The 144,179-nt window shown below is 37.2% G+C and overlaps 1 protein-coding gene and 3 long non-coding RNA genes across 5 annotated transcripts; 3 read left to right on the plus strand and 1 right to left on the minus strand.

The window, feature by feature from the left end:
- Positions 1-9,580: 9,580 nt before the first annotated feature.
- LOC147556884 (uncharacterized) lies at positions 9,581-11,928 on the plus strand. Its single transcript, XR_015233639.1, has 4 exons — positions 9,581-9,696; positions 9,806-9,863; positions 10,565-10,636; positions 11,695-11,928. It is a non-coding gene; the product is annotated as an uncharacterized LOC147556884 (long non-coding RNA).
- Positions 11,929-21,801: 9,873 nt separating this feature from the next.
- Positions 21,802-23,653, plus strand: LOC147556885 (uncharacterized). Its single transcript, XR_015235184.1, has 3 exons — positions 21,802-22,726; positions 23,030-23,087; positions 23,246-23,653. It is a non-coding gene; the product is annotated as an uncharacterized LOC147556885 (long non-coding RNA).
- Positions 23,654-53,316: 29,663 nt separating this feature from the next.
- Positions 53,317-110,207, plus strand: LOC147556886 (uncharacterized). 2 transcript variants are annotated; one of them, XM_086657861.1, is made up of 45 exons: positions 53,317-53,669; positions 53,745-53,861; positions 53,996-54,165; positions 54,311-55,000; positions 55,114-55,381; positions 55,516-55,622; positions 55,734-56,350; positions 56,545-56,639; positions 56,771-56,867; positions 56,950-57,027; positions 57,903-57,983; positions 58,122-58,200; positions 58,467-58,546; positions 58,643-58,680; positions 59,481-59,559; positions 71,517-71,698; positions 71,804-72,092; positions 72,168-72,940; positions 73,036-73,665; positions 75,768-75,846; positions 76,116-76,163; positions 76,283-76,320; positions 77,464-77,544; positions 84,235-84,284; positions 84,379-84,508; positions 84,603-85,266; positions 85,347-85,864; positions 89,726-89,808; positions 90,950-91,034; positions 91,167-92,851; positions 93,008-93,530; positions 95,500-95,581; positions 95,664-95,727; positions 96,073-96,179; positions 96,608-96,756; positions 96,867-97,057; positions 97,165-97,330; positions 97,441-97,482; positions 97,740-97,783; positions 98,213-98,335; positions 98,914-103,454; positions 103,543-104,363; positions 107,263-107,837; positions 108,939-109,178; positions 109,912-110,207. In XM_086657861.1, the coding sequence occupies exons 19-25, from the start codon at positions 73,609-73,611 to the stop codon at positions 84,389-84,391; spliced, it is 366 nt and encodes a 121-aa protein (XP_086513987.1). In that variant the 5' UTR covers positions 53,317-53,669; positions 53,745-53,861; positions 53,996-54,165; positions 54,311-55,000; positions 55,114-55,381; positions 55,516-55,622; positions 55,734-56,350; positions 56,545-56,639; positions 56,771-56,867; positions 56,950-57,027; positions 57,903-57,983; positions 58,122-58,200; positions 58,467-58,546; positions 58,643-58,680; positions 59,481-59,559; positions 71,517-71,698; positions 71,804-72,092; positions 72,168-72,940; positions 73,036-73,608; the 3' UTR covers positions 84,392-84,508; positions 84,603-85,266; positions 85,347-85,864; positions 89,726-89,808; positions 90,950-91,034; positions 91,167-92,851; positions 93,008-93,530; positions 95,500-95,581; positions 95,664-95,727; positions 96,073-96,179; positions 96,608-96,756; positions 96,867-97,057; positions 97,165-97,330; positions 97,441-97,482; positions 97,740-97,783; positions 98,213-98,335; positions 98,914-103,454; positions 103,543-104,363; positions 107,263-107,837; positions 108,939-109,178; positions 109,912-110,207. The 2 variants fall into 2 exon arrangements, 1 of the variants encoding a protein (XP_086513987.1); XR_015233640.1 differs by lacking the exons at positions 53,745-53,861; positions 71,517-71,698; positions 71,804-72,092; ... (26 more) ...; positions 108,939-109,178; positions 109,912-110,207 and adding exons at positions 59,911-59,990; positions 60,076-60,361 and having other exon boundaries at positions 53,332-53,669; positions 53,996-54,044; positions 54,724-55,000; ... (3 more) ...; positions 56,277-56,350; positions 59,481-59,575.
- Positions 110,208-112,479: 2,272 nt separating this feature from the next.
- On the minus strand, positions 112,480-119,818 carry LOC147556887 (uncharacterized). Its single transcript, XR_015235058.1, has 3 exons — positions 119,764-119,818; positions 112,709-112,778; positions 112,480-112,610 (listed from the first exon to the last, which is right to left on the minus strand). It is a non-coding gene; the product is annotated as an uncharacterized LOC147556887 (long non-coding RNA).
- Between the last annotated feature and the right edge of the window lie 24,361 nt (positions 119,819-144,179).

Below are 144,179 nucleotides of genomic sequence, written 5' to 3' on the forward strand. Positions count from 1 at the left end.
ATTTTCATGCCCTTGAAATAACAAGTGTCTCACTTCTTCAGGACTCAACACATCTGCAGCATTTCCATTCAACTCATGTTCCTCATCAATGACTGGTGCTTTTACTACAAAAGTATGTATATTATATTAAAGTCATGGACAAAGAATGATAACCAGAAAAAGATTTAAAAATAATAAATATTCCTGCACAATATTAAAGTTGAGTCTTCATAAAAAAAAAGGACACCGATTAGACAAGAAAACATGAAAATAGGTATTCATGCACTTCTTCACGTTAAATTAGCCTAAGTAGAAATAATATTTGATTGAAAAAAAAATTTAAAAAGACGTGTCGCATAACACTCTAAATAGTAAAAACATCTTGTCTTTCGGAAACTGATTGGTAATAATTAAAATAGAAGAGTACAAATGAAGAAAGGAATAAGAAAGGGTTAACAATAGGAAGTGAAAATGATCTATTTTCTTGAGACAATTTAGGGGATAAAGTGACAACAAACTTTGTTCAAACGTACCCTTATCTTTAAAGATATTAGATGTTTATTTGTCATGGATGAAAAGTCTAAAATTTAGTCAAAATGACCGAAATTTTTCAGTTTTTCAAAATAAGTATACTAAAACACATTTAAAGATATTTAGTATTAGATTTCCAGCGAAATCTATCGAAATTTCGTTTTTAATTTTGCAGTATCGAAATACACTTATCAAACTCCATCTAATTGGAAAAATGAACATCCATCATCATTACTTCTTCTTGTTTTGGTTGGTTTCTTCAATTTTTTTTCCTGATTTTTCTTCTATTTGATTATTTATCATCTTCACAATTAAAACATTCAGAAATTTTCATCCAACTTGAGATGATTTGAGATTGTAGGAAGAACCATAGAGAGAGAAACTAGAGGGTGTTTGATTTCTTCACTTATTAAGTGATTTCACTTATTAAGTGCGGGCCAGTAATTTTAGGTTGTTTGTTTTATCACGTAATAAGTGAAAATCACTTCTAAATAGTGGTAAAGTAAGTGCAAAAAAGTAATCTCCAACTTGGAGCTTATTTTTTCGCACTTACTTTATAAGTGTTAAAAAAGACATTTTTATCCTTCTCCTAATATGATAATTACCAATATATTTATGACTAAAATGAAAATCCTAATAAGTACAAAATCTTTTTATGACTTTACAATAACTCTTCTTCATCTTCACTAATCCTTCACCTAAACTTTTCTCCTAAATTTTTTTCACATCTCTTTCTTCATTGATCACGGAACCCTCAAACTTCATGATGCAACGTAAGCTCTTTCTCTTTCATAATTGTTAATTATTTAGGGTTAATATTTTCGACACGAAGTATTCATAAACCGTAATTCTCTTGTATCCAATTTCGAGAGCTTGATGAATTAGTATGAAATGCTAATATGTAAATACTTTAAGGTCAAAATAGACAATTTCTTATTTTCATAACATTTAGAATTAATATAAAAACAAAAATCAAGCACTTAGAAGTGATGGAAAACAAACGTCATAATACTTACACTTTATATCACTTACTAAGTGATTATCACTTAGTAAGTGGTATAACACTTACAATTTATATCCCTTACTAAGTGATTATCACATAGTATACTGGTAGCACTTATACGTGTTAAAAAATCAAACACCCTCAGCGTAGGAACAAGAGGAAGAAGATTAATTTTTGTTCATTGAAAGAAACCTAATCTATTTAGGGTCATGCAATACGAGGCGCCTATAGAGCTTTCGTTGGTTGCGAAGTTCTAAAGACGCCCCAAGTTATTGTTGTAGACACCCCATAACGCATGTATCCCTCTAAACTTTTGCATCTAGGAGGCCGCCTATAGTAGCAATGTGAGGCACTTATAGAGCTTTGTTGGGTTTTACTTTTTAGTATACATAATATTTCAGTTTAGTAATTTACCTCTTGCTGTAACAATTAAAGTTGATTTTACTTAATTTACCCCTAACTTAACTATGTGATTGTAGGTACCTCCAAAACTAGAAGATTATGCTATAAATCATTTAATTTCTTTTTCATGTTTGTTCTTTATATCAACTACTATTTATAACTATTAATAGTAAAAATGTTATATCTTGGGTGTTATTGTCAATAAAATATTCAATCTACCCCCTAACCTAGCTGTGTGATTTTAGTAACATCTTTTTTTTCTTAATAATGGTTAAAAGATCTTGTTATACATCACTGCATCATATTTCTAATATTTCTGTAGACTTGTAAAATATTTAGACCGACCGAAATGTTTCCACTTTTAGATAGAAAGTCAAGATCTTTGTCGAAATTAAATTTCACTCCTTGTTCCACGTAAACAAAATCAGATTTTCCAAATTATTCTTTCTTCAACTTTCTCTCTAGAATATCAAGATCTTGCTAAGTTTGAACAATGACTCACAAGATCGATGAAGTGACATTTACAGAACCGTTTTTTGTGTTATATGAATTTATATTGAGATGCATGTTGGTCACTATAACAATTAGGATTTTTGGATCAATATTTTTATTTGAAATTGATCTTAATTTGGGTATAGATTCAACATTGAGATGTTTTTTTGTTGAGAAAGCATTGAGATGTTGAGTGTGATATTCTCAAGTAATGCATAATATGTAATCCAAATTGAAGAAAAAAGTTAATATTATCGTTTTCTTTTTTGAAATTGTCAGCGCGTCTCGAACCCCTAACCTCTAGGGTGGAAGACTAAACCTCTTAACACTCCAACCAAGAGTTGTTGAATAAACCTGTGCATGATATGAATCCACAATATAAAAAAAAATTAGGGTATGTATAGTACATTCATGAATGTCTTATACATTTTCATGAATGTCCTATTCATGTGATGAATCCCTTATGCAAAGTACGTTCGTAAATGTCTTATACATTTTTATGAATGTCATGTGCATGTCATGAAGGAACAATATAAAAAACATACTAAAGAAAAGAAGGTATACACAGTTGATTGTAAATGTCCTGTACGCTTTCATGAGTCTTGTACATTCGAAGGAGATAAAAGTATTTAGAGAGGAAAAGGATTGGGAAACATAGAAAAATGTCGAGTAGTCGACGTTGGAGAGATAAAATAGAATTTGAGAGCAAGTAGATATAATAACGTGATTCTACATAGAGAAAGACGTGATTTTAGGAAGAGATAATGTGCATTTCTGTTCGGAGAAAGGCAAAAGAACGAAAAAATGCCTCATTTTTTCTTGGAAGTGGAACCATTCTTATTTGACAATTAGATTTTGGTCTTTTTGGTCAATGCCCCCTATGCAAGTGCGTATTTAAAGTTTGCGGTCTTGTTTGCTTTCAAAAGATTCTAAAATTACTAAAACTAAACATAAGATTACTAAAACTGTCTAAAAAACTAAGATTTTATTGTGTAAGTGTTCGATTTCTTTGAAACAATAACTTTATATGTATGCTTCAAAAAAAATAACTTTATATGTAGAGAATACCTTTGTCATTTCCAGTACTTCCCTCGACCAATGTCGAATTATTTTTGTCCTGCTGCACCGAGTATGAAAAGTCAACTCCCAAGGAAAGATCGAGATTGATAGTTTCAACGTCAATTGGGTTCTCCTTGTTGACTCCTGAACCAGTAACAGGACCATGAGACAGAACTTCAGTCGTAGGGCTACTCTGTGGAGTTGAATTCACTTTTGGTTGCTTCAAAGAATTTGTGTTTGTCCCCGTTTGTTCTTTTTTGTTCTGATCCATTGATTCTTAAGTGAAAAACCAAAATCTAAGTAGATGGAAACACAAGAAGTTAGTTAGATGAAGTGAAAATGTACTTACTGCATGATAGATTCATGACAAATTAGAGAAATAAAGGGAAACTTATAAAATCAAAATTTCACATGATTCGATTGGAAGATAGCGACTTATAGTGACTAAAAGTACTAGTCCCTCCATCAAAATATAACAATTGGGCACTCAAAGAAGTTAACGTGATCATTTTCACTTTCATCTGAGTCCCAAATTTTGGGTCAAAATGGTCATAAAAAATCTGCGTGCCCTACGACCACTGACTATACCATCCGTACAACAAACTCATATTTATAGAAATGTTTGATATTCCGTACTATATTAGAGACAACTGAACCCTATATGGCTCTGTTGTGGTGATTCGGATTTTCTAAGATTCTTTTTCATCAAATATCTTTGTGCAAAGATTTTTTACTACAAGGAGATTTAATTGCTAAAGATAAAACTCAAGATCAACCATTGATTATCAAGACCACAAGAAAAATAGTCCTTTCTATCTTCTAGGTTACGAATTCGAGACACATATACAATATTACCTTTCTAAAAAAACATATTAAACCGTTCCTCTAGGATTCCCTAAACAGCTGACACCCCTTTCTCCCACTCCCTCTCCCTCTCCCTCACTTCTTGTTTCCTTATTATACACAACTTGTACTCTATAAATACCCATGCATGATCCCAATTACAATCACTAATTGGTGAAATGGATTTTAGTTATCAATCAAAATGATTGAATTCTTTTATCGATTGTCAATCTACATGGTATATGGAGGTATTTTAATTGAAGAATTCTCCAAATAACCCATCCACTTCATCTTCATACAACTCCAGATTATTGAGCTAGGAGACGAAGAACTTGGTTTTCTGAATCGTCTAACAATGATTCTTAAAATCTTGCTTTCGATTTAAACTAAATTGATTTCATAATCATTTCCATTTTTGTTCTTGATTTTCCACAAACCGGGAGATACATAAACCTTGAATAGCTTAGTTTCTGTTCCACAACAAAACTAAACCATCTCTAACAGAGAAACAATTATTGGTTCCAACCGTTCTTAATCAATCCGAGCTGCCATCAGAGATCGTGAGACATCTTAATGTATCAAATTGTACGATCATGGAGGTATTCCCTCTCTCAATTTTTCAAACAGGAAATTAGGCCAAAGTCCAATTTTAAATTTCGTTTAAGTTAAAAAAAACAAGTTATATTTTGTTTGGTTAAAAACCTCCAAGTACTTGTATTTTGTTTGGTTAAAAAACTTAACATTTTCTCGAATCTTTTTTCAAACAATTGCAACCTCTTGCAACCAATTACGAAGTGCGAAAATACTTAAGGAGTTGAAGACTAGAAAAAATTGAGTTGTCATTTTTTACCGAATAAAAAAAAAAAATTCAAAAACAGATTTGATCAATTTTCCATTTTTCAAATCTTTCTTTCACCAAATTAAAAAATAAAATAAAATATTCAAGCTAGTTTTGTTTCTTCGTATGTCAGCATAAAATTACTCAAAAATTTTCCTTTGCATTAAAAATACTACTTTTATAATATGAAATAAAATACTCAGTATATGTGGTAGCTTCTATAGCAAAAAAGAAGTTACTTAACATTTTACATCAATAAATCAAAATATAACAATCAGAGAATTCATTTACTAGGATAGGACGAAATATAGAACTAAAAAAGCATATGAAAATTGAGGTTAAATAGATTATTTAAAATTTTATAAAAGGTTTCAATACAAAGGAAGTAATACAAGTGCACGGGTGTTTTTTATTTTTCATATTTGAAGTCTGCGGAATTCAAAAAATACGTATCAATCAGCTTCTTATCATCAAGTTTCACAAGAGAAATGGATTTTCATGTGAAAAAAAAAATTGATGAGGTTTGTTGTTTATGTCTAATTTTTGAAGATTAGAAATTTATTTTGAGATCTAAAAATCATTTTTCAAAGCAATGAATTTTTGAAGATTACAATGTTTTCAAAGCAATTTTCCGAGAATTAATCAAACCCTCTAGATCCATGTCAAAAGAATACAGATAAGGAAAATGACATTATAGCCGACCCGTCTCCCGACTAGATCCCGATTGAGTGACGTGACCGGTCAAGATCTAGAGAAAGAAAGTTTTCACTAGATCTTGTTCTCACACGTCACCTTACCGAGATTCAGCCGAGAGACGTGTTGGACATAACATCACATCTGTATAGATAATCATGGCTAATTAACGCATTGTGTAGATCATCTTCGTAAACGTTAGTTATCTTCGTAAATGTTAGTTCTTTTTAGTAAAGGAAGAACATCAAAAGATTCACAAGAACATCCCTAGACCCTAGTAGAAGAACATTAACTTTCACTCAATTAATGAATAGGCAACCTCGAATGTCAAAATTAACTCTTAATTTATATCGCGACAATTAATCAATCGAAAGAATGTCAAAAATCACGACCATTAATCAATTGAAAGAATGTTAAAAATCGCGACCATTAATAAGTGGAAAGAATGCCAAAAATTGTTGTGGAACTCCCTCTCTAAATAAATCGAATGAATGCCAAAATTGTTATGGATCTCCCTCTTTAACATTCTCTACTAACCATAGAGATCTTTTTTTGTATAGATATAAAATAAACAATCTTTTGGACATATTTTAGCTTTAGGATCAAACAGTTGTTTATCATTTAAAAAACAACTGCCTAAATATGGGTACTAAAATATATGAGATAGCAACAAAACAAAGAAGCAACCATACACAATTAACTATCAAATAGGTAGGCAAAGTTTCAACAAAAAAAAAATAGGTAGGCAAAGAGAATGTAGAGAGAAGAAGGCAATACCTCAGAAACAAGTGTGAAAAAAATTGAAGCAAGAGGAGGAAAGGTAAGCCGCTCAAGTTACCTCCCTTTTATCTAGTATTAAAACAAGAGCTCAAGTGAAAGGAGGGTTTTCATCAAAAAAAAAAAAAAGTGAAAGGAGGGTCACAATCATTGGATGACGTAAGCTGAACTTTTGGAAACCAAATCCCTTTTTGGTATTTTTTTGGCAAGTTGAAATCACTATGATATCAATGTTTAATTTTTTAACATATGAGCAGGTTAAGAAATCACTATGATAAGATTGAAATTCTCTCTCCTATCATATTTTTTAGACTGTAGGTATCTTGTTTATGTCTCTCTATCCGGCTCACTTTCTTTGTTAAATTGTATGTTAACCTTGTGTAAACGTTTATATCTATCATTAACTATGTATATATGTCGGTCCGTATAGTTTCTAATGATTTCGTATAATTTTCTTTGTTAAATGTCGCGTTAATGATGTATATGGTATGTGGTATTCGTACTTTTCAATCATACGTTAGTGCCTGTATGAGGAAACAAAAGGCGAGGATGAAATAGAGTTCTCCAAATGTAGGTAAAAACTATTTTAAGAAAATGTACAAATTTGGAATATTTATGATTTTTTCCTTTACAATATCATTACTTAGATTCCCTTAATACACTTGTAAATGTGCAAACAAATATCGAAACCCATAATTTCACGATAAGCAAGAGTTATAAGGAAGTAAAGGGGTTATATTTGGGATGGACCGTTCTGTACTAAATCTAGCCCAATTATTAAATAGACAGAAGTGATCTGTCCTTATTGTTAATTTGAACGAATTTTAGGATTACCTCAATCATTAACATATTTTTTAAATCCAAAACAATGAAAATTTTAATTATGTACTTATTTAAACATGTGATTTATGTAATTTAATATTTTATCTAATCAATTATCTAAATAAAAATTTCGTCTCGGTTATTTAATCATTAAATGTTTATAATTACCTATAACAAATAGAAATACATTTTTAAACAAAAAGTTACTGACAATGTTGACTAGCTCTCATCATACTTTTAAATAAAAAAATTTGGTTGTTGAAAATGGTATTTTTGACTTTTGATCTTATTTTGTCTCAAAAGATTGAGAAAATGTTTATTTGGTAGATTAAAACTACAGATCTTCAACAAAAAAAAGATTGAAACTACAGAGATGTTATTTTATTTCCTTTTTTTTTGTCTCATTACATATATATTGTTATTCTACATCACAGGGAATATCTGATTTCGAATGTACAATTAATTTTGAATTGATAAAAAAAAGTTATTTTTGTAAAAGAGTTTTGAAAATTATTTACTTTTTTGAATTTGTGGAGAGAATAAAGAGATTTTTTAAAAAATATTAGTTAAATAAGCCAGCATTTACTCCACAATCTTTTATAAATTTTGATGTGGAGCCTCCATGTTTAAGGCGTTTAAATTTGTGAACCATGTTGTATAATATCTAGGTCTTTTATAGGAGACACCAGGATAATAGAAAAGAGAAATGATATAGTGACTTAGAAATTGGTACTTAGAGGGTGACATATTTCCTCATTTAGAAATAAAAACGGTCCCCACCATAGTCAAACTTTGAAAAAACCTTGTCTTTTTGTGATTCCACATCAGCTGGGCATTAAAATGCCCAAAAAATTGAGCACTCTAGCATCTCCCAATAGAAAAAGAAAAACAAGTTCAAATGAACCATGCGGTATTACATCATGAAGATGTAAAAAGCGCGATAACTGTCTAATTTAAACTAAGGATGAAAAAGGCCTAAAGTCCAGCAACAAAGAGGCCTAAAGTCCGACAAATTATTACATTATTTATAACCTAAATTACATGGGATAAATTTTGATGGCAAACTGCTTCCACCGAAACTCGATCTCACGACTTCATGGGCTTAAGAGGAGTGCCCAACCACTGCACGAAAGACCGGTAGACTGTGTATCTTTCTTATGAAGGATGTAATCAAATACTTGGAGTCTGAAAATTTAATTTACACCGACACTACTCCCAACGAAATACCTGTGTCTCACATGACACAATCACGTCAAATTGAGTATTTTAACATTTGTAGTTTTAGAAGTTGAATAGATTTTTTCCAATACTGAATAAAAAGAACTCGCTCTTTTTTATGTAGTAGGGTATATCCCGTGTCCTAGGGCACGAACAATTGTATCAGTTAAATTTGACGAAATTTTAACACAGTGCTTCTATAGGCCCCCCATACTTAGGCGTTATCCCAAACATGCCACCCGACTTTCCACATTTATTATTAGTATATTTTGGATACCCTACTTTTTGGTATTCTACTTATTGACTATATTCTTTTGTTTCCTTTCCTTTTAAATTAGTTATTCTATGAGAGAGAGTGATTTCAATTTCTTTTTTTAACCCTTGTAATTTATTTTGTTTCCTTTTCTCTTCATGTAGTTATTTTATTTCTTAGAAGGATATGGTTTTATTGAGAGATAGAGATTTCAATTTCCCTTTTTTAATCCTTGTAATTTCTTTTATTTTTTTTCCTAAATTAGTTATTTTATTTGTAAGAAGGTCACATTTTTTTTCTATTTTAAATATGTTATTTTATTTTTAACAAGGACTATATTTTAAATTTTGGGAAGGGCTTCTAAACAATATCCTTTATTAAAAAGGCCAGCGCTTTGGGGAAAGCAATAGTTTCCGGGGTGTGAAGACTTGGTCAAAAATTGGTCAATTTTGTTTGACAATTTTATTTAGAGGGAAAGCAAAATAGCTTCTCCACCTCAGCTCTGTAACATCCCGTGTTTTAATAGGTTAGTTGAGGGACTATTTAACATTTGGGTCAAGTCGAAAGAGGGGCCAAATCAGCAAAGAGGACAATTTAGGGGGTATTTTGCGAACAGGCCAAAACCAGGGACCAAACTGTAAATTCGTCAGATTTAATAGAAGAAACCAAAATTCAGATTTCTTCCTTATCTTCTCAGCTAGACTGAACCTAGGGTTTCATTTTTGGGAAATTGGATTGAAGAGAATTTTGGTGGTTTTTGAGGGGGAAATTCGATTGTCTTTGGAGGTAAGTGATCATAATGGTTTATTCATAAGAACTTTCATTTATCTCTCTCTAAAGTATTATAGTTTTATGAGTTTGGGTTTAATGGAGTAATTGGTTTTGAATTTCATAGAAATTGGAAAGAGATTCAACAAATGAAAGTCTTTCTTATGATATCTATCTAAATCAAGGTAAGAATTCAACAACTTTGATGATTTAATTAACCAATTAGATGATTTCATGTCAAAACTCTTAATTCTAGGGTTTAAAGTTTATGGAATTTGAGGATTTTGATGATTAATGTTGTTTTAGGGTTTATCTAGTTGAGAATTATACAATTTTGATATAAAAGAAACTTTACAGAGATTATGTGATATAGGTTATCGATCGAACGACAACTCGAGGGACTGAATTAAACCTACTGTCCGAGCCAATCTGGGATTGATATGTTGCTCGTACGTACTTTCATAAAACACGAAAGTCGTAGCTTAGGTTGTTAGTTTTCCGAAAAGGTATGGTACAAGTCATTTCGATATCGGACGAAAGAATTATGACTGTTTTACCGAACAGTGCGCAGTTAGGAAAAATTTTGCTTTGTTGTTCGTATTTTTGCAAACTTCAAAGGCGATTCACTTGGATTTTGGGGAATACATCTAATGACTAAATGTTAAGGTTATAAGTCAGTTCAAATAGTGATTGATCGACCCCAATTGGGCATGGTTATGAAGTTAGAAGATTGATCGGAATTCGGTTAACTCGAAGTCTTCCAAAATTTACGAGTTTCTTTTAGTTCGTATAGTTTCATTGTTTTCTTTTATTTACTCTTTATGGTATACCACGATTCTTATCAAAGAACCTAACGTATATTTCTTTTGTCTATGATTTGGTAAAGGGGGAGCCGGAGCATTTCGTGGACGATTTGGCTACGGTTGCAGCGGAGGACGACTAGTTCCTGTACTGCTTGGTAGGGGTTCTGAATCCATTTCTCAACATGGTTTTATAGATAATGAAATGTGCTAAGTCGTATAGTTATATATGCGCCATTATAACTAGAGTTTAGGTAGCATGAAACTCAATTTTAGTTATGAACTGAAATATGCTGGAATGGTTTTGTTGTGATACGAGAAACGCTTTCGAACTGTTTTTACGATGATTGCGAACTACGATTTTCTTGTATGTACCCGACTGCGGATTATGTCAACCTACGGGCACGTAGCCATTGAGGATAGGATGACATGTGGACACGGTTGTGACCCGTGTGAGACCTGTGAGGTGGGCGACACTAGTCATGAGACCTGTGGGAGTAGAGTGCTTCACTTGCTGGCCATTGGTGCTCGTGCCTCTAGCTCGAGGCTCAGGGCCGTACACCCTGACCGCTCGTTAGGGAGGCGACATTGATTGGGATCCCTCTGCTTTGTGTGTGATGTGGCTATTGGTTGTCACATTTCCGTGTTTGATAAGATGAATCGAATATAATATGGTTTTGATATACGAAAGTAAATGGATTTTGAAAGATTGCATTAGATGCATGACAGGGTACCGAAGAGAGTAAGGTTCAGGTCCTACCATGGGTATTGGGGGACGGCTCTATTACTCGAACTCGGTGATCTAAAACGTATTTAGATACTTAAGGTATATATGTATCATGAGGTAAACTCTTCAATGATTGCGGAGTCCCTTAGTGGGAGAGGGGCTTACCGGCTAGGGGTAAGTCTCTTTCTCGAGGAGATGTAGTGCATTAGCTAGTGCCTAAATGGGTTGGTACTATCTAACGCACTCTAGGTTCTCCTGAGGTACTCTCCTTTTATTGGGAGCGCACCATGGGTGGGCAGCTAATCACTGCTGTTGATTGCTAGATTAAGGAAAATAGTTTTGTATATAGTATATACAGTAACTTGTTTGATAACTCGTTTTGTCACGATGTTTGGAACTTACTAAATGAACTTTTGAAAACGTGATGGGTTTTGGATTGGTCGTCTACCAGATTAACTCGTGTCGGTGAGTTATCTGACCCCCTACCAGTTGTTAGTGTGCAGGTGTTATCTTTTTGTTCGACGTGGCGAGTTTTGGTTCGTAGAAGACTCTTTTACGTTGAAGTCTTCGGGAATATGTCGCGTTGGTTGTTGACGCTGCTTTTTGTTCTTTTCCACTAGTTTGTATATATTTTTACTCACGGACAAACATATATGTAAATATTTAACACTCAGAGTTGTATATAGTGCGTATAAAGGTTTATGAGGCTTTGATAGTTTTATAGTTCTTTTTGTGGTTTGGGTTTCAACCCGAAGATATGTGAGTTTGTTAGCTTCCGCTTTATAGTTTATTTTTGTATATGCGAATGTATGGTTTGCATGAAAGGTTTTACAGGTGCGACCGGTTAGATTTACAGAGGAGACTCTGCCGGATTTTCGTCTCGTCTGTGAGTTGCCGGGGCGTGGTCGTGTCTATTTTGGGACACGGGGCGTCACAAGCTCTCTCTCTCTCTCCACCTCACTTCTCTCTCTCTGTCACCTCATGTATTCGCCACCTCATCGTCTTCACCGGTGAAGGTCGCCGGCTGGCCAATTTCCGGCCGGCGACCTTCAACCATAAAAAAAAAAAAAAATTCTTTCTCCTCTCTCTCTAGATCTGATCTAGAGAGAGGGAGGAGACCTCCATTAAAGGTCCGAGCAGACCTCCATTAAAGGTCCGAGCAGACCTCCATTAGAGGTCCGAACAGACCCATTGAAGGTCTGCTCGGACCTTTAATGGAGGAAGAAACTACTACTGGTGTTGAGTAAATTGAAGTCAACGGAGATATACAATGAATAAGTGTTTCCACACTCTCTTTGTCCGGATTGGGGGTAATCGGCCCAAGCGGAACTTTCCCCTCAGCTACTTCTGGTAGCACAATTTCTGCAATTTCTACTACTTTAATCTTGTCATTGAATGAAGTTTCCTGGGTTGTATCTAAATCGTGTTTGGATTCTTCTATGTAAGTCTCTGTCTCCATAACTAAAAGGAAGTAAAAGAAATAAGTCACAAGTCATTCCAAACTATAACAAAAATTCTTTAATTTACAAAACCCTAAAAAATCAAACAACACTAAACCCTAAAACAGTAAAAGAACCCTAATTTAAATCATCTTCAACAAAAATAAGTGAACAGCCTAAATAAACATCAATTGGCTATCCGTTACGGCAACACCCCAATCAAGCTTCTTTAACATTTACAAAACCCTCGTACAGTGAGTTGATTCATAAATTTCATATTAAATTAAAGAAAGATCTAAACTTGAAATAATGAAACCACATTCTCTGCTCGGACCTTTAATGGAGGTCTCCTCTCTCTCTCTTTCTCTAGATCAGATCTAGAGAGAGAGAGGAGAAGGAAAAAAAAAATTATGGTTGAAGGTCGCCGGCAAGAAATTGGCCGGCCGGCGACCTTCACCAGTGAAGAGGATGAGGTGGCGAATACATGAGGTGTTAGAAAATATTCCCCATAAAATATGTTTTCCCCGGAAAATTTTCAAAATTCTACATATTCCCTTTAAAATTTCACACCCCGGAAACTATTTAGCTTTCCCCAAAGCGCTGGCCATTAAAAAATGATGTTTGTCCCAATCATCGTTTTTCCCTTCTATTTTATTTTGTAGATGATGAAATTGTTTGACCTTCATGTATTTGTTGTACGATGGTCTATTGATGATCGATGTTCTAGACTAAAATAAAGGTAGGGAAGCCGAGCAATTTTGTCATCAATCGTGAAGGGTTTTAGAGCAATTTTAATTACCAGAAGTAATTACAATGATATATTGCCAAAATTATATTTAACTTGCAGAAAACTCACCCGAATGTTGTTCATGATCTAACTAAACCACCTCAACCTAAGAATGATGTTGGGTAAATATCATCTAAGAGGATGGTCTTTTTTTTAGAAACAATGAGAGATCGATCAATGAAAAATTGAGAGAGAAACAATGAGAGATCGAGAGACATAGATAGGGAGAGCAATAAAGATAGATAACGAGAGAGAGGGAAAGACCAAGAGAGAGGGTAAAAGTAAGTGAGATATGAAAAGAAAGGAGAAAGAAGAGGAGGCAATGGTAGTCAAAATGGTGATAGTGGGAAGTTGTGGTGTTGATGAAGAAGATGAAGATTAGGAGGAAATGTTTGATCAAGTTAATTTTTGGGTCAAAAAATAATATTCTCCCGAGAATGGACAGAAAAACATGGATTCCCTAGAGAATTTATTCCGCGGAGATTATTTTTTATGCCCCAAAGCCGCGGCCATACAAAAAAGGAAAAGGGAAAAATTCAGAGAAGGAGCTTAGGCGAAGGGGAGGTGACGGGTTTATCAAGTATCTGGCGGTAAATATTTTAATAGCAAGTCAGTTAGTGAATTCGTCGTTATATATTTTTTTTAAGTATTCTTTGTTAATAAAGGTGGATTCTTCGAGGCATAAAGAAAAATCTCTCTGACATAGAGATTTGGTCAATCAATATCGACTTTGGGGCATACTTTTATTTTAGCCCGAAAACTCACATTATTGTTTTAGCACATACTCTTCGTGCCAGTCTCTCTTCTTCTTCTTCTTCTTCTGCTTCTTCTTCTTCTTCTTCTTCTTCTTCTTCTTCTTCTTCTTCTTCTTCTTCTTCTCTCTCTCTCTCTCTCTCTCTCTCCCTGCTGCTCTCTCTCACTGTGTCTCACTTTGGTGTATGAGATTTAGTGAACTAATGCCAAATATGGAAAAGAAACAACAACTTCTGGACTGTGAGATAACTCATTGGGACAATCATCGAAGGTAGAAGTATATTTTAATTAAACTTGGTTCATCATTACTGAACGAGTGATTATCCATACGAAGTCTTAAGGTATGACTAGAAAATAAAGATAAAGCAAAATAACAAGAAGTAATTAATTATAGATTTACTCGAACAGAAACTTCCCATAATTAATGACATGACTCTTCAAAGTATGGACGGTTCCATCTATAATAACAACATTTGTGGCATCTTTGTCTACTGCTTCTTCAAAATCATGTGAATTTTGTGTGTGTGTGTGTGTGTGTGTGAGGGATAAATAGTGAGAGGGAGAGCGGAAGAGAAAAGGAGAGAGAAAACATGAGGATATGAAGGTTATGGAGCTAAAACCAATCATGTAAATTTTTGGGCTAAAAAACTACCCTAAGTCAATCACGATTGACAAAGTTTATAGAGTTATTTCCTATTTGGCCCCCTACTTTGTGACCATCTTCCTTTTTGGCCCCCTACTTTTCATAAATTCAAATTTGGCCCCCTATTTTCATGTAAATGACGTAACTACCTTTCCTAATTTCAAAATAAAATATTAAAAAAAAAAAAATTTATTTCCACCTCACCTCTCTCTCTTTCCACCTCACCTCTCTCTCTCCACCTAATCTCTCTATGTCTTCTCTGACCGAGGTCGCCGACCGGAAAACTTGGCCGGCGACCTTAAAAAAAAAAAGAACTCCTTCACCGGAATATTTAGAGAGATAGAGAGATGAGATTTTTTTATTTTGTAAAGGTCACCGGCCGAAATTTTCCGGCCGGCGACCTTGATCGGAGAAGACAGAGAGAGGTTAGGTGGAGAGAGAGAGGTTAGGTGGAGAGAGAGAGGTGAGGTGGAGAGAGATAGATAGGTGACGTGGAAATAAATTTTTTTAAATATTTTATTTTGAAATTAGGAAGGGTAGTTACGCCATTTATATGAAAATAGGGGGTCAAATTTGAATTTATAAAAAGTAGGGGGCCAAAAAGGAAGCTGGTCACAAAGTAGGGGGTCAAAAGGAAATAACTCAAGTTTTTATTCCCCGAAGGAGAGAGAAGAGACGAGGAGATGAAGATTAGGGTGCTAAAAACAATCATGTGAATTTTTTGATTAAAAAAATATGTCTCCTAAATCAATCATGATTGACTAAGTCTTTATGTCCCGAAGACTTTTCTTTATACTCCAAAGTCGCGACATTAACAAAACTAAACCGTTACGCAATTAGTTAGTAGGGGGGATGAGCGAGCTTTAAATCCATCCGTTATCCTTAGGGTCATTAGGTCAATGGATTCACAGAAAATCTCAGATAAAGGACGGTGCTCACAGGTCTATCTGGTATTTGGTGGGTACAAATATTTTCAATATTTTGATAGTAGATTAGTCCATGGCCACTTAGTGTAGTGGTTGTATGATGGTCTATTGATGATCGATGTTCTAGACTAAAATAAAGTTAGGGGAAGCAAAGCAATTTCGTCATCAATCATGAGAGGTTTTAGAACCGTTTTAGTTACCATAAGTAACTACAATGATATATTGCCAAAATTATACTCAACATCTAGATACCCACCTCAACGTTGTTCGATCATCTGTGATCTGACTTCACCACCACGCCCTATGAGTTTTGTAGGATGGTCTTTATTTTAGAATATAATCTCAACTTCAATCACTAAGATTACACCTTCCAAACTTATCTCCAAAGATTGAGATTATATCGCTCAAACTTATCTTCAAACGCTCATCAATGGCTAACATTACTCCTCTAAAACTTGTCTTTAATGAGTTACAGTTTCCAAAATTATCTCTAAAATTTGAGATCACGCATTTGATAAAATTGTCTATGCCCGACTAGCAATAATTATACCCTCGCCCTCGTAAAACTACAAGGAAAGAAACACAAATTACAAAATTTTGCTGACAAATTTATATATCATTGTTCCATTAACCGTGATAAACAGTGTAGGTCAACAAAAAAAAGGTCTTCAACAAAAAAAAACAAAAAAAAAGGGGCATACGCCACCTCTGACCTACATACCTCTCTCCACAATTATATTGGTTGTTAGCTTGATTTCAACCACTAGTTAGCAAACAAATAAAAATAATTCTATAAATAATTATATATACATACAACTTTACCATTCCAATGATTTTGAAACATTACTCGTATAACTTTTCTCTTAAAATTTTAAAATCTAACTTATTTTTAGAGTTATTTTGCTTAAGGGGCAAACATAAATACCGAGTGATGAGTTTGGGACACAAAGATGTTCTTTTTTAAGTTTGGGACATGAACTAACTTTACCATAAAAAAATAATGAAGACTAACAAAGCTTTACGTTAGTTAACTCTACTAAAAAAGTAAGACGCCCCAAACACTAATTTATTTGAATTTTTATGCCTCAAATACTAATTTCTTAAATTTAGATCCCCTCTAGTTTTACAATTCTTTTCATAAATATTTTTCAAAATAAAAATGAAAGTTTTATTTACATCGATAAAATAGACTTATATAAACCGGCAAATGAAAGCATCTTTGTATCAAACGAGAGCAAAACGTTTTAAGTGAAAATCTCATATATGGTTTTGCTTGAAGCTTTAAATCCCTCGAGGGTTCTAAAAAATTACCTCCAAAATAGTCGTTTTCTAAATATGGAAAACTATTGTGTAGGATGAATTGTTTTTGAGTCGGTTCAAAAGGCATTCGATGAGAAAATAGAACATAATGAGTAATAGATATAGTTTAATTTATTTATTTTATGTGGTCTTTTCTTTTAAAAGTGCCCCCAAAAAGAAAATTTCTAACAGTTTATGAATTTTTTCAGATGGATTATTTTTAAATTATTTTCAAAAATAAGTCAGAACTTATAATACAAGATAATTTATAAGTTATAACATTTTCAAAAAAAAAATTTAACTTAAAAGCTAAAATTATCCTTCAATATAGAACAAGAACGCTATCCAAATATTCAACACTTCTTTCATCAAAAAATAAAATAATCAACACTTCTTGCAACAAAAATAAAATAAAATCAGCCCTTTATAAACTGTTTGAAGGTATTGAAGGAGATGCCCTTCGACAAAGATTGCAATGCCAGCAATTTGTCGGCTAGGACAATTGATGAAGAAGATCATCAAGTCCGATTGATTTAGGGGTCGTAGAGTTTATGTTAGAAACCAACTACGATCGTCGAATTACGAAGTAATTCCGGTTAACTTCGATCGGATCATACATCGGGTTACACATAAGAATGGGTAATTAATCGGATGATATGACTAGTGGGAGTGTGATATAACCATGGGAGTGTCCCATAAACATATCCCACAGGCCTAAAGAGAAATTAGGCAAAAGATAGCAAAAAGGCCCAAAAACAGGGTTTTTGGGCTAAACCGATTCAGACACTTCTAGGGCTCGGATTGGGCTGATTTTCGGAGGGTCGGTTCCTTATGTTAGAACATTAAATCTGCCAATTTTGACTGGGTTTGGACGTCACCTCCTCAAGGAATTGAGAAAATATCAACTAGTTGCTATTTTCGGCAATTTCATTAAATCTTATTCTAAAGGGTCTTTTAGGAAACCTAATTGGAGGTGGATTCTTATTAGGGTTCTATATAAAGACTCTTAGGGCAGAGAATAAGGTGTGGAATTTCTTCTAAGCTTTCTTACTCTACCACATCAAGTAGAGAGGAGAAAGTGAGCTAATTCCCAAGCTATCAACTACTCAAGCAAGAAGAAGGTCTTCTTATTATCAAACCACCATTGGAGCTCTAGCAAGCTTTCAAGGAGGGAGATTAAATACACCATTCGGTGTCCCAAGTAGAGGAGCGACGATTGGAGCTCTTGGTCTTCTTTAATCTATTGGAATAGTTCGAGGGAAATAACGATTAAGGTAATCTTCTATCTCCTATTAGTTTAATTGCTAGTTTATGTATGACGATTTTGGGATGTATTAATGTCAAGACATTAGATGTCTGAGATTCCGCTTATACGACATTAGTAGACACCACCATAACCCGACACTATTCTCATGTGCTTTGTAAATGGGTAAGGGGGATTTTATAGGCAATACCCAAACATGTTAGGCAATTTGTTTTTTCACTCAAAACTTGGTCAGAACAAGTTGACCCAGTATTGTTAGAGGCAGTGCCAAATTTGTAGGTGTTTATCACCCACCTTTTCATTTATCTTCTTCCGACAAAAAATCCACGGCCGGAGTTTGCTGGGCAACTCCGACCGACGACCTTAATATTCTTCTTCTTCCTTTTTCTTTCTTCTCCTATTCTTCTTCTTCCTTCGTTCTTACCCTAAATGAGCTCAAATGTTCTTTCTTTCTTTCTTACCCTAACAGAATTCAAATCTAAAGAAGCAATAGAGAAGAAGAAACTTACCCTTTGGAAACCAAGTTCCATTCTTTCAGAAAGAACAACAACAACGGGATTCACTCGCAGTAAACACAAAGTCATCATTTCCATATTATCAAAGTTGTTGAAACAATTATACCTAATACCTAATAACATAAAACATCAAACCGATTGATCAAATTGTTAAAGGAAAATTATAATAATAAGAATCAACCCATTTCAGATTAATGTTTTATCTAATCAAAACCCAAAAGAACATAGATGAAGAAGAAGAAAAAAGAAGAATCGGAAATGTTTTAATTGTTTAAGAGATAGAAAGTAAGAACCAAGGTAAGGCTGTCAATAGATATCTGAATATTCGACATCCAATCCGCATCCGTATTCAAATTTTACAAAAATATGCGAAATTTCAGATATCGGATACAGATACGGATTTGGATATTCCTTATCGGATATCTGCTTATCGGATATCAGATACGGATACACTAATATTCGATACGATAAATATCCGTATCCGATAAGTAATATAAAAAAATAATAAAAATTTAAGTTTATTCATAATAATATATAAAATGCATGGTTGAGATTTATTATTTAAATCTAATGGTTAAAAATTTAAAGGAAAAATTTGAAATTTTGTTAAAGTTTCGGATATCGGAAATTATACGATATCCGTTAATTTTATCGGATTCGGATTCAGGTATTGATTTATAATATCTGTCGGATAATTATCGGATACGGTTATTCGGATAGCTTATCGGATACGAATATGCCTATGTCCGTCCGGTGAGCTACCACTTGCATGTAGGGTTTTGTACGTATCTAATACACACTAATCATCTAACTAGTGTTGTAAGCGGAATCTCAAACATCATATATTTAACAGTAATTAACCAGGATCATATGCATGAACTAATAATGAACTAGAAACTAAAAGAAAACCTGGATTCGCTTTCCCACGAACTAGATTCTATTAACTTTATCCCGAAGAAGATGAGAGCTCCAATTGTTGCTCCTCTACTTGAGACATCCGAGTAAATAACTTGATCTCCCTTCTTTGTTGTCCGCTAGAATTCCACTGAAAGTTGAGAAGAATAACTATTCTTCTTTTGAGTCCATAGATAGATTGGGAGTTTTTTCTCTAAAACCCTCTCTCTCCATTAGCTGTATATTGGGAGAGAGATGAAATTTTTCTCTTGAGAAAAATCCACACCTTTTCTGAACTTAGAACTGGTCCTTATATAGGCCTTACCTTAGTGGAGTCCTACTCAAATAAGGAATCCTAAAAAGTCCCTTAGAAAAGATAAGCACAAAAGGAGTTTAATATAACTGAAACTCCTAATTAGGGATAAAACCCTAACTAGGGTTTCATCATGCTATGGCCGGCCAGACTAGCCCTTAATAGGCTTAGTCTGTCCGGCCCATACCCCTTAAGTGGCCGGCCAGGGATCTCCCTCTAAAAGAATCCCTTGGTTGCCCTTAAAAGTGGGTTTTGCCCTTTTCGGGCATCCCTTTCGAGCCTTTGAGCACTATCGGACTGGATCATATCCATCTATAGGCAAGCTCCCACGAGTCAACTCTCTCAAGCTACCACTCTTTGGTGTTACCCGTTGTAGGATCCGGTCTATGTTAGCCGTGGATTACCAAAGTGATCCAATGATCGTAAGCGGCTTCTAGCTAAGCATTACGATCCCTAATTGGACCGGACTAGATGATCTTCCGGATAAAGTTATCGTCATCCTAACTGACAAATTCTAAGCATTGCCACCTTGGTCGAAGGACACTCCTTCAGAAGGACATCTCCTTCAAACTGAACTCCCACTTGTACTTAGAACAAGTGCCACTACAAAAAAAAGGCCTAATAGGGACACGCATTTATATGTCTATCCCTAATACATTTATAATTGGGACAGTTTTATAACATTTGTCCCTAATAAAATTACAATAGGGACAAATAAATGCATTTTAGGGTCTGTGGTGGGATAAAAAAAAGGCGCTCAATTTAAGTGTAAATGCTTCCCGCAATTTTGTTTAAAATTTGGGCGAAATTTATCGCTCGTATAATCAGATTTGTAAAACCTTTTTTCCTTTTCTTTTTCTCTCTCCACGTTTTCCCTCTCCTCATCGTTTCCCCTCTTTCAGCCGAGTTCTTCTTCACAAAGGTGTTGATCTCCTAATCTTCATCCAGGTTAGTTTTTTGTTTTTTTTCTTCTTATACAAACTATTTTTCTGATTATTAATTGAATGATCGTGTTCTTCTGTTCCAAGTTGCTGGTTCTGCTAACCTTCATCCAACATGTTAGTTTCTTAATTTTTCTTCTTCTTCTTCTATTACTACTAACTATTTTGACATTATTGATTGAATGATTCCGGTGAAGTCAATAGAAAAACTCGGCTATGGCAAATCAGTTTGAACAAATCAGAAAAATCGTCTACTTCTATAAGTATCACAATGATTAAGTTCTTTTTTCCATCTTCTTTTTTAGTTACTAACCATAGTTATCATGCGTAACAGTCTATTAGAATTATTTAGGGTTTTCAAACCATAAACTTTTTACTTTGGGTTTCCCTAGGTTATTAAAGAAAATCAAAGTGTGTTTTATTATTATATTTTCTTGACCCCAAATTTATATTGCTAGTAAATCACAATGTGATGATGAAGGGTCATCAGAAGCACTGAAGCCATGGTTGGATTTAATCCCATTCAGAATTTCGATTTTGAGATATCATCTTCATATATGCAGTATGTCGTTGAGGCCCAGTTTGTTCCTAGTGCCCAATGAAGTTGGTTTATCTTAATTTGTTGAGTCTTTTCTTGCCAAAGGTTATAGTGATTGTCACTGGACTCCTGCTCCAACTTCGGAAAACCACATAAACAACTTTCTTTATGTATTGCAACTACTTTCTGGTTGTAGTTTCATTCGCACATGCTTTATCCTTTAAACGTTTCCATTAGAGAGCAAAACAGTCCTCAAGGACGGAATGGTTCTAGGTCCCCCGAGTCTTTGTGTATCATATATTTTTCATACTTTCAGTTTGACTAAAGTTATTCATCAAAATTGCTGCCCATTTATGCTAATTTAATATATGTTACTATCCGAACTACTTGTATGAAATCAGGAGAGAAGATGGAAGAATGGTTTTTGAAGTTGATAAAAAAACTCATTTGCTTGCAGGAGAGGATGCAAGATCAGATCGATTATCTTCTCCTGTGTCAGCAAGATCAGTTTAGACTTCCATACCATCTCATTTCAGGGCCACGAGTTACCCATCTTTATTCATCTCAAAGCCATCAGGCTTTACAATCCTCGGTGTAGACCTTCTTGGTTATGTTTGCTTTGTTTTAACTTTTTCGAATATCTATGTACAACAAATTTAGTTTGTATTCACAGCTTTTCAAAATATTTTATGCATCCGTAAATCTGCTAAATTTCAACTTATACATGAAAAGAGCACGATAATCAAGATGTTTTATGAATGAACCGACTTCGGCTACTTTTATCATAGCCTCACGGGTGATATTTTCTATGAAATTCTTAATTGTTTAATGTGATTCTCTTTTCCTTGTGCACTTGTGTAGTCCCACCATGGCTATAGATATTTGTTAATACAAATATGCAGCGATTATCAATTTGTCATTTAAGTAGCTGCTTCTCGGTTTCATTAACTCTTATAGTTTGATCACACTGGATTTGAGATATCTCCTTCTATTATATATAGTGGCTTTTTGGACACTTGATTTCTGCAACCAAGGGCACACATCAGTTGTGTACAATGTATGAACAGTGGAACGACACTGAAACTTAGAATTCTTTGTTGCTTTGCCTCATTATAATGTATTAATGAGAAGGGGCAATATGTAATGGAACTTGGATTTTGTCAATGCAGGTATGTGTGATATATCTACATCACGAAAGTTGCCCGCCAAGTTGGTTTTCTAACTTTCGTATTATTCTCTCGTTTTATGCCTATTATATAATAATTGATGTGGCATGCATTGCTCTGATTTGTTAAAAAATACATGTATTTCTAGTTTCAAGTCTTTTCATTCTTCGTAATAAGGCTCTGCTTGGTATCTGGGTAGTGTTAGAAGTTTCAAATTTGGAAGAATGTTATAGGGGATTGGGGCTATTGGAATTGTGCATATGAAAACCGAAGCTTCTATATCTTTTATGATTTGTGCCTTCATCTTATGCTAGTTTTAACTTTTGTTGTTTAATTGATGTTATAGGGATCAGACTATTGCTGAAATTCAGTCCGCAGGTTATATATTTCTTGCTTTCGATCAGGTTTGTATTCCTTTTATAGGTATCACTCTCATGGCTACACAACTTTTTTTATTGACAAAATTGTTATCCTGTGGATTGTGAATGAAGCTGCCAAATTCAGATACGGGTGAGGGGTTTAATATTTATTCTTAAATGTATAATTATGTTCTTGGCTGCAGAACATCCACCTTGCCAGGTCTATTTAATTTTGGAAAAGCTCCTATTAGTGTATTGTTGACTGCGTCAAGGTTTCATCGAATTACTTGTTGACAAGCAACAAGCCTGTCTTGGTACGTACCAATACTTCAGCTCCTTTACTTTTTCATTCTTCACTATTTAGATGTCCAATGATAGTTGCTGCGTCGCAGCTGCCCTTGGGCTGCAGCTGTTGCTGTGTCGCAGAGTTGTTAGCCTCTCTCCGTGCATCTTTCCGTCTTTGCTTACACGATGAGGGACTGAAACCTCTAAGACGTTATCATGCCGCTTAGTTTTTTATTTTACAAAAAGATTATACTAACTTGCTGTTATGATACATTTAAGATTCCATTAGAACAAATGAAAAAAAGATGATTTTGTTCCTATGAAGATGTAGTAGTATTTGAAATTATGTTCTATTTTTTTTGTTGAAAGAAATTATGTTCTATTGTAGTGGACTACTTAGAACTCAAGGTTACTTCTTTTGCTATACATGTATAAAAAAATCCGTGAATTTAAGTTCAGGTTTAAATTTTATATGCTTTGTACTTACATTATATATTTTTTTCGATTTTTTTTTATTATCACACACATACTGATATTTGAGATTTTACAGATCGTTTACGATGTTACTGCGGTGAAAAATTTCAACCATGTCAAGCAGTAATTCAATGTGATCGATAAAGTTGCAAATGATAGTGTGTGCAAGCTTCTTTTTGGTAACAAATGTGATTTGTTATGTCTGACTGGTTTTGTAACATATCGCTTGTTTTTTTATTGAATTTGTTAAATACTCTAGTTGGTAAAGGTTTTGACTGACAATAGCTACGAAATAAATATATTATCGTTTTGTATGAATAAGATATGTTGATTATGATTGTTTTAATTCATTTTAAGTAGAAGCGCACAAATAATTTCTATTTAAAAATCCAAAAGAAATTCTTGCTATACTTTCAAGTACCGTTGTTAGGTTTTTCAAACGCAAGCTACAAAAAAATTTCGGCAAATCCGTTGAGACGGCGATTAATTGTCCCAATTCAAGACAAAAAATTTCAGACAAAACTTTAGGGACAGATATCATTGTCCCGAACGTAAACAGGAACAAAATTTAAACTGAACTGTTAGGGACAATTAATCACCGTCCCTAATATTCGTTGCTGTAGGGACAGTTAAAGATCGTCCCGAGTAAAGTATTGGGGACAGACGCTATCTGTCGCTGTAACTGTCCCAAATACCTTTTGGGACGCCACTTTCTGGGACAGACAATATTCGTCCCCAATACTTTATTAGGGACGGTTTTTCGTTTTCTGGGACGGTTTTTTACTGTCCCTACTGGCCCTATTTTTTTTAGTGTGCAATGCTCGATTCCCATGTCACTTCGCATCTCATCTGATACGTCATGTCTATTCAGACTTTCTTTATCTAGAGAACAAATGCAAAGCTAATGATTAACTATTAATCCATTAGAGTACGGTCGTACATTTTCAGTTGCTTTTCCTCAAGTGGCCCGGAGATACTAATCCTAACCTTGTTAGGAGGACATAATTCAGTCTTGTACTCCCACTTAACTTCGTGTCTATCATGTCATTCCCGGTAATCCGCTTTTATAATCTCCTTTAACGGCGCGACGTTTGGCGGTACCAAAGTTTGACATTCCTTACATAAGATGAGTGGAGCACTCATGTTTAAGGAATCTATCCAATCTTACCTATGAGAGTTTATGACGTATTTCATTACTCTTGAAGAACTCTCATGTTAGGTGATCCAGTGTATATTCCCAATCATACACCCAGGTAATTTACTCGAATTCCCAATTCGCATAGCCCATGAAACTGCGCTATCAGTCAATCTCCCATGCTAGTCTTCTTAAGTCATTGTTGTCCAATGACCTGGACTAGGAAATTAATAATGAATCTATTCCAAACTCATCACTTAGTAGGGTTTCATTTACCAGATCACGTATCTAATAATCCTACATGGAATGCTTCACTATTTTTGGACTGTCGGTTAAATACTAAACCACGATTTAACAACGAAATAATTAATTTATTTCTAATAATAAGAGTTTGTAAATCTTGAGCCTTCCTGTGTAACTCCTTATACCCTCAAGTTTACCAGTCTAAGCTTTTCAGAAAAGCTTAATGTCTATGACCCTGAAATCACTTTCATATTTAGTCTTAGGTGACAGTCTAGTTAGTAGATCTAATCTATGTGGATTTTGCTGGTTATCATCCCGATGACAATATTTTGTATTTTAATACTAAATTAAAGCTCCTCAAGCGTTGACTATTTTCTTTTATTAGTAAAGTTTGCAACAGTCTTTGCTTGGAACCCTTCTAGCTTATTGTTCTTCCAAGTCAAGATTGTCATCTTATTCTAGAGGTTTGCAACATATGACTTTTCAACCGTTTTTAATTTCCTACCGAGCAAAATTCTTCTCAAGAACTTAATGCGATCCAGATCATCTTATCTGAATTTGATTGGTGACAACCATGGATACTCCAAGTATTATGAGACGTTAGGGTGAACGCTAATCATGTCTAACATGACTGATCTTATGCTTTCAGCATAACAATCTTTTCTCCTGCATGTTTGCTCATCAGAATATCTTGAATTCTGAATCTTGCGAAGCTATGTTCCCTGAGACTTGGGTAGAATTACTCTTCTTGGGTCTTTCTCGTTAGACTATTCAAAACTTTTCTTGAATAACTCTTATCATCTTCTCGATCTATTCTTATAGATCTTTGATGCCCAAAAGCCTTTCACTTTTGTGTGTGGTCCTTTTTACTGAGCCAGTTCTAAACAACTTTCAACATCAGAATGTTGTTCTCAATCTCTAGTATGTTGTCAACATACCGGACCAAAGAAAACTGGGTCACTCCCACTAACCCTCTTGAACTTCCTGAATTCAAGATTTCTCTTCATTCTCAAAGAAATCAACTGTTGATTACTTTGCAGAAATTTACAGACGGATTTCTGAAGCTTGCAATTTTCACTAACTTTTAGAATTGTTAACTTCCTCCAGGATGTGTTACGTACATATTCTATTTGCCAGTGTTTGATCCTTATGGCCTTTAGGCATTGTGTCTTGAGAGATGGTCTTTTCATGGTCTAAACCAAGAACTCTTTGACCTTCTTTTATAGTCTAGCTGTGGGAAACACTAATGTTCTATCCCTGTCCGTTTTTCAAACTCTATGAAAAACCTACTTGTACTTAACATGAACTATTCCTTTAAAAAAAAGATCAAGTTCCAAACTTGATTCCGAACATGGATTCCATTTGATCTTATGACTCCAAGCCATATTTCAGAGTGATTCCGTCATAGCTTTCGTAGGTAGCTCATATTCTTCTTCAGCAGGTTTCCGATCCCCTGAGACAAATCTATGAGCCTAGGCCTTCAAGGCCTATTAGGGGTTTGAACAACTTTGAGATGCTCTTGACTTCTTGAGGCCTCTCCTGCGAATCTAATTCGACTTATGTGGAAGGATCTCCTAGATCTACTATCTCTACCTCTATGTCCATATCTATCGGTTAGAATAGATAGGAACCGCAATTTATGACATCCGTATACCACCGTTGGTTTGTAATACCATTGTCAGTTTGTTACTCTTATCGAATTTCTCCTGCGAATCTAATTCGACTTATGTGGAAGGATCTCCTAGATCTACTATCTCTACCTCTATGTCCATATCTATCGGTTAGAATTGATAGGAACCGCAATTTATGACATCCGTATACCACCGTTGGTTTGTAATACCATTGTCAGTTTGTTACTCTTATCGAATTTCTTTGAAATCTTAAATTCGACTTATGTGGAAGGATCTCCTAGATCTACTATCTCTACCTTTATGTCCATATCTATCGGTTAGAATAGATAGGAACCGCAATTTATGACATCCGTATACCACCGTTGGTTTGTAATACCATTGTAAGTTTGTTACTCTTATCGAATTTCTTTGATATCTTAAATTTCTCCCACTTGTCTGATTGGAATAACTCTTATTTCAAACGAGACACATCACCAGCAACAAAATTTTGTTCTTTGATAGATTGTAGAAGAATCCCCTACGTTTCTTTCAGCTTTAGACGGAATGTGATTAGGTAGGATAAATGACCGTGTTTGAGAATATATCCCATAAAGTGTTCGGAAGATTGACCTATTCCCATCATTGACCAACTCATGTCTAACATGTTCGACCACTCCCACTAGATGTTAGGTTTAGGATGTATCTAATACAACTAATTAACTAGTGTTCTAAGTGGAATCTCAAACATCTATATGTTTAACACTAGATTAACAGGATCTATATATGAACATATCAATGAACTAGAATAGAAAGATGATTACCTTTAATCGCTTTCTCGCGAACTAAATCCCGACCAGTATTCGGAAGATAGAGCTCCAATTGTAGCTCTTCTATTTGAGACACCGAGTGTATGAATTGAACTCTCTCCTTCGAGTCAGCTAGGACCATCTTGAAGGTTGAGATGAAGAACTCCTTCTTCTTGACTAGATAATTGAGAGAAACTCTTTTTTTCTCTCTCAGACAGCTCTCTCTCTCTCTCTCTGAGAAAAACTTACTTGTTGGTCTTTTTTTTCCTCTTCCCTTTAGGTTGTCTAATTAGGTCCTTATATAGAAATCTCTAGAATGGGTGTTTGACCCAAACTAGGATTCCTAAAACCTAATTATAAGGTATTTTCCCAAAACACCCTTTTAGAGTCCCTTTAGTGTGGCCGGCCAACATAGCCCTTTATGGGCTTCCTTGGCCGCCCACCTAAAGCCTTCCCAGGTCTTCCTTTAAGGTTCGGATGTGTTTATCTCTATTTGGACTCCACCGAACTAATTGGGCTTACTAATAATGGATCCAATCCACTTATTTGCCATTCTATTTCTAGTCATTTTCTCTCCGTTCAAACCATTACTCTTATGTCTAACCCTTGTAGGATCCGGTCTATGTTAGCTGCAGATTACCAAAGATACCCGACGATCGTAAGCGGCTTCTAGCTAAGCATTACTGAAGGGGATTATACTAGGGTATCTCATACACCTAATCGTCTAGTGTTGGTAGCGGAATCTCAAACATCTCTATGTTTAACACTAGTTTGCAGGATCTATACCTGAACATACCAATGAACTAGATTGGAAAGAAGATTACCTCTTAATCGCTTTCCCACGAACTAAATCCCGATCAGTATTCGGAAGATAAGAGCTCCAACTAGGATTCCATAAACCTAATTATAAGGCAACACCCAAAATACCCTCCTTTGGGTCACTTAAAGTGGCCGGCCAACATAGCCCACTTAGGGCCTAGCCGGCCATCACATGGCCGGCCTACGTAAAGCCTATCCGGGCCTCCCTTTTGGGCCCGGACATGTTTGTCTCTTCGGACTTCTCCTAATCTTCCAGGACTTACCAATAATGGATCCAATCCACTTATTTGCCATTATCCATCTAGTCAATTCTCTCCGTTCAAATCATTACTCTGATGTGTAACCCTTGTAGGATCCGGTCTATGTTAGCCGCGAATCAACTCTTGATTCGACGATCAAAGTTGGCTTCTAGCTAAGCATTACGACCCCTAATTGGACCGGACTAATGATCTTCTGAGTAAGGTCATTAAGATCCTATTCGCCAAATTGTACGCATTGCAACCTTGGTCGAAGGACACTCCTTCAGAAGGATACCATTCCTTCAGACTTAGGCATTATATCCTTCAGTCTCCCACTTGTACTTAGAACAAGTGCAATGCTCGATTCTCATGTTTTTTTCGTATCTCATCTGATATGTCATATTCATCAGACTCTCTTGATCCCGAGAACAACTTCCAATCCAAACGATTAACTCTTAATCCGTTTGAGCACGACCATGCATTTTTCAGTTGTTTCTCATCAAGTGGCCCGGAGATACTTTATCCTCATTTTACTCAGGAAAACATAATCCATTCTTTTACTCCCACTCAATTTCATGTCTATCCTGTCTCCCCCAGTATCCCGCTTTTATAACCACTTTTTACGGATGGCGTTTGACGGTACCAAAGTTCGACATTCCTTCCATAAACTGAGTGAGTACTCATGTTTTGAGGAATCTCTCCAATTTGCTTAAATGAGAGTTATGACATCTTATAACTTCAACTCTTGAAGTACTCTCATTTGGCGGGTTTCCAGTGTATCAACTATACACCCATGAAGTTGACCTTTGAATACTCCTATTCCCATAGCCCAAGAAACAGCGCTATCTTGTCAATCACTCATGCTAGTCTTCTTAAGTCATTATTGTCCAATTAATGACCTGGACTAGGGATAATAAGATGGTGTGCTTCCATGTTCACTTAGTAGGGTTTCTTTTATTAGATCACGTATCTAATAAACCTACCTGGAACACTCCATCCTTTTGGACTGTCGTCTAAATTCTAAACCACAATTTAGATGACGAAATAAACCCAGTTTATTTCGGATAACAAGAGTCTGTAAAATTTGAGCACCCGCGTGAACTCCTTCGCGTTCTCAATTTTACAAGTCATCTTAGGATTCTCCAACCTTGATCCTAATTCCTTAGATTCGAGCATCTCATGATCGTTCTAAGGTGACAGTTTAGTTTCCTTTTCACTTCGCTTTGTTATTATCTTGCTTTCGAACTCTTCGTAAGCTATTACGATAATATCAGTTTCTCCCACTGAAATTAGTACTTCCCAAGTTCTAATTTTACTTTCTTATCTAGTAGAGTTAGTAACGACTCCCAGCATGAAAAACTCTTTTTCACCTGTTAGCCCTTCCTAAAAGATTCCTATCTTTATTTTCGGAAGATTACTTTTATGACTTTCTTCAATCTTCTGACTTGTATGGGTGACGACATCTTTTCGTACTCCAAGTACTTCTCAGATGTTCGGGTAAACAACAATCATCTCATGATCGTTCTTATGTTTTTCAAACATAAGTGTCTCTCCCATGTTTATCACGGGAGCTGGGTAGAATTTCTCTCCAAGAGATCTTCTTATTCAGACCTCTTCAAAACTCCTTTTGAACGAGTCTTTATCATCCTTTGGTCTATCTCCATAGACTTTGATGCCCAATGGTTAATTTACCCTCGTCTTCTGTCCTCTCGTGTATGTCTCCTACATACAGGACATGAAACTCGCTTGTTTCACTCCCACTTACCTTCTTGTCGCACAAGATTTAACCATTCTTACTCTTATCTCTTTGGATTTCCGGTCCAATTTCAGAGTGGTTTCTGCTATAGTTCTAATGAATCTTCTCAAGACTCATTGGGGTTTTTGAGCAACCTTCTTAACTCCTTAAGAAGTTTCTAGGCAATTGTCCCTTGAACCATTCAAGGCGACATCACTCGTCACGTAAGCCGAGTAACTCTTACTCCCTTTCGTTTTAAGGCAAGTAACTCCTTACTTCCTTTTGTTGCTCTTTATCGAATCCTATTCGATTTTTCCTCCCACTTGTCTTCTTTGAAGGACCCTCCTTCTAATGAAGACACCATCGAGAGCAACAATCTCATTGTGTTTCGATGATTTGTGAGAAAACCCTGTTCTTCTTTTCGAAGAACTTATGTCTAACACGCTTTAGACATTAGAATAATTGACAAGTTTTAAAACTCCTTCTAAAAGAATATCCATATTCATATGGACTCAATTATTCACTATAGCTTTTCTAGGTTTTTAGTGGGTTGGCAGATACGTATTAGACTTTTGTGTTTTCGGAAGATCGATGACTATTGAACTTATGATCTCATCATATTCTTTAGTCACCCAGATCCACTTCCCGATTTAGGATTTGTTTCCAAAACTTTTCCAAAATCAAGTCTTACGTCCATTCTAATCACATTAATCGTAGACTTTTATGTCTAACATTATTTTCTACGATTAACTAGACTCTTGTACTCTTACAAGATTAGAATGACTAAGTCGGATTATTCGGTAAAATTACTTAAAAGTTAAATAGGCTCTTTTAAGAACATCATAAAATATCTCATATTTTATTCACTCCCATAATCTCATTACAGAGTCAATGTTCTGAAAAGAAAAAGAAATACTAAAACTGCTTTAAAGTATTGTCTATCGAGTCTATGATCGTTCTTGAGCTTTTCCAGCAACTCTTGCCTTCTTAGCTTTTGACAGGTTCATCTCTTCTTCAATAAATACTCAGCTCCCCCTTGCTCCTGTCATTCATAATGATAAGAGTCTTTTAGGTATCATATACCTTGAGGAATTTGTATTTAATTGAATAACTTTTAATAACTTTTACCTTGACCGGAACTCCCAGTTCCGTTCTTTCTGTCTTCCAGGAATTTTGGACAGTTTCTTTTCCAATGGCCCGTGCCATCGCAATAGAAACACTTGGAATCAGAATGGGTACCTTTATTCATGGCAACTTCTTTGCCTTTCCCTTTACCCGTTTTCTTCGTTTTGAATTTCTGCTTCCCGTCCTTCTTAAATCCCTTTTCTTTATGAACCATTAGAACTTCTTTCTTGGGTTCAACTATTGCAATGTTCTCTTCGGTTGTTTGGAGCATAGCGTGTAGTTCTTCCAGAGATTTGTCCCAGCCATTCATATTATAGTGCATTCTAAATTGGTTAAATCCATTATGAAGTGAAAGCAAAATAATATCAGTGGCAAAATCTCGGCCATTATCGACTCCCAGTCGATTCAGTTTTTCAAAAAGACTAATCATTTTGAAAACATGTGGCCCTACAGGCTTTCCCTTTCCAAGACGCATATCCAATATGGTCCTTGAAGTCTCATACCTCTCCATTCTTGACTTCTTTTGGAACAAATTCCTAAGTTGTCGAATCATGGTGTAGCCATCCATTTCTATGAACTTATCCTGAAGATTAGGTTCCATGGTTGCCAACATGAGGCATGTTATGGGCTCGGACCTCTTCCGAATATTCATTTCTTGCTCCCTCTCTTGTTCAGTCGAATCTTCATTGAGAACAGGAATAGGTGTGTCTAACACGTTTGCCTTATGTTCGGATCTTAGGACAAGTCCTAGATTCCTTTCCCATACCATAAAGTTGTCACCATTCAACTTTTCTTTTTCCAGAAGCCAGCGTATGCTGCTTGAGTCTTTTGTTGTCATAATTAAACTACATGTAAGAAATGCGAAAGTGATTAAACTTGTTATCCTGGCAATTTTTCACAATTTGCCTATATTATTCTACTTTTGTCGTCCCCTTAGAATAATATAATTCCAAGATCCCATTCCTTCGAAATTAAGCGTACTTTGGCACTGCCTTAATTCGTCGTCCTGGGTAAGTAACTCCTTACTGATCATACTCTTATGACTCTTGGTTAACGATTTAAACATTAAATCGTCCTTTAGCCTCGAAGTCCAAAACCCTTTTGCTGACTCATTGAGAATAACCATTTAGACATGTAGACCTCTTCATAGATCTACCCGTATTGTCCCGAGGTAAAAGATGGCACCCTGCTTTGGCATGACCCACCATCGCTTAGAACAAGAAACGATAATCTTATCTAAAGGTATACTATTCTACGCAATCACATACATCCATACATACAATAATATGACAATCATAATAAACAAAGTATGTTTCCTAGATCCGATTCTAGGTTTTGCTATGTCTCGTATAGCTATTTGTGGGAATATGTGACATCTCTATGTCTAATGGGCTCTAAAATTTCGTATTCACAATACTTAAACTAGAAGCACATTATGTTTCTTCCTTAATTGTTTCCTAAATCAATATAAGGAAAAACTCCGTTCGGGCTCTTCTCTAACCCGGGTCTATGTCGGAAAAAATATGCTCGGAACCGAGATAAAAAGTCTGAAAAACTCCCTTTCAGGTCGAGGCCTAAAAGCCCTTGAGTCTCACTCAAAAAGACCTAAGTCAATCCTGGTCAAAGTCCCTTGACTAGCCTCTGGTCAACCCTTGACTTAACCTGGTCAAGGCCGGACCATGAGACAGCACCTTCCTGTCGTGCTCAGTCTCTCGGGCAGATGCGTCCTAGCCCAGCTAGACGCTTCTGTCCTGGGACAGACCTTAGACATCTCGGGTGAGATATATAGGATGCGTCCTGGTCGCGTCCCAGACGCGTCCAGACCATCGGGTCACCTTTCATCCCTCTCGGGTACTCAATCTGTGAGGTGTTGGAACTTCCAGACGCGTCCCGTACGTGTCTTGGCCTGGGACAGCACATGTGCCATCTCGGATGTTCGGTCCGAGATGCACTCGTGCTTCATAGTCGCGTCCCAGACGCTTCTGTGCACAGACGGCAAGGCCATCCTACCTGGGATGCCTTCTGGACGTGTCCAGACGCGTCATAGACGCTTCTGGATGCTCCGGTCGCATCCCAGTCGCGTCTGGAAGCTTCCAGTCGCATCTAAGATGCTTCTGGTCGCTTCAGACGCATTCTGAATGCGTCCGGACACCCGTCCAGTGTCTCGGTCCTAGACCGAGACTTTAATAGGTTCCCTCGAGCGCGTCCAAGCCGCGTCAGGGATGTCCGAGACGCTCCTGTCTTGGAATCCTATTCCGTCTCGGACTGGGATATCCCTGACGCGGCTTCCACGCGCTGGGACGTCCGAGACCCGAGAGTCTCGGACTCCTAGTCCGTGTTGGACTGGGATATCCCAGACGCGTCCAAGACGCTCTGGGACGTCCGAGACCCGAGAGTCTCGAACTCCTAGTCCAGCTCGGACTAGGATTCCCGGTCCTTCACGGACTGGGATTTTCAGTCCGTGTCCCTGTCTGTCTCAGACTGTCTGTCCGAGACGTGCTGGTCCGGCCCGGACTCGTCCTGGACGCGTCCTGTCCGGTCCGGCCAGCTAGGTTTCCAAACTCTTTGGAAATCCAACCGTTCCAACTGATTTTCTTTTTGTTTTTCTTTGTTCCAGCTGCTGTTAGGTACTGTTTTTGACAAATTCATCAACCAATCTTCATGGTTTTGATGATTTTTATCAAAATTCTTATACCCTAAAGCTTGTTTATGAAAACTTTTTTCATAAAACTATGTTTTTAGTGTTTCTAGGTCAAGAATCTCATTCAAAACCCTAATATGATCTCATCAAACTATGCTTGAATCTCTATTCAAACATCATAAACACTAGTATCTAGTTGTTCAAGGATGAATCTAATTCGTCTAGTCAAAGATAGTTCATGCAAACGGCTCGTGATGCCACTGAAGGGGATTATACTAGTGTATCTCGTACACCTAATCGTCTAGTGTTGGTAGCGGAATCTCAAACATCCCTATTGCCTAGGTCAGCCATCACATGGCCGGCCTACCTAAAGCCTTTCCGGGCCTCCCTTTTGGGCCCGGACATGTTTGTCTCTTCGGACTTCTCCGAATCTTCCAGGACTTACCAATAATGGATCCAATCCACTTATTTGCCATTATCCATCTAGTCAATTCTCTCCGTTCAAATCATTACTCTGATGTGTAACCCTTGTAGGATCCGGTCTATGTTAGCCGCGAATCAACTCTTGATTCGACGATCGTAGTTGGCTTCTAGCTAAGCATTACGACCCCTAATTGGACCGGACTAATGATCTTCCGAGTAAGGTCATTAAGATCCTATTCGCCAAATTGTACGCATTGCAACCTTGGTCGAAGGACACTCCTTCGGAAGGATACCTGTAATAGTCCCACATTGCTCACAAGAGTGTCCAGAGACTGGGCTATATGTGTAAGCTCAAGCTTAGTAAGTACCGAGACCTCCACTGTGTGGAACAAAACCTCATACCACCTGTGCGTGGTGGACGCTAAAGTGAGGACAAAATCGTGTATTTGGGGGTCCACGGTGTCGCTGCGTATTCTGATAGGTAGGGCGAATCGTGTGTCGTCGCCAATACCGAGGCCTTTTGGGTAGGCTTGTGGTGCCTTCGCCAAGGAGAAAACCCCGTACCTGTGTGAGGTGGTTAAAGCGGGGACAATATTGGTAACTACTAAGGCTTGGGGCATTACAAAGTGGTATCAGAGCTGAGGACGGCTCTTCGCTGAGAGTGGGGGATTGTAATAGTCCCACATTCCTCACAAGAGTGTCCAGAGACTGGGCTATATGTGTAAGCTCAAGCTTAGTAAGTACCGAGGCCTTTTGGGTAGGCTTGTGGTGCCTTCGCCAAGGACAAAACCCCGTACCTGTGTGAGGTGGTTAAAGCGGGGACAATATCGGCAACTGCTAAGGCTTGGGGCGTTACAAAGTGGTATCAAAGCCGAGGACGGCTCTTCACTGAGGGTGGGGGATTGTAATAGTCCCACATTGCTCACAAGAGTGTCCAGAGACTGGGCTATATGTGTAAGCTCAAGCTTAGTAAGTACCGAGGCCTTTTGGGTAGGCTTGTGGTGCCTTCGCCAAGGACAAAACCCCGTACCTGTGTGAGGTGGTTAAAGCGGGGACAATATCGGCAACTGCTAAGGCTTGGGGCGTTACAATACCATTCCTTCAGACTTAGGCATTATATCCTTCAATTACGACCCCTAATTGGACCGGACTAATGATCTTCTGGGTAAGGTCATCATGATCATATTCGCCAAATCGTACGCATTGACACCTTGGTCGAAGGACATTCCTTTGGAAGGATACCATTCCTTCTGACCGAGGGAATATATCCTTCAGCCTCCCACTTGTACTTAGAACAAGTGCAATGCTCGATTCCCATGTCTTTTCGTACCTCATATGACATGTCATATTCATCAAACTCTCTTGATCCCGAGAACAAACTTTTAATTCAAAGGATTAACTTTTAATCCATTTGAGCATGGCCATGCATTTTCAGTTGTTTCTCATCAAGTGGCCCTGAGATACCTTATCTTGATTTTACTCAGGAAGACATATTCCATTCTTGTACTCCAACTCAATTTCATGTCTATCCTGTCTCCCCCAGTAATCCGCCTTTATAACCTCTTTTTATGGTTGGCGTTTAACGGTACCAAAGTTCAACATTCCTTACCAAAACTGAGTGGGTACTCATGTTTTGTGAAATTTCTCCGATTTGCTTAAATGAGAGTTATGACAATTCATAACTTCAACCTTTTGAAGTACTCTCATTTTGGCGGGTTTCCAGTGTATCATCTATACACCATGAAGTTGACTTTGAATACTCCTATTCCCATAGCCCAAGAAACAGCGTTATCTTGTCAATCACTCATGCTAGTCTTCTTAAGTCATTGTTGTCCAATCAATGACCTAGACTAGGGATAGTATAATGGCATCGGATCCCTAGCTGCCGGTGAAGCGGAACCTTCCTCTCCTGCATCTATCTCTCCTGTGCCTTCAGCCAATGGTTCTCCTGGCAATCCATCAAATGGAGTCTTCCCTCCTAGCCTATGAGGTAGGAACTCTTCTTGCTACTACTAAAGAAATCTCGTATACGTATCTCAGAGCTCGTGTACTTTTTCATTAATAAGGGGCAGCTCATGAATCTGTCAATTAAGTTGCTTTTGCCGGTCAATCTGTATCCCATTCTTCTGGTATAGTTTTGTTTGATCAAAGATCGGCAGGTGATCCGTCCTTTCTCCCCCTTTCGTCATAAGGCGTGGTCTGACTCTGACTTCCATGTTCACTTAGAAGGGTTTCTTTCATTAGATCACGTATCTAATAAACCTACCTGGAAAACTCCATTATTTTGGACTGCTGTCTAAATTCTAAACCACAATTTAGATGACGAAATAAACTGAGTTTATGTCGGATAACAAGAGTTTGTAAAATTTGAGCACCCGCATAAACTCCTTTACGTTCTCAATTTTACAAGTCTCTTAAGATTCTATACCTTGATCCTAATTCCTTAGATCCGTACATCCTCCATGTTCGTTCTAAGGTGACAGTTTAGTTACGTTTTCACTTTGCTTATTATTATCTTGCTTTAGAACTCCTTCGTAAGCCTTTATGACAATATCAATTTCTTAAACTGAAATTAGTACTTCTTAAGTTCTAAATTTTACTTTCTTATCTAGTAGAGTTAGCAACGACTCCCAGCATGAATACTCCTTTTCATTTGTTTGTCCTCCCTAAAAGATTCATATCTTTATTTTCGGAAGATTGCTTTTATGACTTTCTTCAATCCTTGATTTCAGATACTTAATCCTGGATGCTCCAAGCATTTCTAGGCTGTTCTCTGACATGTATGCGTGATGACATCTTTTATACTCCAAGTAATTCTCAGATGTGCGGGTAAACATCAATCATCTTAATGATCGTTTTTATGTTTTTAGACATAAGTGTTTCTCTCATGTTTGCTTTCGCTCATCAAAATTTCCAAATTCCAAATTTTGCTTGGCAGTTTATCATGCGAGATGGGTAGAATCTCTCGTTAAGAGTTTTTCTATTCAGATCTCTTCAAAGCTCCTTTCGAACGAGTCTTATCATCTCTTTGATCTATCGTTACAGATTTTGATGCCCAAATTAATTTACCCTCGTCTATTGTCCTATTGAGTCAATTCTCTAATTGTTTTGACATTTCTAATTGTCTTCTCAACTGATGGGCCTAGAAAGTTTCCTAAATAGGTCTACACCCGCAAGTGCACGGATGTCAAGTTGTAATAAATTCCGTTAAGACCGGTTCGTTCCTCAGAGACTAGTTAAACTTATTCTAAAACTAGGAAGTAATAAGATTTTTCAAATGTTTTGATTGTGGTTTTAAAATGAATAAAATATTAAAATAAAATAACGGAAATGAAAATAAATACAAATGATACAAGGAACTCAAATGGGGGAGAGTCTGGGTTTTCTGAATTAACCACATAAAATCATTTTTAAGAACAAATATTTAGAAAAATTAAATCACTTTCTTTTTATAACTCAGAATTTCAGATAATGAACTATCCTAATTCCGAGAGATGTTTTCGTCAAAACTCGATTAAAATTTTGAACATGGTTTCATCATCTACCCTAGATAGAGAATTAGCTACTCATAATAAAAGATTAAAACAAATATGACAAAAAAAGACAAATAGGGAGGAAAAAGGAACTTTTCTCACTGATTTTCCACTGGCAGCCAAACGCGCCCCTAAGGAAAATAATTTTCTCGTTTTCTCGGAAGTATTTTCTTTCTGGGAAAATTATTTTCCAGACATTTTTCTCATCTTCCCCACTGATTTCTCTCTCTCTCTTTACTGTATTTAACTTATTCTAATCTTTCTCTTTCTTTGTTTTCCTCTCTCTCTCACTAAAAGAGATAAACCAAAAAAGAAAACAAAGAAAATGGCAATCACTTTTGTATTTGAATTTCTCTAACATTCTCTCTCTACAATCACTCAATCCCTCTCTATCAATCTCTGTTTCTTTCTTTCTCTCACAAAAATAAAGAAACAATAAAAGAATAACAAGAAGAAAAGATGATGATGGGTTTCTGTTCTTGTTCTATCCGAATCTCTCTATCTCTCTCTCTCTCTCTCTCTCTCTCTCTCTATTTCTCTCTCTAATATTTTCTCTTTAGGTTGAGCTCAAAGAAGATGAACCCCTCAAGCCGAGATATCTCTATCTTTTTCCTCACTCTGTTTTATAGAAGTAGAAGAAGAATTCAAAAACAGCCTGTCTTCTCTCTCTCTAAATAAAATATCTCTCCTCTGTCAAAAATCTCCTCTAAACCGAGAGATCCCTCTCTCTTATCTTCATTCCTTCAATCTTTCAATAATTTCTGTTTTGATTATTCTCTTTCCTTCTTCAATCCAATTCTTTCTTTCTTCATCTCTCTATCTCTATCCATTGTTAAGAGAGAAAAACCAGTTTTGTTTTAGAAACAGATAAGAGTAAGAGAGAAAGAGAACAAAATCTTCTATCTTCTTTCCTTCAATTTAGAAATCTCCAGCTACCATCAAATATCCTTTCTCTGTTTAGAAATATCATCTGATCTCTCTCTTTAGATTTTCCAGCCAATTCTTCTTTCCTAATCAGCCAAATCTTCCCTTAATGCCATTTCTTTCCTTCTCTCTCTCTACTAGTAAAACTAAATGCCATATTTAAAAAGATAAGAGACGTGAGAGAGAGAAAGAGGGAAAAATGAATCTGACCGTTTCAATTCTTCACTGTAAAGTGACCACGATACCGTGCATCTCGGCTGACGAAAATGCGTGGGACGTGACTCCTTTAGATTTAGCCACGTGTTTTGATAAAACCTAGGCCGTTGATCATAACAAGCTGTTGTCGGGTGTACGGTTAAGTATTGCGCTAGGTCGCACTGAATCATTAGATCCAGTACACCCCAAAATGCACCCTTCACTGATCGAAGTCATCCCGAAAATGATCCAAGCGGTTGATCTATTTCCTTATTGCGCGCCATGTGTCACTAATCGCTTTTGTTGGACATTTGGTGAACTGTTTTGACTCCACTCTTTGACTTGGAATATCTTTCGCATCTGGACTCGGATTTGACTTCCGTTTTCGCCCACGAGTTCGTCTTGAACTCTAGTTTCATCCTAAATCAATATTCGACAAAATTTCCCTCATCTCTAAATGACTGAAATACCCTCAAGTGTGTCTTTCTCCCGCTTTTAGCTATTTTTCACACTGAACTCCGTAAAAAGACATCTGGAAAAGAGAAACAAATAATTCAGCAGAGTAACTGCTCGAAATGGACTAACTAACCCGAGTTAAGAGATCTAGATGGGACATTTTCATATCTTATCATCAACCCCAATATGTTTCCTACATACAGGACTTGAAACGAACTTGTTTCACTGCCACTTACCTTCTTGTCGAACGGGATTTAACCATCCCTTACTCTTATCTCTTTGGACTCCCAGTCCAACTTCGGAGTGGTTCTGCTATAGTATGTTTGAATCTTCCTAAGACTCATCCGGGGTTTTTGAGCAAATATTGATAAACTTCCTTAACTCTTTAAGAAGTTTCTTGGCGAGTGATCCCTTATTCCCAATAAAGAGATATTCCTATTAAGGCGAGTGACTTTTGCTTCCTATTTGTTGCTCTATTCGAATATTTTCCTCCCACTTGTCTTCTTTTAAAAATTCTCTCTTTCAAGTAAGACACCATCGAAAGCAACAATCTAATTGTGTTTCAATGATTTGTTGGAAAACCCTGTTATTCTTCTTTCGAAGAACCTATGTCTAAAATGTTTTAGACTTTAAATAAAATACTAGTTTTAGAACTCTTTCTAAAATCCATACTTGTATGGAATCATTTATTCACTATAGCTATTCTAGGTTTTAGTGGGTCGGCAGATTTGTATTAGACCATTATGTTTTGGAAGATTTATGCCTTTTAGACTTATGATCTCATCGTAATCTTTAGTCAAATTGATCCTTTGCTTGATTCAGGTTTAGTTTCTAACACTTTTCCAACAATCTAGTTCTTAGTCTATTCTAGTCACACTAATCATAGTTTCATGTCTAACATGAGTTTCTATGATTAATTGACCTTTGTTTTCTCATAAGAGATCTTGTCAAATTTGTTTGTCTAAACCATGATTAACTATCGTTGAGAGATACGTGATCAAACAACTTTAGTTTCATTCATGTTCTTTCAAATTTATTTGACTAGAATAGAATAACCAAGTTGGATCGTTTGGCATAATTATTTAAAAGTTAAATAGGCTCTTTTAAGAACATCATAAAATACTAAATACTTTATTTACTTCCATAATCTCATTACAGAGTCAATGTTCGAAAAAGAAAACTTAAACTAATTAAGGTAATGCCTATGGAGTCTATGATCCTTCTTGAGCTTTTTTAGCAACTTTTGCTTCCTTAGCTTTTGACAGGTTCCTCTCCTCTTCAATAAATACTCAACTCCCACTTGCTCCTGTCATTCATAATGAAAAGAGATTTTATGTATCCTATACCTTGAAAGGAAATAGTATTTAATTGAATCGACTTTTAATAATTTTTACCTTGAGCGAAAACCACGGTTCTGTTCTTTTTGTCTTCCAGGAATTTAGGTCAGTTTCTCTTCCAATGGCCTGTGTCATCGCAATAGAAACACTTGGAATCAGATTGGGCACCTTTGTTCTTGGCAACTTGTTTGCCTTTTCCTTTGCCCATTTTCTTCTTCTTGAATTTCTGCTTTCCATCCTTCTTAAATCCCTTGTCCTTGTGAACCATCAGAACTTCTTTCTAGGGTTCAGCTACTGCGATATTCTCTTTGGTTGTCTGGAGCATAGCATATAGTTCCTCCAGAGATTTATCCCATCCATTCATATTGTAGTGCATTCTAAATTGATTGAACCCATTATGAAGTGAATGCAGGATAATATCAATGGCGAAGTCCCGGCCATTGTCGACTCCAAGTCTATTTAGTTTCTCAAAAACACTAATCATTTTGAAAACATGTGGCCCCACAGGCTTTCCCTTTTCAAGGCGCATATCCAATATTGCCCTTGAAGTCTCATACCTTTCCATTTTTGACTTCTTTTGGAACAAATTCCTAAGTTGTAGTATCATGGTATAAGCATCTATTTTAATGAACCTATCCTGAAGGTTAGGTTTCATGGTTACTAACATTAGGCATGTTATGGGTTCAAACTTTTTTTGAATATTTTTCTCTTGCTCCTTCTCTTGATCAGTCGAATCTTCTGTGATAATCGGAATAGGTGTGTATAAGACGTTTGCCTTGTGTTCGGATCTGAGGACGAGTTCCAGATTCCGTTCCCAAACAATGAAGTTGTCTCTATTTAACTTTTCTTTCTCTAAAAGTCGACTTAACTTGCTGGAGTCTTTTGATGTCATAATTAAACTAAATGTAAGAAATGCGAAAGTGATTTAAACTTGTTATCCTGGCATAATTCTTAATTTGGCTATATTATTCTATATTCATTGTCCCCTAAGAATAATATAATTCCAAGATCTCATTCCTTCGAAATTAAGCGTACTTTGGCACTGTCCTTAAGTCGTTGTCCTGGGTGAGTAACATTTTACTGATCATAATCTTACGATTCTTGGTTGATGAATTTCACACTTGAGTGTCAAATTGTCCTTTAGCCCCGAAATCCAAAACTCTTTTGCTGACTCGTTGAGAATAATCATTTAGACATGTGGACCTCTTCATAGATCTACCTGTATTGTCCCGAGGTAAAAGATGGCACCCTGCTTTGGCAGACCCACCACCGATGAACAAGGGCTCAACAGGTGTCTTAATCTGGGTAGGCTCTACTCAAAATTCTTTTTGGGACTTATTGCGTAATTTATCAAGTTGTGTGACTGTGAACTCTAGCATAACTATACATGATTTATTACGTAAAAGTTTATGTGGGTTTGCGTAATGATTTATTGAATCTTAGTATTACCCCTAAAAGATCTCATCTTTTAGCTTATTTCTTGGCCGCCTATGGTTCGTTATGATTCATATCCTTAAACCTCCATTGACTACTCCCACTTGAACCATGATCTCATCGTTCGGTTCGTCAATAGATTCTTAGACCCTATACTCTAAGTATTATTCAGACACATTCACTTGTGCTTAGAAACAAGAAACGATTACTTATCTAAAGGTATACTATTCTGCGCAATCACATATATCCATACATACAATAATATGACATTCATAATTAAAACAAAGTATGTATCCTAAATTCGTTTCTAGGTTCGCTACGTTTCGTATAGCTAATCGTGGGAAATAGTGACATCTCAATGTCTAATGAGCTCTAAAGTTTATTTTCGTAAAATTTAGACCAAAAGCACATTATCTTTCTTCCTTAATGATTTCCAAAATCGATTCAAGGAAAAACTTCGTTTGGGCTCTCCGATTGCCCGGGTCAATGTTGGAAAAAATATGCTCAGAACCGGGAGAAAAAGGTTTGAAAAACTCCCACTTGGCTCAGGGCCCAAAAGCCCTCGAGTCAAACTCGAAAAGACCTAAGTCAACTCTGGTCAAAGTCCCTTGACTAGTCTCGGGTCAACCCTAGACTTTGTCTCGGGTAAGCCTAGTCATAGGCCAGACCAAGGGACAGCACGTTCCTGTCGTGCTTTGTCCCTCGGTCAGACGCGTTCTAGCCTAGCTAGACACGTCCTTACCGGGTCAGATGCGTCCTAGACGCTTCTGACCTAAGACAGACCATAGGCATCTCGGATGGAGTGCCTAGGATGGGTCCTGGACGCGTCCTAGATCCGTCTAGACCATCGGGTCTCATGTGTACCCTCTCGGATGCTAAGTCCGAAAGGTGTTGGAACAGTGAGACGCGTCCTAGGCGCGTCTCGGGTCGAGACAGTACATAGGCCATCTCGGTTGCACGGTAGGCACGGGCATCCTGCATGGGATGTCTTCTGGACGCGTCCAGATGCGTCCTAGACGCTTCTGGCTGCTCCAAACGCGTCCTAGCCGCATCTGGATGCTCCAGTCGCATCTTAGGTGCGTCTGGAAGCTTCCAGTCGCATCCTAGATGCGTCTGGAAGCGCATCCTAGATGCGTCCAGAACTGTGTACAGGGTCTCGGTCCTGGACCGAGATCAACTAGGATTCCAAAAGCGTGTCCTAGACGCGTGAGGGACGTCTGAGACCCGTATGTCTCGGACTCCTAGTCCATTTCGGACTGGGATATCCCACACACGTTCTTAACGCGCTGGGATGTCTGAGACCAAAGAGTCTCGGACTCCTAGTCCGTGTTAGACTGGGATATCCCAGACGCGTCCTTGACGCGCTGGGATGTCCGAGACCTAAGAGTCTCGGACTCCTAATCCGGTCTGGACTAGGAATCCCGGTTCTTCACAGACTGGGATATCCAGTCCGTGTCCCGCCCTGTCACGGATTCTCAGTCCGAGACGTGTTGGTTAGGCCTGGACACGTCCTGGTCGGTCCGGGCAGCTGGGTTTCAAAATTTTTTTGGAAACCCTAGTGTTCCAAGTTTGAATCTAATTCGTCTAGTCAAAGATAGTTCATGCAAACGGCTCGTGATGCCACTGTTAGGTTTTTGATGTATCTAATACAACTAATTAACTAGTGTTCTAAGCGGAATCTCAAACATCTATACGTTTAACACTAGATTACCAGGATCTATACACGAACATATCAATTAACTAAAATAGAAAGATGATTACCTTTAATCGCTTTCCCACGAACTAAATCTCGACCAGTATTCGGAAGATAAGAGCTCCAATTGTAGCTCCTCTACTTGAGACACCGAGTATATGACTTGAACTCCCTCCTTCGAGTCAGCTAGGACCTTCTTGAAGGTTGAGATGAAGAACCCCTTCTTCTTGACTAGATAATTGAGAGAAACTCCTTTTCTCTCTCTCAGACAACTCTCTCTCTCTCTGAGAAAAACTTACTTGTTGGTCTTTTTTTCCTCTTCCCTTTAGGTTGTCTAATTAGGTCCTTATATAGAATCTCTAGAATAGGTGTTTGATCCAAACTAGGATTCCTAAAACATAATTATAAGGTATTTTCCCAAAACACCCTTTTAGGATCCCTTTAATGTGGCCGGCCAACATAGTGGGATTCCTTGGCCGGCCCACTTAGGGCCTAACCGGCCATGAGATGGCCGACCCCTTGCTTAAGGTCGGCGATCACATGGTCGGCCCACCTAAAGCCTTCCCGGGTCTTCATTTAAGGACCGAATGTGTTTATCTGTATTCAGACTCCTCCGAACTAATTAGGCCTCATTCGGGTACACACATAGCTTATATTATGAGCTTTTCTATAAGCCCATAAATAAAAGCGCTTTTTAAGAATCGGTCTGAGTCGTTTGGTACGCTACATAAAAAGTGTTTTTATATCTTAAAAAGCTAGGTATAACATTTGGTAAAAAAATGTAACCTTCGTATTGTAGTTATCAAACAATATGCTTATATCATTATATTAATAAAAAAAATTATAAACATTAAATACTAAAATAAAATAATAGATTTATTTTTAATTTTCATAAACACATAAAGATCAAAATTTGAACCTAATGCAGTGGTGATAGTGCTCAATGGTGGTGGACGTGTTATGGTGGTGCTCAATGGTGGCAGAGTTATGGTAGTGATGGTGGTTGTAGAATGGAGAGGGTGTTGGTGGTTAGGGGTAAAGTTGCAACGACGGTAGTGAAATGGGGTTGGTGGAGGTGGTATAGTGTGGTGGTGGAGTGGTCGATTTGTGGCGATGGTGGTGAAATGGTTGTGGTAGTGGTGGAGTTGCACCGAAGGTGAAGCTACGTCGGAGGTTGTGGAGTTGCAGGGAAGATGGTGAAGTGTTCGGTGATGGTGGTAGAGTGGTGACGAAGGTGGTGGAGTGGTTGTAAAAAAATTTGATGGTTGTAGAATAGTTGTGCTGGTGGTGGAGTTGTGGCGAAAGTGGTGGTGATGGAGTTACGCCGGAGGTGGTGGAATGGTGACATAGCTGGTGGGGTGATGGTGAGAGGTGGTGGAGTGGTTGTGGTGACAGAGGTGGTGGGGTGGTTGTGATGGTGGTGGATGTTTATTGACGGTGACAAAAAAAATATTTTATTTTATTTTCATAGCTAGCTTTTAATAAGCAGCTATAAAAAAGCCACAAAATTGTGGCCTCTGCTTTTTAGAGAAAATTGGCTTTTCTAGCTTAAAATAAGCTATAGCTTTTTTGAACCAAACGCGTAAAGTTTTTAATAAGCGCTTAAAATATGCTAAAAGCTGGCTTTTAGCTTTTTTTAAGCGGAACCAAACGAGGCCTTAGACTTACTAATAATGGATCCAATCCACTTATTTGCCATTCTATTTATAGTCAATTCTCTCCGTTCAAACCATTACTCTCATGTGTAACCCTTGTAGAGTCCGGTCTATGTTAGCCGCGGATTACCGAAGTTATCCTACGATCGTAAGCGGCTTCTAGCAAAGCATTATGACCCTTAATTCGACCGTACTAATGATCTTCCGAGTAAGGTCATCATGATCATATTCGCCAAATCGAACGCATTGACACCTTGGTCGAAGGACATTCCTTCGGAAGGATACCATTCCTTCTGATCGAGGGAATATATCCTTCACTAGACTCATTACCTATATGATGTGTGTGGAGCAAGATAAGAAACTATTTCTCAACTTCTTGATGGTCATCAAATTTCTGACATAAATATTCACCATTTCGATCCAATCGAATGACTTATATTTTTGTCAAGAGGATTCTGATGAACTCTAGTTAGTGTGTTAATAGTTTTACATACATCCGTATGTATGAAGACTTATTAATTCAGTAGTCATAGCTTCCTTTCGAAAAGGTGACTTTGTCAAATAGTCCTTTTGAACAAAATTCACATGTGTCGTATGATTCAAAATCATTAGACTTAGAAGGCCATACCATTGGATCTTTCTCATGTGTCTTATGTCAATTTGACGCAATGAAAAAACCAGAATTGACCGGTTTGAATTCTTTGATCATAGCCTATAGTATCATTGTTAACGTTTCAGTTCTCCTAGAACCGTCGGATGATTCAGATAGCTTATCGGATATCGGATATCGGATACGGATATGCTTATGTCCGTCCGGTAAGTTACCAATGTAGGGTTTTGTACGTATCTAATACATACTAATCATCTAACTAGTGTTGTAAGAGGAATCTCAAACATCATATGTTTCACACTAATTAACCAGGATCATATGCATGAACTAATAATGAACTAGAAACTGAAAGAAGAATACATGGATTCGCTTTCCCACGAACTAGGTTCCATTAACTTTATCCCCAAGAAGATGAGAGCTCCAATTGTCGCTCTTCTACTTGAGACACCCGAGTAAATAACTTGATCTCCCTTTTTGTTGTCCGCTAGAACTCAATTGAAGGTTGAGAAGAAGAACTATTCTTGTTTGACTCCATATATAGATTGTGAGCTTTTTCTCTAAAACCCTCTTTGATCTCCATTAGCTGTATATTGTGACAGAGATGAAAATTTTCTCTTGAGAAAAATCCACACCTTTTCTGAACTTAGAACTGGTCCTTACATAGGCATTACCTTAGTAGAGTCCTACTCAAATAAGGAATCCTACAAAGTCTCTCAGAAAAGATAAGCACAAAAGGAGTTTAATCTAACTGAAACTCCTAATTAGGGATAAAACCCTAATTAGGGTTTCCTCATGCTATGGCCGGCCAGACTAGCCCTCAATGGGCTTAGTCTGTCCGACCCGTACCCCTTAAGTGGCCGAGCAGGGATCTCCCTTTAAGGGAATCCCTTGGTTGCCCTTAAAAGTGGGTTTTTCCCTTTTCGGGCTTCCCTTTCGAGTCCGATTCTTTTCTATCTTTTGAGCACTATCAGACTCGATCATGTCCATTTATAGACAAGCTCCCACAAGTCAATTCTCTCCGATCAAGCTACCACTCTTTGGTGTAACCCGTTATAGGATCTGGTCTATGTTAGCGTGGATTACCGAAGTAATCCGACGATCGTAAGCGGCTTCTAGCTAAGCATTACGATCCCTAATTTAACCGGACTAGATGATCTTCCGGATAAAGTCATTGTCATCCTAACTGACAAATTTTACGCATTGCCACCTTGGTGGCAGGACACTCCTTCAGAAGGATATTTCCTTCAGACCGAAGGACTATATCCTTCATTACAGGCCTAAACCAAGGGTGATGGCCTGAGAGAACTTGTCTGATCTGAATTGATTTGATTTGATTTGATTTGATTGAATCTACTGTATCTCCGGTCCAACACTATTCTCAACTCTCTCTCTCTATATCACACTCTCTGATTCCTTGATCTTTCTATCTCTTAAATCACTTTGATCTTTCTCTATTTTTTGCTTTTCTTTAGCTTCAAGTCGTCTTTGAAGACGGAAGACCTCCTTAGTAATAATGAGTTGGATCAGAGATTTAAATTTATGAAGGTCGTACGCAGAGGCGACGACCTAACAACTTCAATTGTGCCGATAGGTCAAACATTATCTTAGACATTGCCTCCAATATCCACATTGTCTATAACCATTTTAAAGACTGCCTTTTACAACTTTAGGCATTGCTTAGAAAATATTCCAATGGGAAGGTAAAAGAAAGACAAAGTAACGGAGGAAGGTGCACTCCCGTTAGGGGTGGGAATCGGGCGGGCTCGGGCTACCAAGTGTCGGGCTCGGGCGGATCGGGCTCGGATAAGCCGAGCCCGAGGTAGTGAGCCGGGCGGATCGGGCGGGGCTAATCAAAGACTTGAAGTGCCCGTAGCCCGTCCGAGCCCGACTACCCGAACGGGTTTCAACGGCCTCGGGTCGGGCGGGCTCGGGTCGGGCGGGCTCGGGTCGGGCGGGCTCGGGTTTATTGAATTATTAAAAAAAATAAAATAAACAATAATTTAATAATAAAACAATAATTTAATAAAAAATAATTAATTAAAATACCAACCATTATATATATGATTATCATATTATATCATAAAGAAAATTACATAATCACCCATTTTAATAACAAAAAGTACATTTCCCTCCCTCCAACATTTTAATTACAAAAAAGTCCAAATATAAACAAAAAGTTACATTTCTCTCCTTCATTCATTAATCGAGCAATCGAACTTGAGAAATGCTAGGACTAGGAGTTGGTTCGGGAAACCCGTCGTTTAACGGATCAAACTCCTTCAAAGTAACATTAAGCTCATGTTTCCACCAATCCTTAAGACAAACACAACACTCCAACATTTCCGGAGTTAGGCTACTCCTATAGTCCCCCAAAATTCTTTTACTTAAAGAGAAAGCCGACTCGGAAGCAACAGTCGAAATCAGGACAGCAAGAACATCACGTGCTATTCGGGACAAAATCGGATACCTCTTCTCGTTCTCACTCCACCAACCCAAAACATCGAACTTTTCAATATTATCGACCGCAGGATCTGGCTCAGACTCATATCTAGATATTTCTTCGGAAGCGGTAGCTATAGGGTCCTTTCAGACTCTCTTAATACTTCTCCAAAAAGCACCATGCCTAGACGGTCCATCGGGCTCACTCTGGGGTTGATCAACAGTAGACGACGAAGAAACTGATGTAGGAACACTCAAATCATCCGTATACTCTTTAAATAATTCACGTAACTTGCCGATCATGGTGGCAGAGTACTCAGTAGAACACTTGATAACATGAGCCGAAGTATCAAAACAATTCTCAAGTTCGGTTAAGAGCATATCAACTTTCATTTTGATCCTTGGATCTAAAATACATGCAACACCAAACAATACGGGAGTTTCACCCCAATACTTGCAAAATTTAGCCTCCATGAAATGAATAATGCCCGCAAACATAGGATCATGTCGATTATCTAAAAATACCATCCCAATATCAACCAAATACTCCAAGACGGAGTTAGAAGTCACATAATCAACACCAGAAAAGAAGTTGGTTGCCTCATAAAAAGGCTTCAAAAACTTGTACAACAAATTGGCGTGCTGCCAATCACTACTCGATAAGACAAAAGGCGGAGATCGATCAGATAAGAACGAGTCAATCGGATCCTTAAACGGAAGGGCACTTCTCAACATAAGATAGGTTGAATTCCAACGATGTTTTACATCTAACTGCAATTTTTTAGGAGAATAGTTCTTTGATTCACAATGGGTTCGAAATTGTGCATTTCGAGTCTCCGATGCAGAGATATATTCAAGACAACCTTTCAGCCGTGTAAGCATTTCTTTAAACTAAGGAACTTTAAAACCATCCTGAACAACCAAGTTCAAGATATGACAGCAACATCGAACGTGAAATAATTCGCCTCTCAATGGTAAATGAGGCATTAACTCGATTAAACGAGAAACAGACACAGTATTTGCACTAGCATTATCCATTGACAAGGAAAACACTTTGCCAGATATCATCCAATCATTAGTTAGCTTATCATACAAAACATTGGCAATGTGTTCCCCAGTATGAGACTTGTCCAACAGAATGTAAGAGATGATTCTCTTTTGGACACACCAAATTTCATCAATGTAATGCGCTGTTATGCACATGTAACTAAGCCTCTGGTTCGAAGACCAGATATCAGAAGTAAGAGCAATTCGACCAGGAGCACTAAGTAAAACATTTCTGAGTGCATCTTTTTCTTCCTTAAAGTATTTAAGGATATCATTTCTAACAGTGCTCCTAGAAAATGACTTGAACCCAGGATGAAAGGAATCAGTAATATAAAATTGAAAGAAGGGGTCCTCCACAAATTGCATCGGCAACTCGCGAAGGATTAAAAGCTTGATAGTGTTTTTGCGAGCTCTCGCTTGACTAAACTGAAATGAACCCATATTTCCACTGTTTGGATCCTGCACCAACTTTGATTGAGTCAAGTCGATTTTTAGTGCTTTAGCACACTTAAATGTGTGTCTCTTGAAATGTGTTGTCCCGTTAGAAGATTTCGAATTTCGAGAAATACCACAAAAGTTACATTTGGCCATTTTAATGATCTTGCATCCATTTTTAGGATCAGGAGCATCATGAAAGGAATAAAAGTCCCAAACCTTAGAAGTTCTGCCTCTCGAACAGGTTGACGTTCCAGTCAGCACATCTACTTCGCCTGCGGCAGAACCAGCAGGAGCAGACACACCAGGAACAGGAGGATCAGCAGTACCAGCAGGAGATATTTCTCCATGAGCACCACTCTGACTCTCCGTCAAATCAACCTAAGTAGAACCACAGCCAACATAGAAAGTCATTCTACTAAGCTGAGTTCATGAGAGATCTAAGATAACGAAATTCATCATCGGTTTGTAGGAACATCAATATTCGTTTTCGTTCGGACATTCAATTTCTAACCAGCTTCCTTGAATCACCCATTTTGGTTACAGTGTTCTAACAACAAAGAAGTGTCCACAATTGGGAGAACCATTTAGGTTCTTCATCAATTCGGTCCTTCTAAGTGTTTAAACAACGCATCCAAAACTGGAATGACAAGTGATCCAGTCTGAAATCATGAGTCCTACAGAGAAGGTAAGAAACATAGAAGTTAGAAATAGACAAGTTCAAAAACAGACAAGTTTAAGAACTTAGAAGGTAAGTTGTTTTAGAAATAGAAAGTAAAGAGAAGTGAAGGTTAGAAAACTTGTTTTAAAAAAGAAAGAAAGAGAAGAAGAATAGTAGTTTTGAAAAACAGAAAAACAAAGGTAGTTTTAAAAAAGATTTGTTTTAGAAAAAGAAAGTAAATAGAAGTGAAGTTTAGAAAACTTGTTTTAAAAAAGAAAGAAAGAGAGAAGAAGAGTTGTTTTGAAAAACAGAAAGAAGAGAAGTAGTTTTAAAAAATATTTGTTTTAGAAAAAGAAAGTAAAGAGAAGGTTAGAAAAATTGTTTTAAAAAAGAAAGAAAGAGAGAAGAAGAAGAGTAGTTTTGAAAAACAGAAGAAGAGAAGTAGTTTTAAAAAAGATTTTTTTAGAAAAAGAAAGTAACTAGAAGAGAAGGTTAGAAAAGATTTGTTTTAAAAAAAGAAAGTAAAGAGAAGGTAAGAAAACTTTTTTTAAAAAAGAAAGAAAGAGAGAAGAAGAAGAGTAGTTTTGAAAAACAGAAGAAGAGGAGTAGTTCTAAAAAAGATATGTTTTGAAAAAGAAAGAAAGAGAGAAGAAGAAGATTTGTTTTTAATTGTCCTGAACATGAAGGCAAGACCATCATGTTGACTCTTTAGTCTGAATGAGTTGTTTGAAAAAAAAAATACTTTAATCTATGATCAAGTCTCACTAAGTTGTTTAAAAGAAGAGATCTAATGGTTCTAGAACAAGAGATCTATAATATTATTAATTACCTAATGGTTCTAAAACAGAACACTCAGATCTGTTTAATCAGACAGATCGATAGTCAGATGACTCAGATCTGTCTGATTAAACAGATCAAACTCAATGTTTGTGTTCTGTTTCAGAACTAAAAAAAAAGATTATTATCTATGACCTATGATCTATCATCTTTTTACTTCTTGTATCAATATTATCTAACGGTTCTGAAACAGAACACTCATTTGAGTTTGATCTATTTAATCAAATGAGTGTTCTGTTTCAGAACAAAAAAAAAAAAATTCCACTATTTTTTGTGTCTGTACATGGTACATCTTACATCGACTTCAAGTCATACACCACAAAAAAAAATACAAGACAAATACATTATAGATCTGATCTATTTGATCAGACAGATCAAAGGTTTAGGACTCTGATCTGTCTGATAAACAGATCTGACTCGTTGGAGTCGAGATCTTTACATATAATCATAACAAATAATGTTATATACATTATTCATTACACATTACAACCATTATCTAAAACATTCAGTAAATAAAATCAAATAAACTAAATAACATCAAATAGATAACCATTAGATGAGTTCGAGGGCTTAACCGCGTCCTTTGATCCGAAGATCATCAGCGTATACCCATCATGAACTAACCATCAGAGAGATAATACACTTCGACCAACTTCGACCAACAGTAGATGATGATGATGTGATCAGAGACTTCGACCATAAGTAATCATAAGTCATAACCATAGTCTTTAATGGAAAATCAGAGAGATGATGATGTATACTAACCATATTGAGAGGCTTCGACCAACAGTAGATGATAGACTTCGACCAACAGTAGATGAAAGAGAGACTTCGACCAAAATCTTTAACCCTAGAAGTGTTCTTTAATTGAGGTACTAGAGAGATATGATGGTTTGAGGCTGAAAGATAGATAGAGAGGGGTGGAAAGAGAGAGAGAGAGAGCGGCGGAAACAGAGAGAGAGAGAGCGGCGGAAGAGAGAGAGATGATAGGGTTCGGTGAGAAGAGGCATTAGGGTTTTTACCTGGGAATTGAGGGGTATATATAGGCAGGTGAGATATAATCCAACGGCTGAGATATTATGTAATCTCAGCCGTTGGATTCATTAAAAACACGCGGATCATTCGAGCTGATCGACGGGCTACTCATCGGGCTCAACTAACGGGCAAACTATCGGGCTACACATACGGGCAACATATCGGGCCGGGCTTCGGACGGGCTTAACGGGCCGGGACTCGGAATTGAGAACCTGTCCGAGTCCCGGCCCAATTAGCCCGATATATCGGGCCGGGTTAGCCCGGCTCGGGGCTACGGTCATCGGTCTCTCACGGTTCGGGCCGAACGAGCTGGATCGCGGGTTTCCGGACCGTTTTCCCAGCCCTAACTCCCATCCAGATTTCTGCCCGTTTGATTTTAGTTTCAGTCGTTGGATGAGATTGAAAAGCAATACAAATTCACCGCCCATATAAGACCGAGGATCAGACTTTCTCTCTCCAACGGCATAATAATCTTACGCAATCTTTGTCCCAACGGTCGAGATTGGAGGGCCTAAATCGAAAATCAGCCTCTCTCTCTCTCTCCAACGGCTGAATATCTTTACTCAATCTTCTAATTGATTTCTTCTAAAACTTCTTTGATTTCACAACTTGTTGTAATTGATTTCATGTAACAAATTGAACCTTGATCGAGATTGTCAATCGGTGGAAGAAGAACTACTACAACGGCAACTAAGAAATACTTCCAAGCCCTAAGGCATTTGTGCTTTTTGAAGTGCGAAATTCAGTCCGCATTTTTGAATCTTGATAAAGATCGTCAACCGATCAGACTCTAAGAATCAGGTTGGTCTTTCATGCCTTCAAAACCTAATTTGTTTTGAGAGAGAGACAGTTATTGATGATTTTTCTTTTAAAAAGGTAGTCTAAGTAATACTTGAAACAATTTAAATCATTATAATCAAAATCAAGAACTCAAAAGGTCGATCAAACTAATCGATGAAAGAAGAATCGACTACCTCAGCCAGAAAGAATCAGGTTGCTCTTTCATGCCCTAACACCATCAAACCTAATTCGTTTTGAGAGTGTTTTTGGTGGATGAATCTTTCTTTCATCCATAACATTAAATGCTTTCTGAAGTCTTTGATCTTTAATCTTTTTGAGTTAATTAGGTCGATCATATGCATATGAGAAGGCTGATGGATTGGATTGCTTCAGCAGGTATAAATTTAGGGTTTTATTTACATTTTGAAAACCCCTAAGGAGAACAGATGATTTTATTTTCATTTTGTTTTAGAACTCTGTTGCATTTTCTAGCTAAACTTCATTAAGATTGTGAAGGGTACAGTTTGATATGGTTAGATGGCTCTTACTAGCTAAAAGAAGGCTGATGGATTGGATTGGATTGGGCACTTTTCTGCCTAAATGAGGAAGCTGGGAATTCCCCTGATCTTAGGAAGATAAAACAGTCTCTGGTTAGTTTTTAGGGTACAGTTTGATATGGTTAGATGGCTCTTACTAGCTAAAAGAACATTGACATACCCTTTTTCCTTTTCAAGTAAATCATGTTCCCAAATTCCAGTTACCATGAAATCTTACATCTAGTTACCATGAAATCTTATATCTAGTTACCATGAAATCTTACATCTAGTTACCATGAAATCTTACTTGATACCTACACTTTGGCATAGAACATCCTCTCCGAAAACCATTTAGGGTAAGTTATCACAACCCTAACTTTAGCAGATACTTTGCGAGTTAATAGGAAATGATTTGCTTTTCAAATTCAGGTATATAGCTGTTCGCATGGTTTCTTGTATATGAAAGGTTTATGCTGCCAGTTTGATTTTAGAGTGAAATAAATATTAACTTCGATGACATTTTTGTTCTCTTTAATCAGAAGTATCCAGTACTCTTTTTACTCATTTGCCTGTTGGGATATTACCTGAATGTGAAGTGGAAGCTATATTCATATACTTCGATATTATCTGTCTTGTCTTCTGCGGATCGAGGGACCAAAATCTCCTGAGGAAATGCTCTCTATCCTTCAGAGAGTAGTAGAAGAGAGTTCTACAGTCCTTGTAACAGCCCGGGTTGATGCTGAAGAAAGGAGGAATAACATTCGATTGAGAGAGGAGCAAGATGCAGCTTACCAAGCAGCACTAGAGGCTGATCAAGTAGGTTTTTCTTTCTTAGCCATGGACTTTTATTTTCGATTGCATATGCTTTCGAAATTGGGAGGGTGTAGATTTTGCTCCTTAATTTCTATATGTTATTGTGCTTTTTGAAGTGCGAAATTCAGTCCGCATTCTTGAATCTTGATAAAGATCGTGAACCGATCAGACAGTAAGAATCAGGTTGGTCTTTCATGCCCTAACGCCTTCAAAACCTAATTTGTTTTGAGAGAGAGAGAGTTATTGATGATTTTTCTTTTAAAAGGGCAGTCTAAGTAATACTTCAAACATTTTAAATCATTATAATCAAAATCAAGAACTCATGCAGGGTCGATCAACTGATCGATGAAAGAAGAATCGACTACCTGAGCCTGAAAAAATCAGGTTGCTCTTTCATGCCCTAACACCATCAAACGTAATTCGTTTTGAGAGTGTTTTTGGTGGATGAATCTGTTTTTCATCCATAACATTAAATGCTTCCTGAAGTCTTTGATCTTTAACCTTTTTGAGTTAATTAGGTCGATCCTATGCATATGAGAAGGCTGATGGATTGGATTGGGCACTTTTCTGCCTAAATGAGGAAGCTGGGACTTCCCCTGAACTTGGGAAGAAAAAACAGTCGCTGGTTAGTTTTTAGGGTCGATTTTATGCCTAGTTAAGATTAATTTCTTCCTTAATTAATTCGAAGCTGTGTGTTAATTCGGTTTATTGACAATGCTAACACTGTCAATTGCAGATGAAAGTGCTGAATTCCCCTTAATGAGGAAGCTGGGAAGTCTCCTAAATTCAGGAAAAAAAGTAGTCGTCGGTTTGTTGTTTTACTTGTTTTAATACATGACCTCCCTTCTTTTGGTTACCAGTACATCTGTAAGTAACCGTAGTGATTGTACGATCGAAGTATTGAATTCATATGTTACCCTAAGAAAAACGTAAGTTAGTTCCACATGTTTATGCATTAGTTATTTGGGTACTAACCAGTTGTATCTAGGACATGATAGGATACCTTTTCATTTTTATCATTAGCTATTTGGGTACTAACCAGTTGTATCTAGGACATGATAGGATTTCCGATACGAGACAAGAGAAGAGCTGCACTGATAAAAGCATATACAAGTAGGGATACTTAAAAACGCCAGAGGACACACATGGTTTAAGGTTTGAAGCTTGTTACCATATTTGCTGCCTTTAGTGATTTCGTAAAGCGACATTACTTTGATTACTGCCTTCATGTTTTGATCAATTTGGTAATACGACACATGTACGACTAACATTGCATAAGAGAGTTGAGCTCGTTGATATGGGAGAGGGGAGGTACTCAACCTACAGTCAAGGAAAATATTCAAATCGCATCAGGTGAGATTTTAAATACTGTCTTGCCGTTGCATATCAAATAAAAATTTCAAATATTTAATGCCTGCGTTTTCATTCAATAGTATAACTAGTATTAGGAACTTAGGATCTGGTTAATTAGATTAACTTGTTCATTTTTTGCCATATCTCTAATTTTTATATCATAAGAAGCCCATCGTGTTGGTTCTATTGTATAGCAATTCAAACTTGAGCTTGGTTATCCATTTGATGAAGGAAACTGCTGACTGGTTGCTCGTGGAGGGCAAATTTTTAATTTTTTTCCCCTTTCCAAGTTAAGTTTTTTTCGCTTTAAACAATCCTGGACTGGCTCCCAGAGAAGCTTTGTGCTTCATGAATACGTCTTTATTAGAGCTGGTCAATTAGATTAACTTGTCCTTATTTCAATCCGGTTTATTTTTTCAGCAATGCCTAGTGCAGAGCTTAGAGTTTATTGATGGTCGGAAAAGAAAATGGATGAGCTTATATTTTCAGGAATACATATTTGAACAGTAAACAAATGGTGTGAGTTAACTTAAAACATTCTTGCTTACCTGGTGTTATAAGTTATTACCAGTGGTGCCTCACCCTGAAAATTAATGTAGGTTGTCGAACAAACAATTGAAGTGATAGCTACCAGAATGAAGTTAATACAGAGGCCACCTTTCTTACTTGCTATCAAGGTTCCTTACCTTACATTTCATTTCTATAAATGTTCTTGTCGAATATTGATATGGCAAGCCCAATTAAATCTTTTAGATGAGTATATGTACCGTTATTGAACATTATGAGTTGTTTAAACTTGTTCTCAGTGGGTTGCTGGGAAACTGAGAAAAGGTTGTTTTATTTTTCTGCGGTTTCAACATCTTGGTATTTAAAATATGTTGTTGTTAATGGTTGTTTTTGAAATTTCAGTTAGATGTATGATGTCTCGTATCTTGTGAAGGAATGCAAATTGTTAGGGAGAAAAATCAAGGCAGCCTAGGTGCCAGAGCAGGTCATCTTATTGATTTTATGTTAAAATTAATATATGCTGCAAAAAAATACGCTCAAAGGACATAACTTACAAATTGATGGTAGTTTGAATTCTTGAACTATGGTAAACTAATTAAAGCTCTAGATATAATAGACTTCTATAGGTTTGTTTGTGACGTAATAGAGTTTTGAGAATCATTAACTCAGGAAGTCTGGTATCTCCCACTACCATGTCTCATCTAATTTTATGAAGTGTTATATTCCTCGCCCTTTTTTTTGTGTCTGTTAGTTTTGAGTGAGTTTCTTTGTGTGTTTTGAGCTTATCTGAGTTTATTTGTGTATTGTATTTTTAAGTTGTATTTAGTTTTCGCCCACACAACCATTACAAGTGTTTGTGTTTAATTATCTCCAACACTTGGTTTTTGGTTCTTGTTGAGAGTCTCTCACTATCATTTTCTTACTGCACATGTGCATTCATTCACATATTCATGCACACAAACATGTAAATTGGACTGCATAGCTTCGAAATCCACTTTTATTCGACTACGTAACAAAATCCTTTTTTTATTGATGGTCTTTGTAGCTTTGACAGCCACTAGATTGCTATTGGTTTTATTTAAGCATGTTAACAGATCTGACTCCTTGCACAGCTCTGGCTGAGAAGGTATTTTTTTCACTTCGTGGAGCTTTTATGGTTTTGTAAAGTCTACAGGGAACTGATATGTCGATGATTCATGAATCCATGAGAAGTAAAAAAGTGATCAATTTTAACTTGTCGCTTTCTAACATAAATTGCTTCTAGAAGCTGGATAAGACTAAAGACACCAACAAACAATGTAGGCAATTAGAGGAATTACAGAGAAAATGAGAGTGTCCGCAGGGTATGTTTAATTTACTTCAGTAGTTTCCTTGTTTTATTCCCTCTAATTACATTGGTGTTTGAAGTTGTGTTCATGTCTTAGCTCTTACTGTACTTTTGGCATGCCTTGCGGGCTAGTTTGGACTTTCATTTAGTCTAGAATACAAGTTGTTGGATAGGAGATGTATAAACTTGTTATCTGCCAAATAGTCCGAGCTTGTTCACAAATATATCTTTCTATTGGCAACTGAATAAGTTTATAAAAGTTTCAATTTTTTTGCTTTTTAGTTTGGTTGATCAACGATTTTTATCGCCAAATTGAAGGTGAGGAAGCTGGTAATTCCCCTGAACTCTGGAAGAAAAAACAGGTGTTGGTTAGTTGTTTAACTTGTTTAAATAAATGTTATCCCTTCTTTTGGTTACCAGTACTTGTGTAACTAACCGAAATGATTGTATTGTTCCAGATCAAAGTGCTGAATTCATATGTTACCATAAGAAAAACGTAAGTTAAGTTCCACTCTTCTAGTTATCTTGGCCATGAAAGGAATTCTCGTGGCAACTAGAAGTAATTTGCCAGCACTGCTGTATCTTGTATGCCCTGGGATACCTCTTCATTTTGTATCTATATGATGCTATTTGGGTACTGGCTAGTTGTATATATGACATGATAAGATTTCCAATACGAGACAAGAGAAGAAAATGTGAAATTGCACAAGAACAGCTGCACTGATATAAGAGCGTGTACAAGTTGGGATATTTAATAAGGCTAGAGGAATTTAAGTTTCTTAGATACATATATAAGGACTTACATGGTTTAAGGTTCGAAGCTTGTTAACCACGCGAGCTTCAATCCTTCCATAAAGCTAGCTCCAGAAGTTTGTTTGATTTCTGCTATCTGTCATGACTTTGTGTAGTTATTGCATAACCGGCAGTCCATGCTTCTATTTAGTTTTGGTCTACAGTTTTTGATCAATTTGGTGTTACTGCACGTATACGGCTAACATTGACCTTAAGATAGTTAGCTCTTTGATACGGGAGTGGGGGAAGTAGTGAACCCAGAGCTCAGGAAAATATTCAAATCGTATTAGGTGAGACTTGATTTGTTACTTCATGCCTCTACATAGTACATACCGAATAACAACCTCAAACATTTAGTGCCTGCTTTTTCATTCATTATTATTAGGAAGTTAGGATCTTTTAAATAAATTTACTTACTCTTTTTGCCATTATTGTTATTTTCTATGATTTTGACATTTTTCAACATTTTCATAAGAAGCCCATTGTGTTGGTTCTATTCTATAGGAATGTTTACTTCAACTTGGTTTATCCTCTGGAGGAGCAAAAAGGATTTGAGTAAGATGGATGAGACCTGATGCACTTGGCGACACTTGATGCAGGTTAATGCGTTTCACAACTATAGTTAACTGAGTCAAACTTGATGCACTTTCTAGGATTAGGTTTAATTTGATGAAGGTTACAGCTCAGATTTTGGCAACAAAGTTAATGCGTTTCACAACTATAGTTAACTGAGTCAAACTTGATGCACTTTCTAGGATTAGGTTTAATTTGATGAAGGTTACTGCTGAGTGGTTGCTGTTTAGAGGACAATTTCTGTCCTTTTTCTTATTAAGTTGTATTGCTATAAATGAGAGAGAGTACCCTAGACTGGTGGTCCCAGAGAATCTTTGTGCTTCATGAATGCCTCTTATTTTTGTCTTGTTTATTTTTTCAGCAATGTCTAACCAAGAGCTTAACCGCTGTGGGAAGAAGAAAATGGATGAGATGGATCAGGCTATTGGACGGTCAAAAATGGTATGGGTTAACTTAAAACATTTCTTTCCATAAGAATTGACTGTTGTTATAACTAATGGGGCCCACCTTGTTGGTTGTGGAACAGTTAAAGTGGGAATTCAAACTGGAGCATTCGTGAAGGACCAAATCATTAGGTTAAATGCCAGGTTGTTACTAGCTCCTTATACATTTGATACTAGGCTGTTTAATACAATCCGTCCTTCTGACAAAAGGATATGGAAGACAATTTCATCATTGGAAGAGTATATGTACTGTTGTTGTATAATAGTGATAACTAATCTCTTCGATGCTAAAAACTATGGATGGAAGACAAGTTCATCGTTGGAAGTGTATATGTACTGTTGTTGTATAATATTTAAACTTGTTCCCAATGTCTTGGTTCCGGGAGAAACTGACAAAAGGCATTATTTTTGTGCACTTTCAACATTTTGGTGCTTAAAAGTTGTTGTCCACGGTTGTTTCTGAATTTTCAGTTATAAGTATGATTTCCTCGTAAGTTGTGTCAGGAATGCAAATTGTTAGGGAGAGGAATCAAGGCAGCCCAGGTATCTTATTGATTTTATGTTCAAATTATGGCATGTTGCAATAACATACGCTATAAGGACATAACTTGTAGAGGTCATGGTAGTGGAATTCGAGTTATGGTCAACTAATTAAAACTCTAGGTACAGTAGACTTCTAGAGGTTTCTGACATAATACCACAGGTGGAAGTTCGTTGATGTGCTGAGAAACATTCTTAAGATATTAAGGACTTGCTGGTGCCAAGTAAAGGGCATACTACGCAATTTCAGAAAAGGTAAAGGACAGACCACCTTTATATATTGTGTTGTTATATTTGCTTAGTGATCTACTAAAAGATACATTCTTTACAATTCCCATGCTTCACAGGTGAATTAAAAACTCAAACGGGCACATGATAAGGTATCTTTTATTGTCATCACAGGTATATATTAATTTTAACAAACACATCTTGGGTTGGCTGTGAAATAAATCAATAACATTGTCTCATCAAACACGGAATTATTCTCCATATCGTCCTTCCCTTATGTAATGCAATATTAACCCAATGAACAAACACATCTTGGGTTGGCTGTGAAATAAATCCCCTAGTATTAAGACTTGATAAGAAGAGATGTCGAACTGCTAAAGTAAAGCTACAATATATGAACAGGTGAGGACCAGATTCACTTTTTTTTTTGCACAAAATTCATCAATTTGGCCTCTTGGATCCCCTTTTGATCAATTGATCCTCTTGTGGGGTCTACCTAGGATGACTGCCCATATCATAAACCTGGGAGGAATGTTTCTTATCTAAATATGAAGCTGATTCTATCTTAAATCGCTGGGCTTCAAACAACTTGCATCTACTATGAACGTTTCCTGAATTTCTTTCTTCCTTTCTCTCAATGTTTTTTATCCAGATAAAAGCTTTGGTGAATCCAGCCGAAGATATAATGAACATTTGGCATGGTTACTCTGCTTTGCAAGAATTTTTCACAATTGTAACAGTTCCCCAGAAATTCGTGAGTGTCCGGTCATATGTCAGTTTGTGTTTTCATCCAACCTTATCATATGCTAGTTTGAGTTTTCAATCCACCATCTGGTAACCTTATCATATACCAAGACTGAAGATTACTAGAGACTATGTTCTTTTAATTGCATCACATGTATGTTATTTTGAGTTTTCAATCTACTATGGTGTCGTGTAGAGATTTAGCTCTTCAGGTCTTGTTGTTGAAATAGGATTAAATTGCTTTTGTTTTTTTTTGGTTCTTTTTTATAAATTCAAGGAGATGGAGTTGTTAGCAGTTCTTTATACATCTGATACCAGACTGAAGTTAGTAAAGTGACCACCCTTATTACTTGTTAGGTTGTTTCCTCACCTTTCATTTCATTTCGTCTAATGTTCTTGAATAATAGTAATAATTAATCCGTCTTTCATTTAGGGACTCTGATCTCTGTAAGCATATATGTGCTGTTTTCCAGGGTGTTTTTTTGAACTTTCAGTTAGAAGTAAAACTCCCTTTTTACAATCTCTTCCTGGAATTTACTCTTTAGATAAGTATAATATTCTTGTTTTCTATACTAGGAATGCAAATTGTTAGGAAGAGGAATCACGGGAGAATGAAGAATCAGGGCAGCGGGAAATGTCTTTCTGATTTTATGTTTAAATCAAGGTATGCTTCTTTCAACAAAAAAAAAAAAAGGTATGCTTGTATACTATAAGAACAAAACTTACGAAGTTCCAGCTTAGTGGTAGTTTGAATTGTTCACCTGTGGTCAACTAATTAAAGCCTTAGGTATACTAGACTTCTAGAGTTGTGTGATAATAGAGGTTTGGGGAATATTAACTCAGTCTGGCAACACCCACTACCATAAGTCATCTTGATTTGTGAAGTGTTTTTTTGTCGGGCTTTCTATATAAAGGTGTTAGTTTGAGTAAGTTACTTTTTGTGTTTTTTGGTTTCTATTTCTGTTTCTTTTTGTTTGAGCTTGTTTGAGTTTATGTATTTTATTTTTGGGCTTGCGTTTGTGGTTGTGTTTGTGTTCGTGTTTACTTTGATTATTTTTTGTCTTTCTTTTTGTGTTTTTGTTTGCATTGTGAGTTTATTTTTGTGTTTGTGTAGTTTCTTGTATATGTTCCTGGATGCAGTGCACGCATGTGCGTCTTAATGGAATACTTGTTTGTGTATTTTCTTGTAATTGATCCTCTCCCAATGTCGATAAATTGTTTTTCTCAATGACACGACGATTTCAGGTTTTTGGGTTCTTCAGAATTTGGTTTTTGGCATTTTTTTTGTGTATGTGTTCATGATCGTGGATGTGGTTGTGTTTGGTATTTGTGGTTGTGGTTGTGTTTGGTTTTCGTGTTTATATTTGTTGTTTGTGTTTGTATAAGTGTTCGTTTGTGCGCCTATAATTGTGTTTCTGATGCTGTTTATGTTACATTGGTGGTTGTGTTTGAGTTATAGTTTGATATTGGTGCTTGCGTTTGTCTAGGTGTGTGTTTGTTTTTGTTCGTGTTGGTGTTTACTTTTGGTTTGTGTTTTGTGTTCTTGTTCCTATTTGTGTCTGGTTGGTGGTTGTGTTTGAGATAGTGTTGGAGTTTGGACTTTCTATTTGTGTATCTGTCTGTTTCTTGTATGTGTTTGCATATGCTATTGTACTTGTTTCAAGATTGGATGTATATTTGTATCGTGTAGAGATTCTTACATTAGATGTGGTGTATGGATCGTATTTTGTGTCAAATTAGGAGTTGGGATTAAATGTCGTGGAATTTGATATTACCTCTCTAACAACCAGTTTTAACTCCACCTATCCGATGTTTGGTATTCGTACTTGCTGGGACCGAGCCTTCAAAATGGATGGAAGATGATTCTTGTTCTCAGTTGTTGAGGAAAACTTCCCACAAGAGAAGATGATAAATTTTGGAACTTCAAGATGCGGGGGCTCTTGTGGGTTACCTAATTGGAGGAGATCCAATTTCCAAGTGGTGTAGTTTGCCTAATGGAGATTGATGTTGTTCTGGGTTACCTATTAGGTTTGCTGGTACAAAATCAAGTTCCAAACATAATTTTCATTTCTTCTGGGTTTCCTTTTATGCTGAAAAGACTTGTCTATATGGTTGTGTTTGCAGATTAATGCTGCCACAAATACGAAAACTCTTGTGGGCCTGCTTTCAACAGTAAGAGAAATTGTGTAGCTATGGCATCAGTCCCTAAAAGATGAAAATTCTGGAAATATTGATAGTCCTATACCAACGACTTTCGTTAAGCACTTCATTAAGGAATATGAGAAGAAAGAGGAATATACAGGTACTGTAGTTAGGTTTTCCTTATTTTCCTTCTAGTCTCCTATGGGTTTAAAATATTAAAAGTTTCTTCGTAAACTCTAAGCAGCTCTCCTAGTTAGATTGCATGTTCTCGGACAGTCTTGCGATTGAGTGGATGGATCCTGATAGGTCATTAGCAATGGGAAAGGGACCAGATCAGAAGGGTATTTGTGTTAATCGAGCGAACTTCGGTAGTATTTCAGTTTCTAATAAACCATTTAATGTGCTCATCAGATCTAACAGAATTGATATTGCTTATGATGGAGCAGGCACGCAACTTTAACTGAATTTCTATTGGAACTGCTAAACATGTTGGACTACTTTATATCGAGACACTTACACGAGATTTTAAACCTACAACTCTAACGACCTTTGCCTATTAGCTATAGATAGGATCCTCCCTCATGCCCCCCAAGCCCAGGTGCAGGCTTGTTCTTGGGGAATGCTTCATGAGCCCATCCAAACAGCCTCACACTTACTTAGCTTGAGCTCGAACCGGTAGCTCAGTCTCAAAATGCTCCCCCAAGCATGTGGGAAACTAGAACAATATCCGGCAGCATGAACTTTTTTTGCTTCCTTGTTCTTTGAGTCTTCCATTAGGCGTGATACTTCCATTGTATAATTAGCGACACAAAAACAACTCATGTCACCTAATACCACTGGAACACCTCTTTATTGTGTCGTAGCTGTGTGAGTCTTTACTGCTGTAGCTGTTCTGTATCTTTGTTCTGAAGTAAGTACTGTTTCTTATCAAACTCACTGAAAGAGATTGTTCTTTCTAAGAGAAAATATCATTTTTAATATTCTTGAGTACTTCTTTCTACCTAATTAACTGTTTCGTAACGGGGTTCGTGTAGGAACGGCTTGTAGTGATATCTTAATATAGTTTCAGTGTTTGATGTTGCGAAATGGTTATGGTTATTTCGTGAAGGGGCATGCAGCTGGCATAATCATCGGTTATGAGACAATGTTAAGACTCATGTGGGGAGATAAGCAAGTCATTTCGTGACCTGTTTTCTTGTTATCCACGGGTACTTAAATCTTAAGAAGCTTCTCATATTTAAACTTGTTTTAGGTTCATGCTTTGAATGGTTAACCTATCACGAATCACAAGGAATAGCCGAATAGGTACCTGTGGTGAACGAATATAATGCTGAATTTTTAAAATTTGAACAGGACTACCATAAGGTCTGTGTGTATGTGGAGGTATGATCCATTTCTATTCTTCTCCGTATAGTTTTCACCTTCTATGAGAGATTTCCTTTTCTTTTGTTACTATAAGATTTCTTGTTTCATTACAGGGCTCGATTTCATTAAGACCATCCTGCAGCATGAACTTTTTTGACTTCCTTATTCTTTCAGTTTTCCATTAGGTGTGATACTGCCGTTGTATAATTAGCGACACAAAAACGACTCATGTCATCTAATATCACTCGAACACCTCTTTGTTGTGTCGTCGCTGGGTTAGTCTCTAATGTTGTAGCTGTTCCATATCATTGTTCTGAAATGAGTACATTTACTTATCAAAATCGGCAAAAGAGACATTGTCCTTTCTAACAGAAGATATCATTTTCAATATATTTGAAGTACTCATTTCTACCTATTTATGTGTTCCTTAATTCGGTTCTTAGTATAATGCACCAGAGTACACACCCTTTAAACTGTTAGCGAACAACTTCTATGTAATGGCACAATCAGAAGATGAACAGCTTGTAATGATATCTGAATATAGTGTCAGTGCTTGATCTTGCGTAATGGTTGTGGTAATTTCGTGTAGGGGCTTGCAGCTGACATAAACATCGGTTATGAGACAATGTTAACACTCATGTGACGAGATAAGCATGTCATTTCATAACCCGTTTTTTTGTTATCCACGGGTTCTTAAATCTTAACAGTCTTCTCTTATTTGAACTTGTTTTAGGTTCATGCTTTAAATGTTAAACCTATCACGAATCTCAAGGGATAGGTAGGTACCTATGGACTATGGTGAAGGAATATGATGCTGAATTTTTAAATTTTGAACAGGACTACTACGATAAGGTCTGTGTGTGTGTGGAGGTATGATCCATTTCTTTTCTTCTTCATATAATTTTCGCCTTCTCTGAGGGATTTCCTTTTCTATTGTTAATATAAGATTTCTTGTTTCATTAGAGGACTTGATTTCATTAAGACCATCCTGATGTACTGGATAGAAGTTTAACATTACGTTCGTAGGAGATTCAGTGCAGATTTCTAGCTGATATTCAGATTGATAAAGTTGTTTCATTTGTCTATTGTGACACTTGTAAGATTTCTCAACCTCACAACGAGAGACGTCTTTTTCTAGCCTTCTGGCGCTATTGCTGAAAAGGTTGTTTCGTGTTGTCCCATCTCGTTCCTTTTAGAGCTTCTTATTTTAATAGTGGTTGAAGAGAAATATAGCTCTTTCGGTTTTGTTCAACGAAGTCTCTAGCCGAAGCCTTCATATATCATGTATTCCAATTTGTGTAAACAAGCAGAACTAGAACTAATATATTATCATATCATTACCAGAAAGCAGCTGAGAAATTCTAAAGCAGTGCTGTTTTGGCTATAGCCTTACTTGATTGGATAAATTACTTCAGCATTTACTGCAAATGGGATCACAATCTAATTCTTCCGTGGTAAGTGATGATCACAATCACTAATTCTATCTCCAGATTCATTATTCGAGTGTTAGTAACTCAATTTCTCTTTTACATTTCCCTTTTTCTCGTCTACAGATCGAAGTGAGCCTCCGACATCAAGTATTCTTTAAAATGTGTTGTTATCATGTCCGTTGTTGATCATCTCCTTGTTAGGTTATGTAATAACACTTGATTCTCCGATCTCATAACTTATTTCTCCTCTCTCATCTTTGTTGTTTTGGACTTGAATGCAGGCTATCGCTGGCCATGCTCTTAATTTTCTTCAGTTGCTGAACAAAAAAATCTGGTTGATCTTCGACCTTTCGAAACTTCCCATTTACTTTGCTAATTTCTTTCTTTTTTGTTAACTATGCAGCTAAGTTTATCTAGTATTGTTCATGTTTGAATAGTTTTTTGTCTTTTTAACTACAAATATCTTGAGGAGCATTATTATTTATAACAGGTTTAGAATTTGAGAATGGGAACGTAAAGGCATTTTATAGATGCCCATAAGCATCTTTCCATCTAGATGAACTGGACATAAAGAAACTCGTGAGATTGATCCTACTACCACATATTTATTTTTTTAACCAATAATTGCAGAAAGCATGCTGGAAAAAAAGAGAAATGTTGTGCAAGAAAAAAATGTCTGATGGGTTGTATGGTGGTTAGGGGGAAAGTAGAGTTAAAGTACAACGTACAACTAGAAGGATACCAAGTTTTATGAGAACATATTCTCAAATATGAGCAACTTAGATTCTCTTAACTCAAATGTAAGTGTCAAATAGAACTTTTTTTTTTCAATCCTCTTCTTCCGTTTGTGTTAGCCTAAATGAGTTTATTTGTGTGTTTTTGGGTTTATTTTTTTGTTTGTGAATGTGGTGTTTTGTTTTTGTGCTTGTGTTTTGTTTGTGTTTATATTTGTTGTGTTCTTATAAGTGTTTGTTTGTGCGTTTGTATTTGTGATCATGTTCATGTTTGTATCTGATTATTGCTTGTGTTAGAGTTAGACTTGGAGTTTGGTGCTTGGGTTTGTGTTCGTTTAACTGTTCGTTTTTGGGTTTGTATTTGTGTTTGTATTAATGCTTGTCTTGGTATTTGTTTTTGTATGCGTTTGTGGTCGTGGACGTGGTTGTGTTTGGTGTTTGTGGTCGTGGATGTGGTTGTGTTTGGTGTTTGTGGTCGTGGTTGTGAATTTTGTATTCGTGTTTTTGTTTGTTGGTTGTGTTTGTATAAGTGTTCATTTGTGCGCTTGTAATTGTGTTCCTGATGCTGTTTATGTTCAATTTGTGGTTGTGTTTGAGTTATAGTTGGATTTTGGTGCTTGCGTTTGTCTACTTGTGTGTTTGTCTGTGTTCGTATTGGTGTTCCATTTTGGTTTGTTTTAGCGTTCTTGTTCGTATTTGTGTCTGATTGGTGGTTGTGTTTGAGATAGTGTTCGAGTTTGGACTTTCTATTTCTGTATCTGTGTATTTGTTGTATGTATTTGCATATGCTATTGTACTTGTTCAAGATAGGATGTATATCTGTATCTTGTAGAGATTTTTACATTAGATGTGGTGTATGGATCGTATTTTGTGTCAAATTAGGAGTTGGAAATAAATGGCGTGGATTTTGATGTTACCTCTCTAACAACCATTTTCAACTCCACCTATCCGATGCTTGGTACTCGTACTTGCTGGTACCAAGCGCGCAAAAAGGAAGGAAGGTGATTCTTCTTCTTAGTTGTTGAGGAGAACTTCACACAAGAGAAGATGATAAATTTTGGAACTTCAAGATGCTGGGACTGTTGTGGGTTACCTTATTGGAGGAGATCCCATTTCTTAGTGGTGTAGTTTGCCTAATGGAGATGGCTGTTGTGCTGGGTTACCTATTAGGTTTGCTGGTACAAAATCAAGTTCCAAGATAATTTTCGTTTCTTCTGGCTTTTCTTTTATGCTCGAAAGACTTGTCTACATGGCTGTGCTTACAGATTAATGCTGCCACAAATACGAGGAATATACAGGTACTGTAGTTTGGTTTTCCTTATTTTCCTTCTAGTCTCCTATTTGTTTAAAATATTAAAAGTTTCTTCTTAAACTTTAAGCAGCTCTCCTAGTTAGATTGCAGGTTTCCGGGCAGTCTTGCGATTGAGTGGATGGACCCTGATATGTTATTAGGATGGACCAGATCAGAGGTATTCGTGTTAAAAGAATCGAGCGAACTTCTGTAGTATTTCAGTTTCTAATAAACCATCTAATGTTCTCTACAGATCTAACGGAATTGATATTGCTTATGATGAAGCAGGCACACAGATTTAACTGAAATGCTATTGGAACTGCTAAACATGTTAGACTACTTTATAGCGAGACACTAATACGAGATTTTAAACCTACACCTATAACGATCCTAGCCCTATTAGTTATAGGTAGTGTCCTCCCTTATGCCACCCAAGCCCAACAGACACAAGCTTTGTTCTTGAGGAATGCTTCATGAGCCCATCCAAACAGCATCACACTTACTAAGCTTGAGCTCGAACTTGTAGCTCAGTCTACATATGCTCCCCCAAGCTTGTTCTTTTTGCCATTTCTCTAATTTTTATATTATTCTGATATTATTTAACATTTTCATAAGAATATGTGTTGTTTCTATTGTATACTGATCCTTACTTGAACTTGGTTATCCATTTGCGGAGCAACAAAGATTTGTGAAAGAAGGATAAGGCCTGATGAAATTGCTTTTAGGTGACACATTTAGCAACAATTTAATGTGTTTTACAGATTTACCAACAAAGTTATGTTTTTTACAAATCTAGTTAAGTGAATCAGCCTCAATGCAATTTCTAGGATTAGGTTTGATTTGGTGAAGGAAACTGCTGACAGGCTCCTCTTTGGAGGTCACCAATGTTTTTCCCTTTTCAGGTTAAGTTGTGTTCACTATAAACATGAGAGAGTACCCTAGCCTGGCTCTCACGGAATATATTTTATTTTTTCAGCAATGTCTCTTGAAGAGCTTATTGATGGTGGGAAGAAAAAAAATGGATGGGGTGGATCAGGTTATTGACCAATGATAAGTTGTGTGAGTAACTTAAAACATTTCTTTGCCTAAGAGTTGATATAACGACTGGAGGCTCACCTTGAAAATTAATGTAGGTTGTGGGAGAAATATTTGAAGTGGGAGACCAAACTGGAACGGCCTTGAAGGGTCAAGTGAGTAGGTTAAGTGCGAGTTCGTTACTAGTTCCTTAAACATCTGATAAAAGACGTAAGTTAATACAGTGGCCATCTGATAACGGGGTATGTTTAATATACTGCTCATGTCTCTGCATTTTATCCGCTTCAATTACTTTTGTTTGAAGTTTTGTTCACATCTTAGCTCTTACTACTTCCGGCATGCCTTTCAGGCTAGTGTCAGCTCTCATCTAGTCTACAATAGAAGTTTAGCAAGTGATGTATAATCTTGTCAAATAGTCCGAGCTTGTTCAAAATATCTCTTTCATTTGGCAACTGAACAACTTTATAAACATAGCAATAATTTTGCTTATTATTTTGGTTGATCAAAGATTTTGATCCAGAAATTAAAGATTAGGGTTTCTGTTTTTCTTTCAACAGAGGAGTTACAATTCCAAGTTGATGATCTACTTCCTTAGTCCACTGATCCCTCTTCGTCCCGTTTGAAGTAAGTAACTCTTAGTTGTTCTCTCTCGTTCTCTGTCCTCTATTTTTTTGATCATGAATGCTGGATTTACTGATAGGGTTTTTTAAGTTCTTTTAGTTGGTTCTAGTTTTACTACTAAAATTCTTCTCTCTATCTTTCTCTTCTCATTAACTTTTATTTATCACTACTCTGTTTTTTGCAGGATAAAGCTGATGCTATTGTGCTGCTTCACTCAATTAAAATCCTACTTTTTACTGGTCTTTTTTTTTTTGAAACTTTGAATTAATATTAAAAGGGAAAACTATACAAATGGGGGGAGGTTAGTGGATATGTTACTTTTTACTGGTCTTCTTCCCAAACTTTTTGAAATTGATGCTGTCATGTTGGTTCAATTATACTTGATTTTTGATATTTGTGTGTTGGTTCATAGTCTTGACTGCCATAGGGAATTTCTGCATATTTTTAATTGCATGGTACCTCTTTTTCTTTGAAATCGGAGGAAAAAGAAGTCACTTGTTAGTTGTTTAACTTGTTTTAATATATGTACCTTTGTTTCGTTACTAGTTATTATGTAAGTAACCCTAAGAAAAACACAAGTTAGTTCCACTCTTCTAGTTATCTTTCACAACTCTAGCTTGTATGCTCTGAGATTCATTTTCATTTTACAATTATATGATACCACATGTTTATAAATCAATTATTTTGGTACTGACTACTTGTATCTCTGACATGATAAGATTTCTAATCCAAGACAAGAGACAAAAATGTTAAGTAGCACAAGAATAGTTGCATTGATAAGACTGTATATAAATGGGGATACTTAAAAAGGCCAGAGGAATTTCTTAGATCTATATACAAGGATTTACATGGTTTAAGTTTTAGAGTTTGTTTACTATTTGGTTTTAATCATCTCATCAAGCTAGTATCTGTCATCTTTCACTTTCTGTTGTTATGGCGTAACCTGAAGTCCTTGCTTCTATTTGTTTTTTGTGCAGGTTCTGATCAATTTCGTGATACTGCACATATACGGCTAACATTGACGATAAGAGAGTTGATGTCTTTGATATAGGACCAAGGGTCCAACAACCCAGGAAAATATTCAAAGCATCAGGTGGGATTTGATCTGTCACTTTCATGCCTTTATGTGTGAAATTTTAACCTCAAACATTTAATGCCTGTTTTGTCATTCAATATTAATATATTATTAGGAACTTAGGATGTGGTAAAATAAATTTACTTGTTCTTTTTGCCAATTTTGTGATTTTTATATTATTTTGATATTTTTAACATCTTCATAAGAAGCCCATTGTGTTGAATCTATTGAATATCGATGCCTACTTGTACTTGGTTATCCTTCCTAGGAGCAAAAAAGGTTTATGAAAGATCGATACGACCTGAAGAATTGCTTCTAGGCAACACAAGCAACCCTCAAGCAACTCTCAAGCACACATTTTGCGACAAAGTTAATGTGTTTTACAACTTAAGTTAGTGAGTCATACTTGATGCAATTTCTAGGATTTGGTTTGATTTGACGAACGAAACTGCTGACTGGTTGCTCTTTGGAGGACAATTTCAATTTCTTTCCCTTTTCTAGGTAAGTTGCCTTCGCTATAAATAAGAGAGAATGCCCTAGATTGGCTACCAGAGAAGATTGGTGCTTGAAGGGTAATTCTTATTTAGCTCTTGCTTATCTTTTCAGCAATTTGTAGTCAAGAGCTTATTGATGGTGGAAAGAAGAAAATGGTTGACACAAATCAGGCTAACTTAAAAACATTTATTTATGTAACAATTGACATCTGTTATACCCAGTGGGGCCTCACCTTGAGAATTAATGTAGGTTGTTGAACAAACAGTTGAAGTGAGGGCTCAAACTGGAGCGACCTGAAGGGCCATGTGAGTAGGTTAAATGCCAAGTTGTTACTAGTTCCTTATACATCTGATACGAGATTGAAGTATATACAGTGGACATCTTCTTTCTTGCTAGTAAGGTTGGTTCCTCACCTTACGTTTCAGATTTTTAGTGTTCGTGCATGACATTGATAACTAATCTGTCTTGGTTGCAGGGGAAACTGCAGAAAGCTTAAATTATGCTGTTGTCCGTGGTTGTTTTTTAATTTTCAGTTAGAAGTATGATGTCTTGTGTCTTGTGTAATGAATGCAGATTGTTAGGGAGAGAAATCAAGGCAGGTTAGGTACTCTAGCAGCAAAAAAGATACGCTATATGAACAGAACGTATAGAGTTACAGAGTGATGGTAGTTATTCTCGACTTATGGGTGACTAATTAAACAGTAGACCCTTAAAGGTTATATAGTTCTGACATCTGAAATCATTAACTCGGGCAGTCTGGCATCCCCACAACCGTATGTTACCTTGTTTTGTGAAGTGTTATTTTTGTCTGCCTTTTTTTGTGCTTATGTTAGTTTGAGTGAGTTTGTTCATGTATTCTTGGTTGTAGGGGAAACTGCAGAAAGCTTAAATTATGGTATTCTTGTATGCCTTAGGGCTTGGTTGCAGAAAGACCAAGCCCTAAGGCATTTGTGCTTTTTGAAGTGCGAAATTTAGTCCGCATTCTTGAATCTTGATAAAGATCGTCAACCGATCAGACTCTAAGAATCAGGTTGGTCTTTCATGCCCTAACGCCTTCAAAACTTAATTTGTTTTGAGAGAGAGAGAGAGAGAGTTATTGATGTTTTTCTTTTAAGAGGGTGGGTAATCAAGAACTCATGTAAGTGTGCTTCTTGAAGTGCGAATTTCAGTTAGTATTCTTGAATCTTGATAAAGATCGTCAACCGATCGATGAAAGAAGAGTCCACGACCTAGGCCAGCAAGAATCAGGTTTCTCTTTCAGGCCCTAACGCCTTCAAAACCTAATTTGTTATGAGAGAGTTGTTGATGAATTTTTCATTTAAAAGGGTATTTTCTATTGACAGTGTTTTTGGTGAATGAATCTGTTCTCCATCGATGACATTCATATGAGAAGGCTGATGGATTGGATTGGGCACTTTTCTGCCTAATTACTTGGAAGGTATTCACCGTTTCAAGAGTGTTGTAGCAACTAAAAGTAATTTGGTAGCACTACTGTATCTAGGGCATGATAGGATACCTTTTCATTTTATATCTACATGTTTATGCATTAGTTATTTGGGTACTAACCAGTTGTATCTAGGGCATGATAGGATTTCAGATACGAGATACCTTTTCATTTTATATCTACATGTTTATGCATTAGTTATTTGGGTACTAACCAGTTGTATCTAGGGCATGATAGGATTTCAGATACGAGACAAGAGAAGAAGCTTGTTACCATATGTGCTGCCTTTAGTCATTTCGTAAAGCGACACATGTTCTTTTACTTTGATTACTGCCTTCATCTTTTACTTTGTGTAGTTATGGCATAACCTCAAGTCCTTGCTTCTATTTATCTTTGGTCTACATGTTCCGATCAATTTGGTAATACGACACATGTACGACTAACATTGCATAAGAGAGTTGAGCTCGTTGATATGGGAGAGGGGGAGGTACTCAACCTACAGTCAAGGAAAATATTCAAATCGCATCAGGTGAGATTTTATCTACTGTCCTGCCGTTGCATATCAAATAGAAATTTCAAATATTTAATGCCTATGTTTTCATTCAATAGTATTAGGAACTTAGGATCTGGTTAATTAGATTTAACTTGTTCGTTATGCCATTTCTCAAATGTTTATATTATTATGATGTTTTTAACATTTTCATAAGAAGCCCATCGTGTTGGTTCTATTGTATACCAATTCAAACTTGAGCTTGGTTATCCATTTGGTGAAGGAAACTGCTGACTGGTTGCTTGTGGAGGTCAATTAGATTAACTTGATAGCTTAGAGTTTATTGATGGTCGGAAAAGAAAATGGATGAGCTTATATTTTCAGGAATACATATTGAACTGTAAAAAATGGTGAGTTAACTTAAAACATTCTTGCTGACCTGGTGTTAAAGTTATAACCAGTGGTGCCTCACTCTGAAAATTAATGTAGGTTGTCGAACAAACAATTGAAGTGGTAGCCCTAATTGGAGCTACCTTGAATGGCCAAGTGAGTAGGTTATAGAATAGGTTGTTACTAGTTCCTTAAACATCTGATAGCAGAAGGAAGTTAATACAGAGGCCACCCTTCTTACTTGCTATCAAGGTTCCTTATCTTTCATTTCATTTCTATAAATGTTTTTATCGAATATTGATATGTCAGCCCAATTAAATCTTTAGATGAGTATATGTACCCAATTAAACTTGTTCTCATTGTCGTGGTTGCTGGGAAACTGAGAAAAAGTTGGTTTATTTTTGTGTGGGTTCAACATCTTGGTGTTTAAAATATGTTGATGTCTTCGTATCTTGTGTAAGGAATGCAAATTGTTAGGGAGAAAAATCAAGGCAGCGTAGGTGGCAGAGCATGGTCATCTTATTGATTTTATGTTAAAATTAATATATGCTGCAAAAAAATACGCTTAAAGGACAGAACTTACAAATTGGTGGTAGTTTGAATTCTTGACCTATTGTAAACTAATTAAAGTTCTAGATATAATAGAATTCTATAGGTTTATCTGTTTGTGACATAATAGAGTTTTGAGAATCATTAACTCAGGTTTATCTGTTATGTTCGTTGCTTTTTTTTTGTGTCTGTGTTAGTTTTGAGTGAGTTTCTTTGTGTGTTTTGAGCTTGTTTGAGTTTGTTTGTGTATTGTATTTTTGGGTTGTGTTTAGTTTTCTCGCCCACACGACCATTATAGGTGTTTGTGTTTAATTATCTCCAGCACTTGGTTTTTGGTTCTTGTTGAGAGTCTCTCACTGTCATTTTCTTACCGCATATGTGCATTCATTCACATATTGATGCACACAAACATGTAAATTGGACTGCATAGCTTCGAAATCCACTTTTATTGATCGACTAAGTAACAAAATCCTTTTTTTATTGGTCGTCTTTGTAGCTTTGACAGCCACTTGATTGCTATTGGTTTTATTTAAGCATGTTAACAGATCTGACTCCTTGCAGCTCTGGTTGAGAAGGTATTTTTTCACTGCGTGGAGCTTTTATGGTTTTGTAATGTCTACAATGCTCACATAATTAGATGTACATTACTCAAAAAATACATCTCTTTGTACGTTTGTTTTGAAAGGTTTTTCATTAAAAGGAAATAGGGTTTGAAAGTTCATGCTCCTAAAAGACGAATTTAGACCATGTTGTTGTTGTTTATTCTCTTATATTGCTTAAACAGTCATCTTGAGCATCATGAGTTGTATATCATATAGTTGCTGAATTTTGCTAATGCGTCTAGGAGATCCCTTGGACATTGTGAAGTGGTATGATGGAGCAACCATGACTATCTACAAAAAATTTCCTGCTCAATGAAGATTTCAGATTATGATGGACAAGACTCTACTTAATATCTGTTGTTATTTAGCAATCAACTGTTCACATATCCTTTAGGACAAAGACATTCTTTCTTCATCTCTTTAGACACTGCCAATGTGATCATATTCTCGCATTACTGATAAAATATTACAAAAACATACTCTTAAGTTCTTAATGCACTCTCTCTACAGGGAACTGATATGTCGATGATTCATGAATCCATGACAAGTAAAAAAGTGATCAATTTTAACTTGTCGCTTTCTAACACAAATTGCTTCTAGAAGCTGGATAAGACTACAGAGACCAACAACCAATGTAGGCAATTAGAGGAGTTTACAGAGAAAATGAGAGTGTCCGCAGGTATGTTTAATCTACTTCACTAGTTTACGTGTTTTATTCTCTCCAATTAGATTGGTGTTTGAAGTTGTGTTCATGTCTTAGCTCTTACTGTACTTTTGGCATGCCTTGCGGGCTAGTTTCAACTTTCATTTAGTCTAGAATACAAGTTGTTGAATAGGAGATGTATAAACTTGTTCTCTGTCAAATAGATCGGGCTTGTTCACAAATATATCTTTCTATTGGCAACTGAATAAGTTCATAAAATTGTAAAAATTGTTTTTGCTTTTTAGTTTGGTTGATCAACGATTTTTATCGCCAAATTGAAGGTGAGGAAGCTGGTAATTCCCCTGAACTCTGGAAGAAAAAACAGTTGTTGGTTAGTTGTTTAAATAAATGTTATCCCTTCTTTTGGTTACCAGTACTTGTGTAACTAACCGAAATGATTGTATCGTTCTAGATCGAATTGCTGAATTCATATGTTACCATAAGAAAAACGTAAGTTAAGTTCCACTCTTCTAGTTATCTTGGCCATGAAAGGAAAGTCTTGTGGCAACTGGATGTAATTTGCCAGCACTGCTGTATCTTGTATGCCTTGGGATACCTCTTCATTTTGTATCTATATGATGCTATTTGGGTACTGACTAGTTGTATATATGACATGATAAGATTTCCAATACGAGACAAGAGAAGAAAATGTGAAATTGCACAAGAACGGCTGCACTGATAAGAGCGTGTACAAGTTGGGATACTTAATAAGGCCAGAGGAATCTAAGTTTCTTAGATACATATATAAGGACATACATGGTTTAAGGTTCGAAGCTTGTTAACCCACGTGAGCTTCAATCATTCCATAAAGCTAGCTCCAGGAAAAGTACGTTTGATTGCTGCTATCTGTCATGACTTTGTGTAGTTATTGCATAACCTGCAGTCCTTGCTTCTATTTAGTTTTGGTCTACAGTTTCTGATCAATTTGGTGTAACTGCACGTATACGGCTAACATTGACCTTAAGATAGTTAGCTCTTTGATATGGGAGTGGGGGAAGTAGTGAACCTAGAGCTCAGGAAAATATTCAAATCGTATTAGGTGAGTCTTGATTTGTTACTTTCAGGCCTCTACATACCGAATAACAACCTCAAACATTTAGTGCCTGCTTTCTCATTCAATATTATTAGGAAGTTAGGATCTTTCAAATAAATTTTCTTATTCTTTTTGCCATTAATGTTATTTTATATGATTTTGACATTTTTATAAGAAGCCCATTGTGTTGGTTCTATTCTATACAAATGTTTACTTCAACTTGGTTTATCCTCTTGAGGAGCAAAAAGGATTTGGGTAAGATGGATAAGACCTGATGCACTTGCTTTTAGGCAACAGAAGCAACCCTCGAGCTCAGATTTTGGTAACAAAGTTAATGCCTTTCACAACTATAGTTAACTGAGTCAAACTTGATGCACTTTCTAGGATTAGGTTTAATTTGATGAAGTTTACTGCTGACTTGTTGCTGTTTAGAGGACAATTTCTATCCTTTTTCTAATTAAGTTGTGTTGCTATAAATGAGAGAGAGTACCCTAGACTGGTCCCAGAGAATCTCTGTGCTTCATGAATGCATCTTATTTTTGTCTTGTTTATTTTTTCAGCAATGTCTAACCAAGAGCTTAACCGCTGTGGGAAGAAGAAAATGGATGAAACGGATCAGGCTATTGGACGGTCAAAAAATGGTATGGGTTAATCTTAAAACATTTCTTTCCATAAGAATCGACTGTTGTTATAATTAATGGGGCCCACCTTGTTGGTTTAGGAACAAACAGTTAAAGTGGGATACCTTTTCATTTTGTCTATATGATGCTACATGTTTATGGCTTTATGCATCAGTTGTTTAGGTTCTGACTAGTTGTATCTATGACATTACCATACTTCCAATACGACACGAGAAAAAATGTTAACTTGCGCAAGAGGGGCTGCATTGATAAGAGCATACACAAGTAACAAGTTGGGATACGTAAAAAAGTCAGAGGAATTTTAGATTCTTAGATCTATATAGAAAGACTTACATGGTTGAAGGTTTGGAGCTTATTTAGCATATGGATCGTTTCATCAAGCTGGCTTGATTATAAGTTCGTTTGATTACTGCTATCTGTCATCTTTTACTTTGTGTAGTTACGGCACCTGAAGCCTTTGCTTGTTATTTTATTTATTTATTTACATGTTCTGATGAATTTGGTGATATGGATTGACACGTACCTGGTAACATTGGCCATAAGAGATTGAGCTCTCTGATATAGGAACAAGGGAGGTAGTGAACCTACAAGCATGAACATATTCAAATTGTATCAGGTGATATTTGATCTGTCACTTCTTTACATCTCAAATTGCTACCTCAAACATTTAATGCCTGCTTTTTCAATTAACATTATTAGGAACTTAGGATCTGGTTAATTAAATGTACTTGTACTTTTTGCCATTTCTCTAATTATTATAATATTCTGATATTTTAACATTTTAATAAGAAGCCCAATGTGTTGTTTCTATTGTATACTGATCCTTACTTGAACTTGGTTATCCATTTGCGGAGCGACAAAGATTTGTGAAAGATGGATAAGGCCTGATGAAATTGCTTCTAGGTGACACATTTAGCAACAAAGTTAATTTGTTTTACAGATTTACCAACAAAGTTATGTGTTTTACAAATATAGTTAAGTGAGTCAGCCTCAATGCAATTTCTAGGATTAGGTTCGATTTGGTGAACGAAACTGCTGACTGCTCTTTGGAGATCATCAATGTTTTTCCCTTTTCAAGTTAAGTTGTGTTCGTTATTCGTATCAGTGTTCGTTTTTGGTTTGTTACTGGGTCCTTGTTTGTATTTGTGTCTGATAGGTGGTTGTGTTAGAGCTAGTGTTTGAGTTTATATTAATGCTTGTCTTGGCATTTTTTTTGTGTATGTGTTCATGATCGTGGATGTGGTTGTGTTTGGTATTTGTGGTTGTGGTTGTGTTTGGTTTTCGTGTTTATATTTGTTGTTTGTGTTTGTATAAGTGTTCGTTTGTGCGCCTATAATTGTGTTTCTGATGCTGTTTATGTTCCATTGGTGGTTGTGTTTGAGTTATAGTTGGATATTGGTGCTTGCGTTTGTCTAGGTGTGTGTTTGTTTTTGTTCGTGTTGGTGTTTACTTTTGGTTTGTGTTTTGTGTTCTTGTTCCTATTTGTGTCTGGTTGGTGGTTGTGTTTGAGATAGTGTTGGAGTTTGGACTTTCTATTTGTGTATCTGTCTGTTTCTTGTATGTGTTTGCATATGCTATTGTACTTGTTTCAAGATTAGATGTATATTTGTATCGTGTAGAGATTCTTACATTAGATGTGGTGTATGGATCGTATTTTGTGTCAAATTAGGAGTTGGGATTAAATGTCGTGGAATTTGATATTACCTCTCTAACAACCAGTTTTAACTCCACCTATCCGATGTTTGGTATTCGTACTTGCTGGGACCGAGCCTGCAAAAAGGATGGAAGATGATTCTTGTTCTCAGTTGTTGAGGAAAACTTCCCACAAGAAAAGATGATAAATTTTGGAACTTCAAGATGCGGGGGCTCTTGTGGGTTACCTAATTGGAGGAGATCCAATTTCCAAGTGGTGTAGTTTGCCTAATGGAGATTGATGTTGTTCTGGGTTACCTATTAGGTTTGCTGGTACAAAATTAAGTTCCAAACATAATTTTCATTTCTTCTGGGTTTCCTTTTATGCTGAAAAGACTGTCTATATGGTTGTGTTTGCAGATTAATGCTGCCACAAATACGAAAACTCTTGTGGGCCTGCTTTCAACAATAAGAGAAATTGTGTAGCTATGGCATCAGTCCCTAAAAGATGAAAATTCTGGAAATATTGATAGTCCTATACCAACGACTTTCGTTAAGCACTTCATTAAGGAATATGAGAAGAAAGAGGAATATACAGGTACTGTAGTTAGGTTTTCCTTATTTTCCTTCTAGTCTCCTATGGGTTTAAAATATTAAAAGTTTCTTCGTAAACTCTAAGCAGCTCTCCTAGTTAGATTGCATGTTCTCGGACAGTCTTGCGATTGAGTGGATGGATCCTGATAGGTCATTAGCAATGGGAAAGGGACCAGATCAGAAGGGTATTTGTGTTAATCGAGCGAACTTCGGTAGTATTTCAGTTCCTAATAAACCATTTAATGTGCTCATCAGATCTAACAGAATTGATATTGCTTATGATGGAGCAGGCACGCAACTTTAACTGAATTGCTATTGGAACTGCTAAACATGTTGGACTACTTTATATCGAGACACTTACACGAGATTTTAAACCTACAATTCTAACGACCTTTGCATATTAGCTATAGATAGGATCCTCCCTCATGCCCCCCAAGCCCAGGTGCAGGCTTGTTCTTGGGGAATGCTTCCTGAGCCCATCCAAACAGCCTCACACTTACTTAGCTTGAGCTCGAACCGGTAGCTCAGTCTCAAAATGCTCCCGCAAGCATGTGGGAAACTAGAACAATATCCGGCAGCATGAACTTTTTTTGCTTCCTTGTTCTTTGAGTCTTCCATTCGGCGTGATACTTCCGTTGTATAATTAGCGACACAAAAACAACTCATGTCACCTAATACCACTGGAACACCTCTTTATTGTGTCGTAGCTGTGTGAGTCTTTACTGCTGTAGCTGTGCTGTATCTTTTTTCTGAAGTGAGTACTGTTTCTTATCAAACTCACTGAAAGAGATTGTTCTTTCTAAGAGAAGATATCATTTTTAATATTCTTGAGTACTTCTTTCTACCTAATTAACTGTTTCGTAACGGGGTTCGTGTAGGAACGGCTTGTAGTGATATCTTAATATAGTTTCAGTGTTTGATGTTGCGAAATGGTTATGGTTATTTCGTGAAGGGGCATGCAGCTGGCATAATCATCGAATATGAGACAATGTTAAGACTCATGTGGGGAGATAAGCAAGTCATTTCGTGACCTGTTTTCTTGTTATCCACGGGTACTTAAATCTTAAGAAGCTTCTCATATTTAAACTTGTTTTAGGTTCGTTCTTTGAATGGTTAACCTATCACGAATCACAAGGAATAGCCGAATAGGTACGTGTGGTGAATGAATATAATGCTGAATTCTTAAAATTTGAACAGGACTACCATAAGGTCTGTGTGTATGTGGAGGTATGATCCATTTCTATTCTTCTCCGTATAGTTTTCACCTTCTATGAAAGATTTCCTTTTCTTTTGTTACTGTAAGATTTCTTGTTTCATTACAGGGCTCGATTTCATTAAGACCATCCCGCAGCATGAACTTTTTTGACTTCCTTGTTCTTTCAGTTTTCCATTAGGTGTAATACTGCCGTTGTATAATTAGCGACACAAAAACAACTCATGTCATCTAATATCACTCGAACACCTCTTTGTTGTGTCGTCGCTGGGTTAGTCTCTAATGTTGTAGCTGTTCCATATCATTGTTCTGAAATGAGTACATTTACTTATCAAAATCGGCAAAAGAGACATTGCCCTTTCTAACAGAAGTATCATTTTCAATATATTTGAAGTACTCATTTCTACCTATTTATGTGTTCCTTAATTCGGTTCTTAGTATAATGCACCAGAGGACACACCCTTTAAACTGTTAGCGAACAACTTCTATGTAATGGCACAATCAGAAGATGAACAGCTTGTAATGATATCTGAATATAGTGTCAGTGCTTGATCTTGCGTAAATGGATAGAAACACTGCTTACTTCCACAAAATTATTAAGTGCAGAAGGAGGCAAAACCGGATTGGCGTCATCATGAAGGATGATGTGGTAATTTCTGAAGAAGAGGAGATAAGCAAAGAGGCCATCTCATATTTCAGTAACTTGTATGAAGAACCTCGACTGTGGAGACCAGGGATAAATAATATGCACCTTCCTTCCTTGTCTGGTATAGAGGCTGAGTCTCTAGAAGCTGATATAACAGAGGAGGAAGTGTCGAATGCTATTAAGGAGATGGCTAAGGATAAGGCACCAGGGCCGGATGGTTTTCCCATATCCTTCTTCGTCAGGGTATGGGACATCATCAGGCCTCTATTTATGGATATGATTGCTGAATTCTCGGAAGGGGCATTGTTCCATTGGAGGCTCAACCATACCTTCATAGTTCTGATCCCTAAGACCCAAAATAGTTCTAGATTCCAGGAGTTCAGACCTATTAGCCTAGTTGGGGGAGCATACAAGATTGTTGCTAAGGTATTGGCTATGAGGCTGGCAGGTGTGATAGGAAGTCTAATCTCTCCCTTCCAAGGGGCTTTTGTGAGTGGCAGACAGATCTTAGACGGAGTTCTTATAGCTAATGAGCTAATTGATTCTAGAAGGAAAGGGGGGACTAAAGGCTTAGTTGTAAAAGCAGACTTAGAAAAGGCCTACGACAGGATCAGTTGGGACTTCTTGTATCAGGCTATGGAGAGGATGGGTTTTGGGTATAAGTGGAGAAGCTGGATATACTCGTGCATATCTACAGCCTCATTTTCAGTCCTGATTAATGGAAGACCGTCGGAGGTGTTCCAAAGTTCCAGAGGCATCAGACAGGGGGACCCCCTCTCTCCACTATTATTCCTTTTGGTTGCAGAAGTCTTGAGCAACTGTCTCCAAGAAGCAGGAAAAAGGAACTGGATTAAAGGATTCAGAGCGGATGAAGCTGGTGATGAGATCAATCACCTTCAGTTTGCAGATGACACATTATTTTTCATTGAAGAGGATGCCAACCAGCTGAGGAGACTGAGGGACATACTAATTTGGTACGAGCTAGCTTCGGGCCTCAAGGTTAATATGCACAAGTCCTTCATCTATAGTGCTACCAAGGTAGATGAGGATAATATGAGCCAGGACATGATTAAGGAGTTTGGGTGTCAGGTGGGCTCCCTCCCCACCACCTACCTGGGACTCCCTCTGGGTGAAAGTTATAAATCCAAAAAGCTGTGGGATCCTATAATAGAGAGGATTAACAAAAGGCTAGCTGCCTGGAAGGGTCAATTATTATCTAAAGGGGGGAAAATAACTCTGCTGAAATCAGTCCTCCAGGCTCTACCCACATATTACTTATCCCTTTTCTCTATACCAAAAGGAGTGCTGAAGACCATTGATAGCAAAATGTGCGCCTTCCTATGGAATAAAACTAATGGTGTTAAGAGTATGCACTGGATTAACTGGAGCCAGGTTCGCACTAGCAGAAGTAAAGGAGGCATGGGAGTGAAAAATTTAAAATATATGAACCAAGCACTCCTCACTAAATGGCTGTGGAGGATGGACAAGGAGAGAAACCAGCTATGGCAGAAGGTTATACATAGTAAGTATGGTGGGAGCTGTGATCTTTGGATTAGAAAATGCAAGACCACACCCTTTGGATGTGGAGTTTGGAAAGGAATAGTGGCACACCTGAAGGACTATCATGCTATCACAAAATGGGTCCTGGGGGATGGAAGAAATATTAAATTTTGGACGGACAAATGGATTGGGTCGACTAGCTTAAGTGTAAGCTTCCCGGATATCTTTCGAGTGGCAGTCAGGCCTATAGCTTCTGTGGCAGAGATGTATAGTATCGAAGGCCAATCCTGGGACATTATACTCAGAAGAAACCTTAATGATTGGGAGCTGCAGCAATATGTCCACCTATTGCAAATCCTTCAGGAAGCAAAGTTCTCAGATGAGCCGGATTCTAGAGTTTGGAGTAATGGGGAGAGTGACCCTATGACAGTTGCTAATTGCTATAGAAGGTTGGATATAGATGATAACATCCTAGAGCCTTGCGTATCCAAATCTGCCTGGATCAAGGCAATCCCACCAAGAGTGGGTTTCTTCATTTGGGCCATTTTAGTACAGAAAGTCCCAACTGTGGATGCGTTGAAAAGAAGGGGCTTCCAAGTTCCTAACAGATGCATCCTGTGTAAGGAAGAGGAGGAATCGGCTGACCACCTGTTCCTCCATTGTAGGGTGGCAGCTGGCATCTGGATCTATTTTGCTAGATTGTTGAAAACTCAGTGGTGCCACCCGAATTCCATTCATGAGATGATAACTCAGTGGGATGGATTGGTTAAAAGGAAGCACAGAAAGGAGGTATGGCAGCTACTCCCAGCTGCTATTGTTTGGAGTATCTGGTATGACAGGAATAGTAAAATCTTTAAGGAAAAGAATCTGAATTCTCTGGTTGACATTGAAGATGTCAAGGGCATCATCTATTCCTGGATTAGGAGAATTGATAAGTTTAAGAATGTTACATACTTGGATGTAGTAGTCAATTGGGAGGCTTGGATGTTGTGAAAGTTTCACCTCTAGCCTCCCCCCTATGTACATAGCTATTTCATTCTAATAAAAATTCATTCTAACTTTTCAAAAAAAAATCTTGCGTAATGGTTGTGGTAATTTCGTGTAGGGGCTTGCAGCTGACATAAACATCGGTTATGAGACAATGTTAACACTCATGTGAGGAGATAAGCATGTCGTTTCATAACCCGTTTTTTTGTTATCCACGGGTTCTTAAATCTTAACAGTCTTCTCTTATTTGAACTTGTTTTAGGTTCATGCTTTAAATGGTAAACCTATCACGAATCTCAAGGGATAGGTACCTATGGACTATGGTGAAGGAATATGATGCTGAATTTTTAAAATTTGAACAGGACTACGATAAGGTCTGTGTGTGTTTGGAGGTATGATCCATTTCTTTTCTTCTTCATATAGTTTTCGCCTTCTCTGAGGGATTTCCTTTTCTTTTGTTAATATAAGATTTCTTGTTTCATTAAGGACTCGATTTCATTAAGACCATCCTGATGTACTGGATAGAAGTTTAAGATTACGTTGGTAGGAGATTCAGTGCAGATTTCTAGCTGATATTCAGATTGATGAAGTTGTTTCATTTGTCTATTGTGACACTTGTAAGATTTCTCAACCTCACAACGAGAGACGTCTTTTTCTCGCCTTCTGGCGCTATTGCTGAAAAGGTTGTTTCGTGTTGTCCCATCTCGTTCCTTTTAGAGCTTCTTATTTTAATAGTGGTTGAAGAGAAATATAGCTCTTTCGGTTTTGTTCAACGAAGTCTCTAGCCGAAGCCTTCATATATCATGTATTCCAATTTGTGTAAACAAGCAGAACTAGAACTAATATATTATTATATCATTACCAGAAAGCAGCTGAGAAATTCTAAAGCACTGCTGTTTTGGCTGTAGCCTTACTTGATTGGATAAATTGCTTCAGCATTTACTGCAAATGGGATCACAATCTAATTCTTCTGTGGTAAGTGATGATCACAATCACTAATTCTATCTCCAGATTCATTATTCGAGTGTCAGTAACTCAATTTCTTTTTTACATTTTCCTTTTTCCGTGTACAGATCGAAGTGAGCCTCCGACATCAGTATTCTTTAAAATGTGTTGTTATCATGTCCGTTGTTGATCATCTCCTTGTTAGGTTATGTAATAACACTTGATTCTCCGATCTCATAACTTATTTCTCCTCTCTCATCTTTGTCGTTTTGGACTTGAATGCAGGCTATCGCTGGCCATGCTCTTAATTTTCTTCAGTTGCTGAACAAAAAAATCTGGTTGATCTTCGACCTTTCGAAACTTCCCATTTAATTTGCTAATTCCTTTGTTTTTTGTTAACTATGCAGCTAAGTTTATCTAGTATTGTTCATGTTTGAATAGTTTTTTGTCTTTTTAACTACAGATATCTTGAGGAGCATTATTATTTATAACAGGTTTAGAATTTGAGCATGTGAACGTAAAGGCATTTTATAGATGCCCATAAGCATCTTTCCATCTAGATGAACTGGACATAAAGAAACTCGTGAGATTGATCCTAGTACCACATATTTATTTTTTTAACCAATAATTGCAGAAAGCATGCGGGAGAAAAAGAGAAATGTGTTGCAACAAAAAATGTCTGATGGGTTGTATGGTGGTTAGGGGGGGAGTAGAGTTAAAGTACAACGTACAACTAGAAGGATACCAAGTTTTATGAGAACATATTCTCAAATATGAGCAACTTAGATTCTCTTAACTCAAATGTAAGTGTCAAATAGAACTTTTTTTTTTCAACCTTCTTCTTCCGTTTGTATTAGCCTAAATGAGTTTATTTGTGTGTTTTTGGGTTTATTTTTTTGTTTGTGGTTGTGAATGTGGTGTTTTGTTTTTGTGCTTGTGTTTTGTTTGTGAATTTATATATGTTGTGTTCTTATAAGTGTTTGTTTGTGCGTTTGTATTTGTGATCATGTTCATGTTTGTATCTGATTATTGCTTGTGTTAGAGTTAGACTTGGAGTTTGGTGCTTGGGTTTGTGTTCGTACAACTGTTCGTTTTTGGGTTTGTATTTGTGTTTGTATTAATGCTTGTCTTGGCATTTGTTTTTGTATGCGTTTGTGGTCGTGGATGTGGTTTTGTTTGGTGTTTGTGGTCGTGGATGTGGTTGTGTTTGGTGTTTGTGGTCGTGGTTGTGAATTTTGTATTCGTGTTTTTGTTTGTTGGTTGTGTTTGTATAAGTGTTCATTTGTGCGCTTGTAATTGTGTTCCTGATGCTGTTTATATACAATTGGTGGTTGTGTTTGAGTTATAGTTGGATTTTGGTGCTTGCGTTTGTCTACTTGTGTGTTTGTCTGTGTTCGTATTGGTGTTCCATTTTGGTTTGTTTTAGCGTTCTTGTTCCTATTTGTGTCTCATTGGTGGTTGTGTTTGAGATAGTGTTCGAGTTTGGACTTTCTATTTGTGTATGTGTTTTTGTTTGTTGGTTGTGTTTGTATAAGTGTTCATTTGTGCGCTTGTAATTGTGTTCCTGATGCTGTTTATATACAATTGGTGGTTGTGTTTGAGTTATAGTTGGATTTTGGTGCTTGCGTTTGTCTACTTGTGTGTTTGTCTGTGTTCGTATTGGTGTTCCATTTTGGTTTGTTTTAGCGTTCTTGTTCCTATTTGTGTCTCATTGGTGGTTGTGTTTGAGATAGTGTTCGAGTTTGGACTTTCTATTTGTGTATCTGTGTGTTTGTTGTATGTGTTTGCATATGCTATTGTACTTGTTCAAGATAGGATGTATATTTGTATCTTGTAGAGATTTTTACATTAGATGTGGTGTATGGATCGTATTTTGTGTCAAATTAGGAGTTGGAAATAAATGACGTGGAATTTGATATTACCTCTCTAACAACTATTTTCAACTCCACCTATCCGATGCTTGGTACTCGTACTTGCTGGTACCAAGCCCGCAAAAAGGAAGGAAGGTGATTCTTCTTCTTAGTTGTTGAGGAGAACTTCACACATGAGAAGATGATAAATTTTGGAACTTCAAGATGCTGGGACTGTTGTGGGTTACCTTATTGGAGGAGATCCAATTTCCTAGAGGTGTAGTTTTCCTAATGGAGATTGGTGTTGTGCTGGGTTACCTATTAGGTTTTCTGGTACATAATCAAGTTCCAAAGATAATTTTCGTTTCTTCTGGCCTTCCTTTTATGCTCGAAAGACTTGTTTAAATGGCTGTGCTTACAGATTAATGCTGCCACAAATACGAGGAATATACAGGTACTGTAGTTTGATTTTCCTTATTTTCCTTCTAGTCTCCTATTTGTTTAAAATATTAAAAGTTTCTTCTTAAACTTTAAGCAGCTCTCCTAGTTAGATTGCAGGTTTCCGGAGAGTCTTGCGATTGAGTGGATGGACCCTGATATGTTATTAGGATGGACCAGATCAGAGGTATTCGTGTTAAAAGAATCGAGCGAACTTCTGTAGTATTTCAGTTTCTAATAAACCATCTAACGTTCTCTACAGATCTAACGGAATTGATATTGCCTATGATGAAGCAGGCACACAGATTTAACTGAAATGCTATTGTAACTGCTAAACATGTTAGACTACTTTATAGGGAGACACTAATACGAGATTTTAAACCTACACCTATAACGACCCTAGCCCTATTAGTTATAATTAGTGTCCTCCCTTATGCCACCCAAGCCCAACAGACACAAGCTTTGTTCTTGAGGAATGCTTTATGAGCCCATCCAAACAGCATCACACTTACTAAGCTTGAGCTCGAACTTGTAGCTCAGTCTACATATGCTGCCCCAAGCTTGTGGGATACTAGAAAAACATCCCGCAGCATGAACTTTTTTCACTTCCTTGTTATCTCAGTTTTCCGTTAGGCGTGATACTGCCATTGTATAATTAGCGACACAAAAACGACTCATGTCACCTAATATCACTCGAACACCTCTTTGTTGTGTCGTCGCTGGGTTAATCTCTACTGTTGCAGCTGTTTCATATCTTTGTTCTGAAATGAGTACATTTTCTTACCAAAATCGATAAAAGAAACATTGTCCTTTGATCCTTTCTTTGGATAGGTTTTTGAGTATAAGGAAATTGAGTTTGAAGGTTTAAGCTCCAAAACTATTTTTTTTATCCTCGGTTTCCATTGTTGCATATAGATGTCTCCTACTCTCCTTCAGCAATATTATGAGAACTATGACAGGACAATGGATGTTTCTAGGGTTCAACAGTATTCCACTGAAATCAGAGTGATTCTATCAGCGATATTATGGGAAACTATGTCAGATTCCAGAACGAAGGGGAGCAAGGGGATAGTTATGAACGAAGTCATAAGTAGCTTCAGGGAACCAAACTTAGTCGCTGGGTTAGTTGTTTAACTTGTTTTAATATGTTTTCCATTATTTTGGTTACCAGTACTTCTGTTAGTAACTGAATTGATTGTACCATTACAGACCGAAGTGCTGAATTCATGTCCCTAAGAAAGCGTTTAGTTAGTTGCATTCTTCTAGTTATCTTTCCAATAGAAGGAAAGTCTTGTGGCAACTGAAAGTACTTTGCCAGCACTGGTGCATCTTGTATGCTCTGGGATACCTTTTCATTTTGTGTCTATATGATGCTACATGTTTATGGCTTTATGCATCAGTTATTTGAGTTCTGACTAGTTGTATCTATGACATTACCATACTTCCAATACGACACAAGAGAAAATGTTAACTTGCGCAAGAGCGGCTGCACTGATAAGAGCGTATACAAGTAACAAGTTGGGATACGTAAAAAGGCCAGAGGAATTTTAGATTCTTAGATCTATATAGAAAGACTTGCATGGTTTAAGTTGAAGTTTATTTAGCATATGGATCGTTTCATCAAGCTGGCTTGACTATAAGTTCGTTTGATTACTGGTATCTGTCATCATTTACTTTGTGTACTTACGGCATAACCTGAAGCCTTTGCTTGTAATTTTATTTATTTATTTACATGTTCTGATCAATTTGGTGATATGGATTGACACGTACCTGGTAACATTGGCCATAAGAGATTGAGCTCTCTGATAATTTATCAGAGCATGAACATAGTCAAATTGTATCAGGTGATAATTTATCTGTCACTATCACGTCTTTACATCTCAAATTTCTACCTCAAACATTTAATGCCTGTTTTTTAATTAACATTATTAGAAACTTAGGATCCGGTTAATTAAATTTACTTGTTCTTTTTGCCATTTCAACTAAAGGTACCTAGGTATATTTACACAATGTATATTGTCCTTTTATATTTCCAATTGTAAATGTTTGTTTGAGCATCTTGAGAACCTTATATTTGATCTTTATTATGCTGTCTCATTAGTTGTTAAAATGCATTTTATATATTGATGAGGATCCTACTTTTCGTGTATCAAGTGTGTGTGAAGTTGAAAGTCAGTTTGCACTTATCAAGTGAGTTTGAAGTTGAAATTCTCAACTTTCCCATTGTTTTAGTTGTACCGTGTTTGAAATTAGTATATCCAGGTAGCCCACGCCTCTATTAATTTTCCTTGTTGCTTTTACAGAAAATTTTTGCACTCCCTCTTTTTCCTGTTATCTTCCTGAATTTCTTTTTTTTATTTTTTGTTTTCTTTGTAGGTACGCAAATCATTAGGAAGAGGAATCACGGCAAGCTGAAGAACCAGAGCACCCGGAATTGTCGATTTTATGTTAAAATCAAGGTATGCTGCAAAAAATATACGATATAAGAACAAAACTTACGAAGTTGCATAGTGTTGGTAGTTTGAATTCTTGACCTACGGTCAACTAATCATGACTTTAGGTACACTAGACTTCTAAAGGTTTGTGAGATAGTAGAGTTTTGGGAAATATTAACTCATGAAGTTTGACATCTCCCACTACCATAAATCATCTTGATTTATGAAGTGTTGTTTTTGTCGGCCTTTCTTTATATTGGTGTTAGTTTGAGTAAGTTATTTCGTGTATTTTTTGTTTGTATTTCTATTTGTTTGGGCTTGTCTGAGTTTGTTTGTATATTTTATTTTTTCGTGTGTGTTTATGTTTCTTTTTTCTTATGTTATTATTATTATTGTTTTTTGTGTTTGTGTTCGTTATTTATTTTTGTTTTTGTATTTTCTCGTATTCTTTTTCTGGATAGAGTGCGTGCATGTGTGTCTTACTGGACTGCTTGTTAGTGTATTTTTCTCGTATTTGATCCTCTGCAAAGGTCGAAAATAGATTTTCTCAACCATTCGACGATTACAAGTGTTTCGGTTTCTCCAACATTTGGTTTTTGATCCCTGTTGAGGGTCTGATCAGTGTCATTATCTTACTAAATTACGTGCATTTATTCACGTAGCTATGCAAGCAAACTCGTAAATAGTCCTTTTGGGCTTTACTGATACAATATTTTTCCTTTGGGAAGCTTTTTAAGTACAAGGAAATTGAGTTTGAAGGTTTAAGCTCCAAAACGACGAACTCAAACCATGTTCTTGTGGTTTATACTCTTATATTTGCATACTAATGAGTTCTGTTTTTAACTGATATTTGCTAATTTCTGCTATTGCACTATGTCAGCTTAATAATTAGGTTTGCTTCCTTTGGTTGGTGAGGGTACTAACATATGCTCAACACATTTGGATGTTCAATAACAATTTATAGGAGCCCTTGTAATCTTGTATGTTCAAACTTGTAAAAGAATGTTCATTGTCCCTCTATATTTATAACTGTAAGTGTTTATTGAGCATCTTGAAAACCTCGAATTTGATTTTTTTTTTCTTACATTTTGTCATCAGTAGTTGTTAAAATGCTTTTACGTGCTGATGAAGATCCTATTTTGCATGTATTCTTGTGGTTTTGTAGAATGAAGAAGTACGAAAATGCAATCACATTGTCAAGTCTTACACGGGAAACCATCGTATCAATAGATAGAGCTGTTGCATTAAGCGTAAAGTGCTTCTTCAACCCTTGTCTTACATTTGTTGGTTGTGTTTGAAGAGAACAAAGTAATATTTGTATTGTAAAATATCACTTCTTGTGGGTGTTTTGGACTTAGTTTTCGTGTTTCATAATACCACAGATTTCATTCCGTGATGTGTTGTGAAACCTTCTCAAGATTGCAATTAGTTACTGGTGTGGCTTCGCTAAATGAAGGGCATACCTCGGAGTTTCAGAAAAGGTAATAAGACTACCTTTTCGAATCACCACAGTGTTTTTATACTTGTTTTGCGAGGTACTGGGTGATATACCCATATACTTAGATGTGGATTCAAAACTCACACTGGCGTATGGTAAGATTTCCTTTATTCTGGTCACAGGTTATTGATCCTTTTATGACATTGGTGTTTGTATTTTCTTCTTCTTAGTTCATATATTTCTATTAACCTTGTGCACGTCGTGAGCTGATACAAGCTTAGACTTTAGAAGGTAAACTCAATTAACTATTAGTGTTGAGAGGGTAAGTCAAAAAACCCGAAAAAGAAACCCGCGGTTCATGTTTGGGGTTTGCTGAAATATGACTAGCAAAAACATGTTCAAAGTCCCACCAGTGCAAAAGTGATATGGGTGCCTCTTATTTCTGTTAACTTTTCCGTTTGTTACGTCAAATTCTGCTTTTTTGGTCTTTTTGGATTAAAATATGTTTGGAGTTTCACTCTGGGGTTATGTGACACAATTCCAGATAATGAGTTTCAATATGTAATAAGTCGCTGCATCATAGGTGAAACTTAGTTTAATACTCGAGGATGTTATATTGTAAAGCACTTAAGCTTGAATAGTAATCATTTTTCATGATGATGGTCTGTATAAGAAAAATACTAAGAATTAGAATACCTCTCATAGACCACAAGCTCTAAAGAGAAACAACTGAACTAAAATTAAATACTTATATAAAAGATCTCTTAGAGCAATTTTATGCAGAAATGGTCATTTCACAAAACCAGTAGTTACATATATGATATTGCATCTCAACTGCCATTTATTCTCAAAGAAATTTCAAATTATTGCATGTTAAAGCACTAAACTATCCCTTGGTCTTTTTGTAGTCCTTTTGCTCTTTTCTGTTTGTGTGTCTTCTTGTGTTTGTGTTAGCTTAAGTTAGTTTGCTTGTCTCTTTTTGGGTTTATTTTTGTGTTTGTATTTACGTGTCTCTCGACTGCTTTTGTATGTGTTTGTGGTCGTAAATGTGGTTGTGTTTTGTGTTTGTGCTTGGTTTTTGTGTTTATGTTTTTTTTTCGTGTTCGTATAAGTGTTCGTTTGTGCGATTGTATTTGTGATCCTGTTCATGTTTGTATTGTGTTTGGTGTCTGGCTTTCTGTTTCATGTCGAGATTTTACATTAATATTTGTTTCAATTGTGGTGTATGGATAGTGTCTGTCAAGTTAGGAAATGGAAATAAGTGTCTTGGAATTTGATATTATCTCTCTAACAACCATATTCAACTCCACCTATCCCAAATTTTGTACTCCTACTTGCCGGTCCCAAACCCGCAAAAAGGAGGGGAGATGATTCTTGTTCTTAGTTGTTTTTTAGGAAAACTTCTCATCGGATTTAAGATGATGAGTTCCGAAACTTCAAGATGCTGGGATTGGATCTATATGATTGTATTTGCAGATAGATGCTGCTATTTTTAACGATAAGGGAAATTGTGTGGCTATCGCATCAGTCCATAAAAGATGAAAATGCTGAAATTATTGGTAATCTTATACCCAACGACTTTCGTTAAGCACTTCATTAAGGATTATGAGATGAAAGAGGAAGATACAGGTACTATAGTTTGGTTTTCCTTACATTCCTTCTAGTCTCCTATGAGTTTAAATTTTAATTGCTTCCTTGTTCTTCCAGAGATCTATTAGTCGTGCTACAGCCCTTGTGTAATGTACTATATATATTTGTTCATTTGGTGTTTTCAATCCCGGTTAGGAACGGAGAGCATATTGGTTTCAACTTTCCTGATTCTCAGAGATGTACTGGAGACAAAGCTGTAATTAAAGCTCTTCACAAATCTGAGATTTTAGAGTTTGCAATAAAATAAGGAACACTTCCTTATTCTGTCGTTACTGGGTCAGTCTATACTGCTGTAGCTGTTCCATATTTTTCTTCCGAAGTGAGTACAGTTTCTTATCAAAATCACCAAAACAGACATTGTCCTTTCTAGGAGAAGATATCATTTTCAATATCTTTTAAGTACTTTTTCCTACCTAATTAAGTGTTTCGTAATGGGTTTCTTACTTCTTAGTATGATACTCAAGAGGACACACCCGTTAAACTGTAAGAGAAATACTTCTATGTAATGGCACAGTCAGAAGATGAACAGCTTGTAGTGATATCTTAATACAGACTCAGTGATTGATCTTGCGAAATGGTTGTGGTAATTTCGTGTAATCTACCTTTCAGATCCTAAAAGCACATATGTCAGCCCAATTTCATCTTTGGATGAGTATAGGTAAGTTTTCATTTCGTGAGTCTTTTATTGCTTGTAAAGCCTACAATGCTACACTATTAGATGTCTTTTACTTGAATAGTATTTTCTTTTTTTACATTTGAAAGGATTACAAGGAAATAGGGTTTAAAGGTGCAAGCTCCAAAAACATGAATTTAGACCATGTTCTTGTGGTTTATTCTCTTATATTCTTAAACAATCATCATGAGTTATATATCATATCTTTGCAGGATAAAATTGCATATCAATGAGTTTAAATTTTTAAGCTAATATTGCTAAATTGTGGTATGGTGTTATGCCAGATTAATAACCAAGGTTCGTTTCCCTTCGTTGTTTTTGGGTACTAACATATGCTCAAGATGTTTGGATGTTCAACTAGAGGGACTCTTGTATAGTTTTTCATCGTTAGTGGTTGAAATGCTTTTGTGTATTGAAGAAGATGCTATTTTTCAGGTTTTATAGTACAAAAAATTTCAAAAATTGGGTGACGTTGTCAACTCAGGAAAGCATCGTATCAACAGATAGAGATCTTGCATTACGACTAAAATGCTTCTTCAACCCTCTTGATGATTTCTAATGTCTTACTTTTGTTGGTTGTGTTTGAAGTGAAAAGCTTTTTATATGGTAAAAGATCATTTTCTTGAGGGTGTTTTGGATTTTCACCTTACGGAACCTTGGTAAGTTTAAACCAATATATATTGTCCTTTTATACTTCCAATTGCAAATGTTAGTTGAGCATCTTGAAAGCCTTAAGTTTGATCTTTTCTTCTCATTTTTAGTTGTTATAATGCATTTTATGTATGAAGATCCTACTTTTCAAGTATTCCTTGGGTTTTGAAGTGTGAAAAAGTGCAAAAATGGGGTGAGATTGTCAAGTCATACCGTGGATGGCCTTGTTCTTATGATTTTTGTATTTGTATAAAATTATAAATGTCATGTAGGGTCTGAGTGCCGAGGTGGTAGATAACTATAGTAAGCTGATGGTACTTTAGAAGATGGGTGATATAGAAAGCTATGAAAGCATATGGAAATTTTTTGTTGCAATTGTTGCATATAATCATGTCTCGCTTATTTCATTTTATTTAATCTTTTATATCGTACGTCTGTTGATATTACCATCGATAATCTAATAATGTTTTTATACAAATGTTTATGCCCTTTAATCAAGGAATGAAACTTCCCGAAATTTCACAGAAATTTCGCGAAACGTTTCCTAAAATGAGATTAGGTGCACGAAATAACACTTACAACTATTTGGTTGCAGCTATCTGTCATTTTTCACTCTATGTACGTATGGTTATTTTTCGTGTACAAGTTCTGATCAATTTGGTGATACTGAAGGTATACTTCTAATATTGACCATAAGAGAGCGGAACTAGAAAGATTCAAATCGCATCAAGTGATATTTTATCTGTCACTTTCATGCCTTTATATATCAATTAGCAACCTCAAACATTTAATGCCCATTTTTTCGTTCGATATTATTAGGAACTTAGGATCTGGTAAAGTAAAACAAAATTACTTGTTCTTGTTGCCATTTCTGTAATATTTATATTATTTTGATATTGTTAACATCTTTAAGAAGCCTATTGTGCTGGTTCTATTGTACACCAATGCCTACTTGTACTTGGTTATCTTTTTTAGGAGCAAAAAGGTTTGGGAAAGATCAATATTGCTTTTAGGCAACACAAGCAACCCTGAAGCACACATTTGGCAACAAAGGTAATGTGTTTTACAGCTTTAGTTAAGTGAGACTTGATGCAATTTCTTGGATTAGGTTCAAATTGAACAGTTCAATTTGGTGAAAGAAACTGCTGCACGGTTGCTCTTTGGATGACAATTTCAACTTATTTGCTTGTCTAGTTAAGTTGTCTTTGCTACGAAAAAAGAGAGTACCCTAGACTGGCTCCTATAGAAGCTTTGTGCTTCACGAGTACTTTCTTATTCTGCCCTTTTTTTTTATTTTTTTCAGCAATGTGTAGTCAAGAGCTTATTGATGGCTGGAAGAAGAAAATAGATGACACGAATCAGGCTACTGAACGGTCAAAAGTGGTGTGAGGTAACTTAAAACATTTCTTTGCGTAACAGTTGACAGTTGCTGTAACTTGGGTGGTCTCACCTTGAGAAATAATGTAGGTTGTTGACCAATCAGTTTAAGTGGGAGCTCAAACTGGAGCTGTCGTGAGGGGTTAAATGCCAGGTTTGTACTAGTTACTATTACATCTGATACCAGACTGAAGTTAATACAGTGCCCCTGGCCACCCTTCTTAGCTGCAAGCAAGATTTATTCCGCACCTTACATGTCATTTCTTTTAATGTTTTTGTTTAATACTGATAACTAATCTGTCTTTCAGATCCTAAAAGCACATGTGGCAGCCCGATTTCATCTTTGGGGAATTATTTGTTGTATTAGTAAATGCCCTGAGTAGTTTAAACTTGTTCTCAGTGTCTTGGTTGAAGGGTAACCTGACAAAAGGTTGTTTTATTTTTGTGTACTTTCAGCATTTGGTACTTAAAATATGTTGTTGTCTTTTTGAATTTTCAGTTAGAAATATGATATGCTTGTACCTTCTATCAAGAATGGGAGAGGAATCAAGGCAGCCCAGGTACCAGAGCAGCTAGGGTCGTCTTATTGATTTTATGTTAGTTAAGGTATGCTGCAAAAACATATGCTATAAGGACAGTAACTTACTGAGTTACGGACTGATGGTAGTTGAATTTTCGACTTAGTGTCAACTAACTAAAGCTCTAGGTATAGTAGACTTCTAGAGGTTTGTGACATTATTGATGGTAGTTGAACTTTTATGAATTATAATTTTGGCGGTCTCGTTTTGTTTTTCTGTTAGTTTGAGTGAGTTTCTTTCTGTTTTTGGTTTGTGTTTGTTTGAGCTTGTTTGAGTTCGTTTTTGTATTGGGTTTGGGTTTGTTTTTATTTTTTGTATTTGTGGTTGTGTTTAATTTTCTCTCTGATGCAACTATTATAAGTGATTGTGTTTAATTATCTCCAGAACTTGTTTTTCGGTTCTAATTAAGAGTAACACACTATTATTTTCTTATCGCACACGTGCATTCATTCGCAGATTCATGCAGGCAAACGTGTCAGTTGACTGTGTAGATTTGAAATCCACTTTCTTTGATTGTCTATGTAGCTTTGGCGTTCCCTTAATTGTTATTGGTTTTATGAAAGCATGTTAACAGTCTGACTCTTTGCAGCTCTTGTTGAGAGAAGGTACGTTTTCATTTCGTGAAACTTTTATACTTTGTAAAGTTTAAACCGCTCACATTATTAGATGTCCTTTACTCAAATAGTATTTTTCTTTGTACATTTGAACTTTCTAGAAGATCCCTCTGGACATTGTGAAGTGGTATGATGATGATTCAGGAATCCATCTAAAAAGTCTTGTCCAACCATGACCTTCCAAACAAATATTTCTTGTGTGTGAAGAATTTGGATTATCACGGAGAAGTCAACACCTTAATATCTGTTTTTGCTTTAACAGTTAAATTTTTGCACATCCTTTAGGTCAAAGGTTTTCTTTCTTCATCTCTTTAGACAGTGTCAATGTAATCTTATTCAGGCATTACTGACAAAATATTAAAAAAGCATACTCATACAGTATGCACTCTCTCACTACAGGGAACTGATATGTTGATTGATGCATGAATCCCTGAGAATGTAAAAGCGATGAAGGTTAACTTGTCATGTTCTACATAAAGTGCTTCCGGAAGCTGGATAGGATTAAAGACTCCAATAGACGCAGTCAGCAGTCGGAAGAATTAGCGAAAATGAGAGTGTAAGCGGGGTATGTTTAATATACTGCTCATGTTTCTGCGTTTTAGTCCCTTCAATTACTTTTGTTCTTTCAAGTTTTGTTCAAATCTTAGCTCTTACTACTTGCGGCATGCCTTTCAGGCTAGTGTCTGCTTTCATCTAGTCTACAGTAGAAGTTGTTGAGTAAGTGATGTATAAACTTGTTATCTTGTCAAAATCTCTTTCTTTTGGCAACTGAACGACTTTATAAACATAGCAATAGTTTTGCTTATTATTTTGGTTGATCAAAGATTTTGATCCAGAAATAAAAGCTGTGGGAATTCTCATGAACTCGGAAGAAAAAGAAGTCACTTGTTAGTTGTTTAGCTTGTTTTAATTTATGTACCTTTGTTCCGTTACTAGTAATTATGTAAGTAACCGAAGTGTTTGTACCATTGCAGATCGCAGTGCTAAATTCATAGGTTACCCTAAGAAAAAAACGCAAGTAAGTTCAACTCTTCTAGTTATCTTTCACAACTCTATCTTGTATGCTCTTAGATTTATTTTCATGTTATAATTATATGATACCACATGTTTATACATCAATTATTTGGGTACTGACTACTTGTATCTATGACATGATAAGATTTCTAATCCGAGACAAGAGACAAAAATGTTAACTTGCACAAGAGCAGTTGCATTGATAAGACCGTATATAAATGGGGATACTTAAAAAGGCCAGAGGAATTTCTTAGATCTATATACAAGGATTTACATGGTTTAAGTTTTAGAGCTTGTTTACTATTTGGTTTTAATCATCTCATCAAGCTAGCTCCGTTATAAGTTAGTTTAACTGCTGATATCTATCATCTTTCACTTTTTGTTGTTATGGCGTTACCTGGAGTCCTTGCTTCGGTTTGTTTTTTGTATACAGGTTCTGATCAATTTGGTGATACTGCACTTATACGACTAACATTGACGATAAGAGAGTTGAGGTCTTCGATATAGGACCAAGGGTTAGTGAACCAACAACCCAGAAAAATATTCAAAGCATCAGGTGAGATTTGTTCTGTCACTTTCATGCCTTTATATGTGAAATAGTAACCTCATACATTTAATGCGTGTTTTGTCATTCAATATTAATATATTATTAGGAACTTAGGATGTGGTAAAATATATTTACTTGTTCTTTTTGCAAATTTTGTGATTTTTATATTATTTTGATATTTTTAACATTTTCATAAGAAGCCCATTGTGTTGAATCTATTGTATATCGATGCCTACTTGTACTTGGTTATCCTTCCTAGGAGCAAAAAAGGTTTATGAGAGATCGATACGACCTGATGAATTGCTTCCAGGCAACACAAGCAACCCTCAAGCACACATTTTGAAACAAAGTTAATGTGTTTTACAACTTAAGTTAAGTAAGTCATACTTGATGCAATTTCTAGGATTTGGTTTGATTTGACGAACGAAACTGCTGACTGGTTGCTCTTTGGAGGACAATTTCAATTTCTTTCTCTTTTCTAGTTAAGTTGCCTTTGCTATAAATAAGAGAGAATGCCCTAGATTGGCTACCAGAGAATTTTGGTGTTTGAAGGGTAATTCTTATTTAGCTCTTGTTTATCTTTTCAGCAATTCCTAGTCAAGAGCTTATTGATGGTGGGAAGAAGAAAATGGTTGCCAGGAATCAGGCTAGCTTAAAACATTTATTTATGTAACAATTGACATCTGTTATACCCAGTGGGGCCTCACCTTGAGAACTAATGTAGGTTGTTGAACAAACAGTTGAAGTGAGGGCTCAAACTGCAGCGACCTGAATGGCCCTGTGACTGTGAGTACGTTAAATTCCAAGTTGTTTCTATTTCTTGATACATCTGATACGAGATTGAAGTATGTACAGTGGGCACTCTTCTTTCTTGCTAGTAAGGTTGGTTCCTCACCTTACATTTCAGATTTTTTAATGTTCGTGTATGACATTGATTACTAATGTGTCATTTACATTCAAAAAGCATTGGATATGGAAGCTCAATTTCATCTCTGGAAGAGTGCCTATATATATATATATGGAATCTCAATTTCATCTTTGGAGGAGTGCATATCTATATACATATATATGATGTCCTTGTATCTTGTGTAAGGAATGCAGATTCTTAGGTAGAGAAATCAAGGCAGGTCAGGTACTTGAGCAGCTAGGATCATCTATTGATCTTATGTTAAAATTAAGGTATGCTGCAAAAACGATACGCTATATGGACAGAACGTATAGAGCTCCAGAGTGGTGGTAGTTATTCTCGACTTATGGTTGACTAATTAAACAGTAGACCCTTAAATTTGTGACATAATACAGTTCTGACATCTGAAATCATGAACTCGGGCAGTCTGGCATCCCCACAACCATATGTTACCTTGTTTTGTGAATTGTTATTTTTGTTGCCTTTTTTTGTGCTCATTTTAGTTTGAGTGAGTTTCTTCATGTATTCTTTGTGTTCGTTTGAGCTTGTTTTGAGTTTGTTCGTGTATTATATCTTTGGGTTTGTGTTTATTTTTATTGTTGTATTCTTATGTCATTGTGTTTGTGTTTGCGGTTGTGTGGGGTTTGTTCCTCTGTGTTTGAGTTTGGAGTTCTATTTTTGTATTTGATAGTGTAATTGATGTATGAGTTTGTGCATTTTTGTTGTATTGTTTTTTGCTGATTGGATGCATGCATGTATTTGTTGTCGTACTACTTGCTTTTGTATTTTGTTGTTATCGTATTCTTTGCAAATTTCGAGAAATTGATTTTCTCGCCCACAGAGCATTACAAGTGTTTGGGCATCTCCAACACTTGGGTTTTGGTTCTTGTTGGGAGTCACTCACATTCACTTTCTTACGTCACATGTGCATTCGTTCACATATCCATGCATGCAAACATGTAAATTGCACTGCATATCTTTGAAATCCACACTTATTCGATTGACTGCTTAGGAAAATCCACTTTTATTGATTGCCTATGTAGCAGATCTGACTTGATTGTTATTGGATTAGTTTAATAATGTTAACAGATCTGACTCCTTGCAGCTCTTGTTCAGAAGGTATGTTTTTATTTCGTGGCACTTGTATAGTTTGTAAAGTCTACACTGCACACATTATTAGATGTCCTTTACTCGGATTGTTTTTGTCTGTTAGCTGTATACTAGTAATTAGCTGGATACTAGTCACATGTTAGTTGTTTAATCTTTCCTAATTATATAATTTCGTAAGATTGTGTTTCCTGGTTGTATAGTTTCCTAATGTGAGTAACATTTTTTTGGTCCACCCGAAGGATTTTTCGTTACAAGGAAATAGAGTTCGAAGGTGCAAGCTCCAAAAACACGAATTCCGGCCATGTTCTTGTGGTTTATTCTCTTATATGCTTAGATAATCATCTTGAGTATCATGAGTTATGTATCACATCTTCACACATGATTAAAATCCATACTTGATATTTGCTGAATACTGTTAATCCATACCAATAAGTTTTGATATCTGCTAAATACTGTTATGGTGTTATGTCAGACCATTAATCATGGTTTCCTTTCCCTTGGTTGGTATTGGGCTCTGATGTGTGCTCAACTCTCTCATTGTTTTAGTTGTACCCTGTTTGAAATTAGTATATCCAGGTAGACCATGCCTCTATTATTTCCCTTGTTGCTTTTACAGAAACTTTTTGCAGTCCCTTTTTTTCCCTGTAATCTTCCTGAATTTCTTTTTTCAGATTAATAATTAGGTTTGCTTCCTTTGGTTGGCGTGGGTACTAACATACGCTTAACACATTTGGATGTTCAATTAATTTATAGGAGCCCTTGTGATCTTGTATGTTCAAACTTGTAAAAGAATGTTCATTGTCCCTCTATATTTCCAACTGTAAGTGTTTATTGAGCATCTTGAAAACCTCGAATTTGATTTTTTTTTCTTACAGTTTCTCATTAGTAGTTGTGAAAATGCTTTATGTGTTGATGAAGACCCTGTTTTTCATGTATTCTTGTGGTTTTGAAGTATGAAAAAGTATGAATATGCAATCACATTGTCAAGTCTTATACCGGAAACCATCGTATCAACAGATAAAGCTGTTGCATTACGCGTAAAGTGCTTCTTCAACCCTTTTCTTACTTTTGTTGGTTGTGTTTGAAGAGAAAAAAGTATTATTTGTATTGTAAATATAACTTCATGTGGGTGTTTCAGACTTAGCTTTCGTTTTTCGTAATACCACAGATTTCATTCCTTGATGTGTTATGAAACCTTCTCAAGATTGCAATTACTTACTGGTGTGGCTTCGCTAAGTAAAGGGCATCCCTTGGAGTTTGAGAAAAGGTAATAAGACTACCTTTTCAAATCACCATGGTGTTTTTATACTTGCTTTGCGATGTACTGGGAGCTATGTTCCCATATACTTAGATGTGGATTCAAAACTCACACTGGCGTATAGTATGATTTCCTTTATTCTGGTCACAGGTTATTTGATCCTTTTATGACATTGGTGTTTGTATTTTCTTCTTCTTAGTTCATATATTTCTATTAACCTTGTGCACGTCGTGAGCTGATATAAGCTTAGACTTTAGAAGGTAAACTCAATTAACTATTAATGTTGAGGGGGTAAGTCAAAAAAACCGAAAAAGAAACCCGCGGTTCATGTTTGGGGCTTTGCTGAAATATGACTAGCAAAAACATGTTCAAAGTCCCACCAGTGCAAAAGTGATATGGATGCCTCTTATTTCTGTTAACTTTTCTGTTTTTACGTCAAATTCTGCTTTTTTTGGTCTTTTTGGATTAAAATATGTTTGGGTTTCACTCTGGGGTTATGTGACACAATTCCAGATAATGAGATTCAATATGTCGCTGCATCATAGGTGAAACTTAGTTTAATACTCGAGGATGTTATATTGTAAAGCACTTAAGCTTGAATAATAATCATTTTTCATGATGATGGTCTGTATAAGAAAAGTATTAAGAATTAGAATACCAAAGACCACAAGCTCTAAAGAGAAACAACCAAACTAAAATTAATTACTTATGTAAAAGATCTCTTAGAGCAATTTTATGCTGAAATGGTCATTTCACAAAACCAGTAGTTACATATATGATATTGCATCTCAACAGCCATTTATTCTCAAAGAAATTTCAAATTATTGCATCTTAAAGCACTAAACTATCCCTTGGTCTTTTTGTAGTCCTTTTACTCTTTTCTGTTTCTGTGTCTTCTTGTGTTTGTGTTAGCTTAAGTTAGTTTGCTTGTCTGTTTTTGGGTTTATTTTTGTGTTTGTGTTTACGTGTCTCTCGACTTCATTTTTATGCGTTTGTGGTCGTAAATGTGGTTGTGTTTTGTATATGTGCTTGGTTTTTGTGTTTATTTTTTTTTTCGTGTTCGTGTAAGTGTTTGTTTGAGCATTTGTATTTGTGATCCTGTTCATGTTTGTAGTTGATTGGTGGTTGTGTTTGGTGTCTGGCTTTGTGTATTTGTGTGTTTGTATGTGTTTTGTGGCGTGGATGTTGTTATTTTTGGTGTCTGGTGTTGTGCTTATGTTTGTTGTTTGTGTTCATTTGTGTGTATGTATTTGTGTTCCTGATGCTGTTTGTGTTTTATTGGTTGTGTTTGACTTAGAGTAAGAGTTTGGTGCTTGTGTTTGTGTGGTTGTGTATTTGTTTGCGTTCGTATCAGTGTTCGTTTTTTGTTTGTCTTTGTGTTCTTGTTTGTATTTGTGTCTGATTGATGGTTGTGTTAGAGCTAGTGGTTGAGTTCGGAGTTTGGAGTGTTTATTTGTGTACCTGTGTGTTTGTTGTATGTGGTTGCATATGCTATAGTACTTGATGCAGGATGGGTTGTAAATTCATTTCATGTTCAGATTTTGCATTAATATTTGTTTCAGATGTGGTGTATGGATAGTGTTGTGTCTGTCAAGTTAGGTATTGGAATTAAATGTCTTGGAATTTGATATTATCTCTCTAACAACCATTTTCAACTCCACCTATCCCAAATTTTGTACTCCTACTTGACGGTCCCGAACCTTCAAAAGGAGGGGAGATGATTCTTGTTCTTAGTTGTTGTTAGGAAAACTTCTCACCAGACTTAAGATGATGAGTTCGGAAACTTCAAGATGCTGAGATTGGATGTAGCTTACCTAATTGATGCTGTTGTGGGTTACCTATTAGATTAGCTGGTAGAGGATCAAGTTCCAAAGATAATTTGCGTTTCTTCTGGCTTTCCTTTTCTCATCTAAAGATTTGTGTATATGATTGTATTTGCAGATAGATGGTGCTACAAAGCGGAAACTCTAGTGGGACTGTTTTTAACGATAAGGGAAATTGTGTGGCTATCGCATCAGTCCATAAAAGATGAAAATGCTGAAAATATTGGTAATCTTATACCCAACGACTTCCGTTAAGCACTTCATTAAGGATTATGAGATGAAAGAGGAAGATACAGGTACTATAGTTTGGTTTTCTTTACATTCCTTTTAGTCTCCTATGAGTTTAAATTTTAGTCGTGCTACAGCCTTTGTGTAATGTACTATATATTTGTCCATTTGGTGTTTTCAATCCCGGTTAGGGACGGAGAGCATATTGGTTTTAACTTTCTTGATTCTCAGAAATGTAGTGGAGACAATGCTGTAATTAAAGCTCTTCGCAAATCTGAGATTTTAGAGTTTGACATAAAATAAGGAACACTTCCTTATTGTGTCGTTACTGGGTCAGTCTATACTGCTGTAGCTGTTCCATATTTTTCTTCCAAAGTGAGTACAGTTTCTTATCAAAATCACCAAAACAGACATTGTCCTTTCTAAGAGAAGATATCATTTTCAATATCTTTTAAGTACTTTTTCCTACCTAATTAAGTGTTTCGTAATGGGTTTCTTACTTCTTAGTATGATACTCAAGAGGACACACCCGTTAAACTGTAAGAGAAATACCTCTATGTAATGGCACAGTCAGAAGATGAACAGCTTGTAGTGATATCTTCATACAGACTCAGTGATTGATCTTGCGAAATGGTTGTGGTAATTTCGTGTAGGGCTTGCAGCTGACATAAATTCTCAAACATGAACAAATTAGCCCCTCCTGATTCAAATGTAAGTGTCAAACAGAACTTCCTATGTTTGTTTTCAATCATTTGTTTTTCTTCTTGTGTTTGTGTTAGCTTAAAAGAGTTTATTTGTGCGTTTTGTGGTTAATTTTTGTGGTTGTGTTTTGTTTTTCTGTTGCGTTTGGTTTTTGTGTTCATATTTGTTGGTCGTGTTCGTGTAAGTGTTTCTTTGTTTATGTAACTGTGATCATGTTCATGTTTGTATTTGATTGGTGGTTGTGTTAGAGTTAAACTTGGAGTTTGGTTCTAGGGTTTATGTGTTGGTTTGTGTTCGTATAATGTTCATTTTTGGGTTTGTATTTGTGTTTATATTAATGCTTGTCTTGTCATTTGTTTTTGTATGTGTTCGTGGTCGTGGTCGTGGATGTGGTTGTGTTTGGTGTTTGTGGTTGTGTTTGGTTTTCGTGTTTATATTTGTTGTTTGTGTTTGTACAAGTGTTCTTTTGTGCGCCTGTAATTGTGTTTCTGATGCTGTTTATGTTCCAGTGGTGGTTGTGGTTGAGTTATAGTTGGATTTTGGTGCTTGCGTTTGTCTAGTTGTGTGTTTCTTTGTGTTCATATTGGTGTTCAATTTTGGTTTGTTTTTGTGTTCTTGTTCTTATTTGTGTCTGATTGGTGGTTGTATTTCAGATAGTGTTGGAGTTTGAACTTTCTATTTCTGTATCTGTGTGTTTCTTGTATGTGTTTGCATATGCTATGGTACTTGTTTCAAGATAGGTATATTCGTATGGTGTAGAGATTTTTACATTAGATGTGGTATGGATAGTATTTTGTGTCAAATTAGGAGTTGGAATTAAATGATGTGGAATTTGATATTACCTATTTAACAACCATTTTTAACTCCACCTATTCGATGTTTGGTACTCGTACTTGCTGGTACCAAGCCCGCAAAAAGGAAGGAAGATGATTCTTGTTCTTAGTTGTTGAGGGAAACTTCCCACAAGAGAAGATGATAAATTTTGGAACTTGAAGATGCTGGGGTTGGTGTTCGTTACCTGATTGGAGGAGATCCAATTTCCAAGTGGCGTTTGCCTAATGGAGATTGATGTTGTTCTGGGTTACCTATTAGTTTTGCTGGTACAAAATCAAGTTCCAACGATAATTTTTCTTTCTTCTGGCTTTCCTTTTATGCTCGAAAGACTTGTCTATATGGTTATTTTGCAGATTAATGCTGCCACAAATACGAAAATTCTTATGGGCCTGCTTTCAACGATAAGAGAAATTGTGTAGATATGGCATCAGTCCCGAAAAGATGAAAATTCTAAAAATATTGATAGTCTTATACCAACGACTTTTGTTAAGCTCTTCTTTAAGGAATATGAGAAGAAAGAGGAATATACAGGTTCCCGGAAAGTCTTGTGATTGAGTGGACTGAACATCCTGATATGTCATTAGCAATGGGAACGGGATAAGCTCAGAGGTATTCGTGTTAAAAGAATTGAGCGAACTTTAGACATTTGTATGTAACGACCTTTAAGCTGGGTAACTGTTCCATATGTTTGTTCTGAAATGAGTACAGTTTCTTATCAAAATCGCCAAAAGAGACATTGTCCTTTCTAACAGAAGATATCATTTTCAATATCTTTGAGTACTCTTTTCTACCTAATTATGTGTTCCTTAATTGGGTTCTTAGTATGATACACTAGAGGAAACACCCTTTAAAGTGCTAGCGAAGTACTTCTATGTAATGGCACAATCAGAAGATGAGCAACTTGTAGTGATATCTTAATATATTCTCAGTGCTTGGTCTTGTGAAATGGTTGTGGTAATTTCATGTAGGGGCTTGCAGCTGACATAAACATCGGTTATGAGACAATGTTAACACTCATGTTAGGAGATAAGCAAATAGTTTCATAACCTGTTTTCTTGTTATCCACGGGTTCTTCAATCTTCAGAGGCTTCTCTTATTTAGACTTCTTTTAGTTCATGCTTTAAATGGTAAACCTATCATGAATATCAAGGAATAGGTACCTATGGTCAAGGAATATGATGCTGAATTGTTAGATTTGAACAGGACTACCATAAGGTCTGTGTGTATGTGGAGGTATGATCCATTCCTATTCTTCTCCGTATAGTTTTCACCTTCTATGAGGGATTTCCTTTTCTTTTGCTACTATAAGATTTCTTGTTTCGTTCCAGGGCTCGATTCCATTAAGACCATCCTGATGTATTAGATAGAAGTTTAACATTATGTAGGTAGGAGATTCAGTGCAGATTTCTAGCTGATGTTCAGATTGCTAAAGTTGTTTCATTGGTCCATTGTGACACTTGTAAGATTTCTCAACCTCACAACGAGAGACATCTTTTTCCAGCCTTCTGGTCTATTGCTGAAAAGGTTGTTTCGTGTTGTCCCATCTCGTCTCCTTTCAGAGCTTCTTATTTTAATAGTGGTTGAAGAGAAATATAGCTCTTTCGGTTTTGTTCAACGAAGCCTTTAGCTGAGGCCTCCATATGTCGTGTATTCCAACTTGTGTAAAGAAGCAGAACTAGAACTAATATATTATAATATCATTACCAGCAAGCAACTGAGAAATTCTTAAGCACCGATGTTTTGACTATAGCCTTACTTGATTGGACAAATTACTTCAGCATTTACTGCAAATGGGATCACAATCTATTCTTCTGTGGTAAGCGATGATCACCATCACTAACTTTATGTCCAGGTTCATTATGTGAGTGTCGGTAACTCAATTTTTTTTGTTACATTTTCACTTTTCTAGTCTACAGATCGAAGTGAGCCTCGACAGTCGGGTATTTGTTATAATGTGTTGTTATCATGTCCAGTGTTAATCATCTTCTTGTTTGGTTATGTAATAACACGTGATTCTCCAATCTCATAACGTATTTCTCCTCTCTCGTCTTTGGTGTTTTGGGCTTGAATGCAGGCTATCGCTGGCCATGCTCTTAATTTTCTTCAGTTGCGGAATAAATTCTGGTTGATCCTCGAACTTTTTTATCTTTCCACTTAATTTCGCCAATTTATTTCTCTTTAGTCGTTGATAAATTCTGGTTGATCTTCGACCTTGCAAATCTTTCCACCTAATTTGCGATTCCTTTCTCTTTTGTTAACTATGCAGCTAAGTTTTTCTAATATTGTTCTTGTTTGAATAGTTTTCAGTTTTTTTCACTACAGATATTCTGAGGGGCATTATTATTTACAACAGGATTAGAATTTGAGAGTGTGAACATAAAGGCATTTTATAGACGCCCATAAGCATATATCCATCGGGCAGATCTTGATCTAGCTGAACTGGACGTAGAGAAACTCGTGAGATTGATCCTAGTAACACAGACAGCATGCTGGAAAAACAGGAGAAATGTTGTGCAAGGAAAAATGTCTGATGGGTTCTATGGTGGTTAGGGGAAGTAGAGCTGACGTACAAGGTACAACTTGAAGGATACCAAGTTTTATGAGAATATATTCTCAAACATGAGCAAATTGGACCCTCCTGATTCAAATGTAAGTGTCAAACAGAACTTTCTTTGTTTTTTTTTCAATCGTTTGTTTTTCTTCTTGTGTTTGTGTTAGCTTAAATGAGTTTATTTGTGTGGTTTTGGGTTTATTTTTGTGTTTGTGGTTGTGAATGTGGTTGTGTTTTGTTTTGTTTTTGTGTTTATATTTGTGAATGTGGTTGTGTTTTGTTTTGTTTTTGTGTTTATATTTGTTGGGCGTGTTCGTATAAGTGTTTGTTTTTGTGTTTATATTTGTTGGTCGTGTTCGTATAAGTGTTTGTTTTGTGTGTTTGTATTTGTGATCATGTTCATGTTTGTATCTGGTTGGTGGTTGTGTTAGAGTTAGACTTGGAGTTTGGTGCTTGGATTTGTGTTGGTATAACTGTTTGTTTTTGGGTTTGTATTTGTGTTTATATTAATGCTTGTCTGGCATTTGTTTGTATGTTCGTGGTCGTGGTCGTGGTCGTGGATGGGGTTGTGTTTGGTGTGTGGTGCTTGCGTATTGTTTTCATGTTTATATTTGTTGTTTGTCTTTGTATAAGTCGCACCTGTAATTGTGTTTCTGATGTTCTTCATGTTCCATTGGTGGTTGTGTTTGAGTTATAGTTGGATTGTGGTGCTTGCGTTTGTCTAGCTGTGTGTTTGTTTGTGTTCGTATTGGTATTCAATTTTGGTCTGTTTTTGCATTCTTGTTCCTATTTTTGTCTGATTGGTGGTTGTGTTTGCGGTACTGTTGGACTTTTGACTTTCAATTTGTGTATCTGTGTGTTTGTTATATGTGTTTTCATATGCTATTGTACTTGTTTCAAGATGGAATGTATATTCGCACCGTACATAGATTTTTACATCAGATGTGGTGTATGGATCGTATTTTGTGTCAAATTATGAGTTGGAATTAAATTTCGTGGAATTTGTTACCTCTTTATTTAACTCGACCTAATTGAAGAGATCTAATTTCCAAGTGGTGTAGTTTGCCTAATGGAGACTGATGTTGTGCTAGGTTACCTATTAGGTTTGCTGGTACAGAATCAAGTTCCAACGATAATTTTTGTTTCTTCTGGCTTTCCATTTATGTTCGAAAGACTTGTTTATATGGTTGTGTTTGCAGATTAATGCTGCCACAAATACGAAAACTCCTATGGGCTTGCTTTCAATGATAAGAGAAAATGTGGAGTTTGGTTTTCCTTATTTCCCTTCTAGTCTCCTATGGGTTTAAAATATTAAAAGTTTCTTCTTAAACTCTAAGCAGCTCTCCTACTTAGATTGCAGGTTCCTGGACAGTCTTGCGGTTGAGTGGATGGAACATCCTGATATGTTATTAGCTATGGGAATGGGACCAGATCAGAAGGTATTCGCGTTAAAAGAATCGAGCGACCTTCGGTAGTATTTCAGTTTCTAATAAACCATCTAATGTGCTCATCAGATCTAAAGGAATTGATATTGCTTGTGATGGAGCAGGCACGCAAATTTAACTGAAATGCTATTGGAACTGCTAAACATGTTAGACTACTTTATAGCAAGACACTAGTACGAGATTTTAAACCTACAACTATAACGACCCTAGCCCTATTAGTTATAGGTAGTGTCCTCCCTGAAATGCTTTGTTCTTGAGGATTGCTTCATGACCCCATCCAAACAGCCTCACACTTGCTAAGCTTGAGCTCGAACCTCTAGCTCAGTCTCCGAATGCTCCCCAAAGCTTGTGGGATACTAGAACAATATCCCGCAGCATGAACTTTTTTCACTTCCTAGTTCTTTCAGTTTTCCGTTACGCGTGATACTGCCATTGTATAATTAGCAACACAAAAACAACTCATGTCACCGAATATCACACAAACACCTCTTTATTGTGTCGTCACTGGGTTAGTCTCTACTGTTGTAGCTGTTCCATATCATGTCCAATGTTGATCATCTCCTTGTTAGGTAATGTAGTAACACGTGATTTTCTGATCTCATAAAGTATTTCATTTTCTGCAGTAGCTGACTAAATTTTGGTTGATCTTCGACTTTTCAAATCTTTCAACTTAATTTGCTAATTTCTTTCTTTCTTGTTTGATTACTTTTTTGTTTTTTCATTACAGATACCCTGAGGGGCATTATTATTTATAAAAGGATTGGAATTTGAGAATGTGAACGTAAAGGTATCGTATGGACGACCGTAAGCATATATCCATCAGGCTGATCTTGACCTTAGCTGAATTGGACGTGAACAAACTCATCAGATTGATCCTAGTAACAGACTAACAGGAAAAATGCCTTATGGGTTGTATAGTGGTGTGGGGAAGTAAAGCTGAAGTACAAGGTACAATTAGAAGGATACCAAGTTTTATGAGAATATATCTCAAAGATTTGCAGAGTTAGACCCTCCTTATTCAAATGCAAGTATGTTTATCGACACATTTTAGGTTTGTTTGATTGAGCACACTGTGCATAGTCCTGAGGCACCTTTTTGAATATTTAAGGCACTATCTAGTAGTAATTTCGCAAATGTTAAATATTGTGTTTGGGACATTACCATGTGACTTGTGTAGGTTTTTTTTTAGACATCATAACATCTATTGATTAGAAACAGTGTTAATCCTTCTATTTACATAAACCAAAGTTATCTTATCAAACGAGGAGATTAAGGCTTTGTAAGCCATTCAAAAAGTTGTTGATGTTAACTGAATCTCCCTCCAAAATAAGATGCTTAATTCCATGCCTCACTGCCCACAAAACTCCATGCAGTGCTGCTTTCCCTTCTCCTTCATCTACATATCTTGAGTTTGTGAGGAAGGACTCTTTGATAACCTGGTTTCCTGTGTAATCAGGTACAACAATAGCCAAATCTGAAATTAGGGAGTTTTTTGCAAAAGAGACATCATAATTAATCTTAGCAACTTCTGGTGGAGGGGCAATCCATTGTTGTGTTCTTGATAATTGGCTAAGGGGGTATACACTCTTAGAGTAGTGATCTGTGTGTGAATCAAGGATGCCAAGTGTATTTGCTTTCCTTTGAAAATCAGCTCGACCTACATTTCCACATGTGCCAAAGAGCTTCAAGAAGAGTTAGAGAGCTAAAGTGATTCTCTCCAATGTCCAGTTGCATAAAGTGTTTAAACCATTCAAGAAGGTTGTGTAAGGGAGATCTGTGAGACATATACCATTGAATTCACCTAGAATTGCCTTTACCACCGAACAATTTTGGATGAAATGCATTATTGTTTCATCATCTTTCAAGCATAGAGGACAAACAGTGGAAGTGATACTCACGTACTTAGAAAGGAAGTGATTGAGAGGGATAACTTCAGGAGCTAACTTCCATAGGAATAGAAGGATTCTTAGATGAATTCTAAGGTTCCACGGTAGTTTCCAACCATGGAAAGGAGTTGATGTAGTCTGTACGTGTACCAAGTGTTTATAGTAGGAAGAGACAGAATAGTCACGTGAGTTAGATAGTATCCACTTCTGTTTGATCTTGAAAAGTGTTAAGAGGTATAGATTGGATTCTCTGTTGAATGTCATGGGTAATTAGAAGAGACAGAGCATTCGGATTCTAGGTGTGTTCTGGAGTGATGACCATATTGTAACCATGATTGTGATCAATGGGTCCCAATTGTTGCATACCTGGGATCCAGACATCTGTCCATATTTTCACTCTTGTACCATCCCCTATATCCCATATGATATAACTATCAACCTGTTGTCATTATGATCCAATAATTTTCAACATCAACTGAATTTAAGCTTGATCTTGAAGTTTAAGTATATTGAACATGAAAAGCAAAGTGTCAAATAACTTGCAAAAGAGAATGGTACTTCGAATTTTTAGGCATGGTTACTATATGGAATGAAGAGGGCAAGGAGAAAAAGGGCGTCACTAAGAGAGAGCAGGAGACACTATTTGACGAAACATAAGAGGCATTGTAAATGTCAACAAAGAGTGCTTCAACCAGGAATTGATGTTTCCATGGGTGCTAGACGGCTAAAAGTGTATGTAAGTGTCAGTCCGAATAGTGAGACCGAATAAGAAAATGCAGAAAATTTTACCATAAGCATGTACAGAAACAAATTTCACAAGCAAATTACTAATCAAAACATAACAAGGGACTTACTTAGAAAAGAACTTAAAAGTTCTCATACGAAAACTCGAACGACCAAGGATGAGTTTTGACATTCTATGTCCCTATCTCTTTTAATTGCATCCTTGTTGATTGTTTCCTATAAGAAAAGAAAGAACTTAGAAAACACTACTATTGTTTTTGCCTAGAATCATAAGTGAGAGGAACAAATTCAAACCTAGAATCCTCAGGCTACTATACAGAACAAAACAAACCTGGTTTATGACTTTCCAACTCTCAACTTCTTCCTAAAACTTTGAATCAAGAACTTGTATCAACGGCAATTACATTTTTGAATTGATCCAATCTCCCATTCGTTTTACTTTTACCATTTGAGGTCTAAACTATGATATCAATGTTAGAGACGGATTCAAAGGGAGTCGCGGATCAAAACTAAACAAATAAACTAAAAAGGGTGAAAAGAATGAATAGTAGAATTACACTTTCCTGAACTATCATTATTTTTTCTTTTCTAAAGAGAAGACTGAGAAGTTCCATTACAATAAACCTAGTTTCTAAGTTGTCGAAAAAGAAATAATGTCACTAAGGTACATATAGAATCAAGAAGCAAGAACTAGGAAGGTGACCTCATTAAACAAAACCAAATGAATCAAAAGAATTTGTACCTTGAATCACCGACGATGACCTCATTTGAGATTGATTCAATCCCTTAGTGCTCTCTGTTGTAGCATTTGCATATAAATGTTGATGGATATCAATTTGCAATGACGAAAACAAAATTATGTATAATATAATTGTGTCAAGTGTACAAACATACCTGGGTCACGAGGATCGAGCTTTACATCTTCTACCCAAAATCACTGTTTCTTGATAGATTGTTCATCAACCTGAACATATGTAAACTCCCAACGTAGATTATATATTAAGTTCGCCCATTTATTTTCAGCACTAGGTCAATATAAATTCGTTTTTTTTTATGCATTATGAGAGGGTTAAAGGGCCAACCCTCAAAATTAATCAATGTCGAGCGCAAAGTAAAACAAAGAATAAAACTCAATACAAAGCCATAAATGAATCAATATTGGGACGCCCTCAAATAGATAACTCCTGATCTGTCTTCCCACATAATTGCTTGTAAAAATTAATCCTAATGCTTTATATCTCATCTCTAGGATGTCCTCTGGCAGTTTCTTTTTAGACATATAATCAACCGCTTTATTAGCTTCCCTAATCCATGGGAAAACAAAACTGCCTCCATAATCTTCAACTTACTGTGCAATCCTAGGTGTTCATCAAGGGGGCTAACAAGCGGTGTTTGACAAAATGGCACATAGTGTGTGCATTAAACTTGTGGAGTAAACTTTCATGAAACTTCCAAATATAAATGCTTTAACAGGATCAGAATGGAGAAGGAATAGAGTACAATGAGAAGGGAGTAAAAATTGATAAAAAAAACCAACTCAAATAAGTTTTAGATGGCAAAAATTTAGTCAATAGCTTAAATATTGAATCAATAGCTTTTAGACAAAGTGTTTCATACCAGTGAAGAGACTCAACTTCATTTTAAGATGTTATCAACGATTAGAGTCAACTCTAGTCAAGCAACTCTCGGCTACACCACACTTACACCCGGTGGAACTAGTCAATTAACTAATTGGCCATAATATCTTGATGTATCTTTTACTTAATCTTATGTAAATCTTATGTAACCAAACCTATATATACCTTTGTAACAACATTGATTTGATAATAGAGAATTGAGTTTGAATCTCAACTTTCCCTCTCTTCTCATACTCGGTTTTCTCTCTCTCTTTCTATCTCACAGAGACTCAACCGAGTCTCTCTCTCTCATCTCTTCTTGTTACTTCTTATGGTATTAGAGCAAATCACGATTTTTTTTAAGCTATGAGTTCATCCGACATCTCGGGCACCACTGTCACCCCTCACCAAACCGCCACCACCATGTTTGATGTTCATCATTCCGACTCCCCAACAACCATTTTGATCACTCCTTTGCTTTCCGGCGACAATTATCCTTCATGGTCTCGTGCCATGAAGATGGCTCTTCGCGCCAAAAGCAAGTTCGTCTTTGTTGATGGAACTATTCCTCGTCCATCTTCTCCCACCGAATTGGAATCATGGGAACGATGCAATGACTTAGTCACTAGTTGGCTTCTGAACTCCGTTGAACCGGACATTCGTCAATCAATCTTGTATGATGAAAGCGCTGCAGAAATATGGAGAAATCTTCATGAACGTTTCCATCACACAAACGCTCCCAAAATCTTCCAACTCAAGCGTGCCATTTCTTGTTTAAAACAAGAAGGTTCTGACGTATCGGCTTACTTCACGCGTTTGAAATCCATTCAAGACGAACTTAACTCGCTTATTGCTATCGAACCATGTATGTGTGGACATGGTAAGTCAATTTTCGAACGCTACAATCAAGATCGTTCAATGGAGTTCCTCCAAGGTTTACATGATCGTTTCTCTGCGATTAGAAGTCAGATTCTTATTATGGATCCATTCCCTTCCCTTCTTCGTATTCACAGCTTGGTTAAGCAAGAGGAAGTGCAACAAAACTTAAGTAACGATTCCTCCATGAATCCCGAGGCTGCTGTCCTTGCTGTTAACAATGCAAACCGTGGTTCTTTTCACCATTCGGATCGTCCCGAACGATTCGAGAAACAACGAACTAAGAGGCAACGTCCATTCTGTGATCACTGTCGTGTCCATGGTCATTTCATCTCCACTTGTTACAAGCTTCATGGCTTTCCTGATCGTCACCGAAATCAAGCCACTGCTGCCTCGGTTCAGCCTGTCGGTAACCCTAATGCGGCGCCTTTAGCGACTTCTTTTACACCCGAACAGTACAACCATATTTGCAATCTTCTGGCCCAGCCGAAACAGTCTGCAGGCACCCCTCCTACACCATCTCCTTCGACTCCAACAGCAACAGTCAAGCTCGGCCAGGATGCTAGTGTGAACCTCACGGGTATGTCTACTACCTCTTCGCCTTGGGTCATTGACTCGGGCGCTTCTAAACACATTTGTTCCGATTTGTCTTTGTTTTCTACTTATAACCGAGCTCCTCCGGATTATTTTGTTCGACTTCCGGATGATACACGGATACAAGTCCTTAATATTGGTAGTATTTACTTCACTAATAATTTTTATCTTCACAATGTTCTCCACATTCCTTCATTTAAATTTCATTTAATTTCCGTATCGGAAATTTCCCGTTCACTCGCTTGTGACGTTATATTCAATTCTTTTTCATGTACCTTTCAGGACCCAGTGACGGGCAAGAGGATTGGACATGGTGATCCCAAGGATGGTCTCTATTTTCTTCACACGGAACCCAAAATTTTATTTTCTGCTTTTCGTACTTGTAATTCCGTCTCGGATTTATGGCATTGTCGTTTAGGTCACCCTAGCTTATCTCGTTTAAAATTCTTGTCTAGCAAATTTCCTTATGTTTCTTTAAATTTGAATAATAAAATTCCGTGTGATATTTGTCCGTTATCTAAACAGACTCGTTTGCCATTTCCTATTAGTACTAGTACTTCTTCAAAACCTTTTGAATTAGTTCATGCAGACTTATGGGGACCGTTCTCTGTTCCCTCCTTTTCCGGCAATCGTTATTTTCTTACGCTTGTCGATGATTTCTCGCGATGTACGTGGGTTTTTCTTTTGTCTCACAAATCAAATACTAAGAAATATCTTTCTAATTTTCTCAATTATGTCCGTACACAATTTAGTACTGACATTTCTTCTCTTCATTCGGGAAATGGTAGCGTAATATTTCCGAAAATTCAAACACTTCGTTCCGATAATGGAACCGAATTTTTAAATAATGATGTTCAAAATTGGCTACATACTAATGGTATTTTACATCAAAGATCATGTCCCTACACACCCCAACAAAACGGGGTGGTAGAACGTAAACACAGACACATATTAGAGGTGGCTAGATCTCTTAGATTACAAGCACATCTACCCCTCGAATTTTGGGCTGAATGTGTACTAACTGCAGTATACATAATTAATAAATTACCTTCACCTTTACTTCATGGGTTATCACCACATGAAAAATTACTCGGTTCCCCCCCATCTCTAACTCATCTAAGAGTGTTTGGTTGTCTCTGCTATGCTCGTCATCCGTCCCCGAAAACAAAAATGGATCCACGTTCCATTCCCGGCATATTTATTGGATACCCACACGGCCAGAAAGGCTATAAGATTTTTTGTTTTTCCTCCAAGAAAATCATCGTCTCTCGCGACGTTATCTTTCGAGAAGATCGTTTTCCCATGAGTACCCTTCTTCCGCCTTCTCCAACTTCCTCTCGTTCCTTCATCAATATTCATGATGACGGCTCTTTTCATTCTCCTCACGGCTCGACGTCAACTCCAACTTTGGTTCCACACTTACACAATCCGGTCCCATCTTCTCCCATTGTTCCTGGTTCCTCTACAGGCACACCGGTCACTGTTCCTGTTTCCTCTACAGGCACACCGGTCACCGTTCCTGTTTCCTCTACAGGCACACCGGTAATTGATCCATCGACATCACTTACCAAACCCCCTGATTCTTCCGGCACCACGACCACCACTTCTTCTACAGGCACCTCAGCTCCCCTGGTACCTGCCGACCACTCAACTCCTCCTTCCGCCTCTACAGGCACCTCTCCTGCCTCCAACAGTGAGATAACCATCCCATTACATCACTCTCGTCCAGCCCGGTTACGTCGTGTTCCAACACGCCTTCATGACTATCACTGTAATGCTTTACCAACGCCGGATTCTTCCTCTTCTATCACTTATCCGTTAATTAATCACATTTCTTATGACAACTTTTCACATGATCACAAAATATTTCTCACTTCCGTTCTCTCTCAAACGGAACCTCGCTCATTTTCCCAAGCAATGACCTCTTCTCATTGGCGAGACGCAATGTCTAAGGAAATAGCTGCCTTGGAATCTAATCATACTTGGTCTCTTGTTGATCTTCCTCCTGGAAAGAAACCCATTGGATGTAAATGGGTCTATAAAATCAAACATCGCTCCGATGGTTCCATCGAAAGATATAAGGCACGTCTTGTGGCCAAAGGTTACACCCAGATTGAGGGATTAGATTACACGGACACCTTCGCGCCAGTTGCGAAATTGGTTACAGTCCGTGTATTATTGTCCATTGCTGCCATCAAGGGTTGGTCCCTCCACCAACTTGACGTCAATAATGCCTTTCTCCAAGGTGATCTCGACGAAGAGGTTTTCATGAAACCACCACCCGGTTTTTCTAGTAAGGGGGAGCAACGTGTTTGTAAACTTAACAAGTCCCTTTATGGTTTAAAACAGGCATCGCGCCAATGGTTTGCCAAATTTTCCTCTGCTTTGCTATCTCATGGCTTTTCTCAATCTTTTGCAGATTATTCTCTATTCACCTATTCCAAGGGTTCCACTGTAGTTTATGTTCTAGTTTATGTTGATGATATAATCATCACAGGTAACGATACTACAGCTATTTCAAAGTTGAAATCTTTCCTCGATACCACCTTCTCTCTCAAAGATCTCGGCCGACTACAGTACTTCCTTGGTATCGAGGTTTCCCGTTCTACTCATGGCATATTTTTATGTCAACGTCGTTATTCACTTGATATTCTCGAAGATTCTGGTCTCACTGCTTCCCGTCCTTCCGCTTTTCCTATGGACCAGAAACTTCGGCTCAATTCTACTGATGGTGATTTACTTCCTGATCCCACTATATATAGACGTCTCATTGGTCGTCTGATTTATCTCACAGTCACCCGACCCGACATTACTTATGCAGTCAACACTCTCAGTCAATTTATGCAATCTCCACGTAATACACATCTCGACGCCGCTCACAAGGTATTACGTTATCTCAAAGGTTCTTTTGGTAAAGGAATTTTTTTATCTTCTACGAGTTCTCTACATGTTTCGGGTTTCAGTGATTCCGACTGGGCTGGTTGCCCCACTACCCGACGCTCCACAACTGGTTACATCACTTTTCTTGGCGATAGTCCCCTCTCTTGGAAATCCAAGAAACAATCTACGGTCGCTAGATCCTCTGCGGAGGCCGAATATCGTGCCTTGGCATCTCTCACTTGCGAATTACAATGGATCAAGTTTCTCCTTCAAGACCTCGGTATTTCTCATTCTGCTCCAATGATCGTCTATTGCGACAACAAGGCTGCTCTACATATTGCAGACAACCCGGTCTTTCACGAAAGAACAAAACACATCGAAATTGATTGTCATCTGGTTCGTGAGAAGATCAAAAACAAACTAATTACGACAAGATATACACCAACAACGGAGCAACTGGCGGATGTCTTTACAAAACCGTTGGGATCTGACATTTTTCAACGATTAATTGGCAAGTTGGGCTTATCTTCGATCTCCGCTCCAACTTGAGGGGGAGTATCAACGATTAGAGTCAACTCTAGTCAAGCAACTCTCGGCTACACCACACTTACACCCGGTGGAACTAGTCAATTAACTAATTGGCCATAATATCTTGATGTATCTTTTACTTAATCTTATGTAAATCTTATGTAACCAAACCTATATATACCTTTGTAACAACATTGATTTGATAATAGAGAATTGAGTTTGAATCTCAACTTTCCCTCTCTTCTCATACTCGGTTTTCTCTCTCTCTTTCTATCTCACAGAGACTCAACCGAGTCTCTCTCTCTCATCTCTTCTTGTTACTTCTTAGATGTAGAGGAGTGGGTTTTTACATGTCTTCTTGATTGCTATAATTGTAAATATCAACAATATGCTAAGACCAAATAAGAAACCAATCAACAACAACAATAACTTCTCTATCAGTATTTGAGAGACCCATGTTACTGGATGTTGACCAAATGACCGTTTAGTGCTTCAACATGCAATACTGTGATTTATTTTTCTAAATGAAGTGCCAATAGAGATGCAACGTCATATCTGAAACTATTAGTTATCATGAGTTGTCAATGTCACTCCAAAACTGCTTTCAATACAGTAGCTTACTAGCTCTTTTTTTTGAAACTATTAGTTATCATGAGTTGTCATTTTTAGCATGTTTTTTACTTTTGATATCCTAGTATAAATTCCAGTCGTATTGATTGCATTTTAAATTGAGTTAGCAGCTTGGTTATCGTTTAAAATAATCATATTACATAGAGAATCCATTTGGCTGCTTACCTCTTGCTTCATTAGTTAAAAGAGGGAACTCACTTTCGACCAAAACAACCCGACCACATGAGAGCAGAAACCAATATTTCAACACAATTGATTGCCGCTATGACCTGAATATCACAAAAGCCCTCAGTAAAGTATTTCTACTGTAATGTGAAAGGTAGAGACTAAATTCTACTATCAACCATTGGAACAAACAGAAACAAGGGCCGATCAAAAGCTAATGTTCTTCCAACATATTTTTTATCCAGTATGCATTAATTCTTTTATCCAGGATTATCTTAGTTGTAGACACGTCGATCAATTTAACGATGCAATTAGAAAAAACAAACCAACATAAGAATCCCACGTCTAAGGTGTTCTATTAGCAACTCTTACATTTGAATTAAGATGGTCTAATTTGCTTATATTCGAGAACATATTCCCATAAAACTTGGTATCCTTCTGTACTCGTTCACTTTCACATTCAATATCCAAATCACCATACAGCCAATCAGACCTTTCCTCTTCAACGGCTTGTTTTCTCAATATGCTTTCTATTATCATGAAGGAAAAGCTTAGTTAAGCTAAATAAAGATTAACCTGTCATCAATAATAATGCTCTCCTGAATACTTGTCCCACGGAACGAAAAATATTATTCGAAGAATTGGTTAAAGTTCAATTACCTTTGTTGGTACATTATTACGGTTAATTGACCAATTTGACCTCCAAAACTTTGCCTGTTTCTTTTTTTTTTTTTTTTTAAAGAATTGTACCCGGTGAACCTAGCCGCAAATTAAAACAAAAAGAAATTAGCAAGTTAAACGGAAAGATAAATAATATCAAAGATGAACAAAAATTTATTCAACTAGTGAAGAAACTCAGCTTTTCAGAAGCCAGTATCTGAAAGTATCTATTAGTTAAACAAAAAAAACTCTAAAAAGGAGATGAAATGAATAAAAAAGTAAAAACGTCTCCACCTGCAACATGTTCATATACCACTTTCAGAAGCCAGAATTAGAAGTGCTTGAAAGCGTCAAAGCTCTTTGGTAGAACATCATGCCTCTAACTGCAAATCTGATATACCGCATAAGACTGACAACTAGTTAATATTGGCTTCAATAAAAAAAAAAAGAACTAGTTTATAAGCTACGAGTTGTGCATTGTGTCTCTTCCATCACATTCAAAATTGGTCTAGAGAATTTGCGAAGAAAGGGATCCTCCTATGAGCTTGAATGTTTATTGGCACAACATTGCAGTCAGAGTATCAAGGAGAAAGTGATAGCAGCTGCATTATTTAATACTCTAACATTTCGATAGAAAGAGAAACTAAGCGGATACCAACAACAAGTTTCACTTGAGCACAAGTGAAAATTTGACCTTTAGACGACGGATCCTTGCTAGCGTCGCCAAGTTCTACAATTTCATGGAAGAATAATTTGACTGAACAACCAACAAAAATTCTTTACTGAATCAGGTGAAAGAGTTCGGTAAGAACAAAAACTTGATGACGCAACTGCAATAAGGCGAGGTTTAATAAGGCATACCGTTGAATCTGCATTCCATACACAGTAACTTACTAGGTGTTGATATAGAGTAGTGCTAGTTTTGTTTCTTTCCATATGTGAGAATACGTGATACCAGAAGGCCTAATCTGAAGGCTTAGTTGAAAAGAAACCAAAAGACCAGTGTACTTCTCAAATCTCACGGAAAGAAACACATTATTCAAATAGGTGGTTAGAGGTCGATTGACCTCCAAAACCTTAGTCTACGTCGTCTTATGTTCATTAAAAGGAAGAATTTTACCCGGTAAAGTTAGCCACCTCATTAACACAAAAAGAAATTAGCAAGTTAAACGGAAAGATTAAAAAATCGAAGACCAACTAGAATTTATACAACTAGTGAAGAAACTCAGATTTTCATGATCAAAGATTGACCAAAATCTATAAATTTTATCGGCAAGAAATTCTAGGAGCATGGCCAACTAAAACCTGACGAACCAGCTTAGAAAACAAAGAATCAGATTCACAAATGAGTTGCATTTTTACCAAAAATTATTGAGTTAATTCCTATATGGCCCCCTACTTTGTGACCAGCTTCCTTTATGGCCCCCTTTTTTTCGTAAATTCAAATATGGCCCCCTATTTTCAAGTAAATGTCATTACTGCCCTTCTTAATTTTAAATTTAAAACATTTAAAAAACATTATTTCCACCTCACCCCTCTCTCTCTCTCCACCTCATCTCTCTCTACAACTCACCCATCTCTCTCTCTCCAATTCACCTCTCTATCTTTCCAACTCACCTCTCTCTCTTCCAACTCACCTTCATCTTCCCCGATTAAGGTCGCCGGCCGGAAAATTTTCCGGCCGGCGACCTCAAAAAAAAAAAAAAAATTCCTCTCATCTCTCTCTCTCTCTAAAAGCTCCGGCGAAGGGGGTTTCCCTTCGCCGGAGCTCGTGAACAGACCGATCTGGTCTGTTCACGAGCAGACCATTAGAGGTCTGTTCGTGAACAGACCGTCTGTTCACGAACAGACCTCTAATGGTCTGCTCGTGAACAGACCGATCTGGTCTGTTCACGAGCTCCGGCGAAGGGAAACCCCCTTCGCCGGAGCTTTTAGAGAGAGAGAGATGAGAGGAATTTTTTTTTTTTTTTTTTGAGGTCGCCGGCCGGAAAATTTTCCGGCCGGCGACCTTAATCGGGGAAGAAGATGAAGGTGAGTTGGATGGAGAGAGAGGTGAGTTGGAAGAGAGAGAGGTGAGTTGGAAAGATAGAGAGGTGAATTGGAGAGAGAGAGATGGGTGAGTTGTAGAGAGAGATGAGGTGGAGAGAGAGAGAAGGGTGAGGTGGAAATAATGTTTTTTAAATGTTTTAAATTTAAAATTAAGAAGGGCAGTAAAGACATTTACTTGAAAATAGGGGGTCATATTTGAATTTACGAAAAAAAGGGGGCCATAAAGGAAGCTGGTCACAAAGTAGGGGGCCATATAGGAATTAACTCAAAATTATTACATATTCTAATAGGTAGATTAACAGGAGGTTAACCAGGATGTCAAGGCTCCCTTTGACGTGAAATATTATAAACCATTTTCGCCTACTCTCGTCGGTTTCTGCCAACGCCTTTAGGAAATGAGAAAAATGACATTATGCAAAAGAAATATGAGTAAACAACAAACACCTAATGAGTAGATTTAACTAGTGATTGTAATCATCACGTACCAGTTAACACACAAGAACAGATTGTGATCCCTGTCGCAGTCATGTTGAGGTTACTATTGCAGTCAAGTACGTGCCTATTGCCGAAATGGGGTGTCCTATAGATATTTCTTTTCCTAACCTGCTTTCCTAATAATTCTATAGGCCCCACTTCACTTGGTTAAAGAGTTCGGTAACAACAAAAACTTGATGAAGCAACTAAAATAAGGCGAGGTTTATAAAGGCATACCATTGAATCTGCATTCCCTGCACAGTCACTTACAATTGTTGATATAGTCACAGTAGTGCTAGTTCTGCTTCTTTGCGTCGGTGAGAATACATGATACCAGAAGGCCTAACTGAAGGCTTGGTTGAAAAAAAAATGTACTTCTCAAATCTTACGGATAGATAAACTCTACTCAAGGAAGTGGTTCGGGTACAATTACCTTTGTTGGTGCATAACTGAGGAGGTTGATTGACTTCCAAAACCTTGGCCTACATCTTACATTCATCAAAAAGAAAAATCTTACCCGGTGAACTCAACCGCCTAATTAACACAAAAAGAACTTAGCAAGTTAACGAAAATATTAAAAAAACAAAAATCAACCAAACTATATTCAACTAGTGAAGAAACTCAGCTTTTCTTTGATCTTTGATTGAAGACCACAATCTGAACTTTTGCTTGTTCAATAACAAATTTTATCGACAACTGAGAAATTTGACGAGCATGGCCAGCTATAACCTGCCGAACCAGCCAAGAAAAAAAAAAGCAAATGGATTCACCCGCAAATTGTATTTTTACCAAAAATTATTACATATTCTAATAAGGAGATTAACAATTTAACAGGAGGGTAACCAATGTCAAGGCTCCTTCAACGTGAAACAATATAAAATTTGCTCGCCTTCTCTCATTGGTATCTGCCTACTCAATTGGAAAATGAGAAAAATGAAAGTATGCAAAAGAAATATGAGTAAACAACAAACACCTAATGAGTAGACATATAATCAGTGACTGTGATCATCACTTACCAGTTACCACACAAGAACAGATTGTGATCCCTGTCGCAGTCAATGCTGAGGTTACTGTCGCTGTCAAGTACATGCCTATTGCCAGAACGGGGTTCTATAGATTTTTCTTTGCATGACCTGCTTTCCTGGTAATTCAGTACTTGATGAAAGAGTTTGGTAAGAACAAACACTTGATCAAGCTACTGAAATAAGGCAAGGTTTAAAAACACATACCGTTGAATCTGCATTCCGTGCAGTCACTCACAGGTGTTGAAACTAATATAAAGAAAACAAAGCGAATATTCTTGAAGCCTGACAAACAGTTGTATTGAACAATTAGAGTTGTTTATCAAACCTCTGAAAATACTTCTGACTGATTATCGATTGAAACCTAAGCCCTTGTGTATAATACTACTTCCTAATTCTAATGGAGTTCTATAATATAAATCCACACAATCTAAAAACCTATTTTGATAGGGAAAGAAAGAAAAAAAAATTAGAGTGATAGGAAATATTAATTGGGGGGGTCCAAATCCATTCTTGGATTCTCGTGACATTCATCCGGATTCACATCATCATACTAGGCTTGACGAAGTTCTACCTCAAACTTAGCAGGAAATGCCTTCATCATCTTTTCACCATATGCCACAAATTCTATAGTTCCAAGTGTTTAATCTTCGAATCATTTAGTTAGAATCAACATGAATTAGAAATAAAATTACGATGTTATCGAGTAATTGGAGTAGTTCTTCAGACTCCCTTAAAATTCTTCTCTACAAAAATGCTTCTTAATTGTACTACTAAAAGTTTCTTCAACAGAATTAATGAAACCTATTCTGATATGGGAACAAACAAACAAAAAAGTATACATATAATCAAATACAAATATGAAATAAAAACACTGGGTAGGGTCCAAATCCATCTTTGGGTTCACTAGAGATGGACAATGATTCTCATCACGATACTACAAAGAAAAATAACTAGCATGCCTTTTCTGCTAGAATGGAGGTAAACAAGCATATATTAAAAAGATATTAGAGAGTTTTGTAGATGACTCACCAAGATCCCTACAAGATCCAGAAATTTCTTGCAAGGGAAGTAGAGGATACATACTGGAGTTTGTAGGAGAAGTATAGTTCAAAATGTTACCAATACCACAAAATAAAGTAATAAAACAACATATTTTATCTGCGCCTATAATAAATACCTCATATGGTTACTCATCTATAGCACGCAGTTTGATTCTAAACTTTGTTTTTCTGCGGTCAAGTAATAAAACAACTTTTTCTCAGTTTCTCCAAGAACCAAGAGAACGAGAAAAGTATTAACGACTCCAATAATTCAGTAAGGATGAAGCAAAAATCACCTCGAAGAGGTCACCTGAACTACATAAATGATTACTCTGTTAAACAGTCAAACACTTAACACTATATAAACACCACCCTGGAGGTTGAGAAAATGGCCCACCAAACTTATCCAAATAAGAACTAGAGTACTCGTTAGTCCAAGTAATAAGAAAGAAGAGAATTCGAACAAAAACTTATCCAAATCTCAAGGACAATTGAACCAAAGTCTGATTGAGAGCTTCAACCTCGAACTCACTTGATAAGGGCAAACTGACATTCATGCATTACTCTTCCAAATAAATTCTTGGCCGGAGGTTAGTGGGTGAGCTAATGACTATTACTAAACATATTAATCGATAAAATAAAATAAAAAAGTTATCAATCTTCATTCAGAAGAGTAGTATTAACTCGTAACCTATCCATGAATATGCATGCATAGTATCTCCAAATTTTTACCTGAAATGATCAAGTTAATTGCTATATTTTTTCAAAATCCATGGAAATTTAATGCTTATGGAAACATGAAACCGTTCATTCATGAGATTGTAAAGATATCTAAATTATTATAGTTAGAAGAATAAGTCAGATCGCACCTTCAGACCCCATTTTCTTGTAATGAAAAGTACTCTTTCTGTAAAGGACACCTAATAAAATGAGCAGTGTACACTTAAGAGATCTATGTTCACACACCACTTTCAGAACTCAAAATCAGATACCCTTCAAAAGCTCCTTGGTAGAACATCATGCCTCTAGCAACAAACCTGATATACTGCATAAGAGCAATAGTTAATATCAACTTAAATGAAAAAAGTAGTTTATAAACTACCTTCTCCGAATTGTGTTTGTCCTTCTAGTATACCTAATGTCGGAGATTCAACCTATTCTAGTTCTAGAGATTTTGCAAACACAGGGATCCTCCTACGTGCTTTTAAGTTTGTTAGCACAACAATTGCAAATTCTTTGGCAAAAAGTGATTGCAGCTGCGTAAAATGTTACTATAACAATTCAATACAAAGAGCAACACAAACACAAGCAAAACCAAACACAAGCAAAAGCAAAAGAAAACACAAACACATGCACACCTACAAACACAACTAAAAACTCAAACCCAATAATAATACCCAAAAAGAGTCAGACAAAATAAAAACAAAGATAGCCCGAATAAAATAACACTTCGCAAGTCAAGTTGATACTAGAACTTAGCTGGCTGATGGGCCTAAAAAAGTTACCCTAAATAGGTCACCACCCGCAAGTATACGGGCGTCAAGTGATAATTCCGGTAAGACCGGTTCGTTCCTCAGAGACTAAGTGAAATCTATTCTAAAACTAGGAAATATTAAGATTTTGAAAATGGTTTTGATTTTGAAATGAATAAAATTTTAAAATAAAATTACGGAAAGAAAATAAATACAAATGATACAAGGAACTCAAATGGGGGAGATGTCAAATGGGAGAGAGTCTGGGTTTTCTGAATTCACCACATAAAATTAGTTTAAGAACCAATAAGTAAACATTTAAATCTCTTTTTATAACTCAAAATTCAAGGTAATGAACTACCCGAATTCCGGAAAATGTTTTCGTTAAAATCCGATAAAAACATTGAACATGGTTTCATCATCGACCCTAGATAGATGTTCAGCTAATCATAATACGAGATTAAAATAAATCCGAAAAGTAAGAGAGAAAATGGAATAAGAATCATAACTTTTCTTGCTGATTTTCCCTGTTGCAGCCAAACGCACCCCTAAGGGAAGTATTTTCCTTCTGTTTTACCGTTTTACAAACAAACAGACCCTTAGGGAAAACTATTTTCTCGTCTTCTCGGAATTGAATTCTTTGTGGGAAAATAGTTTTCTCGTCTTCTTCAACTCTTTTTCTCTCTCTAACTTTCTCTATTTCTCTTTTAATTCCAATCACAGATAATCAATACCAAACAAATCAAAGAAGAAGATTAATAAGGTAAAGAAAATGTGAAATAATCCTCTCTGTTTTCTTTAATTTCTCTCTTTCTCACTCTACAATTTCTCTCTTATCTCTCTGTTCACTCTCTCTGTTTCTCTGTTTCTCTCACTATAAGATAAACAGCAGAGAAAGAAGAAAAGATAGATGATGAAGACAATCGAAATAAAATTCTCTGTTTTTGGTTCCAAGCCGAGATGATCTCTCCCTCTCTCTCTCTCTCTCTAGCTCTCGGTTTTTTTGACTGTTAATGGCCGAGCTCCTGTTCTCAGCCGTGGAGAGAAGTTGATCTTTGACCCCCAACCGAGATGATTTGCTCCTCTGTTATTCCTCCTCTATATATCCGATGAGATCAATCTCCATCCCTCTCTCTCTCTCTCTAAATAGAAGAAAAAAAATAACCTTCCTTCTCCAACCGAAGATCTCTTCTCTCTTTACTTTTCTGTCCTTCTTTCTATTTCTTCTCTTAGTCGGTCGGAAAATCGAATCTTGGTGGCCTCGGTTTTAAGAAACCAGCTCTCGGTTATAAGGAAAGAGGAAGAAGAAGAAGATGATGACGTCATCTGACGTCATCCGAGTCGGGTTTTATATTCTGGGTCACTGTAATTGCTCCGTGTACCGCTGGATAAACCGAAAGTAGCCCACGCATTCCCTGGTCCATTCGATTTCTTGCCAGATGCATGCCACGTGTCCCACTTGACTTTTAGTATATCAAATTTGACCCGAACTTTGACTCGCTCTATTTTATTCATCCAGACTCCGATTTGACTTCCGTTTTCGTCTACGGATTCGTCTTGAACTCTACATTCCATCCGAGCACTAATCTTGACCTTGAATTCAGAATCAACAAATGACCAAAATACCCCTAGTTTGCATTTCTCCGACTTTTATCCGTTTTGCACACATAACTCTGAAAAAGGTACCTGAGTAGAAAAAGAGGTAATTCATGAGAGTAACTTGCCCTAGATAGAGTAACTCATCCAATTCAAGAGACTCAAATGGGACATTTTCATGTCTCATCAAACATCCCCAAACTTAGATTTTGCTAGTCCTCGAGCAAAACAGAAAAATAAAACTAAACCTAATTCACCACTTTCGTAGGGAATCACGATTGCACTTAGCACGTGCAACAAGCCGTTAAACCCCTAGGTTTCCCCTAGTGGACGAGTTTTGTCTCGTGAGGGTTTGCAGTGAATATACCTACAAAATTCAAAAATATCAAAAATCCAGAAGGGTCTAAATATGACATGGACTAAAAATGTTTATCCGATAGATTTTCAAAAGTTAATAGAAATGAAATCCAAGTCAATCAAACCATACAAACGCTAAAAATCTCTTCACTAGTAATCAAGACTCGAAGTGCACGTGACCAGCCAATATAAGTATCATTTCGGTTCTGAAAAGACAAGACCTTGATTACCGTCTCGATACATTTCGCCTCGACTACTGCCTCACGGTCATACACTAAAAATTTAAAGTCACTCAAGAATGGTTCACTCTATGTGTTAGTATGAATATGAAGGAAAACTCAACACATGAAAAAGACGGACTAAAATTTTGTGGACGACTGATCTCAAAGAAGGAAACAACCACTAATATGGAATGGGGAAGCTAACCAACTCTTCTCACCTGATCTATTTTCTAACAATGCTTCCTAAAGGTCGATAGGCACTAATGATGATGTGACTAGAACTCTTGAGAACTTGACGTCTTCAAATCTTCAAATCTTCAAGAACTAATTCAAGGGATAAACACTTAAACTAAACAAACACACTTTTTCTTTGATTTTTCTTTTTTTTTTTTCTTTTTTCTTTTTTCTTTTTCTTTTTTTCTTTTTTTTTTTTTTTTTTTTTTTTATACGCTTCTGGTAATAAAACTCAAAATACACAATATACTTTCTTAACACTTTCCTTCGGTATAATTCTCTCCACTTTGCTTCATGCCTTATTCTCAGGGTTCTAACAAATAAATTTCTATCTTCCTCTAGTTGACACTGTTTTCAAGTTTCTCAGACTACAAGAGAAAGGTTTACTTCCTGATGACATCTCTAGTGGTTGTAAAATTTGAACTCAAGAGATCAAATGAGTTCTTCTTTCAATATTGCGAGGTTGAGTAGCTCTTCATTCTACTCAGAATTAGCTCAGAAGAGATCACTCAAAACAACAAGAAAGGCTCAGAATCTCACATAGGTTAAGTCTCCACTAATGATCGATTAAGTTCTCTCAGAAAAGTCAACTCTTCACCTATCTAACACTCACATGGCTAGTGCACAGACAACTTCAAGACTCGAAATTTGTGGAAAAACCTTTAGCAAAAGCATGGTACGACCAACTAGACTCTATAACTATTAACAAACAAAAACAACTAGACTCACTTTTTCAATCCAAAAATTTAGAAATTTTGAAAAATTTTAAATTTTAAACCCTTTTGAATTTTTGAAATAAGGACTTAGCAAAAAATTTCAATCCCCTATCCCCAAACTAAAACCGAACATTGTCCTCAATGTTCTGAAGACTATGCAAAAAATAACAGGGTGAAGGGAAAGATATTACCTGATTCGGAAGTCCTAAGCGTGGGTTGCCTCCCAGAAAGCGCTAAGTTTAACGTCTTCAGCCAGACGAAACAGATGATTCAAAAAAATAGAAAAGATTTAACCTACTGGATTACAGATATGTGATTAACTGTAAACCAATATTCGATACATCTGTGGGTCCACCCAGAACACAAATTTTTCAGTAAACGATAGTCTCACATTTTTGTGAATTGCAGAGAGTGCATGTGAGACTATCAAAGAAGAGGGGCAATCCCCAAACTTAGTGGATGCACAGTCCACTAAGTAACTATAAATACTGGGACCAACGTCTAGAAAGTCATCAAAAGGATCGACATAACAATGAAGGGCCAATATATCCGTCGAAGGCAGAAAGTCATCTGCAAGTTTAGTGGATAAAATATCCACTATTTCCATAGACGTTCTCGAGGAGACATCTGAAGTGTCCCAAAAGGGATCAACAACCGAGTCTGAGACCATGTGAAAGGTCAAACTAGACTCTAAGGGTAAGGCAATATGCTCGGGGACCACGTCAAGGTCCATGGTTTCCTTAGGTAAACAGTCTGCCAAACTATCCAACATGTCTCTAGCGTCATCAATGTCCTCAAAGACATCTGCGCCCTCGCAGTTATTCATAATATCATGCCTTCTTAGCTTTTCATCTAAGACTGACTCCTTACAAATCTCAAATGTCGGAAAGTTAAGAATTATGTCATCCCCAAACTTGCTCATTGAGCCATCATCTTGAATATCAACGTCTAGTGTAGTCCGATCATGGTGAGGCGACACGAGTGGAGGAAACAAGTCAACATCAGACCTTTCAGGCTCTAGGGTATTATCAGTAAATTCATCGACATTTAACTTAGTACTAGGGTTAGACGTATTAACCTCGTCATCGTACCTAGTACCTTCCTGAGTTTGGGGTTGTGAAACCCCTTCCTCGTCGACGAATGACTGTGACTTAAGCATCTTTACCTGTTGAGTCAAGGACTCGATCTCCTGCTTTGTTTGAGTCGCAAATTGTGACATCATCTCCCTGAGACGACTCTCGGACTCTGATCGAGATCTATCTTCAAGAGTCTCCTCATAGTAAGGCTCACTAGTGTAATTAAATGGAGACTCTTGATAATAACTCCCACCGTACATATTAGGATCATCGTACCTAGTACCTTCCTGAGTTTGGGGTTGTGAAACCCCTTCCTCGTCGGCGAATGACTGTGACTTAAGCATCTTTACCTGTTGAGTCAAGGACTCAATCTCCTGCGTCGTTTGAGTCGCAAATTGTGACATCATCTCAATAAGACGACTCTCGGACTCTGATCAAGATCTATCTTCAAGAGTCTCCTCATAATAAGGCTTACTAGTGTAATTAAAAGAAGACTTGATAAAAACTCCCACCGTACATATTAGGATCATACCTGCCTCTAAAGTCATTGGTCTCAGAATAGTGTGGACTATAAGGTCTCTTATATATATTTGATGTCGGACCATATCCATCACTATTTTGACCATCTCTATACATTTGTCGGTGTTCTCCTAATGTCATACGAGATCAATCAGGTTCTGGTCTACTCCACTCACTAGTCGGACCGTCTCTACACATTTGTTGATAATCTCCAAATGTGATACCAGGTCGGTTAGGCTCGTTTCTACTCATCTGTTGGTATTCCCCAAAGGTCATACCAGTTCGGGTAGGCTCAACTAGCCTATTCCCCTCGTTAATTCGTTGATAATCTCTTAAAGAGGTACCAGGTCGGTTAAGGCAGTCTTTACGCAACTGTTGGTATTCTCTTAAGGTTATATCAGTTCGGTTGATGACGGGTCCCTTTAGATCAAGGTCATCATCATCAACAGGGTACGTCCATCCATTAGAAAAATGTGCCATGATGGTCAGGCACGATCACAAGATGAGAATTGACACTTACAAAAACTACACTTGATTCCTTTCTTTTGGTCAATTTTTTTTTTTTTTTTTTTTTTTTTAAATCGAAAACCGGGGAAGCACTACAAAGATCCTAGAAGGAAAACAACCACAATCAAGCTGACTCAACCAAGCAACCTAAACAAAATCTAGACGACTGAGAGGTTGGTCAATTTCACTTAAAAGTCTAGACAGCTCCTATATCGTAACAAAGCCTGAACTATAATTGTTATGAGGGTTACTCCGTCAAAGTAATACGGTCAAACAATTCTTGGAGACGACCAACGATGAACGTTGTGATAGCCGTCCAACCTTCGGTAACGTTTCCTCTTCTCGAGGTGACCTTTTAAAGAATTGAGTGACTTTTTCCTTTGAGGAATGCCCAAATAAAAATTAAGTCCTTGAATTGTTTCAAAGATCCTATGAGCTCGATACCCTAAGGCCAATGTCTAAACCAGATTTTAATTTAAGTGAGGTTTGGGATTCGCAACGTTGTTTCCTAAATGGGCAAGAGATCGGTGATGAAATCCGACTCTTATCTTGTAATGGGGTTTGTGCCCTTACTAAAGACGATTAAACTAAGCAGTTCGTCAAATCAATGAGGCACACAAAAAAAAAACATACAAGTACACACTTACAGGGGATTCGTGGGTGGTCAGAGAAATTACCTCCCGTTCAAGACGGGCGATGACCTTTGAGGACGACCCGGGCCACTCTTCCCTTAAGTGTCCGAACCCGAGGCTTCGTTTGATTTTCGGTTACAATTTACAAGCCCTCTAATTTAGGGTCAAAACTTTAATCCAAAAAAAAAAAAAAAAAGTTAAGAAAGTCTAAAGTCTCTTTCTCACCAAAAATAAAATAAAAAATAAAACTGTAAATTTCTTCTTTTCGACTCCTCCTCCTTGTTTTTTTTTTTTTTTTTTTTTTGGAATAAGCTTTCAAAAAAAATAACCGAGTGCCAAAGTATTACAAATAACAGTCCCAAGGACTAAAGTTGTTGAAAGAACTAATACAATGGGTAACGGTGTTAACTGAAAGGACGAAAGATGAAACTATCTCACGTCTGTGGACCCAACGCCAATCTCGCCAGGTTATGTGCCTCTAAATTCGAAATCCGAGGGCAGTGTTGTAATTCAACTTGGAGGGCCAAAACCCTAGATCTCAGCCTTGTTGGTGCCTTCTCTTTCAGCTCCCTAGTGTTCTGCACACCAAAAACAGAGAAGCAAGTCAAAGTATCCAAAATTCAAAACTTACCAAAAATAAAAACTTTCCAAAATTAGAATAAATTTAAAACATAGTCCCCGGCAGCGGCGCCAAAAACTTGATGGGCCTAAAAAGTTACCCTAAATAGGTCACCACCCGCAAGTATACGGGCGTCAAGTGATAATTCTGGTAAGACCGGTTCGTTCCTCAGAGACTAAGTGAAATCTATTCTAAAACTAGGAAATATTAAGATTTTGAAAATGGTTTTGATTTTGAAATGAATAAAATATTAAAATAAAATTACGGAAAGAAAATAAATACAGATGATACAAGGAACTCAAATGGAGGAGATGTCAAATGGGAGAGAGTCTGGGTTTTCTGAATTCACCACATAAAATTAGTTTAAGAACCAATAAGTAAACATTTAAATCTCTTTTTATAACTCAAAATTCAAGGTAATGAACTACCCGAATTCCGGAAAATGTTTTCGTTAAAATCCGATAAAAACATTGAACATGGTTTCATCATCGACCCTAGATAGATGTTCAGCTAATCATAATACGAGATTAAAATAAATCTGAAAAGTAAGAGAGAAAATGGAATAAGAATCATAACTTTTCTTGCTGATTTTCCCTGTTGCAGCCAAACGCACCCCTAAGGGAAGTATTTTCCTTCTGTTTTACTGTTTTACAAACAAACAGACCCTTAGGGAAAACTATTTTCTCGTCTTCTCGGAATTGAATTCTCTGTGGGAAAATAGTTTTCTCGTCTTCTCCAACTCTTTTTCTCTCTCTAACTTTCTCTATTTCTCTTTTAATTCCAATCACAGATAATCAATACCAAACAAATCAAAGAAGAAGATTAATAAGGTAAAGAAAATGTGAAATAATCCTCTCTGTTTTCTTTAATTTCTCTCTTTCTCACTTTACAATTTCTCTCTTATCTCTCTGTTCACTCTCTCTGTTTCTCTCTTTCTCTCACTATAAGATAAACAACAGAGAAAGAAGAAAAGATAGATGATGAAGACAATCGAAATAAAATTCTCTGTTTTTGGTTCCAAGCCGAGATGATTTCTCCCTCTCTCTCTCTCTCTCTCTCTCTCTCTCTAGCTCTCGGGTTTTTTGACTGTTAATGGCCGAGCTCCTGTTCTCAGCCGTGGAGAGAAGTTGATCTTTGACCCCCAACCGAGATGATTTGCTCCTCTGTCATTCCTCCTCTATATAGCCGATGAGATCAATCTCCATCCCTCTCTCTCTCTTTAAATAGAAGAAAAAAAATAACCTTCCTTTTCCAACCGAAGATCTCTTCTCTCTTTCCTTTTCTGTCCTTCTTTCTATTTCTTCTCTTAGTCGGTCGGAAAATCAAATCTTGGTGGCCTCGGTTTTAAGAAACCAGCTCTCGGTTATAAGGAAAGAGGAAGAAGAAGATGATGACGTCATCTGACGTCATTCGAGTCGGGTTTTATATTCCGGGTCACTGTAATTGCTCCGTGTACCGCTGGATAAACCGAAAGTAGCCCACGCATTCCCTGGTCCATTCGATTTCTTGCCAGATGCATGCCACGTGTCCCTCTTGACTTTTAGTATATCAAATTTGACCCGAACTTTGACTCGCTCTATTTTATTCATCCGGACTCCGATTTGACTTCCGTTTTCGTCTACGGATTCGTCTTGAACTCTACTTTCCATCCGAGCACTAATCTTGACCTTGAATTCAGAATCAACAAATGACCAAAATACCCCTAGTTTGCATTTCTCCGACTTTTATCCGTTTTGCACACATAACTCTGAAAAAGGTACCTGAGTAGAAAAAGAGGTAATTCATGAGAGTAACTTGTCCTAGATAGACTAACTCATCCAATTCAAGAGACTCAAATGGGACATTTTCATGTCTCATCACTGGCCTTCCTGAGTTAATGTTCTCAGGAATTTATTTAATCACAACCCTCTAGAGGATTAGTCGAGTTTACCATAGTCAATAATTCAAACTCATTATGTCCTTGTGGCTTCTCCTTTTTTGTAGCACACCTTAAGTTTGACATAAAATCGATACGGTGATTCGAGCATAACTAAGCTTGCGTTGACTTTTCTTCCTAACACTTTGTATTCCTGACATAGAAATGAGGTTATCATACTTACGTGAAGATTAAATTTAAGAAGACATTGTTAAAAGGGAGTGTTACTTATCAATTCCCCTCGTCACCAAGATATCGGAACAAATTTTAAACAACTCATAACATTCAAGTACAACGCATAAAAGCTACCAAATATCAAAGTTCCCAAAATGAAATTTCACAGCCACATAAGTGCTATTGGGATCTAAAATACAGATTGATTATCAATATTAAAAGAAATATGATCGAAGGCGAAGAATCAACCGTCTAACAAGTAAGAAGGGTAGGCACTATTAACTTCACTTAGGTATAACGTGTATAAGGAACTAGTAACAACTCCATCTCCTTCATTAATAAAATAAAACCTTTGAGGATGTTAAAGCAGCATTGAACTCGAAGGAGTTGAGACGGAGGTCAATGGAAAAACGCAGTTCAGGTGATGGTTTGGTGGTAAGCTAGGGGAAGGTCGCAGCATGTGGTCAATGGGAAGGGTCGTTCTCGGTCTAAATCGAAACCAAAGAAGTACAGATGCTTTAACTGTAAGAAAGAGGGACACTTCAAAAGGAATTGTCCTAAGCTTAGAAAAAAGCCAGCAGAGGCAGCAGTCATCGAAGAAGATGATGGTAGTGTCTTGGCAATCATTGAAGAATGTGATGAAGCTATGGTTCTGGCGATCAATGCTTGTTTCGCTGAAGATAGGTGGATTTTGGACACTGAGTGTACATTCCATGTATGTCCTCATAAGGAATGGTTTTCCACTTACACAGTCATTAATGACGGTAAGGTGTTAATGGGAAACGACACTCCTTGTAAGGTGGTTGGAATTGGTACTATTCAGATCAAGATGCACGATGGTGTTGTGAGGACTATAACAGACATGAGACATGTTCCAGATGTGAAGAGGAACGTAATCTCTTTGGCAACTCTGGATGATAATGGTTGCAAATATGTTGGTGAAGGTGGTGTTCTTCGTATTTCTAAGGGGAGTCTTACAGTTATGAAGGGGTTAAAAAGGAATGGTTTATATGTGCTACAGGGTAACACAGTTACCAGATCTGTAGCGGTGTCATCATCAAACAAGGAAATTGAGACTACCAAGTTATGGTATATGCGGTTAGGGCATATGAGTGAAAGGGGGATGGCTATACTGAGCAAGCAGGGTTTACTATATGGGCAGAATGTTGGAAAACTGGAATTCTGTGAACATTGGGTCTTCGGGAAACAATGTCGGGTAAAGTTCAGTAAAGCGGTTCATAATACCAGAGGAACTCTGGATTACATCGATTCAGATCTTTGGGGTCCCTCTCGGGTCAGCTCACATAGTGGGGGTAGATACATGTTAACCTTGATAGATGATTTTTCCAGGAAAGTATGGTTCTACATACTGAAACGCAAAGATGAGGCATTCGCCAAGTTTAAGCAGTGGAAGACCTTGATCGAGAAGCAGACTGGAAAATTGATCAAACGCTTGAGGCCTGACAATGGCATGGAATTTTGCGGAAACGAGTTTAATAGGTTCTGTGTAGACGAAGGGATAGTGAGACACCATAAGGTCAGAAAGACTCCACAACAGAATGGGGTGGCGGAACGTATGAACAGAACTCTTTTGGAACGAGCTCGTTGTATGCTTTCGAATGTAAGGCTGCCAGAGGCGTTCTGGGCTGAAGCAGTGAACACGGCAGCGTATCTGGTAAATATTTCACCCTGTACATCTATTGAGTGTCAAACTCCCAATGAGGTGTGGTCTGGTTATCCTGGTAATTATGAGAACTTGAGGATCTTTGGTTGTTCGGCTTATGCACATGTTAAAGAAGGTAAACTTGATCCGAGGGTTAAGAAATGTGTATATCTTGGGTATGAGCCTGGAGTTAAGGGTTATCGATGGTGGGATCCGGATGGAAAATCGAAGAAGTTTCTCATAAGTAGAGATGTTACTTTTGATGAGTTAGTCATGGTAACTCAGAAGGTAACGCATGTAGATACTCGGGAGGGTGTTGGTAAACAGGTGGAGCAGGAAGATCATGAAGAACAGGTGGAGTTTGAGATAGACACTCCGGTAGAGGTTCGGCTTCAGGTAGATGAGCAAGCTGAGGAAGATGAACCAGAGCTGGTTCATTACAGTGTTGCGAGGAACTGGGGAAGGAGAGACATCCGGGGACCGAAAAGGTATGGGATGGCAGATATGGTTGCTTTTGCACTTAGTGTTGGAGAAAGCATAGATGGAGGTTAGTCATGCACCTTTGAAGAAGCTATGAGGAGCGATGATTCACGGCAGTGGTCTCTTGCCATGAATGAAGAGATTGAGTCTCTTCGGAAGAACCAGGCCTGGGAATTAGCCGAGCTGCCTAAGAGTCAGAAGATTGTTGGTAGCAAATGGGTTTTCAAGAAGAAGGAAGGAATCCCAGGGGTGGAAGATGCACGTTACAAAGCACGATTAGTACCTAAGGGGTTTACACAGCGAGAAGGGATAGACTTCAATGAGGTATTTTCTCCTGTTGTTAAACATAGCTCTATTAGAGTGATACTTGCTATGGTTGCATTGTATGATATGGAATTGGAACAGCTGGATGTTAAGACTGCCTTCTTACATGGAGAGTTGGAAGAACAAATCTATATGCGTCAGCCAGAGGGGTTTGAGATGCTCGGGAGAGAAGACCAGGTCTGTTTGCTGAAGAAGTCTTTGTATGGACTGAAACAGTCTCCTAGGCAGTGGTATAAGCGTTTTGACACGTTTATGGTTAAAAACGGCTATGACAGAAGTAGGTATGATAGTTGTGTGTACCACAAGAAACTATCGGATGGTTCTTATGTGTATCTACTTCTGTATGTGGATGACATGCTGAAAGCTTGCAAGGATATGTCAAAAACCCACATGTTAAAGGATCAGTTAAAGGGTGAGTTTGAGATGAAAGACTTGGGTGCCTCAAGGAAGATATTGGGTATGGAGATACGGAGAGACAGATCTGCTGGGAAACTGTTGTTGTCTCAGAAAACGTACATCGAGAAGGTGTTGGAACGTTTTGGTATGACTGAGGCAAAACCTGTCAGTACTCCATTGGCAGCACACTTCAAGCTTTCGGGGGAACTGTCACCAACAACTGATGACGAGACGGAGTACATGTCTCGGGTGCCTTATGCAAATGCAGTAGATAGCATTATGTATGCTATGGTGTGCACAAGGCCTGATATTTCACATGTTGTTAATGTAGTAAGCAGATACATTGGCAGACCTTGGAAAGGTCATTGGCAGGCAGTGAAATGGATACTGAGGTATCTGGGAGGAACTGCGGAGCTTGGTCTGGTTTACGACAAAAAGGCTGACACTTCTGATTCGGTAGTTGGATTTGTAGATTCGGATTTTTCGGGGGATCTTGATAGGAAGAGGTCGCTGACGAGCTATACGTTCACATTCAGCGTGAGTGCCATTAGTTGGAGAGCAGTGCTGCAATCGGTGGTAGCACTGTCTACAACGGAAGATGAGTACATGGCAGCAACAGAGGCGGTGAAGGAGACAGTATGGCTGAGTGGTTTAGTTCAGGATTTGGGCCTGAAGCAGGAGGTGACAGAGGTCTACTGCGACAACCAGAGTGCTATTCATTTTACCAAAAATCAAATGTATCACGGGAGAACTAAACACATTGACGTCAGATATCACTTTATCAAGGACGTGATTGAACAAGAGAAGATCACGATGAAGAAGGTTTCTACGACAGAGAATCCAGCGGATATGCTGACCAAGGCAGTTACTGTTAGAAGTGACTCGAATATGGATTGGTATCGAACCCAGTTTACGACCCGCCAACCCGCTTATAAGGCGCCAAATTTTGGACCCATTAGCAGAGCTGATTACTGAGACAAAGTTGGTATGCGAAGCAGGGCTGTGAGGCAGAGTTGGACTCCGAGACAGAGCTGGAATGCGGAAGCTAGGCTTATGTCGATGATTAGTGTTATCTGTGTATAATGTCAGTTTTGGAGAGAGTCGGTTGTAAAGAGAGAATCGGTGAGGCGGTGGGATTAGGGTTTAGTGGCTATATAAACTAAACCCTAAGGAGATATCAGTAAGACACAATTTCACGAATCTCTTGTGTAAACTTGTTTGCTTATCATAGTGGAAATCATCGCGCCATTGTCGCAGTGGAGTAGGTCTCACCAATCGAACCACGTAAATCTTTGTGTTCTGTTCTTGATTGTTCTTTTACTATTCCTATTGCTTGTCTTGGATTACTCGTATTGTTCACATTAACTCTGATTGGGCATAACAAACTAGTATCAGAGCTAAGTTTTTTCTGAGGTTTCTGTGATGGCGAAGTACGAGATAGAGAAGTTCGATGGAAGTAACGATTTTAATCTTTGGAAGATTAAGATGCGAGCAGTATTAGTTCAATAGAGTCTGTTGAAGACGTTGAATGGGAAGGATGCACTCGCTGAATCACTTTCAAAAGCAGAGAAGGAAGATCTCATAGTCAGATTCTACTATGTTTGAGCAATGAGGTCTTGCGGGAAGTAGCGACGGAAACTACAACCGATGGGCTATGGAGTAAGCTGGAGAAAAGGTATCTGATGAAATCTCTAACTAATCATTTGTATCTAAAGAAGAAATTATTTAATTTACAGATGTTAGAAGGGGAATCGTTGAAAGACCATATGGATGAACTCAACTGAATATTCTTAGATTTGGCAAACATTGATGTCAAATTCGAAGAAGAAGATAAGGCAGTACTATTGCTTGCATCCCTGCCACCATCATATGAGAGCTTTGTTGATTTTTTATGTCTGGAAAAACAACTACAACCTTTGAGGATGTTAAAGCAGCATTGAATTCGAAGGAGTTGAGACGGAGGTCGATGGAAGAAAGCAGCTCAGGTGATGGTTTGGTGGTAAGGGGATGGTCGCAGCATGTGGTTGATGGGAAGGGCCGTTCACGGTCTAAATCGAAACTAAAGAAGTACAGATGCTTTAATTGTAAGAAGGATGGCCACTTCAAAAGGAATTGTCATGAGCTTAGAAAGAAGCCCGCAGAGGCAGCAGTCATCGAAGAAGATGATGGTAGTGTCTTGGAAATCATTGAAGAATGTGATGAAGCTATGGTTCTGGCGATCAATGCCTCCTTCGCTGAAGATAGGTGGATCTTGGATACTGGTTGTACATTCCATGTATGTCCTCATAAGGAATGGTTTTCCATTTACATAGTCATTAATGGCGGTAAGGTGTTATTGGGAAACGATGCTCCTTATAAGGTGGTTGGAATCGGTACTATACAGATCAAGATGCACGATGGTGTTGTGAGGACTATAACAGACATCAGCCATGTCCCAGATTTGAAGAAGAATCTAATCTTTTTGGGAACTCTGTATGATAATGGTTGCAAATATGTTGGTGAAGGTGGTGTTCTTCAGGTTTCTAAGTGGAGTCTTACAGTAATGAAGGGGTTGAAAAAGAATGGTTTAAATGTGCTACAGGGTAACACAGTTACCGGATTTGTAGCGGCGTCATCATCAGATAAGGAAGTTGAGACTACCAAGCTATAGCATATGCGGTTAGGGCATATGAGTGAAAGGGGGATGGCTATACTGAGCAAGCAGGGTTTACTCTATGGGCAGAATGTTGAAAAACTGGAATTCTGTGAACATTGTGTCTTCGGGAAACAATGTCGGGTAAAGTTCAGTAAAGCGGTTCATAATACCAGAGGAACTCTGGATTACATCGATTCAGATCTTTGGGGTCCCTCTCGGGTCAGCTCACATAGTGGGGGTAGATACATGTTAACCTTGATAGATGATTTTTCCAGGAAAGTATGGTTCTACATACTGAAACGCAAAGATGAGGCATTCGCCAAGTTTAAGCAGTGGAAGACCTTGATCGAGAAGCAGACTGGAAAATTGATCAAACGCTTGAGGCCTGACAATGGCATGGAATTTTGCGGAAACGAGTTTAATAGGTTCTGTGTAGACGAAGGGATAGTGAGACACCATACGGTCAGAAAGACTCCATAACAGAATGGGGTGGCGGAACGTATGAACAGAACTCTTTTGGAACGAGCTCGTTGTATGCTTTCGAATGTAAGGCTGCCAGAGGCGTTCTGGGCTGAAGCAGTGAACACGGCAGCGTATCTGGTAAATATTTCACCCTGTACATCTATTGAGTGTCAAACTCCCAATGAGGTGTGGTCTGGTTATCCTGGTAATTATGAGAACTTGAGGATCTTTGGTTGTTTGGCTTATGCACATGTTAAAGAAGGTAGACTTGATCCGAGGGTTAAGAAATGTGTATATCCTGGGTATGAGCCTGGAGTTAAGGGTTATCGATGGTGGGATCCAGATGGAAAATCGAAGAAGTTTTCCATAAGTAGAGATGTTACTATTGATGAGTTAACTATGGTAACTTAGAAGGTAACGCCTGTAGATGTTCGGGAGGGTGTTGGTAAACAGGTGGAGCTGGAAGATCATAGGGAGCAGGTGGAGTTTAAGATAGACACTCCGGAAGAGGTTTGGCCTCAGGTAGATAGGCTGAAGCGACGATGGCTCAAAGGCGCTGAGCTATGATAGCGGCAGATCTAAGTCAAGAGGAGCATATTCAAGTCAAGGTGGAGAATTGTTAGAAGTGACTCGAATATGGATTGATATCGAACCCGGTACAACCTACCGAAGCTTGGACCCATTAGCGGAGCTGATCATTGAGAAAGAGTTAGTATGCAAAGCAGTGCTCTGAGGCAAAGCTGGACTCCGAGAAGGAATGCGAAGCTAGGCTTATGTCGGTGATTAATGTTATTCGTGTATAATGTCATTTGTAAAGAGAGAGTCGGTGAGGCGGTGGGATTAGGGTTTAGTGGCTATATAAACTAAACTTTAAGGAGATATCAGTAAGACACAATCTCACGAATCTCCTGTGTAAACTCGTTTGCTTATCATAATGGAAATCATCGCGTCGTTGTCGCCGTGGAGTAGGTCTCACCAACCGAACCATGTAAATCTCTGTGTTCTGTTCTTGATTGTTTTTTACTATTCATATTGCTTGTCTTGGATTACTCGTATTGTTCACATTACAGCCGACTAGGCATAAAAGCAAACATGGTGCTCGACCCCAAAAAGAACAATACGTGGAGAATGTGGGTCGACTATACCGACCTCAACAAGGTTTGCCTCAAAGATAGTTTCCCTCTACCTTTTATTGATCAACAGGTGGATTCGACGTTGGGCCATGGTTTGCTCAGCTTCATGGATGCCTTTCCTGGATATCATCAAATAGCAATGCATTTGACAGATCAGGAGCACACAACTTTCCGAATCGATCGTTCGATTTGAAGAATGTCGGAGCAACGTACCAACGGTTCGTCAACAATTTCTTTAAAAAAAACAAGAAACATGTGGAGTGTTATGTGGACAACATGATCGTGAAAAGTAAGGTGAGAATAGACCTGACCCTAAATCTCGAATTAGCCTTTGACACACTCCAAACATATAACATGAAACTCAACCCGGAGAAGTGCGCTTTCGGAGTCATGTTTGGCATATTCCTAGGATTTATAGTCAATCACAAGGGAATGGAGGCCAATCTGTATATATTCACGATGTTGATTGACATGCCTAGCCAGAGCAAACCAAAGGAGGTGCAAGGTTAACAGGATGGTTAGCCTCAATGTCACGATTCAAGCATAATGGGAGACAAAACTTTACCCTTCTTCAAGACTCTAAGAAAAAGTGTCAAGGTTTGAATGGACAGCAGAAGCAGAATACGCCTTCCAAGATCAAAAGACCCATCTGATGGCTCTACCCCTATTGGTTAGCTTGAACGTGGGAGACGAATTAACCATATACTTATCGACGTCCAAGGATGCGGTATCGTTAGTAATGATAAAGAGAAATAAATGATGTCATGCGTCCTATGTATTTCGTGAGTAAAGTACTACTCGGAGCAGAGGAATTATCCTACGGTGGGAAAGTTAGTCTACGCCCTGGTATTGACAGCAGGGAACCTGCAACCATACTTCCAAGCACATACTGTAAACGTACAAACAGACCAACCTCTTAAGAACGTGTTACACAATCTAGATGCAACAGTATTAAAGTGGGGCATAGAGCTCCGTGAATTCGACATAATGTTCATGCCTCAAAGTTCTATAAAAGGACAAGCTTTAGCAGATTTTGTTTCGGAGTACTCGGTCAACATGGCAGACCTCGACCTCAGAGTAATCTGGGCGCTCTACATGGATGGAGTTTCAAGCGAGGCCCAGGAAGGAATAGGAGTAGTGCTGATTAATCTTGTAAGGGAAAATATATATAGCTGAAAAATTCAAATTTTCAGTGATTAATAGCTGAGGGGAGTAAGAAGCTCCGGTAGCAGGACTAAAATTAGCCTTAAAGTCAACGCAACAACCGTTCAAGTCTTCTGCTACTCCGAACTGGTGGTGAATCAAGTGGTGGGAGAAATGAAGATCGAGGAGCAGACCTCACGAAGTACATGAAGAAAGTAAAAGAAATGGCTAAACAATTCGCTAAGTTTGTGGAGGAGAAAATTCAGTGGCAGACGTGTTAGCTAAGATGATAAGACAGAAAGAAACTCTACCCGACGTCCTATTCAAACATTAGAAAGGAAATTCAGCTAGATCTCGTAGAAGAAGTACGAGATTGGGCCGAAGTAAGAAATCTGCCCTTTAAAGATACGATGATAAGGCAACATCAGGCTCACACCAAGGGAAGGAAATTCAGCTAGGAGATATAGCCTTAAGAAACTCAAAGTTCATAAAAATCCATATGTGCCAAAACTCTTCCCAACATGGGAAGGTCCCTACAAAATAGTCAAAGTGTTGTGCCCATGGACCTTCATCCTCGAAGATGCCTCAGGATAAACTTTACTGTGACCATAGAATGCAAAGCACCTCAAAATGGCTTTCACCAGGAAGTCTGACGGAAGCACATAAAGGACTCCAACATTTACAATATCTTTTAATTTAAGAAAAGGGAATGACATATGTATGCATGTGGTCACCTCGTCTCCAATATTTAAGTTTGTATTTTTGAAAAATTATCTTGTATTTTGAATTATGAATGAAAGTTAGTTAAAACATCTTTGTATCAAATTTCAAATAAAGGCACACTCTAGCAAAACATAAAAATCATCTGTGACGAAACAGACTCATACAAATAAAATTATTGCAGTCGAAGAAAGTGATTCATCTTACGACAAGAAAAATCGCTCACCAGGCAACCAGAAATCACATGAATAAGCCCTCGTAGACCAAGCTATAACCAGAGGCCAAGTAAAACCATCATGGTAAATCGTGGTAGAAGAAAACATAACCAGGCGTAAAGTAAAACCATCATGGTAAGCCTCGGTACCCTTAGCAATGACTGGATAGATAAGCAAAAAGAATCCCAACAAGTCGAAGCGATAAAACTGCTAAGGCCGTAATCGGACACCAAAAACATGCCCTGCTAGCTGAAGTGATAAAACTTTTAAGGCCATAACCAGAAATCAAATAAAATTAAAGTAGTAAGCCCTGATAAATCAATCAGTGTGGTAAACCATGTTGGTCGGGCATATAAAAGTGTTATAAGCGTTGTTTTGCAAGCATCCAAAATCAATCAACGCGGCAGGTCATGTTAATCAGTCAGCGTGGTAAGCCCTACTAGTCAGGCACATAATGCGTAGCCCAAGCTATGACCAGGTGATAAACAAAAAATAAATAATAAACCCCAAAAAAGTGGACAATATAGTAAGCCCTTCTAAGACATGCCCAAGCAGAAACGTAAGCCTCGGTAGCCCGAGCTAGAGCTGGGAATCAGGACAGGACAGGCGGGTCGCCCGC

Source organism: Eschscholzia californica, unplaced genomic scaffold (genome assembly GCF_041429995.1).
Source record: "Eschscholzia californica isolate CP2 unplaced genomic scaffold, dmEscCali1.0.p SCAF_2, whole genome shotgun sequence".
In the NCBI taxonomy this organism is placed as follows: Eukaryota; Viridiplantae; Streptophyta; class Magnoliopsida; order Ranunculales; family Papaveraceae; genus Eschscholzia; species Eschscholzia californica.

Coding starts and splice junctions, on each gene's coding strand:
- LOC147556886 (XM_086657861.1), top strand. CDS start 73,609: ATGGGAGAGGGGGAGGTACTCAACCTACAGTCAAGGAAAATATTCAAA. Junction 76,164..76,282: donor AATTGAAGGTGAGGAAGCTG/GTAATTCCCCTG, acceptor GTATCGTTCTAG/ATCGAATTGCTGAATTCATA. Junction 77,545..84,234: donor TATTGGACGGTCAAAAAATG/GTATGGGTTAAT, acceptor AATTTCGTGTAG/GGGCTTGCAGCTGACATAAA.